The 110021-nt window shown below is 43.5% G+C and overlaps 6 protein-coding genes across 11 annotated transcripts; 3 read left to right on the forward strand and 3 right to left on the reverse strand.

The window, feature by feature from the left end:
• Positions 1–17926: 17926 nt before the first annotated feature.
• On the reverse strand, positions 17927–26794 carry LOC134204899 (eukaryotic translation initiation factor 4E type 2). The gene is made up of 4 exons (XM_062679696.1): positions 26558–26794; positions 26287–26443; positions 26098–26220; positions 17927–18439 (listed from the first exon to the last, which is right to left on the reverse strand). The coding sequence occupies exons 1-4, from the start codon at positions 26575–26577 to the stop codon at positions 18116–18118; spliced, it is 624 nt and encodes a 207-aa protein (XP_062535680.1). The 5' UTR covers positions 26578–26794; the 3' UTR covers positions 17927–18115.
• A 256-nt stretch (positions 26795–27050) lies between these two features.
• On the forward strand, positions 27051–34486 carry LOC134204889 (NAD-dependent protein deacetylase Sirt2). The gene is made up of 4 exons (XM_062679690.1): positions 27051–27675; positions 27771–28127; positions 28195–28574; positions 33603–34486. Exons 1-4 carry the CDS (start codon positions 27219–27221, stop codon positions 33867–33869), a joined length of 1461 nt encoding a protein of 486 aa, XP_062535674.1. The 5' UTR covers positions 27051–27218; the 3' UTR covers positions 33870–34486.
• On the reverse strand, positions 34309–47695 carry LOC134204876 (bifunctional glutamate/proline--tRNA ligase). The gene is made up of 7 exons (XM_062679686.1): positions 47510–47695; positions 45993–47405; positions 45397–45911; positions 45104–45331; positions 35805–37436; positions 35595–35712; positions 34309–35514 (listed from the first exon to the last, which is right to left on the reverse strand). Exons 1-7 carry the CDS (start codon positions 47550–47552, stop codon positions 34541–34543), a joined length of 4923 nt encoding a protein of 1640 aa, XP_062535670.1. The 5' UTR covers positions 47553–47695; the 3' UTR covers positions 34309–34540.
• Positions 47696–51704: 4009 nt separating this feature from the next.
• Positions 51705–71720, forward strand: LOC134204905 (structural maintenance of chromosomes protein 1A). The gene is made up of 5 exons (XM_062679710.1): positions 51705–51940; positions 52010–52242; positions 52316–53739; positions 69554–70296; positions 70379–71720. Exons 1-5 carry the CDS (start codon positions 51823–51825, stop codon positions 71545–71547), a joined length of 3687 nt encoding a protein of 1228 aa, XP_062535694.1. The 5' UTR covers positions 51705–51822; the 3' UTR covers positions 71548–71720.
• An 8353-nt stretch (positions 71721–80073) lies between these two features.
• Positions 80074–93090, forward strand: LOC134204911 (negative elongation factor A). The gene is made up of 5 exons (XM_062679722.1): positions 80074–80315; positions 81548–84236; positions 91456–91619; positions 91691–91846; positions 91973–93090. The coding sequence occupies exons 1-5, from the start codon at positions 80106–80108 to the stop codon at positions 92159–92161; spliced, it is 3408 nt and encodes a 1135-aa protein (XP_062535706.1). The 5' UTR covers positions 80074–80105; the 3' UTR covers positions 92162–93090.
• A 1680-nt stretch (positions 93091–94770) lies between these two features.
• Positions 94771–107427, reverse strand: LOC134205353 (uncharacterized). Of its 6 annotated transcripts, none has more exons than XR_009978118.1 (3): positions 107276–107427; positions 106847–106948; positions 94771–95562 (listed from the first exon to the last, which is right to left on the reverse strand). XR_009978118.1 is itself a non-coding variant. In XM_062680548.1 (2 exons), exons 1-2 carry the CDS (start codon positions 104975–104977, stop codon positions 95125–95127), a joined length of 450 nt encoding a protein of 149 aa, XP_062536532.1. In that variant the 5' UTR covers positions 104978–105077; the 3' UTR covers positions 94771–95124. The 6 variants fall into 6 exon arrangements, 2 of the variants coding, with proteins under 2 accessions (XP_062536532.1, XP_062536522.1); XR_009978116.1 differs by having other exon boundaries at positions 106472–106948; XR_009978117.1 differs by lacking the exon at positions 94771–95562 and adding an exon at positions 106237–106325 and having other exon boundaries at positions 106472–106948.
• Positions 107428–110021: the final 2594 nt, after the last annotated feature.

Below are 110021 nucleotides of genomic sequence, written 5' to 3' on the forward strand. Positions count from 1 at the left end.
TATTTCTGGCGTGAAAAGTCACGTGAATAAACGCCCTTACCGCAGTCGCTACAGTCATAGTTTTAATCTTCCGTTCACCGGGAGATAGCAAATCAGTAAAACTGGCCACTTTGCTTACAAAGTTCCCATGTTACTGGTGTGCAATCTTTCGATGCATAATCTATCAAATCATAACACATATCAATGCACCGTAATTATTACAAACTAACACACACACACATTCACCTGATACTCATAGCAATAATTGAGCAAGTCTACGTTTCATTCTTTGCAGTTTTCAGAAACTTCACAGCACAATAGAACTCACATACAACCACACTCCCAAACACATTAATACGTAATGAGAAACAAAACAATCCAGCAAAACCAAATGAACTTTAAATAGACACGTGTACCAATTACTCGCCACACTCGAATACATCTATAGCCAAAGCATTTCTCAGTTATTGTTTTTAGATGTATAATATAGCAAACAGCAGAACAGCAAATACGCAAACGAATGCGTTTGAACTCTGAATAGAAAGCAGGATAGAACAGTTCTCACTCACAAAACACGAAACTCCAGAACCGCTTCTGTGAACCGATTTTATTTCACACATTCCATTGATTCCGTGGTAATTTTTTTTTACTAATGTTAATAGGATTATTTCTACACGCTGAAATTCCCAGAGCTCGATAACGGATAGTATTTATTGAAAACCAATCATACCTGTGTTTCAGTTTCGAGCGAGAGTCTCGCCCATTATATGTATACTATTTTGTACAGTGATTATATAGAACGGATTATTTAAAGAACAGCAGAAACGATTTTATTTATTTTTCATACATATATACGCCCATACACACATACAGACTAAGACGCCCCTAACCCCCAAGGAACAAGTTGTTTTTGTTTCACAAAGTATACTTAAAGTCGCGTAATATAAGTAGCGTTCGCTAGGAATAACAAAACTCGTGTACAGACAAGCAACAACCAGAACGATAGTAGAACAATCCAATATACAGGAGAGAACCAACAGAAAGGAACGTAATAGTAGATACGAAGAGTAAAAACATTTCTTTCATCACACACATACACGCGTTAGAATGCTTCCCATTCTCTACTTAAATCGGCAGGACGACGTTGTTAGTGCTATGAAACAGAAGGCTTTTTTTAGTTGGTGTTACAAGATTTGTTTACCTCTTGGTTCAATTGTTTGACTTTTCACTGTGTTTTGTTTGAAAATAAAACGAACGAATGAATGAATACATTTTTGGATGAATTGTTATCTACCTCATAACGACAAGATAATTTTATACAAGTTTGTTTTTAATTCTAGTAAGAGAATACAATGAACGAAAAGTAATTTTTATTAATTAATTTTAGTTATTCGTGTATAAAATATACAGTATACAATTAATACAAGAGTAATGAAGAAAAATTTTCTAATTGATATCGTGTGAGTTTATATTTGTTTTCCGAAACTTTCTCCACTGAAACTATTCTACCACCTATCAGACATATCTCTAACATGAAAAATATCCAACCATTCCCCACTAGCTCACTAACTTCTTAAGGTTGACTAGGATGGAGAACATCTACGTTGGTACTCAGGACCTATGGGTAAGTGAGTAATTATCTTCCATTGCCACCTTGCTGCTGATACGGGTCGCTTGACCATGCCCATGAGACGACCATCAACGATACTCCAAATGATGATTGCAAAGAGTGTGGTTTGTCGCCACGACGTTCATCACTCTGCTTACTCATTTCCTTTGAAATCATATCGCGGTCCTTCGCTCCTTCCCCATTAAGGTTATCAGATTGGCCAATTGACATCATCTGGCACGGTGAAATTCCCGTCGTTATCTGCGGTGTAGAGTGATACATCAGCAAATAGTCCAGCAAACCAGCTTCCCAGTCTGTCCCCTGGATCGAACTAATTTCACTCGTTTTTCCAAATTTTTCATTTGACGCTCCGCTGCCGTATTGCCAAAAATGTGTGGCCAATACGGCGCTGAAAGATTCAGATGGACACCATAACTTTTGCAGAACTGTTGCATTTCCGCCGACCTAAACAGTGAACCATTGTCTGCCGTTAGCGAACGAGGTACGCCAAAACTTGCGAACATTTTTAGCAAAAAGCTAATCACTCTTTGGGATGTAGCTGGCTTGTATCGGTTGTATTTGAATGAAGGGACTCGTGTAGTTCAAAAGTAGAAGCCTTCATGCTCCTGTGTCGATGACAAATGTTTTATTTACATTCGATTCCTATTTTCTAATGACTTTTTCATATACTAAGGTGCTTAAGTGTACGGATTTCGATGCCCCACGGTACTAAAAGTGATTTACCAGCAGGTAAATCTTCTTTAAAGTCCATCGCAAGATCTTGCCACGGTATTGTTGGACAGCGTCGAATAATTGGATTCGGTCTTTATGGTAGTGATGTCATTTTTCAGGGTTTGCAGTTGCTGACAATTTTTTCAATCAGTTTATCCATTTCCGGAAACCATACCTTGGTACTACCTTGATGTGCTTGATACGCACGGCAAATGCTGGGTAAAGCGTACCATTGGTACTTCGCGTACCTGAAGGAATAAAATAGACCCCATCTCGCGGTTCTTAGCCTCTTACCCAGCAACTCCTATCCCTACCTTCCCGCGGTGCTGGACGGGGTACGAGCAACCTTAGGGAAGATCGGGTAACCAACCCTGGTGGGAACTATGGTCGTATGCTGACAGGAAGGGGGGGTTTGCTCCTCTCCGGAGGTGCAAATCTTATTGAGCGTCTGTTCTCCATGTCAGGATCGGCTCACAACAGCGTCTGTTATCCATGTTAGGGGCGGCTGATCATCGTCCGAGTGCCAGCGAGGGACTCTAAGTGAAACTGTGCACCATGGTCCACCGGAAATAAGAAGGAATGGTCCTCCGGAAATTTAGGGGGTTTGGTGTCGGGCCCTGCAAAAAGCCAGCCTTTAAAAAATCATAAGCAACGAACAATGAACAAGAGAGTACGGACCGGAACCATCGGCGAAGACCACTGCGACGAAAAGGGACTAGCGATTGGAAACTCGGTTCGTGGAACTGCAAATCTCTCAACTTCATCAGGAGCACACGCATACTCGCCGATGTGCTCAAAGACCGTGGATTCGGCATCGTAGCGCTGCAGGAGGTTTGTTGGAAGGGATCAATGGTGCGAACGTTTAGAGGTAATCATACCATCTACCAGAGCTGCGGCAACACACACGAGCTGGGAACAGCTTTCATAGTGATGGGCGATATGCAAAGGCGCGTGATCGGGTGGTGACCGATCAATGAAAGAATGTGCAGGTTGAGGATCAAAGGCCGGTTCTTCAACTTCAGCATAATCAACGTCCATAGCCCACATTCCGGAAGCACTGATGATGATAAGTACGCATTCTCCGCGCAGCTGGAATGTGAGTACGACAGCTGCCCAAGCCACGACGTCAAAATCATCATAGGAGATTTGAACGCTCAGGTTGGCCAAGAGGAGGAGTTTAGACCGACTATTGGAAAGTTCAGCGCTCACCGGCTGACGAACGAAAACGGCCTACGACTAATTGATTTCGCCGCCTCCAAGAATATGGCCATTCGCAGCACCTACTTCCAACACAGCCTCCCGTATCGGTACACCTGGAGATCACCACTGCAGACAGAATCACAAATCGACCACGTTCTGATTGATGGACGGCACTTCTCCGACATTATCGACGTCAGGACATATCGTGGCGCTAACATCGACTCTGACCACTATCTGGTGATGGTTAAACTGCGCCCAAAACTATCCGTCATCAACAATGTTCGATACCGACGACCGCCGCGGTACGACCTAGAGCGACTGAAGCAACCTGATGTCGCCACTGCATACGCGCAGCATCTCGAGGCAGCGTTGCCGGAAGAGGGTGAGCTCGATGGGGCCCTTCTTGAGGACTGCTGGAATACAGTCAAAGCAGCCATTAACGACGCAGCGGAGAACAACGTCGGGTATATGGGTCGAAGTCGACGGAACGATTGGTTCGACGAAGAGTGCAGACAGATTCTGGAGGAGAAGGACGCAGCGCGGGCGGTCGCGCTGCAGCAAGGTACCCGGCAGAACGTGGAACGTTATAGACGGAAGCGGAGACAGCAGACCCGCCTTTTTCAGGAGAAGAAACGCCGCACGGAAGAAGCGGAGTGCGAGGAGATGGAACAGCTGTGCCGTTCTCAAGATACACGCAAGTTCTATCAGAAGCTCAACACATCCCGCAAAGGCTTCGTGCCGCGAGCCGAAATGTGCCGGGATAAGGATGAGAGCATCTTGACGGACGAACGTGTGGTGATCGAAAGGTGGAAGCAGCACTACGAGGAACATCTGAATAGCGCTGAGAGTACAGGCAGTGAAAGTCAAGGCAGCGGAGGAGAAGACTACGTCAGTTCAGCGGACGATGGAACCCAACCAGCCCCCACCTTGAGGGAAGTTAAGGATGCCATTCAACAGCTAAAGACCAATAAAGCAGCTGGTAAGGATGCTATCGCAGCTGAACTCATCAAGATGGGCCCGGAAAAGCTGGCCACTTGCCTGCACAAACTGATAGTCAGAATCTGGGAAACCGAACAGCTACCGGAGGAGTGGAAGGAAGGGGTTATATGCCCCATCTACAAGAAGGGCGACAAACTGGAGTGTGAGAACTTTCGAGCGATCACCATCTTTAATGCCGCCTACAAAGTGATATCCCAGATCATCTTCCGTCGTCTGTCACCATTAGTGAACGAGTTCGTGGGAAGTTATTAAGCCGGCTTCGTTGACGGCCGCTCGACAACGGACCAGATCTTTACTGTACGGCAAATCCTTCAAAAATGCCGTGAATACCAGGTCCCAACGCACCATCTGTTCGTTGATTTCAAGGCGGCAAACGACAGTATAGACCGCGTAGAGCTATGGAAAATTATGGACGAGAACAGCTTCCCTGGGAAGCTTACCAGACTGATCAAAGCAACGGTGGATGGTGTGCAAAACTGTGTGAATCTGTGGAAGTCGGGCCTACTACGGGCTCCAGAAGAAACTGCGGTCGAAAAAGATTCGCCACCGCACCAAATGTGTCATGTACAAGACGCTTATAAGACCGGTTGTCCTCTACGGACATGAAACATAGACAATGCTCGAGGAGGACTTGCAAGCACTCGGAGTATTCGAGAGACGGGTGCTTAGGACCATCTTTGGCGGTGTGCAAGAAGACGGTGTGTGGCGGCGAAGAATGAACCATGAGCTCGCCCAACTCTACGGCGAACCCAGTATCCAGAAGGTAGCTAAAGCCGGAAGGGTACGATGGGCAGGACATGTTGCAAGAATGCCGGACAGCAACCCTGCAAAGATGGTGTTCGCTTCCGATCCGGCAGGTACGAGACGGCGTGGAGCGCAGCGAGCGAGATGGGCAGACCAGGTGCAAAACGACTTGGCGAGCGTGGGGCGTATCCGAGGATAGAGAGATGCGGCCTCGAACCGTGCATTTTGGCGTCAAATTGTTGATTCAGTGTTATCTGTTTAAATGTTAACTAAATAAATGAAATGAATACCTTGATGTGCTAGATGGGCAACTTGAAATGTTTTCTTCTTAAGACTAATTGGTATTACTATTCTATCTCCTCTCAGTATCAAACTGCCATACTCAAAATGATCTTTTTTTGACGTAACCTAACCGTCTAAGGGGAAGACTCGGATACAGGGTGTAAAATGAGAATTTAAAATTGGAGACCGTCACGAAATCATGTAAGATTTGTAACATTTAAAGGCCCTTCATCTTTCAATGGATTTTCAAGATTTATATATCAATCGATTCGCAAAATCTCCACCAATTCGCCAGTAGTATTGAAACTTATTATCATCGTTAAACTATTGAAAATTTTAGTTCTTTATGCATTATGCATCTGCTATGCAGCGCGTTCCAATCCTTGGTAATTGCCTACTTTTAGGGTATTATCAATTGTTGAACTGGGGTGGCCCCGTAAAGCTGGGTAGACACCTGCGTGGTGTGCCACGGTGTAAGATCTACCACGGTTACATTGTTAGCTACAGGCAACGAATGACCCAACCAACCAACCAACCAACGAATACCTTCCCCAATATCCAACTTCGTGGTACTTATGAGGGTGTCGCTAAGTCGGGGGCCTATCGTTAAGTAAGTACTACATCAACAATTCCTTCCCCTCCTAAGTTACGGTGAAGATGGGCGTGGCCAGGAGTAGTAATCCTCATGGTTTTGTGATTTTTATCCTAGATTGAAATTAAGGTCCACACCCACCTTGATTTCTGATAGCAATCTGAATAAGGATTTCAAAAGAAAAACATGAGTATCACTAGAGTCCAATCTACGAAGTACACCGTAACTATGCTATGCTATGCTATTATCAATTGTTGAACTGGGGTGGCCCAGCTGCTAGACAGTGGGGTATCTACTCCCTCACAGTGTGGGAGATAGTAGTATCAGTGGGATAGGTCCTCCTCTTCTATATAGAGCGGAATAATTGGTTCAGTGTAATAGATTTGGTTTAACGTAGTTTACGTCGAGCGGTCGTGTCTTGTATACAACTTTAATTTTTTTTATTGTGGCTGCTCTGTACTGCATTGGAACATTATCCCATACCCCTGATGAAATTGCCTCTAGAACTAATATCAATGTTTAATCTCGTAAACTCTCCTGTTCGACATCTCCTATGGTCTTTCACTAACCAACTGACTTCATCACTATCTCCTGCGTCCTATGAATCATCTATCTCATCGACAGCCATTCGTGAAAATGCGTTGTCTCCGGGTTCATACTTCACTATGAAATCGAAAGCCTGTAGTCTTATTTAGAAGCCATCTTTCAATCCTTGCTGAAGGTTTAGAAGGAACTCTATTGACAGATATTGTAACGGTGATCAACGTGAAAATGTTTTCCTTACAAGTAGGGGAAAGTGGTCGGTTGTCGGCACTGGTCGATTGTTGGCACCCCGTCGTAACTTTTGACAGAAAACATATGTGGTCGTTCTGACATTTGTCATACGTGTGCTATGTAAGCACGATCTTGTTGTGTCCATTGCCGAAGTATTTTTTCATTTATTATCAGACTAAGGCCGGAGTGGCCTGTGCTGCACATAAAGTCTTCTCCATTCAGCTCGGTCCATAACTGCACTTCGCCAACCACGCAGTCTGCGGAGGGTCCGCAAATCGTCCTCCACCTGACCGATCCACCTTGCCCGCTGTGCACCTCGCCTTCTTGTTCCCGTCGGATCGTTGTCGAGAACCATTTTCACCGGAATTCTGTCCGACATTCTGACTACGTGCCCGGCCCACCACAGTCTTCCGATTTTCGCGGTGTGAACGGTGGATGGTTCTCCCAACAGCTGATGCAACTCGTGGTTCATTCGCCTCCTCCACGTACCGTCCGCCATCTGCACCCCAGCATAGATGGTACGCAACACTTTCCTTTCAAAACTCCCAGTGCGCGTTGGTCCTCCACGAGCATCGTCCAGGTCTCGTGTCCGTAGAGAACTACCGGTCTTATAAGCGTTTTGTAAATTGTCAGTTTGGTACGGCGGCGAACTCTATTCGATCGGAGCGTCTTGCGGAGTCCAAAGTATGTACGATTTCCAGCCACTATACTGCCGTTCTACGCATAATTGTCCCATGTTACCTTTAATGAAAAATCTCAAACTCGAGTCAATTTGTCCCACTGAAACAATGAAGTTGTTGTTTGATGATAAGTGAAACTGAAACCCGTTTAAATAAGTAGTGATCTGTTTTATGTCCTGGAAAAGTGTTGCCAACGCTGATAAAATCCCAAAAATATTTGTTAAATTTCAAGATCCAATCAATTCTAAAATTGGTGGGACAATCTGATTCGAATTTGATTTTTTCATCAAAGGTAACATGGGAAAATTATGCGTAGAACGGCAGTATACGTCTCCGAATTTCTCTGCTGGTATCATTTTCGGCAGTCACCAGTGAGCCCAAGTACACAAATTCTTCTACCACCTCGATTTCGTCACCACCGATAGAAACTCGTGGTGGGTGGCTTACATTGACCTCCCTTGAGCCTCTTCCTATCATGTACTTAGTCTTCAACGTGTTGATGACTAGTCCAATCCGTTTAGCTTCGCTTTTCAGTCTGAGGTAGGCTTCCTCCATCCTCTCAAAGTTACATGCCATGATATCAATGTCGTCGGCGAAACCAAATAACTGGACGGACTTCGTGAAAATCGTACCACTCGTGTCAATCCCTGCCCTTCGTATTACTCCCTCCAAAGCGATGTTGAATAGCAGACACGAGAGACCATTCCCTTGCCGTAACCCTCTACGCGTTTCGAAGGGACTCGAGAATGAAACTCGAACTACGCACATCACCCGATCCATCGTCGCCTTGATCAACCGTATCAGTTTATCCGGAAATCCGTTTTCGTGCATTAGCTGCCATAGCTGGTCCCGATCGATTGTATCATATGCGGCTTTGAAGTCGATAAATAGATGATGTGTGGGCACGTTGTATTCGCGGCATTTCTGCAATACCTGACGTATGGCGAACACCTGGTCTGTGGTAGAGCGTTCACTCATAAATCCCGCCTGGTACTGCCTCACGAACTCTCTTGCAATTGGTGTTAGTCGGCGGCATAAAATTTGGGAGAGTACCTTGTAGGCGGCGTTCAGCAATGTGATTGCGCGGTAGTTGCTACAATCCAGCTTATCACCCTTTTTGTAGATGGGACACACGACACCTTCCATCCACTATTGCGGCAGAACCTCCCAAATCTTGGTAATAACCCAGTGCAGCGCTCTAGCCAGTGCCTCACCACCGTGTTTAAACAGCTCTCCCGGTAGTTGGTCAACTCCAGGGGCTTTGTTGTTTTTCAGCCGGCCGATCTCCTCCTGGATTTCCTGGAGATTCGGAGCTGGAAGTCGCATGTCCTGCGCGCGTGCTCCTAGGTTCATTACCATACCGCTACCGTTGTCTACCATATCGTCATTCAGGTGCTCTTCGTACCAGTCATACCAGTCGTTTCTCTGATCCGGAGCCACCGTGCCTAGTGCAGCGGTTGCGGTGCTTCAATGGCGGATCGAATATCTTTCCAGCCATCTTCAAGAGATGCTGCGCCTAGCTGCTCTTCCGTTGGGAGTGCCACTTCCAGCTGCTGCGCGTAGTCTTGGGCTAGTCTACCGTCTTGTAGCCGCCCAATGTTAAGCCGCGGCGGACGACTCCGACGCGTGTTGATCACCGTCGAGAGTTTTGAGCGCAGACATACTGCGACGAGGTAGTGGTCGGATTCAATATTCGCACTGCGGTAAGTGCGTACGTTCGTGATGTCGGAGAAGAATTTACCGTCGATTAGAACGTGGTCGATTCGGTTTTCCGTTACTTGATTAGGTGATTTCCATGTGGCCTTGTGGATATTCTTGCGGGGGAAGAAAGTGCTTCGGACTACCATTCCGCGGGAGGCTGCAAAGTTTATGCATCATTGGCCGTTGTCGTTCGATACGGTACGCAGACTATCCGGTCCGATGACCGGTCTATACATTTCCTCCCTTCCTACCTGAGCGTTCATGTCACCGATGACGATTTTGACGTCCCGCAGTGGGCATCCATCGTATGCCTGCTCCAGCTGCGCATAGAACGCTTCTTTCTCGTCGTCGGATATCCCTTCGTGTAGGCAGTGCACGTTGATGATGCTATAGTTGAAGAAACGGCCTTTTATCCTCAGCTTGCACATCCTTGCGTTGATTGGCTGCCACCCAATCACGCGTTGGCGCATCTTTCCCAGCACTATGAAGCCGGTTCCCAGCTCGTTGGTGGTGCCACAGCTTTGGTAGAAGGTTGCCGCTCGATGCCCGCTTTTCCACACTTTCTGTCCTGTCCAAATCTCCTGCAGCGCTACGACATCGAAGTTGCGAGGATGTAATTCATCGTATATTATCCTGTCGCAACCTGCGAAGCCTAGCGACTTGCAGTTCCATGTTCCAAGCTTCCAATCGTGATCCTTTATTCGTCGCCTAGGTCGTTGCCGATTGTATCGAGTCGTATTATCTTCTATGTCGTTCGTAATAATTGTTTTTAGAAGCGGCTTATTGGGCCTGCGCAAACCTCCTGTCTCGTCGGATGGCCGTCGTGTCAGGGCTGTTTAGCGTCCCACCTAACACCAGGACTCTCCTAATGACAAGGTACTTACTTGATACTTGATGGGCTACAGCTCTTCGATGAACCTACGCCGGATGGAGTATCCTTCTCCACTGGACTCGATCCACTTCAACTGCAAAAAGCCATCGTGTACGCGGCTTTCCACGAAGCCTGCAGCCTCTTTCGGGTTCTCTATTAAATATTATCTTCTCTTGACGTTCTTCCGACATACGAACAACGTGTCCAACCCACCGTAGTATGCCTTAACAATATCCAGCCCTTTATACACCTGGTACAACTCGTGATTCATCCAACGCCGCCAGATACCGTTCTCCTGTTTACCGCCGAGTATTGTCCGCAGCACCTTACGCTCAAACACTCTGAAAGCTCTCCGATCAGCCTCCTTTAACGTCCATGTTTCATGGCCGTACAAAGCCACCATAGTATAGTATACGCGCAAATTTTGTCTTCGTTTGCAGACTACGGGACTTAAGCTAATTACGAAGTCCGTAATAATCCCTATTTGCAGCTGCAATCAGGCCTGGGATTTGTCACCTTCACACAGAAAAACCATGCGACAAAACCAAAGAAAAAACAGTCACCTCAAACTTGACAACACAACCTAACCAACGACACCCGATACAGCACACTACTGGTCTCCCTCTCCGACAAGACATTTTTAAACTTGTCACGTACTTATTTTGTTACGATATATTTGTCGCGTGACGCTTTGCACCACGACAAAAGTTTTGCACATACCATACGGACAAAACTAGTTGTCATGGTTATTGTAATCTTGTAATCTTGTAATATCAACGCACCCTCTGACCATAGCCTATCTGCGTTGTATTTAACCTTCTGTCTGTGCTCAAAAAAACTTACGTTGTCTGTGCTCTGGGGTCAAATTGACCCCAAATTGAAATTGCTATAGCTTTTTTAATGTTTGGCCAATTTTTGATTTTTTGGGCTGTTTCGAAAGATAATTTAATCATCTTTCAGGTCGTTACCAAAGATTGACTATAGGTGGGCGGGTACATCGCGGGGAGGGGTTTTAGTGAACAAGAGTACAAAAACAGTGATTTTTCATGAATATTTTACTTATACCCGAAAAACCTACCATTTTGAACTGCACCTTTTTTAAAAAGGTTATGTAGGAAGGCATGTGCTTTGGCATGAGGCGTTGATAAGTTTAGAACTCGGCCGCCAGGTTTTGGTATATTTGAATTCATTATTTTAGACTACTCAAGATATTCCGATATATAGAATTCTCCTCAGTGTAAATATTCTTATCGCACAAATTAAAAAATGGGAAGAAGTGCTCATTATATTGAGCACCGCTTTGTAGTGCTAGACATCCTGAACAATGTTGTCGAATACAACTTGGGTGTAGGTATGAGGGATCTCAAGCTAAAGCAATATTTCATATATGCAAGAATATTGCAAGTACACTAGCGTCGCCTATTTGTAAATTTCCTTATTATTTATTCCGTCACATGACAGTCTATTTCCATCAGACGAACTTTGTTACAGACGTCATCTTTACAAATTTCAAAATTGTGCGATAAGAATATTTACAATGAGGAAAATTCCATACATCGGAGTTACTTGAGTAATCTAAAATAATGAATTCAAATATACCGCCACCTGGCGACCAAGCGCTAAACTAATCAATGTCTCATGTCAAAGCAGACGCCTTCTTGCATAACCTTTTTGAAAAGATGCAGTCCAAAATGGGTAGGATTTTGAGATATAATAAAATAAGCATAAAAAATCACTGTTTCGTACCTTTTTTTACGAAAACCCCTCCCCGCGATGTACCCGCCCACCTATAGTCAATATTTGGTAACGACCTGAAAGATGATTAAATTATCTTTCGAAACAGTCCCAAAAATCCAAAATTGGCCAAACATTAAAATAGTTATAGAAATTTCAATTTGGGGTCAATTTGACCCCAGAGCACAGACAACGTAAGTTTTTTAAAAAAAGGACACTGTAGCGCATATTTTCAAGATTTTTCAAGCGAATTTGCACCTAGGAGACAGATCTCGGCGAGTTTTACCAAACTACCAAAAATTAGGAGAATCGGTTGAAAACTTTAAAAATGGCAGCCACTCAAAGTGGCCTGGGGTCATATTGACCCCAGAGCACAGACAAAAGGTTAAATACCACTGAGCGATACGTCTACTGGGCAACACGTCCGGTGTGCACTGCACTAAGATCTCCTTAGATGCAACCGGACCGAGGTCTTACTTAAGGCTCCCAAGGGTCCGTTTCGTTGTGATATGTTGCCATAAAATAGAAATATATGCACTTGCTTTTCTAATCTACGGGAATATTTAAATTACTAATGATATTGATTAGTGACAAGTAAATTCATTTATCGATCAGATTAGAACGAGCTCAGTGCAATTAAAATATAAACGCAATACTTATCTGCAATTCACAGAAGATGTTGGGATTGTCCTTGAAGTAATCACGTTGTGAACACAGACTTCCTGTATTGACGGTGGTTGTTATGAATATGAATACCACTGCTGATACCGGAACAATAAGATTTTCTTCATCACTGGTCGTCTGGAAAGAGGTAGATAAAAGAATTGGGCCGCTTTCACTCGCCGGCCCGCAAAACATTAGTAAGTAATTAATCTTACTACAAAGACAAAAATACAGTTCTAATAATTCTGTCTTATTAATGGATATCACACATGCCCATCTGATACTCAACTTAACCAAAAACATATCCTCAATACTTAATAAAATGATAACTGCATATAGTTTCTATTATTGTCCATACCTACTATTCAATCTAGGATTCCAAATCGGATAAATTAATTCAGTTGCTAACTAAAAGCTTATCCTCAACGCTTTGGCTGTTAATAGTCTCCACAATATGAACCTTAAAGGTTATAACTTTGTTCAATCCTACATCTGTTTATATTAAAACTCAATCCTAACTGCCCCGAAACCGCTTTCAACGCATAACTGCCCCGAGCACAGCCACTACATGCGACCCACAGGACCCCAATCGAGGACGGCCTACACTATACCGTTGTGAGCTTACACCTCTCCTGGGCTGTGCGACGCTGAAAACATGCTCCTAACGTTTGATGCCTAAAAATAAAAATAATTAAACTAATTACACTAAATCTTATACTTTTGATCGAACCCGGCTGACATTCGCGTTAAACGATGTGTTCCATGAGTACTGATCACTCATGATAACGCCCTGAATTGGCGAATAAAATTCAGTTTAACGCAGAGTTTAAACCCTCTCTTGCGCTAAGTAATGCTGAAAACCTAACTTCTAGGAATTTGATCCGTAGAAATAAATTATACTGAAGTTGATGCGTGGCAAAATAAGTTATAGTATTAGTTAATTTAGTTAAACCCTGACTACCCCACATTATACTGGCCCGTTTGGAGTCATCCAGTGGCACTTGGTCTTAGCATTCGTTTTCTTTTTAAATTCTATAACAATTGACCACGCTTACCCCATATTAGTAATATGTAGAACGAATGCTTGACTATTACTATACTAAGTATAGTAAAAGACCGGAAGTAATAATTGGGCCAGCCACCACCACGGACAAAACTAGTTGTCATGGTTATTGACAAAAAAGTTCGTCATGTCACCTTCGAATTCTGTCGCGACAAAAATTGTTGTCGTTGTCAGCAAAATGTTGTCATTATGAATTGACGACAATATGCTGGGAAACCGCTGAAACGGTGTGGTTTCTGGATTTTACAGCAGTTGAAGCCTAGCTCATTATAAAAACGACTAATATGTACGGCATTAAAACAATGTTTCGAATTTTGGTGATTTTACCTAGTCCAGCTCTTTACTCGTTATTCAATGCTCTTGAACATTTAGTTTGTTATATTTGAAATATATAAACATTATCTCAAACCTCGTAGCTCAGTCTACGAATATATAAAAAAATGCGACCATAAAGCTGTAAAGGCAAAGAATTAATTTATTTTGAAGATAATTGTTTTTTTGGTAACTGAATAAATTACCATATCTTAAATTCAGGAGTAAAAAATCACGAATGGTTTGTAATGATCTATAACAGTAAATCTTCTAAGTGGGCCATTAACACACGAGCACAGAAGCTGTTGTATTTTGAACAACATGAACCAAAAAACATAGCTCGCTATACATAGCATGAACAAGCCCGCATGAGCGTTTCATAGTCATACACTTATGACGTAGGCACTTAGGGAGCGTCCACAAATTACGTAACGCTTAGACGGGGAGGGGGATTGAGTGAAGTGTGACGGTCCATACAAAATTTTGAAATGTTTCATACAAAAAGTGTGACATAGGGGGAGGGAGTTGAAAATGCCCAATTTTGCGTTACGTAATTAATGGATCTTCCCTTATGGGGGGAGTACTATTATTTTCTTACGATCCATATAAATAAAAAAAGAATGTGTGAAAAAATCTCACATTGCAGGAGGGGGTTTCGAAAAACACAGAAAAAATGCTTACGTAATTAGTGTACGGCCCCCACAACAGTGCCCGTGCAGAACGATTAAAATTTAATACTCCGCCCAAAATAACGTGCAGTAATTCCAATCAATCATAAATTTATCGAAGAATGTTCCCTGATTGCCCCCAATATAGGTTATACGCATGAAGAAAATTCCGTATTTCTCTTATAAATAAAGTATTGCAGTTAAAAAACGTCCACCAGGCAATTGCTACAAGCGGTGTACCAGTCATAATCCACTGAAGTCGATATTTACCCGAACGATTGTACTGCGCTAGTCAAAACCGCGCAAATCACAAAAAAACGCGTAAAAACGACAAAATCCCTGTTTCGTTTACACGTATCCTCCAATCTTTTAAAACCGCGGGAACAAATAAATCCAAAACCAACTTGGAAAGCGCGAAAATTCCACAACCTGCGTTAAAAGCGAGCAAACTTGCGTTGCGTTAAATGGCTCAGCTATTCGACACTGGGGGATCTTTCTCTATGCAAAATAAAAAAAGTTGAATAAATTTTCATATTTCTCAACAGAAAATCTGTCAAGAGAACAAAGAAATGATTAATTATAAAGTGCTCTTTTCGGTATGATATTTTAAATCTGTACGCTGCTATTGCTGCTCCACGAGAAGACAACCAGAAGATGCGACATAACTTACTTTCGGGACCAATGTTGTGTCGTGCACAGAGCCCAAAGTGTATGCCTTGTCACACTTTTGTCGCAGATGTGTGCAGTACACGACATACAACAAAAGCAAATTGTCGCGATTGGAAAAAGTTGTCATCTGGTCGTGGGGATCCAGTCGTGCGACGGAAAACTGAAAGTTGACAAGTTTTTTTTGACTGACCATGTTTTTATGTATCTTGTCAGGTGTCACTGACAAACGCGACAATTCCCAGGCCTGGCTGCAATACACCCCATATGCAATCCTGCAATCCCATATTTACCTCGCGGGTAACATCAATATCGCACGTCACTAATGTTCCAATATACACAAATTCTTCTACCATTTAAATTTTTCACCTTCTAGCACCATTTTACTACCACCACCACTAATGAACCCACGTTGGTTGCCAGCAACCATGTACTTCGTTTTGGCGGTATTTATTTGATCCGTCGCACATAGGGGTATTTCGCCATTCTAGCCGGAATAAAGTTAAATTTTCAAAATTGTCCTAGAGCAGTCTGAATATGTCTCAAACTTCTCTGAATAGTAGACGAGCCACTCCTAGTACTAGGTTTTCTATTTGGATTTAAAGTTTTACCACTACACTTCTAGAAAGTTAGAGGTTTTTCATTGAGGAAATTACCGGTTTTCTCTGTTGAATTTGATTACGTTCGGTATGTTTTATTGTGGTCAAATATTTGTCACAGTAATCCACAGATGAGTACATACCATGAGAAAGTAGACAAAATAGTATCATGTAAACGTGTTTTTGACAAGAATAAATGATTCTGAACAGAAATACAAAAGAGTAATTCGAGGTCCATTTTCGAGCAAAAACTAGTTAATGTTCCTCATATTTTCAACAAGCATAAAACACTTATTCGATGATATTCGGTAATATTTCAGTATAGAGAGGAGGCATTTAAGTCTAGATTTTCGGATCCCGATGAAAAATCTTGCGCAAATTTGCGCCATTTTGAAAGCGGATGTTTTAGTTTGGTACTGTATTTTAGGCATTTATAACCTATATCATACATTCAACATCCCTATGAAAAGAGGAAGAGTCATAGAGCAATTTCCATGACACCATCTTTTAGCTCTATGTTTCCCCTTGCAAACACATATAGTTGAACTGATTTCGGTAGAAGCGATGACGAGAACGAATTAATTGAAATTATCAATGTTTTCAGGGCTTTAAAGGGTAAAGCACATGGGTCAAAAAGTGAAAATTAAGAAAACTGATATTTCAGCTAAATTATCATCACAGTATCATAAAATAAGGTGAAATATAGCAGTTTGAGAGATAAAATAATTTATTCCGGCTAGATTGCGAAAATACCCCTATGTGCGTCGTTGATTGGCCCACACGAAAACCTGCCTGGTATTCGCCGACGAAGGACTCTTCAAGCGATCTAAATCTGTTGAACAGAATACGGGACATAATTGTGTACGCCGAATTAAGGAGGGTTATACTGAAAGGAAGGAGAGAGGGCAAATGAGGCCGTCCAACTAGCAGGCAATTCCTCGTCTTCCCATATTTTCGACAACAAGATACTGAAATGCAAAACTTCCTATCTTTGACATAACATAACTGAAAAAAAAATAGAAACCGATTTTTTTTAATTTCATTGCTTCTGTTGGGATGAAGAGGCTGAAGAGGAGATATGAGATGAAGTCCAGGAGCAGTAGCCCTGTTTGCTAAAATTTTGCACACTAAAATCTATTGGAAAATGTTTTTTTAATCGAGACAAATACATCACCTTCTTTTTTAATGACATTACATTTCCAACTGGGACATTGCCAACTCGCAGCTTGGTCTTTATTAAGCACTTTTACAGTTATAAACTGCGTGCATCATGTTTATAATGGGAAGCTTCTGTTAAACCAGCTTCAACTAATTTTAATATCAACAGTAACGAATGTTGAATATTAATAAATGCCAGCTTGTCAGCGATATTCTACAGAATTTTAGCAAGAAGAACTGAAATATGATTTTCGAAAGTTGAATACATAGAACCATCGCTTACAACATTATGAACATTCAAGATAACTGATTACAAAAATTACAAAAGGTGCTCAGTAGACCTGCGGAGATTTTCCTTTCAGTATCTATCTTTATCTTCATCTGGTAACTAAAATATCTTTTATTGAAAACCTTAAAAATATTAGAAAAAAAAATAGAACAATGGATACTCCTGTGTATGTAAACAATAAATTGCTCCAAATTGATTTTCATTTTTTTTTGGAGCAAAATGATATTTTAGCAAATGGGTAAACGATGCGTACCGTGACCTGCCCTAATTCCGCGCATCGCCTAATACCGTGGTTTTCATCAAAAATCAGAACCTGGCTATCATGGACATCGTATTATTTGTGATGATGATGATAATGTGATGTCCATGATGGCCAGGTTCTGATTTTTTATGAAAACCACGGTATTAGGCGATGCGCGGAATTAGGGCAGGTCACGGTACCTATTTTCATAAAAAAAAACTCAGCTGTGATGCATTCCTTTGAATTAACAAATGAGTTTTCTCACGCGGGATCGATTATTGAGAATTGTGAATGATTTTACCAACACTGCTCCCGACTAAATGGATGTGATAATCACAAAAACGGATGGCAAAAGAGCAAACAAAACATGTAACGGTAAAAGTAGTTTTCACAATTTGAATACTTGCTCGAGTGCCAAGCAGACAGTCAGTAGTGACGCCATTCAAACTGAGTTCCTATATGTTTTATTTCACCAAAGGATGATCGTCCATCCTGACAGTTTCCGAGAGAGAGGTGAACCCGACAGAATAACGATGCGCAATTCGGAAACAGAACAGCTTCAAAGGTACTTGAGACTATCGCAGTGCGGTTTATACTCCATGTGCGTCGAAGGGGACAGATTCAGAATTCTTCGTAACGTGTCCCGAATTCGATTAGTACTAGTTGTGTCGGTGGCAGTCCGGTTCCAAATCGAGAGCAAATCCTCCGGGAACTGTGTCGATAGTACCACGCCACATATCTCTGGTCCGACCAGAAACTGTTCCCCGAGCATCGCCATGCACACATTTTCCCACGCGCGGTCCACTTTGTTCTTTCTTAACCGAATAACCCATTTACCACCGCGCACATTACCTGGGTCTTCCCACATCGGTTTTATGCCACTCTGTAAATGCAGAAGAGAAAAGGTAACATTGTAATGAACTGCTTTTGGTATTGGATAATAATGTGCTTTTTTCGCCTTTTTGCCTTTCTCGTATACAAAGTATACGTGAAGACTTATGGGCTCAAAAGTTATGGTCAAAATACTATTTTTATAACACACGAGAAAGCTTGCGAGAAAGGCCACCGTGGATTAATCTGGGTTTTTACAACTAGTACCGAAAAGAGATATTCACCCATATTCTTGTTTACGTACGAACGCGCTTTCGAACGAAAGTTGAAGCGCATTCTCGTTTACGCCAGCAAAATCAAATGAAGAAACGGTTCAAACGAATCGCATTCGTTCGAAAGTATCGTTCGTCCGTGAACAAGAATAAGGGTGATTACCTCACTCTATGACTGATCTTCTTATGATGCATCTTTTTATACAGCAATTCACATTAGCATTGTTCCGGTGTACATCGTAGATTGGACACTAGTGATAATCATGTTTTACTTTTGAGATCCTTATCTAGAATGCTATCAGAAATCAAGAAGGGGAGTGGTCCTTGATTCCAGTCTTGAACAAAAATAACAAAAGCATGAGGATTACTACTCCTGGCCACGCCCATCTTCACCGTAACTAGGAAGAGGAAGGAAATGTTGATGTATTACTTACTTAACGAGAGGCCACCGACTTAGCGACACCTTCATAAGTAGCACGGAGTTGGATAATGAGGTGGTATTCGTTGGGTCAGGATTTGCCTGCAGCTGGCAATGTAACCGTGGTAGATCTTACCCCGTAACACACCACGTAAAGGTGTCTACCCAGTGTTACGGGTTGGCATCTTTTCATACAGAAATTCACAACCCATTTTCTTACAAGTTACATTTAACAAGCAACACACTGACTGATTTTTATCCTCGATTCAGTTTGAATTTCTGCTAGTGCGTCGAACACATGCTGCATCTCGGTTTCAAAATTTGTTCCCATCAGAAAACGATCAATATACACCTTTTCCAATCGGCCGTAAACGAAATTTAATTCCGACTTCTGGAAGCAAAATGGAAGTGGAAAAGTAAAAATCGATATTCATGTTTAAAGTAGTGTAAAACCAGTTTTTATGCAATCAATCACTTCTTCTTCTTCTTCTTATTGGCATTACATCCCCACACTGGGTGACAGAGCCGCCTCGCAGCTTAGTGTTCATTAAGCACTTCCACAGTTATTAACTGCGAGGTTTCTAAGCCAAGTTACCATTTTTGCATTCGTATATCATGAGGCTAACACGATGATACTTTTATGCCCAGGGAAGTCGAGACAATTTCCAATCCTAAAATTGCCTAGACCGGCACCAGGAATCGAACCCAGCCACCCTCAGCATGGTCTTGCTTTGTAGCCGCGCGTCTTACCGCACGGCTAAGGAGGGCCCCTAACCCAAAAAAAAACAAGGCCCAATCAATCACAATTAAAAACAGTCCATTTTGTACTAATTGTGCGTTAATTCTAACCATCTTGGTCGCTTGAAATTTATATAGGTAAATAGATTTGGAAATTGTAGGCTGCAGAGACTATGTTCAAGGGCTTGACGATCCCTTCCCAGACCATCTGCGAGTTGTGGTGGGGTTTGACAGTGGGCTCTGTTAAACTTCTATAAAAAGCTGCATGTATCCGTAAGCAGCCTCCGCCAAAGCGACAGTGTGCCGCTAAAGCACACAAGCCCAAGTCTTGGTATTAGGTGGGACGCTAAACAGACCTGACACGATGGCCCTCCGACGAGACAGGAGGTTTGCGCAGGCCCAATAAGCCGCCTTTAAAAATACCATTACGAACAACATAGAAGATAATACGACTTGATACAATCAGCAACGACCTAGGCGACGAATAAAGTATCACGATTGGAAGCTTGAAACATGGAACTGCAAGTCGCTAGACTTCGCAGGTTGCGACAGGATAATTTGAATTACATCCCCGCAATTTCGACGTCGTAGCGCTGCGGGAAATCTGCTGGACAGGATAGAAAGTGTGGAAAAGCGGGCATCGAGCGGCTACCTTCTACCAAAGCTGTGGCACCACCAACGATTTGGGAACTGGCTTCATAGTTTTGGGAAATATGCGCCAACGCGGGCTTGGGTGGCAACCAATCAACTCAATTAAGGATGTGCAAGCTGAGGATAAGAGGCCGTTTCTTCAACAATAGCATCATTAACGTCACGCATACCGAACGACAACGGCAACGATGCATAAACTTTGCAGCCTCAGCGGAATGGTAGTCCGAAGCACTTTCTTCCCCCGCAAGAATATCCACAAGGCGACATGGAAATCACTTAATCAAGAAACGAAAACCCAAATCGACCACGTTCTTATCGCCAGTAAATTCTTCTCCGATATCACAAACGTCCGCACTTACTCCAGTGCGAATATTGAATCCGACCACTACCTCGTTGCAGTATGTCTGTGCTCAAAGCTCTCGACGGTGTACAACACGCGTCGGAGTCGTCCGCCGCGGCTAAACATTGGGCGGCTACAAGACGGTAGACTAGCCCAAGACTACACGCAGCAGCTGGAAGTGGCACTCACAATGGATAAGCAACTAGGCGCAGCGTCTATTGAAGATGACTGGAGAGTTGCATCAGCTGCTGGGAGAACCATCCATCGTTCAAACCGCGAAATCAGAAGATTGCGGTGGGCCGAGCACGTAGCCAGAATGTCGGACCGTAATCCAGTAAAAATGGTTTGACAACGATCCGACGGGAACAAAAAGATGAAGTGCACAACGAGCAAGGTGGATCGATCAGGTGGAGGACGATTTGTGGACCCTCCGCTCCGCAGACTACGTGGTTGGCGACGTGCAGTCATGAATCAAGCTGGAGATAGACGGTTCCCCCTGATCAGAGAAACGACTGGTATGGCGACGAATGTGAGCAGTTAGTGGAAGAGAAGAATGCAGCATGGGCGAGATTGCTGCAACACCGCACGAGGGCGAACGAGGCACGATACAAACGGGCGCGGAACAGACAAAACTCGATTTTTTGGAGGAAAAAGCGCCAGCAGGAAAATCGAGACCGTGAAGAGACAGAGGAACTGTACCGCGCTAATAACGCACGAAAGTTCTATGAGAAGTTAAACCGTTCACGTAAGGGCCACGTGCCACAGCCCGATATGTGTAAGGACATAAACGGGAACCTTCTTACGAACGAGCGGTGGCGGCAGCACTAAGAAGAGTACCTGAATGGCGATATGGCAGACATCGGTGGCGGTATGACATGGACATGCGACTTCCAGCTCGGAATCTCAAGGAAATCCAGGAGGAGATTGGCCGGCTGAAGAACAACAAAGCCCCTGGGGTTGACTAACCAGCAGGAGAGCTATTTAAACACGGTGGTGAGGCACTGGCTAGAGCGCTGCATTGGGTGATTACCAAGGTTTGGGAGGAGGAAGTTTTGCCTCAGGAGTGGATGGAAGGTGTCGTGTGTCCCATCTTCAAAAAGGGCGATAAGTTGAATTGTAGCAACTACCGCGCAATCACATTGCTGAACGCCGCCTACAAGGTACTCTCCCAAATTTTATGCTGTCGACTAGCACCAATTGCAAGGGAGTTCGTGTGGCAGTACCACGCGGATTTTATGGGCGAACGCTCCACCACGGTCAAGGTGTTCGCCATTCGCCAAGTAATGCAGAAATGCCACGAATACAACGTGCCCACACATCATCTATTCATCGACTTCAAAGCCGCATATGATACAATCGATCGGGACCAGCTATGGCAGCTAATGCACGAACACGAGTTTCCGGATAAAGTGATACGGTTGATCAAGGCGACGATGGATCGGGTGATGTGCGTAGTTCGAGTTTCAGGGGCATTCTCGAGTCCCTTAGAAACCCGCAGAGGGTTACGGCAAGGTGATGGTCTTTCGTGTCTACTATCCAACATCGCTTTGGAAGGGGTAATACGAAGAGCAGGGATTAACACGAGTGGTACAATTTTCAATAAGTCCGTCCAGCTATTTGGCTTCGCCGACGACATAGAAATTATGGCACGTAACTTTGAGAAGATGGAGGAAGCCAACATCAGACTGAAGAGGGAAGCCAAGCGGATCGGACTAGTCATCAACAACGACGAAGACGAAGTACATGATAGGAAGAGGTTTAAGAGAAAACAATGTGAGCCATTCACCGCGAGTTGGCATCGGTGGTGACGAAATCTAGGGGGTAGAAAAATTTGTGTACTTGGGCTCACTGGTGACTGCCGAAAATGACACCAGCAGAGAAATTCAGAGACTCATAGTGGGTGGAAATCGTACATACTTTGGACTCCGCAAGATGCTCCGATCGAATAGAGTTCGCCGCCGTACCAAACTGACAATCTACAAAACGCTTATTAGACCGGTAGTCCTCTACGGACACGAGACCTGGACGATGCTCGTGGAAAATCAACGCGCACTCGGAGTTTTCGAAAGGAAAGTGCTGCGTACCATCTATGGTGGGGTGCAGATGGCGGACGGTACGTGGAGGAGGCGAATAAACCACGAGTCGCATCAGCTGTAGGAAGAACCATCCATCGTTCACACCGCGAAAATCGGACGACTGCGGTGGGCCGGGCACGTAGCCAGAGTGTCGGACAATAACCCGGTGACAACGTCGGACAATAACTCGGTGGTTCTCGACAACGATCCGACGGGCACAAGAAAGCGAAGAGCGCAGCGGGCAAGGTGGATCGATCAGGTGGAAGATGACTTGCGGATCCTCCGTAGACTGCGTGGTTGGTGACGTGTAGCCATGGACCGAGCCGAATAGAGAAGATTCTTATATACCGCACAGGCCACTTCGGCCTTAGTCTGAATAAATAAAAATAATAATTGTAGATGGTCAGCGAACTGTTGGACCACCACGCAGAAACTGATGAAACTCGCCAACCGGTCCACTTTCGGAGGCGCGGCGTTGCGCACTTTTGCAGGCAGCATGGTCAACAGACGCTCAGGTCTCCCATACAGCATCTGCAGCGTCTCTATTATTTTCGGGACTGATTTCGGCAGTAGCAACCTACTCCTGACCGCTTCCAGCGTCCACCTTTCAGGCACTCCTGTAGCCGAGCCAAATTTTCCACGTCGGAAAAGCCGCACGCCTTTGTCGACGTCTCGTAACTACTGACGAACATCGGCCATTCTTCCAACTTGCCAGAAAAAGTTGGCAACTTCCTGGACAGGAACTGCCGAGCGGACATCTGCGCCTTTGTCGGTTCTTGTTGCCGACCTTGCCTGACTCCTCTTTGCTTTTAACTAATTGAAACAGATTTTACGACCGTGATTTTTGGTGAATGATTGTTTTTATCGGCTTTATCGGCTAATAACAAAAAAAATGAGGTTCTTTCCAATAAGATCGAAATCGGGTGATTGGAAGAACACGTCACGATATGGACATACCTCCATGAGTGGTAGTGCGAATTCCGCATAAACCTGCCGATCGATAGAATTAAATGTAAAACAGAACAGCACATGGGGAGATCGTTGCCTGGATCTTTTTGCCTGTCTTGGCACGGTGGTTTCCATACCACTAACCAAGCCGTCCACAACCAGGACGTTAGGCAAGAAGATTCACGCTTCGATTGTGTGTTGTTCAATAGATGGTCTTCCTTTCTCCCTTTCACCCTCTATCGTTTCATACTTGTTCGCGCCCTAGCGAACGGCTTTCAATCTGATGATTTTCAATTATCTTTCGATTATCTACTCCCTCATACTTTGAGTAGAAATGACCGAATTTGCTTTTAACGTGACCTCTCTTGCCTTTTTTCTTTTTCGGAACTTTTCGAACTTTCCTCCTCCGTACAACCCTCTTCCTCCTCCAAAAAGCTCTCCTCCTCATTTTTTTTTTTTTTTTTTTGTGTCTTTATTAAGGAGACTTTCAGCCCGAGGCTGGCTCGTCTCCGGATCCTCTCTTCCTCCTCAATGGAACGTCCTTCTTCTTCTTCTTGGCTTCCCCCTCTGCAGCGGACCCTTCTTCTTCTACTTCCTCGGAACTCGTGTCAGATTCTGAGTCTTCTTCCACTATCTGTCACTTCTTGAAACCCTTCACCTTTTTCGGTTTGAGAACCCCTGGACGTCCGATCGGCATCGTATTCCCATCGCGCCCAATCAGAAAACTTTCCAGCAGACTTGATGGACCTCCAACCGACTTTGGTGTGAGTTTCCGAGCAACTGTCGGTGTCAAGTGTTGCTTCATCCGCTTTTCCGGTATTTTCGTTTTCCGCCTTTTTTCTCGGGTTTTTCCCAGCTTCGAATGCTCCAATTCCGTAATCTGCCTTGTGCCGCTTTTCGAACTTCCAACTCTAACACCACCGACAGCTCCTTTCATCTCCTTTTCTCCACGGCCGTTTCTGTTTTCCGCAACAGCTTCAACTGCTGTAACTTTTCTTCCATTTCCATCCGCATTTCGTCAAGTTTCCCTGTGGTGGGCTTCTTCTTCGGCAATCCTCTTCTCCATTTGTGCTTTCTCTAACTTTAGTTTCATGTCCTGTTTTTCAGCTGCTGCATCCCAAAAAATTCCTGTTGGACCTCCAGGCGCTCCCGATGCAAAATCTTCTCTCTTTCCAGTTCCCGCTTCTGCTTCTTAAAAAAAGACAGAATCACCGTCTTTGACCAGAGGTCGCACAGACTGAACATTTAACATCTAGCATGAGACAACGGACAGGACATTTACACAACACCCAATGGACAAGTGGAGAATTTCTCGCTTCACAAAAAGTTCTCTCTTTACCGGGGCGGGAATCGAACCCACACTCCACAGCACATGCATCTAGACGATTGACGTCGCTAACCACACGGCCATGAAGCCTTCTCCTTTTCGAGCTCTTTCAACTTATCTTGCAGCTCGGACAAACCGGAGTCATCACTTCCACCTCCACTGCACTTTTGACAGCACCAGGTAATGACCTTTACTTCTGCTGTGACGCCAACACAGCCGGAATGGTACCACTGCTGGCAGTGGTCACAAAAAACTATTTGGGACTCTGCATCATCCGGACGATCACAAGCCATGCAACTAAAACCTGTTTTATCAGGACTTTGCATATTGGGTTTCGTCGGGACGTTAAAAAATGTTCAAGTTTGTTCCTTTTTTGACCACCCTAATAATACCAGTTTCCAGAGCAGTGCTTCGGTTTTGCAACAGAAATGTTAGCATTTAGGCAGAAGACACTATCGAAACTATTAGGTATGTGCTTCAATTCTCTCTTCGGTGGAAATTTGCTTTATTCCACAGATGTCTCGCCTGCAAAATAGACAACATTTGAAAGAACCGCGATTTTCGCGACTGGAAGCAAATCCGAGAAACGTTTGAACTTTAATAATCAATATTTTTGTATGTTAATATTATAGAAAAGACCCTAGATAGATGGCTTAAAGACAAATCTGTAGTATGCGGAGGAGCCAGAGCGTAGAGTGGCAATCTTGCCCCACTTTCCTTAGTACATATTTCTCATGTCTCTTGAAAATTACCCTGAGGATGTTTGCTATCATTCCTTTACAAATATTTCAATTCAATTTTAACGAAATCTTAAAACTTCTTGTGACTAGAAACTATTTTTTTCTGCTTGTTGTAAGTTCAAAAGCTCGAGGCTATTCAACAGGCGGTCAAAAATATTCCGTCAAGAATTCCGAGTTACATTTGGTTTACAATAAACTTACCTTGAATAAGTGTAACTTTCTGAAAGGTTTCAAGACAGTGGGCTTCACTAAATGGCAATACAACGTCCACCATTGCTCCACACTGGCACATCGACCCACGAAGTGTAACGATTTCCCGTACTCCTAATATGTAGGAAAATCAAGTCAATTTCAAGCGATCAAACAAAAATCATCCGATTGTATCCGTACCGCAGCTCTGTGTGAACCCTTTTTCCCGAACCAAAGGCAATAGGTGTACTGCAGCTTGTGCTCGCCCGGTCCTATCTCCAGCGGTTCCAGCTTGTCGACATCGAAATCCGTACTTTCGTCGCCACTATCGTCACTGTCGCTTCCGTAGGGTTTAAGTCTGCAATGGAAGGAACGTTACTGGAGGTACGGGCAGTATCCAGGAAGTGAGCACTGATCCTGAGATAGGAAAATATAACCTAGAATGGAAGGGAACCAATGGCGACAAACTTACGCATCGTACTTGTTGGTCATTTTGTCGTAGCTTGTTGCTTTTGTTTTACAAGCAAATACACGATAGTTTTATATGCTTTTATCACAGATTTGAACGATCAATGAGACTTTTTAGAGCTGAGTATAGAAAAAACTGTATCAAACCAGTAGAAAACTTTTTTTTAGCTGATCGAATTTTCTATGCTGATGTTCACTCGGCTGCTGTTAGAAACTGATGATTTCGGTTTTCTTTTGCTTTTGTGTCACTTTTTATCTGTCATTAGTTCAAGGTATCTCATTAAAAGGTTACCACAGAATTCGTTTTTGGCCAAAAACTCAGTTCATAAATTACGTTACAGTTTATTCCGACTACAAGCTTTATCACTTGATAAAAGTATCTTGATGTCAACGCTCTCACATTTAATTTTCATTTAATATGAACAGGCTTTATGTATGATGCGAAAAGAACAAAATGGATCAACCATGGTCCATTAAGTCTGTGCGTGACAGCAAAACAAAAATAACCTTCGACATTCACTGTTTTCCATCTTGTTTACGTTCGCCACCAAGCAAAGTCCAGGAAAAAAACGCAATTCAAGCTGTATAACAAAATTTTCTGCGTCGTCCAGAAGCATTTAACATCCAGGCTTCTTTCGCTTGCTCGTGCACTGTACAGCATCACAATGTCCGCAGAACACTCACTACCGGATGTGATTGGTGGCGTCGCTCAAGGATCAAGCCAAAACAGCGAGCTCCCCGTCGGTGAAGGTAAGCCCAGCGGAAGTGTGAAAAACACCGACGCGACGAAGGTAGTGAATCTTGATTCGGCGGTACCGGGTGCCGAAAGGAAGCCCAGTCCAGTGCAGCAGCAACCCCCGGATTTTTCACAGTTTGACGACAGCGAAGACGAAGAACATTATCAAAGTGGGGGTTTCCACTCGGATATCAGCATCGAACGAATAAGGCAATACCTCTCCGACAAGCTGGGATTCTACACTACCGACTCCAACTACGATGATAAAGATGGGACTCCTAGAAAGCGGGTGCTGGAAACGGTGGATATTGATGGCGTTATCAAACACTGGAAGAATGGAGGCTTCAAAAAGATAGTCACAATGGTTGGAGCCGGTATTTCTACTTGTAAGTATGAGGGAGCATTAGAAATGAGCTTGTTTAGAAGCCTACAAGCGCCCAAAAAATATTGTATTATAATTGTATTGCTTTATTTTTTCTAGCTGCGGGGATACCAGATTTTCGATCCCCGGACACCGGATTGTACAACAACCTACTGAAGTACAATCTTCCGTATCCACAAGCAATTTTTGAGCTGGAATATTTCTACCAAAACCCCAAGCCATTTTTCCAACTGGCGAAGGAACTCTATCCGGGCACTTTTAAGCCAACACCTTCGCACTACTTTGTAAAACTCCTCGAGCGAAAAGGATTGCTCATCCGACACTACACCCAGAATATTGACACCCTGGAACGTATAGCTGAAATCAACGAAGAGAAGATCGTCGAAGCTCACGGAACGTTCTTCACCAACCATTGTTTGCAGTGTAGAACTGCATATTCTCTGGACTTTGTAAAAGGTATGCATCTGCAAGAATCGTATTCAACTTTTGAGAATTTCCTTCAGAATCGCATTTTTCCCAACAGAGAAAATATTCGATGATGAAATACCGACGTGTGCGTGCGGTGGCGTTATCAAACCGGACATAGTCTTCTTCGGAGAAGGTCTCCCGGAACGGTTCCACGTGCTGCCGAACAAGGATTTCGCCGAGTGTGATCTGCTGATCATAATGGGAACATCGCTGACGGTGCAGCCGTTTGCGTCCCTGGTGGAATATGTGAACGACGATTGCGTCCGGCTGCTAATCAACCGGGATAAAGTCGGCGGCGGAGGATTAGGCTTCCTGCGGTCCATGATGTTTGGGGAAGGTTTGTGCTTCGATCTGCCCGGCAATCGGCGGGATGTGGCCTGGACCGGCGATTGTGACGATGGCTGTTTCTTCCTCGCTGACAAGCTAGGACTTGGGGTAAGTGACCAACTATTCGGGATAAGAGTTAAATATTTTGTATGCTTATTCACTACGTCTTGGGTGATTGTTGAAAAATGTTTGTTACGACGCCGCGTTAACAGTCCTGGTTGCAGCATAACAGTAGCACTCTTACCCGACCCACTAAAACCAAAACCCTTTCGCCAGTCCTCACCTCGGTACGCCATTAAGCAATTTATCAGGGGGGAACTATAGAGAACGCTCACGCCTATGCTAACGCACTCGACGTTAATACACACAACATCGACTTCAGGGGTGGTAACCTCACCACCCGTCGATCGCAAGCTATGATAGTAACCTAGCGGTCCGTATCATAATCCCACGTTGGAGACGAGCACCCCGACGACAAAGACCGCGCATGAACCACAGTGACCTCTATAGTCTATATTTACAAACGGAGGTCCCCGCAGCCCACCCGCGACATGTTAGTTTTCGGGGTGAGCGAAGTGTTCACTGGACCACATATGCCTCTACTGCAGCTGTTCGTTTTGTTCAAGACGCCACCATCCGGAATCAGTATGTGGATCCAATGACCTTTGACTACGTTGGCTAAATGGCTAAAACAGTCTTGTTTGTGAAAACTGTTTAGGCAAAGTACGCAGGAGTCCTTAAATCGATGCGGGCGACCAAAAAGCTTTCGGCGCTGGGTCAGGACGTGCGAAGCGTCAGACGCACCAAGACCGGTGGAATGATCTTGGTTCTGAAACGCGGAGCGCAGGATAGTGGGATTGACTACGGAGTCGATTCATAGATTGACATAACGTTTGTCAGTCCTGGTCTGGCACCAGACTTGGACTGGAGGGTGTACGAGGGTTACACCCATAGTGATCGTCTAGCAATTCGTTTGAAGATCAACTATGGCTTGCAACATCCGAGGTCCGGGGATCCCTGTCAGGTCCGTGGGTGGAAAACCAATCACTTCGACAGCGAAGTTTTCACCGCGGCCCTGGGACTGGAAGCCAACACTGAAGGTCAAAGCGAGCATGCGTTGGTAGCTGTCCTATCACGCGCGTGCGACGCCACCATGCTGAGGAAAGCCCTGCCGAGAAATGGCAGACGCCCGGTATACTGGTGGAGTCCCGAGATTGCAGCCCTTCGATCAAGGCTAGACGAAGGATGCAACGTACCCGCACCGAGGATGAAAGAGAGGACCGCCGTGAAGTGCTTCGATCTGCGAAACTGGCCTTTAACAAAGCCATCAAGAGCAGTAAGAGAGCGTATTTCGACAACCTATGCGAAGGAGCCATCGTGAGTCCATGGGGTGACGCCTACAGGATAGTGATGGCCAGAGACCAAAGGGAGCTCTTCATCCCCGGAACGGTCCCGGATAGGTTGGCGAGGATTAACGAGGTACTCTTCCCGCCCTAAGCGATAAGTCCCTGGCCTTCTGCACCGCAAGGCAATATGGTGGGGGTGACAAACGAAGATTTACTCGCGGTGGCCAAATCCCTGGTAACGAACAAAGCTCCAGGACCTGATGGAGTTCCGAATAGCGCTCTCAAGGCAGCAAGCAGCGAACCCGAACATGTTCAGGCTAGCTATGCAGAGATGCCTTGATGAGTGTAGATTCTCCGAAAGATGGAAATGGCAGAAATTTTTGTATTTACCGAGCGCCGGGAAGCCGCCGGGCGACCCATCGGCGCATAGACCAATCTGTCTTATAGAGACGTCAGGGAAGATGCTAGAGAGGATCATCCTCAACAGGCTGACCCCGTACTCAGAGGGTACGAACGGCCTGTCAAGCAATCAGTTCGTTTTTCGCAAGGGTAAGTCCACGTTGGACGTTATTAGTAAAGTGGTGGTAAAGACCGCCGAGATAGCGAACCAACAAAAAAGGCGACGTATTCGATACTGTGCGTTAGTGACACCTGATTTTAAGAACACATTCAACAGCGCAAACTGGGATGCCATCGCGCTCTCGTTACATCGGCATAGCCTGCCGGTGGGCCGGTGGAAAGCTATTTCCAGAACCGTGTACTATTATACGAGACCGATGCCGGTCAGAGAAGCGTACCTATTACCGCAGGAATTCCGCAAGGTTTATTACTGGGACCGGTATTATGGAACCTTATGTATGACGTGGTTCTGAAGCTAAAGTTCTCTCCTGGTGTTAAGATCGTCGGCTTCGCAGATTTGGAGGTCTTGGAGGTCTACGGGGAGTCAATTCCCAAGGTAGAACTGACCGCAGCACACGCGATCAGCACGGTGGAGGATTGGAGCGGAGGTGGTTATCGTCAACAATCGCAAATCGGTTCAACATGCAGTGATTCACGTGGGTGAAGTCGCGATCGCATCAAAGCGGAGTTTGAAGCTTCTTGGGGTCGTAATAGACGACAAGCTAACCTTCGCCAGCCATGTTGACTATACGTGCAAGCGGGCTTCGACTGCTGTTGCAGCATTATCGAGAATGATGTCCAACAGTTCCAAGGTGTGTGCCAGTAGACGTAGGAAACTGGCAGGCGCTGCCGTATCTATTATTAGGTACGGCGGCCCATCCTGGGCGAGAGCTCTGAGGGTAACTAGTTACATGCGGAAGCTGGAGAGTACGTACTGCTTGTCTTAGAGTGATATCTTTCTACCGCACGATATCACACGATGCAGCCTGCGTGATAGCGAGCATGATACTAGTCGGGCTGGTCATCCGGGAAGACGAGGAGTGTTTCGAGCTGCGTGGCACCAAAGGAGCCCGCGAACGCATCAGGGTGACTTCGGCTGCCAGATGGCAACGCGAGTGGGATAACTCTTCTAAAGGCAGGTGGACCCACCGGTAGATACTTAACATATAGAGCTGGGTGGGGAAATCCCATGGGGAAGTTCACATCCATCTGACACAATTCCTGTCAGGCCATGGCTGCTTCCGGCAGTTCCTCCACAGGTTTGGGCATGCGGAGAGCCCCGCCCGCCCTGATTGCCCAGGTCGACAAGCATGACTAACTTGTGATTGGTTAGTTAGAGCGAAAACTGAGCGCGGGGAAATGAATGAGAGGTTTGCACATGTCGAGGTCGCAGTCGCCACCACGAGGCATGGCAGAAAAGTGAGCGCACAAGCATTAGTATGGATTGCGCATGCGGAGGTAAAGAGGGTCATAGCGTAGAACTGTTGGTACCTATCGCTATCGACACCTCGTACACCTCGAAAGGGTAACTCAAGTAACCTTCCATTGCTTGGGTGGGCTTAGTGGGAATAGTGGGTCCGGCGTTGCGTCAACCCCACAATTTCAGGTATCTGTTTGCAGATTCGACTTCATCCCTCCATAAAAAAGGGCTACCGGTCTTATCAGCGTCTTGTTCATGACACATTTGGTGCGATGGTGAATCTTTTTTGACCGCAGTTTCGTCAAAAGCCCGCAGTTGGCCAGACTTCCACAGATGATGCGCCTTCGTATTTCACGACTAAACATTGTTATCAGCCGTTAGCAAGGATCCAAGGTAGACGAATTCCTCGACCACCTCGAATGTATCCCCGTCAACCGTAACACTGCTTTCCAGGCGGGCCCTGTTGCGCTCGGTTCCGTCCACTAGCATGTACTTTGTACTTCGATGCATTCAACACCAGTCCAACTTTTGTTGCTTCACGTTTCAGGCGGGTGTACAGTTCTCTCACCTTTGCAAATGTTCGGCCGACAATGTCCATGTCATCCGCGAAACAAATAAATTGACTGGATCTGTTAAAAATTGTATCCCGGCTGTTACACCAGGTCTCCACATGACACATTCTAGCGCAATGTTGAACAACATGCACGAAAGTCCATCACTTTGTTTTAGTCCTGGCGCGATTCGATCAAACTGGAGTGTTCGCCCGAAATCCATAATTTTCCATAGCTCTACGCAGTCTATACTGTCATATGCCGCCTTGAAATCAATGACCAAATGGTGCGTTGGTACCTGGTATTCACGGCATTTTGGAAGGATTTGCCGTACAGTAAAGATCTGGTCCGCTGGCGAGCGGCCGTCAACGAAGCCGGCTTGATAACTTCCCACAAAATCATTCAGTAATGGTGACAGACGTCGGAAGATGATCTGGGATATTACATTGTAGGCGGCATTAAGGATGGTGATCGCTCGAAAGTTCTCACACTCCAGCTTGTCGCCTTTCTTGTAGATGGGGCATATAATCCATTCCTTCCACTCCTCCTGTAGCTGTTCAGTTTCCCAGATTCTGATTATCAGTTTGTGCAGGCAAGTGGCCAGCTTTTCCGTGCCTATCTTGATGAGCTCAGCTCCGATACCATCCTTACCAGCTGCTTTATAGGTCTTTAGCTGTTGGATAGCATCCTTAACTTCTCTCTAGATTGGGGCTGGTTGGCTTCTATCGTCCGCTGAACTGACGTAGTCATCTCCTCCGCTGCCTTGACTTTTACTGCCTGTACCCTCAGCGCCATTGAAATGTTGCTCGTAGTGCTGCTTCCACCATCTAATCACCACACTTTCGTCCGTCAAGACTCAAGATGCTCCCATCCTTATCTCTGCACGAAGCCTTTGCGAGATGCGTTGAGCTTCTGATAGAACTTGCGTGATTGTTCCTCCTCGCACTTCGCTTCTTCCTGGTGGTGTTTTTTCTCCTGGAAAAGGCGGGTCTGCTATCTCCGCTTCCGTCTATAACGTTCCATGTTCTGCCGGGTCCAGAGGAAACATAACGCTAGAAGTACACGATAAAACACTTTTCGGAATTTCGCCTCTGGAATAAGTTTGACTGAAGACTAAATGATAATGAAATGATAAGCTCAATTCCTGATTTCATATAATGCTACACCACTTGTATCAACCAACCTTCAAAGATCCTTGAAATTCGGCAAATGCCGCAGTAACTTGTTGGAGCCGCACTTTATAATTGACTGATGGCACTTCAAATTTAAAAGCACTGCACTGTTTTACGTAGTTTACGTCGTACGGTCGTGTCATATATATAACCTTTCTGATTTTTTTTCTAATACATACACGAAAAAGACACCACCAAAGCTAGGTAAATTAATCTTGGTTTTTCAAATATTTTTTGTTTGTTTCCAGGACGAACTGCGTGACATGATCAAAGAAGAGCACGCCAAGCTGGATGCTGCGCAGAAGCACTTCCCAGTGTCAAAACCCAAACCGGACGAAGCGACATCCTCCGGTAGCGTTCCTCTGAGCCATGACAGCGGACATGCCATGATAAACGAAGCAATCGCTTCTGCGGCAGCGAAAGTATCCCCGATACCGGATCTGGTTACAGCAAATAATCTGCATCGCGACAAGGAAAATTCGACCAAGACGGAGGATGTGACCAAGAGCGATTAAACGCGGTTACAAATTGTAAATTGTAGACTTTTTGTAGAGATGGTTATTTAAACTTAGATATTCTTGTTTGCGACGAATGTTTTTCGAGGGATTTCAAATCGTTTGAATTTGTAGCATAAGCTAGAATGCAAAGCGGGTTTCGTCGTAAACATGACTTAGGGGGTGATTAATGATTACAGTTTAACATCAGTAGAAAACCTTTAAACCTTGCAATAGAACTCAAACTCCAATTTAAAATCACAAGCTTAGGAAATTATTTGTAATAAATCGAAGGGATTTAGGATTGAGGTAATAATGTTGTAGAAATGGGATACCTAGCTTTTAAAACTACTTTACACATAAAAACGAATTTGGATGTAAGTTACTTTTAATAGTGTTGACAAACTAATTTGAAAGACTATTATAAAGCTCCATGGCTGTTTCGGATCAAACAAAAATATTTTATTTCGAATTCGAAGTTTACTCTGGCAAAGTTAGTCTAGTAATAAGATAAAGGCTTGAACCTATTTAAATGATTAGATTTTTAATCAAACACAACTACTAGCATACTTGAGTTGGCTTAAAATAATTCAAAACTGAACAAAAACAAAGTTAAATAAATTATTATCCCGAAAGAAGCCTGCTTGCAATTGTCATTAATTTCTCTTTTTAGCTTAGTTTGAGAACTCCTTTCAATAGCTTCTGCCGAAAAGTGTGTAAAACTTTGCACCTTTTCCGCATGCTGGGTGGACGCACTTGTCGCTCTTCTGGATCTTGGCCGGCTGCACGAACGGGATGCACAACGATTTGGCTCCCATCGCTGGTGCTCCGGGTTCAGCCTCTGCATCGTCGCGGGCGCTTTCGGCTTTGATTCTGTCTTCGCATGGGGTTTCGCCACAGAACGGAGCCATGATTATGTTCTTCGAATCCAAGAACTGGATAAACTCGTCCCACTTCTTGGTAACTTTCAGGTGATCGTTAAGATCCTGTTCTGCCTTTTTGAGCATACTTTCGTGAATAGTTTCGAAAAGAGCTGGCAGTTCCTTGACGGCTTGATCACGCTTGATCGTAATTTTTTCGCCGGTATCACGACGAACCGCCACAAACTGATTGTTCTTTAAATCCTTGAAACCCAGTTCGATGCGAATGGGTACGCCTTTTAGTTCCCAGTGGTTGTACTTCCAGCCAGGTGAATAATTGTCGCGGTAGTCTCCCTCGCATCGGATGCCAGCCTTGACAATTTCGCTTTCCAGTTCCTTGCAGCTGGCATACAGTGATTTCCTCTCGTCGTCTGTGGTGTTGGCAGTGATTCCACAGGGTACGATAATTGCTTGGATACAGGCGACTCGAGGAGGCAACACGAGACCTTGATTATCGGCGTGAACCATTATCATAACGCCGATCGTACGCGTCGTTAATCCCCATGAGTTCTGATACACGTACTCCTTTTCTTTAGTCTCCGGATGTTCAAACACAATGTCAAACATCCTGGAGAAATTTTGACCCAGGAAGTGGCTGGTAGCACCCTGAATGGCTCGGCCCGATGCGGAAATGAAAGCCTCCACCGTGGTCGTGTAGTCCCCTCCGGCAAACTTCTCTTTCTCAGTTTTACGTCCCTTCACGACCGGAATGGCCAGCAGGTCGGTGTAAACTTTGGCGTACAAGTCTGTGGAATTTCATTCAGTGGGTTATTTGAAGTCCAGATTTTTTAAATGAGGGATCCATTACAGGCCCTCTATCACTTACCAAGAATGTCCAGCACCTCTTGTTCAGCTTCTGACTTCGCGGCGAATGCAGTGTGACCTTCTTGCCACAAAAATTCACGGGTGCGCAAGAATGGCTGGGGATGCTTGAATTCCCATCTCTGCAAAAGAAAAAAAAAAGGAAATCAAAATAGGTAGGTACATGAATCATAAATCGCAAATCATTAAAAACTATTTCACACCATCTACCTACCACGACATTGTTCCACTGGTTCAACCGGATTGGCAAATCACGATACGATTGGATCCACTTAGCGTAGGCAGGATACATGACCGTCTCCGACGTCGGACGCACGGCAATCGGCTCGGCAAGATCCGACTCACCGCTCTTGGTAACCCAAGCCACTTCCGGCGCAAAATCGGCTATGTGCGATTTTTCACGCTCCAACGCGGCCTTTGAAACGAAGATCGGGAAATAGCACTCCTTTACACCCATGCGGGTGATTTCCGCATCGAACCACGTCTTTATGGCCTTCCAGATGGCGAACGACCAGTGGCGCAGAATGTAGCAGCCGGACACATCGTAGTATTCAATCATTTCTCCCTTTGTGATAACCTGTGAGTACCATTCGGGGAGATTGTCCTCCTTGGTAGCCTCCAATCCCAAGCGCGTCTGCTTTTTCGGACCACTACCGTCATCTTTCGGTTTGGCAGGTTCTGGCTTGGCTTTCGGTTTCTCCTCCTTCTTAGCTTCCTTTTTGGGGGCTGCTGGTTTCGGGGCGCGTCCTGCCACCGGGAAATCAGTGCCGGTCAACTTTTTATACTCGGCCTTCAAATCGAGCAACGCTTTTACTGCGGCATCCACCTGGTCTTTGGCTGCACCGGATGATTTCAGATTCCGGACCGCTTCTCCCTGAGCGTTAACCTTGGCAACCAGGACATCCTTTTCCGATCCGGCAGAATCGTTATTTGTTGGAGCCATGTTTTCCTTGTTTTGATTTGAGGCGGGAGCTGCAACAGTCCCTGGTTTCCAGTCCTTTCCTGTTAGCGTCTTATAGTCGGCTTTGAGCTGCAAAAGTGCCTTAACTGCAGTGTCGACGGCGGCTTTATCGGCTTTATTAGTCTTTAGAGTGCGGACCGCATCACCCTGAGCTGCAATTTTCTCTAACAAGACAGCCTCTGGGTTCCCTGAAAGCGCTTGAGAACTTGGTTTTGATTCAACCGGAGGCGCACAACCTGGTTTCCAGTCCTGACCTGTGGCCGCTTTGTACTGGGCTTTCAGATCCAACAGAGCTTTAACCTGTGCGTCTATATCCGCTTTGCTAGCCTTTTTCGTCTTCAAATCTCTAACGACATCACCCTGCTTGCCAATTTTCTCGTTTATATCCGAAGCGGACGAGCCTGTCACAGTAGGGCTTTTTTCGACGGAAGTTGCGGCTATTGTTGGCACCGGATTAGCATCCGGTTTCCAGTCCTTACCAGTGGCAGTTTTGTATTGTGCTTTCAGATCTAGCAGCACTTTAACGGCGGTATCGACATCTACCTTCGGTGCCTTTTTGGTCTTCAATTCACGCACAACGTTGCCTTGGTCTACGATCTTGGTATTCAATGACTCGATCGATGTATCAGATTTGGCTGGGGCTGCAGCTGGCACAACCACACCTGGCTTCCAATCCTGACCAGTGGCTTCTTTAAACTTATTCTTAAGATCCAACAGAACCTTCACAGCTGCCTCAATGTCTGGTTTGGCGGCTTTGTCCGTCTTTAGTTTCCGAACTTGGTCGCCCTGTTGCACAATCCGATCGTTTATTTCCGCAGCAGGGCATGTAGTACTTGCAGTGACTGTCGACGACGATTTATTACCGCTATCAGCTTTTGGTTGTTTCTGAAAAACCAAGATTTAATAATTTAATAACAGTATCGAATATGTATTATCAAATTAAATGCGTTGGTACAAAAAAAAACACAATAAAGAAGAACATAATAAATGTCTTTCTTACTGAAAATCTGAGCGCAATATTTTGCTTATGACAATCAAACCTGAAATGTGGCAAAGTTCAGTTACTTTCACTTGACGCGTGAGCGACTTGGGTTGCGGCGTACACGACATTGTGAGGAGTGGTAACGAGTGGAGTAGCCCCAAGTGCACTTTACCGTGGACGAGTTGAAGTGCTTTTCTGTTCTATATGTATCCATTCGAAGCACGCCTTTTCGCCAGCTTGAATTAAACCAAAAGTAAAACAACCGATACGTTGAGAAAGCTTTTGAATTAATGTTTCACGAAGAATATCGTAAAATATATTGCTTGCAACATTGCATGCCATCCAAATCAAAAGAGCTTTCCACTTCCCCCATATGGTCAAGGGCGAGGAAGAATGGCTGTGCATAGCTTGCATGTGCCGTGCCGATTATAAAATTAATTCATATCGTTCACTTATGTGAATGTCGGAAGAAAGAATAGCGAAAACAATTTCATTTCATTTATTCATACTAAGGCCGAAGTGGCCTGGGCGGTATATAAGATTCTTCTCCATTTGGCTCGGACGCTCGGTCCATGGCTACACGTCGCCAACCACGCATTCTACGGAGGGTCCGCAAGTCAACTTCCACCCGATCGATCCACCTTGCCCGCTGCGCACCTCGCCTTCTTGTGCCCGTCGGATTGTTGTCGAGAACCATTTTTACCGGGTTACTGTCCGACATTCTGGCTACGTGCTCGGCCCACCGCAGTCGTCCGATTTTCGCGGTGTGAACGATGGATGGTTCTTTCAGCAGCTCATGCGACTCGTGGTTCATTCGCCTCCTCCCCGTACCGTCCGCCATCTGCACCCCACCATAGATGGTACGCAGCACTTCCCCTTTCGAAAACTCCAAGTGCGCGTTGGTCCTCCACGAGCATCGTCCAGGTCTCGTGTTTGTAGAGGACTACTGGTCTAATGAGCGTTTTGTAGATTGTCAGTTTGGTACGGCGGCGAACTCTATTCGATCGGAGCGTTTTACGGAGTCCAAAGTACGTACGATTTCCAGCCACTATGCGTCTCCGAATTTCTCTGCTGGTATCATTTTCGGCAGACACCAGTGAGCCCAAGTACACAAATTCTTCTACCACCTCGATTTCGTCACCACCGATGCAAAATCGCGGTGAGTGGCTCACATTGTCTCCTCTTGAACCTCTTCCTATCATGTACTTCATCTTCGACATGTTGATGACTAGTCCGATCCGCTTAGCTTCCCTCTTTAGTCTGATGTAGGCTTCCTCGATCTTCTCAAAGTTACGTGCCATAATATCTATGTCGTCGGCGAAGCCAAATAGCTGGACGGACTTATTGAAAATTGTACCACTCGTGTTAATCCCTGCTCTTCGTATTATCCCTTCCAAAGCGATGTTGAATAGCAAACACGAAAGACCATTGCCGTAACCCACTGCGCGTTTCGAAGGGACTCGAGAATGCCCCTGAAACTCGAACTACGCACATCACCCGATCCATCGTCGTTTATCCGGTTTATCCGGAAATCCGTGTTCGTGCATTAGCTGCCATAGCTGGTCCCGATCGATTGTATCATATGTCGATGAAGTCGATGAATAGATGATGTATGGGCACGTTGTATTCACGGCATTTCTGCAGTACTTGGCGAATGGCGAACACCTGGTCCGTGGTGGAGCGTTCGCCCATAAAACCCGCCTGGTACTGCCCCACGAACTCCCTTGCAATTGGTGCTAGTCGACGGCATAAAATTTGGGAGAGTACCTTGTAGGCGACGTTCAGCAATGTGATTGCGCGGTAGTTGCCAGGGTGTCGGGCCATTTGGCCGAATGCCGGGAGGCTGGGAAGTTTATGCATCGTTGGCCTTTGTCATTCGATACGGTGTGCAGACTATCCGGTCCGATGACCGGTCTATACATTTCCTCCCTTCCTACCTGTGCGTTCATGTCACCGATGACGATTTTGACGTCCCGCAGTGGGCACCCATCGTATGTCTTCTCCAGCTGTGCATAGAACGCTTCTATCTCGTTGTCGAGTCTCCCTTCGTGTGGACAGTGCACGTTGATGATGCTATAGTTGAAGAAATGGCCTTTAATCCTCAGCGTGCACATCCTTGCGTTGATTGGCTGCCACCCAATCACACGATGGCGCATCTTACCCAGCACTATGAAGCCGGTTCCCAGCTCGTTGGTGGTGACACTTCGTCTGCAATCCGAATACTTGATTTCGAGCCATCCAGCGTTGCACGTATCAGTCAACAGATGGTGAGTCTGCAAGTTGTACTCCCGGAATTTATCAAGGATCATCCGCAGGCTAAACATCTTATCCGTCGTTGATCGACCCTCACGAAAACCTGCCTGGTATTCGCCGACGAAGGACTCCTCAAGCGGTCTCAGTCTGTTAAACAGGATACGCAACAGGATTTTGTACGCCGAGCTCAGAAGGGTGATCCCTCTGTAATTGGCACACTCTAGTCTGTGCCCTTTCTTATAGATTGGGCATATGAGGCCATCCAACCACCCGACAGGCAGTTTTTCATCCTCCCATGTTTTCTGGATAATGTGGTGGATTGATTGATGCAGCTGCTCACTTCCGTGTTTGAGACACTCGACCGCGATCTACGCAAATTTACTGTTTTTCAGCTCGTTTAGAGCCTTCTTAACTTCGTCCAGCGTTGGTGGTTCCACAGCTTGACCGTCGCCGACTATGTTCATCCTGCTCCTTAATACACCTTCATTTTCACCGTTCAACAAATCTTCGAAATGTTCCTTCTACCTGGCTGCCACTATAGTCTTATCTGTCAGCAAATTCCCCTCTCGGTCATTGCACATGGCGGGCACTATCGCAGTCTTATGCCACGCGCCATTGATTCTATCCATGTTCTCCTGCGCTTCAGCTATCACACTCTCTTCGTGTTGCCTTTTTTCCTTCGGTGGATTCGTTTCTCTTCTGCCCTTGCTACACTATACCGCTCTTTGTTGAAACGGGTACGAGCCACTAGCATTCGACTCCTAGCTACATTTTTCTCCTCCGTCACTCGCTGGCACTCCTCATCAAACCAACCATTTCGTTGGCGTCGCTGTGCAGTGCCCCACACTTCCTGCACTGTCACAGTCACAGCTTCGTGGATATGTTCCCACAATCTGTTCACGTCGCCAGATCTAGTGGCATCTCTTATCTGCTCGTCCAGCTTCTGGTGGTACTGTTCAGCAACTCCTTCAACTGACAAGCGCTGGATATTGAAACGCACCGTTCTGTTGTTTCGTGAATTCGTTGCGCTGGAGAGTCGCGCCCGAATTTTTGCAACTACAAGGTAGTGATCCGAGTCGATGTTTGGACCTCTAAAGGACCTTACATCTATAACACCCAAGAAACGTCGAAAAATTTCAACAATTACTAGACGTGCGTTTACAAGAAACAGAGAATGTAGAAGAAACAATGGAAGAAAAATGGAACAACATATCAAGAGCATTGAACTCAGCAGCAACGGCCGTGTTAGGGACAAAAACATCACCGCAAACACCTAGGAGGGCGGCAGCATCTAAAAGATACTTTTTAGCGAGACAAAAACTATTAGAGAATCGAAATAACGGAACTTTGAAGAAGGAAAGAGCTTACGCAAAGAAACTTAAAGAGGAGGCAAATATGCAAGAGAACCCATTGGAATAAATGACTAGAACCTTCAGATTCATGGAACAGTACAAAAGATGCCATGTATCTTAGCATATGCTGACGACATATTGATAATATGCGAAACAGAGGAGGAAATCGAAAAACTGTTAGATGTCTTGGAACCCCTACTGGCGTCAGTCGGTTTAGTCATAAACACTGATAAAACTAAGTTACTATATAGAGATCCTTAGAGCAAGATTACCGGGCGCGAGTATTAGCCGTTTGGCAGCGCAGTATCATTACTTGACACTTTACCGGTCGCTACTAAACGCGCTGCTAACAGTATACTAGGAGGGGAACAATTAAGTACCATAGCTGAACCCCAAAATATAGAAAATACAACCAGACAAGATTCAAATATTGAATCTGAAGATGATGAAATTTATGAAGAAATACTTGATGAACCAAACCCTGGCGCGCTCCCTTCGCATGAAAGACGTGAAGACTGTTTAGAGTCAACCACGAGGCGCAGCGAACGGGAGCGCAAGCTCCCAGGTAAGCTATTAGATTTTTTCACTGGATACAGTGCATCCGCTGCTGCTGATTATTCATCAACGTGACGACAGAGATGCTTGGATGGTAGCTATTGGTGACGAACTACAGTCTATGGAAGTTAACAAGGTATGGAAAATCGTTCCGTGTCCGACTGGTGTGAAACTATTGCAATCAAAATGGATTTTTTGCATAAAAGAAGATGCCGATGGTAATGTTCTTCGGCATAAGGCAAGACTGGTCGTGAAGGGATTTCTACAGAAACCAGGTATTGACTACCATGAGACGTACGCGCCGGTAGCTAAACTAACGACAATCCGGGTCGTACTGGCTGTGGCTTTGCAGAAGGGATACATTATTCACCAAATGGATGTCAAAACGGCTTTTCTACACGGAGAACTCAAAGAAGACATCTTTATGGCGATTCCTGATGGTGTAAAAGCAGCTCCTGGAATGGTATGCAAACTTGAAAAATCACTATACGGATTGAAGCAGAGCCCGCGATGCTGGAATGAGAGGCTCAATGAAGTACATACTACTGAAGCTTGGTTTCAAGAGATCTTTTCATGATTATTGTGTGTACACCCGAATCAACGAGAGGGGGAATGATGTGATCTATGTAATTATCTACGTTGATGATCTGTTAATCATTGGAGAGAAAATCAAGACAATCGAGGATGTTAAACACAAGCTATCAACATATTTCAAAATGACTGATTGCGGTGAAGCTAAATATTTCCTTGGAATGAAAATTTTGTATGACCGGAAACAAGGAAGTTTGGAATTATCACAAGACTCAAGTATTAGAAAAATTCTGAAGACATTTTGCATGGAAGATTGTAACCCGGCCAAAACTCCAATGGAGAAGGGGCTGCAGCTTTGCCAGGGGACGATGGAAGGAATTGAAGCACCGTACCGAGAATTACTGGGCAGTTTGATGTGCGTTATGATGGCTACACGGCCGGACATTTGTTTTCCAGTTGGATACCTAGGAGGTTTTCAGCAGCAGCCGTCTTCTTCACACTGGACCGCCCTGAAAAGGGTGGTACGTTACCTGAAAGGAACTGAAAAGACTTTTCTGAAGTTTACTCGCAATACTCAAATGGAAGCAATAAAAGGATATGCCGATGCTGATTGGGCAACTGATAAACAAGATCGAAAATCTGTGAAAATCGAAACAAAATCTGTCAAGATCGAAAATCTGGTTACCTATTCCAGGTATTTGGCAACGTTGTTTCCTGGTCAAGCAAGAAGCAGACGACCGTAGCAAAATCGTCTAGTGAGTATGTGGCACTCGGTTCTGGAGTAGCAGAGGCGCTGTGGCTATCTGAACTTCTTAGAGATCTAGGAATTCAAGACACTAAACCTGTAACAATATTTGAAGATAACCGCGGTTGCATTGGGATGGCCAAGAACCTGGAAAGCAAACGAGCAAAGCATATAGACATAAAGCACCACTTCATACGAGACCATGTAGCTGCAGGAAATATCGAGGTGAAACCAATCGGGACGGAGCTCCAACTTGCTGATATTTTCACCAAAGCACTAGAGGTCGGACGTTTTCGTAATCTATGTCAAATGATCGGAATCCACGATCGAGAGGGGGTGAAGAAATGAATCAATCGAAGGAATCGGTGAAACAGAGACGTTATTGACATGTAAAATCCGAGACCTCATTCCATGACAAGCCTTCAGGCTAAGGGGTCGTACACTTATTACGTAAGCAATTTTTTTGGGTTATTCGACTCCCCCTCCCCCCTTGTAAGATTTTTTTCACACAAAATATTTTTTATTTATATGGAGCGTAAGATATTGACCAAACCCCCCTCCCCCCCTAAGTGCTTACGTAATATGTGTACGGCCCCTAACCAGATGTAAATTAATGATTTCGTGTGTGTTACTTCTACGTGAAGTTAAACGATTTACAATGATATGGAAATGCTAATATCATCTTCCAAACTTGGACGTACATGTTCATGATAGCATTAGAGGCGAAAGTATAGAATTGATAGTTCCGTTAGGATACGGCAGGCATGAAGAATGTTTTTATAGAAGTCGATTTGAAAGCGAGCGGAGGGCAATATTTGTGATGGCACATATCGCACGACCTTCCTTCTGCCAAGCTCCCGTATGAAGGGGGAGGGAAGAATATCAGTGTGGAAGCTTTGTTCTCTCCGAGGCAGCCAAGTTGGTTGCGACGAGACGGACGCAATGAGAAAACAGAACTGTGCAATAAAAATCCTATTCGACTAAATGCTGATGTCATATTAGAAATTTGGAGACAGTACTCGTCGATAGCAAATCCTTCCGCACGCGATGGCATATGAGCAAGTCAAACCACCTTCCTTTTGCCAGTGGAGATATATCAGCTTCCACACTGATATTCTTCCCTCCCCCTTCATACGGGAGCTTGGCAGAAGGAAGGTCGTGCGATATGTGCCATCACAAATATTGCCCTCCGCTCGCTTTCAAATCGACTTCTATAAAAACATTCTTCATGCCTGCCGTATCCTAACGGAACTATCAATTCTATACTTTCGCCTCTAATGCTATCATGAACATGTACGTCCAAGTTTGGAAGATGATATTAGCATTTCCATATCATAACCAGATGTTTTAATCATAGCTCTTCAATAAACCTCGTTACTTTGTTCTGTTGAAGACCATCTGTTCCATTCTTTGTCAATCCATACTAGAACCTCCTTTAGTTTCTAATAATTACCACAATGGCCATTGCACATCCAACTCATCAAGACAAATTATTTTAATTATGGTCTTGCAATGATGTTTGTAAGAAAACAAGAAAATGAAATCATGTTTATCTATATAGATCTATATATTCTGTTTTCTGGGTAACGGTACTTTCTGGGGAATGGTTTTCTGGGGAACCGTACATTCTGGAGATTGATTTTCTGGGGAACGGTTTTCTGGGGAATAGTATAGAACCCAATTTAATAATAATTAAATTCTGATTATATGATAATAGTTGAATTAGGTTTGGGTTCGCAGAATCTGCGGAGTGCCCGCAATGCATGAGCGTGGTAGAGTCGGCGGCGCATGTGATGTTTGCATGCCAGCGATTCGATATTGAGCGAAACGACATGCTGCTTGTCAGCGGCATGAATTTATTGACCCCGGACAATCTCAATGAGAGAATGTGCTGGGAAGAGGATGTTTGGAATGCGGTGAACACAGCAGCTCAACAGATTATGTCGAAGCTACAGCGATGGTGGCGTTCTTAACAAAACTTATTATAAAAATCGACAAATTTGAAGGTCATTCACTAAAAAAGAATCAAAACAATTTGATTCTTTTTGCCCAATGCTCAGTAGATGTGAACAACTTGTTTAGTGAAATGTACGTACCAAGATCGGCGAACTAATGATTCCATACTTTTACTCACCTTCGTTCCACTCTCAGCGACAGCCTTCTTCGGTACTCCGGCTGTTGGCTGTTCCTTGGCATGACCGTCCGGAATCGAGAACAGCACCACCGGCGTTTCGACGCCGCTAAATTCGCTAACCGGCTGATATGCTTGATCCACCTTGAAGAACCCACGCCGTTGGAGTTGAATGATGTCTCCCTTTTTGAGCTTTTTCAGCTCAGGATCGCCCAGCATCGCCACCTCGGTCTATAACGGTTAGGTTAGCATGTTTATTTAATCTGTTAAGCGATACCGCGGGAAAAAACACTTACCCTGGTTTGATGACCGATGAAATTTTTAAATTCCTCGTCTCTACCCAGCACGGGTTTGCTAATAATGTGCTCAAAGTAAACGCAGAATGTCGGAGGATATTCTGATGGGTCTTGTTCGCAAAGCCACGTTAATTTCAGCGTCTTCTTAAAGTCCTTATTGTCCAAGTTGAGGGCGGCATCCACCGCAGTGACCTTGCCGCTGGCATCTTTGTGCACTTTCTTGATCAACAGATTACCCCAATTGATGAATGTGGCATTTTCTCCTTCCTTCAGTTCAACCGCATCGGCGTAGTCGATCAGGACACGCGGTCCGAGCCAAACAGTTTTCGAACCGATATCGGCATTTTTAGGATGAACCGGAACTTGCACAGCTTCCAGCTTGGCACCATCCACGTTCACCACAACTCGATTATCTTTCTCCAATGCCGTGTAGCGAGGTGCAATCGGATCAATGACCTTCTTGTTAAATGCCCAAATTTTGTCCCACTCCATGAACACAACCGATTTGCTTGAACCTGTTGAATGAAAATTCTGGTTAGGATCTCGATGGAGGGAATACACCTTGTCGTAAAAAAAAAGCCGATATAACGACTCACCTTGCGCAATGATGAATTCCTTCAACCCTTCAACAGTCATACCGCGCCGTAGAATGCCCCGAACAGTTGGAAAACGTGCATCGTCCCACCCGTCAACAAGTCCGCTGTCCACGAACCATGTAAGCTTGCGCTTCGACAGCACCGTGTTGGTCATGTTCAGACGACTGTACTCCCAGATGTACGGCCGGCGCAATCCGAGCGCCTCGATAAACCAATAAAACTGATCGTCTCGGTCGTGATATTCCATTGTTCGCAGCGTGTGAGTCACATTTTCGATGGCATCGACAATCGGGCAGGCAAAGTCATACGTTGGATACACTTTGTACTGAGTTCCGGTGCGTGGATGGGGCTCGTTCTTACATCGATAGATTGTCGGATCTCGCATGCAGCCATTGTGCGATGACATATCAATTTTGGCCCGCACACAGCACTTCTGTCCGAGTTCGGATCCCTTCAGCATCTCCTTCCACATTTGAAGATTCTTATCGACAGAATTGTTTCGATTGCTGGATTCAACGCGTTCTTCGCGTTCCTTCTTCATCTGTTCAGGCTCGGTATCATCTACATAAGCCTTTCCTTCTTTCATCAACCGCTCACAGTACTCCAACATCAAATCAAAATACTGAGAGGTGTGCGTAAACAAATCCGGCTTAATCTGCAACATTTCCAAGTCCTCAAGAATAACTTGTTCGAAGTGAACATTTTCCTTAGCAGGATTGGTATCGTCGAATCGCATAATCAGTTTACCCTGGAACGCCTGTTGGTAGTACTGATTCAGCAGAGCCGCCTTAGCATGTCCGATATGCAAATACCCGGAAGCCTCCGGTGGGAAACGAACAATAACCTTTCCCATTTCAGCTCCTGGTAGATCCACGAACTTTCCTTCCTGTTTTCGCTCCGATGTCGCAGATGCTTTCTCAACGCTTCCTCCGCGTTGCTGAACTTTTTTGGCGATTATCTTAGCTTCCTTCGGTAGGGCTTTCAGCACACTTCTCACCGATGGATTAGCCGATACCAGATCGTACCATCTTTGGACGTGAACCGGAATTCCAATCGCTTTGAGCTCATCGTAGCTCCGGAACAACTGATTGTAAACGGCAAGATCGGCGATGGTCAAGTGGTTTGCCACCAGGTACGTTAGCGGAGCCAAACACTTATTCAGATACTTCAGCTCATCGGCCGGATCTCTTTCCACCGAAAGCGTGTAGGTCAACCAGTGATCAATTTGCGTCCGTTCGATCGGTGTCTTCCCGTAGAGCTGATACTTGGGGGCATCCCGTGCCAGCGATCGCAACACATCGTTATTGGTCACACAAACCAGTGTGCGATTCGAAAAGGTAATCGACGTTTCATTACCCCAGCTGACCTCGATGGGATTGGTGCTTTTTATCAATTCGGCTGCAACCAATCCTCCTGTGGAATAAAAGTTTTATTACACCGAACAGTCATCCATTGGCTGATGAGGTCTTCTAACCTTTGCCATCGAACTAATAACGGATCTAATGATTGATACTTACCGATTGCCGGTTCGTTGTAACTGCAAACTAACTTTGTGACCATTCTTCCGTAAATGATACGCCACTATTCAAATGGATTTTAGGATTAATAACCCGATTCTCCAATCCAGAACTATTTATTTGCCAGATACCGAAACGTGTCGCAAAAGTTGTGAAACTCCGGTCGCTTTGAACGAAAATGAAAATTTTGACAGTTTCTTCGTACACGCAAAAAAAAACGTTATGATTTAACTAAAGAGGCTGCACTCATAACAAAGAGACGAAGTGTCAAAATTGGAACAGCGCATTTGCGGAAAAAGTTCCGAATTACATATCTGGAAGCTTATCTCAATTTTTTTTATTTTTTTTCAAAAATGTATCTATCATACACTCAACTAAACTATCTTAGGACTATCATAAGACTCATCTTATGCAGCATGAATAAATATTCGAATTTCATTTTTATTGAGCCTCTTATGATAATTATTGACCTGTTATGGAATTCATTTTTGTATCTTATGAAGTTCATAGGAATTATCAATAGAAAAAATAAACATAAGAATTATCTTATGATTTTCATCGCAACTCTTGATGTGAAAAAGTCATAAGATAAATCTTATGAAATGGTGAGTTGATATGGCGGAATGTGTAAAGTGGACGCAGTTTTCATCACAGACGCAACCATCAACTGGGAAGGATAAAAAATGTGAGTAATTGTTTCTCTTATTAAATATAGTTAGTTGTTGAATAAAGTTTATATTTACAGAGCCTTGTTAAGGCAAGACACCATGTACGACATACGGTTGAACAAATCTCGAGTCTACCAACGAGCCATCTAGATGAAACATCATTCGGGTGAATCCGATTTTACTGACATGAATGCAGAGTGTCGCAGTTACTACGGTATTATTGATGTGAATGCAGAGTGAGAAGTAAATAGTTTAAGTGGTAAATAAAATATTATGTTACAATGATTTGGGGCAATGGTTTGTATTTTCTTCTCTTGATTTTGTGGAAGAACATAATAATAATATATATAAGAAACGGGTTGAGAATGTTATGATCTTTATATGCAATAAGTTTTGACGTTCATAAGATTCCATTATGAATTTATTTATAGGCTCTAAAAAAAACTTAATATTTTCATAAGAGAAACTTATGAAAATCATTCTCGGTCATATAACACACAGTTCATAAGACGATCGTATGAAGCTTATAACTAAATCTTATAGCAAAAAAACATAAGATATTCGTATGACTTTCACTAGTTTTCTTGGCTGAGTGTACAGTTCGGAACTTTTTCCGTATCATACATCAATCAGATTTTAATTACATTTTGTCTAGAATTTATTATAAGCATTTTAAAATGATCTCCCTATGCTGAGCTGTAGGATCTGTCAAAGTTAACACCGTCGTGTGTCTTCTTCTTATTTTTACTTGGATTCGTCTATATTGAAAAAAAAACGATGATAGTGCACGCTTAGATGAATTTGATTGGATATTTGAAAAATTGTTTAGTTTGATAAATTTTTTGATGACTTTTTTTTATAAAAGCGGAAGTGTCGTGCCCCTTGTAAGCAACAGTTATGTTCAAAGAAGGCAGTGACAATCTTTCTCAAGGGGGACGACACAAGACAATTCTCAAAAAAATGTTCATACTTTTCATCGGATTTTTGGAAATATTTGTTCCGAAACATTACTTTCAGTGTCCTAGATGAAAATAAATAGCATATACACTGTAAACCTTACATTACTCTTTAAAGAGTAAAAAACACCCATTATTTTTCGACATATAGAACTGTCAAAATAATGGGTAAATATTTTTTCCCAATAATGTGTATTTTGTGCCCATTTTAAAGTTCCACGCGTTTACTCATTAAGGAGTGAAAATCAAGTTGGAATTCATAAAGAAACATTCAAAGATTCTGATAGCGGAAGAGGTGAGAATTTATACATTTCTCGCTTAACAATTGATTAGGGCCTACAATGAAAAGTAAACAAATTCAATTTTAACACCTTTCGATAGCATCCTCTAATAGCTACTAATAGTATAAAAATGCTCCGCATCTTTAATTAAATTACTTAGAAAAAACTAATTTTTGATTGGGCCTACAACGTGTTATTTTCAAAATATGTGTAGGTCCACCCTAAAAAACGGCCAAGCCACTCGTTTTTTTCTGTCTGGGATAAGCCTTCTCCAACTTCGGGCCGATAGCGGGATTTTTTCCCGAACCGTCATCGGCCCGACCTCGGAGAGAGAAAATTTCCCCTCCCGAAAAGCCTTATCCCGTGTTTACTTTCGAAAAATGCCGTAAACAAAGGGTCTATGAATGACAAGCAAACGCAGAATGACTTATCAAGAAGGCCTATTTCGGAGAAAAAATGAAAATAGACTTAAAATTTTATTTTAACAATTTCAACACATTTTTGCATTTTTTCAATGCAATTAAGGTTATGGATGGATAGATAGTGTTGAATATGTGCTTTTAGGAGTTATTGCTGTTAAAAATATCCTAATCCTGGAAAATAGGAATAGAAATTGTGATGCATTTTTTTCAAACGGCATTTTCTCAATGTTTACGTTTTGACTGTAGGCCCTTTTCAAATGTTACGCGAGATTTATTGCTTTTATTCTCAATAAATATCCAAAAAATTATGCCTATTTCAGCCTGGCGAACGAAAAGCTTATCAGCCAACAAAGTTGCCTCGAATTGAGACCACCGATTCTGAACGATTGCTGATGCAACGGCAGCTGCTGGTGATGTTTCGTAGCCGAAAACGTTAGTCAACAGTAAGGAACGGCAATAGTGCCCAACATTGGTCCCGGAGGCAACCGCTGGAGAGGATTCGTAGTGAACTGGTATCAGGAGGACGAAACGGTTGACGGTGATAAGGAATGCCTTCAACTCCGGCATTGATAGACGGTCCCGAAGCAGCTGCTAGTGGTGCTCCGCAGCTCGGCGCAGAATGCCGCCACAAGTTGGATCCTTATTTGTAGCTTAACTGGTTCGATTTGCATGTAAACAGTCTAGATCTCATGATCAAGTTTATGAGAACCAGTGATTTCTTTCGACGGAATCTGGAAATGGAAAAGTTTCGAGTCACCGGCGAAAAAACAACTTTTCATTTTAAACATTATGTAAATACACGTTCATAATTGAATAAATACTAATATCATGATCGATTATATTCATGCTCAACATGTCTATCGTTTAATAACTTGATGATATTTGTTTTCAAATTTTCGGGAATGCATTACCAAAATAATAAAGCATGTTTTTTACCCATTTTCCGGGCGAATTTTTTTCAGATAATGGGTAAAAAACACTCTTTGACTTGACGTTAGAGTGGTTTACCCATTAATGAGTAAACACTGTTTACTCTTTTAATGAGTTGAACTATTTAACTTCATAATGGGTACTTTTTTACCCGTTAAAGAGTACTTTGCTGGCACAGTGTATGGGTTGGCTTGTCTTTCAAGAGATTACACGCTAATCTGAAACAACCCAGTGGCCGGGTCGATTTTACCCGGATTTTTTCGATATTAGCGGTTGTCAAAATCTGGGTATGTCAACAAAATGGATCTGAGTCAGACGAACCCGTAATCTGGGTAAATGGGGACTTAAACATTTTCTGATACAGCAACATGGCGCCGACGTTGCATTCCGGAGAAAATGTTGAAATTTTTCGTTGTATGCAGCAAAAATAAGGTAAGAATGGTTAAATTTATCAAGGCGGAGCATTGTCGGCACAGCCGGCAAATGATATACGTTGGGGGAAACTGAATTTTTTAACATTTTTTATACAATAACAATATTTTGAAGCGAGAAGAGCTGGGTACCGGATACCCAGATTTTTTCGCTTGCACTGTTACCCAGATTTGAGTTTAGGTACCCGAACCCAATATAAAGTAACCACGGTTTTGCTGAATTTGGGTCACTTTGACATAATTTTGGGTACACGCTAACCTGGAGCTACCCAAAATTATGTCAAAGTGACCCAAATTCAGCAAAACCGTGGTTACTCTATATTGGGTTCGGGTACCTAAACTCAAATCTGGGTAACAGTGCAAGCGAAAAAATCTGGGTATCCGGTACCCAGCTCTTCTCGCTTCAAAATATTGTTATTGTATAAAAAAAAAAATTAAATTTACCGATTTTTTCCGTGTTTTGATGTTATTCACAAAAAGCAAAAATCGCGATTAGTGTGTATATGAAATGTCACAAACAAAAAAAAAGTAAAGTGACGCCATTATTCGCATTGCATCGTAAAAATATTTGATTTCAAGTTTTACAAGTGAAAATCCTTTTTAAAAGTTGAAAAAATATGCCACAATGATGGACTCCGCCTTCCTACTGTTCATAGAGGTGGACAATTTCAAGTCCTACCGGGGTAAGGTGACGATAGGGCCGCTGAAAAAGTTCTCCGCCGTCATCGGTCCAAATGGGTCGGGTAAGTGTGTTGTGTTGATTTTATTCCCAGTTTCGCAGTCAAAATAAAAAAAAAATGTTTTTATCTCAGGAAAATCGAATTTTATGGATGCCATCAGCTTTGTGATGGGTGAAAAAACCACCAGCCTGCGTGTGCGCAAGCTGAACGAACTGATCCATGGTGCATCGATTGGGCGCCCCGTTGCCAATCGGGCCTCGGTGATGGCAAAGTTTGTTATCACCGATCAAGAAGGAAACCAGACGAATAAAAGCTTCCAGCGGTCGGTGATTGGGTCATCTTCCGAGTACCGGATCAATGGAAGTGTGCGTGAAATAATTCCTAATTCGGCAGTAGCAATTAAAATGATGTTTCTAATGATTTAACTTTATTGTACAGGTTGTTACAACAAACGTCTACCTTCAGGAACTGGAACACATAGGAATCAATGTGAAAGCGAAGAATTTCCTAGTCTTCCAAGGTGCGGTAGAAAGTATCGCTATGAAGAACGCTAAAGAGCGCACAGCGCTCTTCGAGGAGATCAGCGGATCCGGATTGTTGAAGGAGGAATATAACAAGCTGAAGCACGAGATGCAGATGGCTGAAGAGGAAACGCAGTTCACGTATCAGAAGAAGAAGGGTATTGCGGCCGAGAGGAAGGAGGCCAAGCTGGAGAAACAAGAAGCCGACCGTTACGCGCGCCTGAAGGACGAATATGCGGAGAAGCAAGTTCAGTATCAGCTCTACAGGCTTTATCACAATGAAAAAGAAAACAAACGGCTGCACGAAGATTTGGAAAGCAAGCAGCAGGATTTGGCGCTGATTGAGAAGAAAAAAGAAGAAGCAGATGATGTTCTAAAGGACAAGAAAAAAGAGGCAGGAAAGACTGGCCGAGATCTGGCTAAAATAGAGCAAGAAATTCGTGAGGTGGAAAGCGAAATGAGCAAAAAGCACCCAATGTTTATCAAAGCTAAGGAAAAGGTGGCTCACACTAAGAAAAAACTCGACAGCGCAATGAAAACTTTAGAGCAGGCTCGAAAAGCCGACGAAGCACATCAAGCCGATATTCGTAAATTGGAAGATGAGTTGAATGGCATCGAATCCAAGGTGAAATCATTTGAAGACGAAATAGCAGGCGAGTCGAAAAAACGTGGGAGCAATGTTCATTTGGAACAAAACTTGGTCCAGGAGTATGATCGATTGAAGCAGAAAGCAGATGCCACATCGGGCAAATATTTGATTAAGTTGGATTCGGTCAATCGGGAGCAAAAATCCGACCAGGATTTGCTGGATAGTGAAACAAATAAGAAAGCACAGATAGAAGAGAACTACAAAAAGTATGAATCGGAAATGAACGAAGCTACCAAACGGCAGGAGAAGTTGATTGATCACATAAAAGCAAGCAAGCAGGCATTGGAAGAGCAAAACCGTTTGAAGCAGGAACTCAGCCAGGACGTTGGATCGTCGAAGGAACGCATTTTGGAGTTGCAAGCGGAACTGGATGACGTTCGGGAGCAGTTGGGCGATGCCAAGATCGACAAACATGAGGACGCCCGCCGTAAGAAGAAACAGGAAGTGGTGGAGCTGTTCAAACAGGAGGTCCCGGGCGTGTACGATCGTATGATCAATATGTGCCAGCCGACGCACAAACGGTACAATGTGGCCGTTACGAAGGTGCTTGGCAAGTACATGGAAGCAATCATAGTCGACACGGAGAAGACAGCTCGTCGGTGCATTCAGATCCTGAAGGAGAAGATGCTGGACGTGGAGACATTCCTCCCGCTGGATTACTTGCAGAAGAAGCCGCTCAAGGAACGTCTAAGGTAAGATTTTTGTTTGTTTCAATGTTTGTTTGTTTGTTGAATGTCGACTGTTATTGGAACTGTTAGGTCACAATGTGCAATATTTAAAAAAATTCAATTGCTTATTTTATAGCATTTATCAATTTATTTATTATCAGATGGGTGGAGTTGCCTGTGCAGTGCATATCTCCATTCACCTCGGTCCATGGCTGCACGTCGCCAACCACGCAGTCTGCGGAGGGTCTGCAAATCGTCCTTCACCTGATCGATCCATCTGCTCACTGTGCCTTATTGTTCTCGTCGGATCGTTGTCAAGGACCTACTTCTTATTGGCATTACATCATCACACTGGGACAGAGCCGCCTCGCAGCTTAGTGTTCATTAAGCACTTCCACAGTTATTAACAGCGAGGTTTCTAAGCCAAGTTACCATTTTTGCATTCGTTTATCATGAGGCTAACACGATGATACTTTATGCCCAGGGATTCGTCCGATTTTTACGGTGTGGACGATGGGTGGTTCTCCCAACAGCTGATGCAACTCGTGGTTCATTCGCCTCCTCCACGTACCGTCCGCTATCTGCACCCCGCCATAGATGGTACGTAGCACTTTCTTTTCGAAAACTCCCAGTGCGCGTTGGTCCTCCACGAGCATCGTCCAGGTCTCGTATCCGTAGAGGACTAGCGGTCTAATAAGGGTTTTTGTAGATAGTCAGTTTGGTACGGCGGCGAACTCTACTATTCGATCGGAGCGTTTTACGGAGTTCAAAATGCGTACGATTTCCTGCCATGATGCGTCTCCGAATTTCTCTGCTGGTGTCGTTATCGGAGGTCACCAGTGAGCCCAAGTACAACAATTCTTCAATCACCTTGATTTCGTCACCACCAATACAAACTCGTGGTGGGTGGCTTGCGTTGTCCTCTATTGAGCCTCTTCCTATCATGTACTTTGTCTTCGACATGTTGATGTTGGAGTGTTCACAGTAGAAATAAGAATTCGGATCGCAGAACAAATAACAAAATAGACAGTTCTATTCTCTATTACGTTTTAGACATCTGTTCGTCGATAATGTTGTCTCTACATCAATGATGGTGTTGCAGCACGAGGGGCTCAACAGTTGATGACTAGTCCAATCCGCTTGTCTTCCCTTTTCAGTCTGATGTAGGCTTCGTCCATGCTCTCAAAGTTACGTGCCATAATATCAATGTCGTCGGTGAAACCAAATAACTGGACAGACTTCGTGAAAATCGTGCCACTCGTGTCAATCCCTGCCCTTCGTATTACTCCCTCCAAAGCGTTGTTGAATAGCAAACACAAAATACAGTTAGCTGTCAAAGCCCATACTATAAACATCTCTCTTGTAGTAGCGCGCTTTGTTATTCATTTATATTCTATTCCTTGGCCCCGTTATTGGTCATCCTGGGGAAATCTTCCCGCGGTAAGCCCGCGACCGGCATTGGTGAGGATGCTGGGCCGGTGGGAAAAGTTAATATTGTTATTCGCAAGAATTATGAGAAAAACAAATTGCGCATAACCTCATCACCACAACAAATCGACACAATGTTAGGAAACTCGTTAGTGGTTCCTGAAGACTCACATCGTACCCGAACTAACTCCGGAAATATCGACCTGGGGTTGATACAATCGCAACCCGTGCCACCTACATGCAACCCATCATCTTCTACCCACCAACCGGTGTTTAATGTACCGACCAGTAACTCGTTTCAATCGTTGTCTGAGTCTTTGGACAACATGGACACAGCTGCAAACGATGATGTGTCATCCGTTCGTGGCACCATAAATCACAGTGCTAGTTCTAGGAAAATACGTTGCCCACCGATATTCGTTTACGATAAAACGGTTACAGAGCTGAATCAACTGTTGGTCGCAGCAAACATTAGTCAAGAAGATTACCTTCTCCGAATTGGAAAAGGTAGCACACAAATCACCATCAAAACGAAACCCCACTTTGTGGCAGCTGTGGAACAGTTACGCTCCAGCAACGTACAATTTTACACCCACGGAATGAGTGACGAACTACCCGACAAATTCGTTCTTTCTGGTCTCCCGAGATATGACATCGAAGAACTAATTGCCGAACTGCGGGTTAACAACATTGTCCCATCTGACGTCAAGCTGCTCTCTGCGTCGAGTACTGGCGATATCGCTGCCTACTTGCTACAACTTCCAAAAGGGTCTGTAAAGCTCCAAACGCTCCAGAAAACGAAATCATTATTCAATGTGATCGTGTACTGGCGTTTTTACACTCGGAAGAAGATCGACGCTGTACAGTGCTTCAGATGTCAAAAATATGGACATGGTATGCGAAACTGCAACCTGCAAGCGAAATGTGTCAAGTGTGGAGAGCTCCACCTAACGAAAGAATGCCAAATCCCTGCAAAAGCAGAGGATGAATCAGTGACGAAAGACAAAATTAAATGTGCAAACTGTAGTCAAAATCACACCGCCAACTTCAAAGGGTGTCCAACTCGCTTGCTGTATCTGAAGAAGCTTGAGGAGGGGAAAAATCGAACCACTGTGGGCCGAAAGACCAGAATTGTACAATCCCAAAATGATAGGTTGCCGCCCCAGCAACACAATGTGCTACAATTGCCTAGTGAAACCGTTTCACGTATCCACTCCTACGCAAGTGTGACTGCTAATAGTCAACTCACGGTAACAGGGAAGAAACATGTGGAGCATGATCTTTTCTCTGTGGAGGAGTTTGTGATGCTCGCACGTGAGCTCTTTACAAGGCTGTCAAATTGCCAAACGAAAGCAGCACAATTTTCAGTTCTCTCCGAACTCGCACTGAAACACATCTACAATGTCTAATCATAATACCATCAAAGTCCTGAATTGGAACAGTCGTTCCCTGAATAACAAAATTACAGAATTTTTCCATTTCGTTGAATCTCACGATATCGACGTTGCAGTAGTAACCGAAACTTGGTTACGTAGTAGAAACTCCATGTACCACCCAAGCTACACGGCAATTCGCATGGATCGCCTAAGCACGAATGCAGACCGTGGTGGAGGAGTAGCTATCCTTATTAAAAGAGAACTCTCCTACAGTCAACTGGATCTCTCGATTACGACTATTGAGGCCATAGGAATCAAAATCAAGACCGCCGTGTCGTCACTGAACATTGTGGCAGCCTACTATCCCGGATCGAATAAAATGCAGCACCTACACCAGTTTAGGCGCGACATACGAATGTTAACATCTTGGGATGTGCCGTTCTTCATTGTTGGAGATTTCAACGCTCGGCACATGATGTGGAATTGTGCCAGTGCAAATAAAGCGGGTAGAATTCTCTTCCAGGAGTACATGTCATCGGATTTCTATATCAACTATCCAGAGTCTTCAACACGCCACCCACCAGGGAGAGGAAGGTCATCAACACTAGATCTCACCCTGTCGAACAATCTAATCCAAATGTCAGTCCCGATTGTTCATACTGAACTGTCGTCGGATCATCTTCCAGTTACCTTCAACATAACCATCGACACTCCAATGGTGCCTCCAGGTCGCAGTTCTCGGTGCTACAACCAAGCAAATTGGAGTCTTTTCTCCAGGACGATCAACGAGAATATCGACCTGAATTCTCAGCTTATCAACAACCTAGATACCCACGACAAAATAGGCGAAGCCATCAATCTGTTTGAAAATATCATCCTCCGTGCTGAAGACGCAAGCGTACCGGAAAAAACAATCGTTCCTCGGAAAACTGTTCTTCCCGAATCAATTAAGCTGCTGATCCGACTGAGAAACGTAAGACGACGTCAGTACTTACGCACTCGAGACCCGTTGCTAGGGTCAATTGTGTCTCAGCTCAACAACACTATTCGTACTAAATGCGCGGAGAATCGATTCAAGAATTTTGGTGACATGCTGCGAACGTTGGACAACGGTTGCCAAAAATTCTGGAAGCTGAGCAAAAATCTCCGCAATAACGTGAAGCACAGCCCTCCCTTGAAAGTTGATGGCAGCCTGCTAGTAACACCTGCACAGAAAGCTGAAGCATTAGCTGCTACCTTCGCCGCAGCACACAACAATCCACTGAATGGTGATTCCGCGACGACAGCAGAAGTGAATGGAACAATTGCAAGAATATCTGACAGCGACAGCGTTATTGAACCTAATGTGCTTGTTAGACCAAAAGAAGTGAAATCCATAATCAGTGCCATTAAAACAAAAAAAGCTCCCGGTCTCGATAGAATCAGGAACGTACTACTAAAACACCTTCCTAGAAAAGGACTTATTCTATTAACAATGATCCTTAACGCGTGTCTCAAGCTATGCTACTTTCCAGTGAAATGGAAACATGCATCGGTTATTGCGATTCCAAAAGCAAACAAAGACATCACTTCACCTGGAAACTATCGCCCAATCAGCTTATTGAGTGGTCCCAGCAAAATCTTGGAAAGGGTGGTCTTATCCAGATTGAACCGTCATTTGGAAACCGATGTTATTGTTCCACACGAACAATTCGGATTCAGAAAAGGACACTCTACTGCTCATCAACTAGTCCGAATCAAAAAAGAAATCCAACAAAGGTCAACCGGAATGGTGCTTTTGGATGTGGAGAAAGCCTACGATTCAGTCTGGCAGCAGGCAGTTGTGTACAAACTGCATCAATCTAATTGTCCACTATATATCGTAAAAATAGTCCATTCGTTCTTGTCCTCCAGAACATTCGCAGTTGCGGTCAGTGGCTCACTATCTACTACACACCGGATTCCATTCGGTGTTCCACAAGGTTCCGTCTTGAGTCCTACCTTGTACAATATATTCACAGCTGATGTTTTAAAAGTAGACGGAGTAGTGTATGCATTTTCGCAGATGACACAGCATACCTTGCTTCGGATAAAGATCCCGAAATAATCGTGACCAAACTACAGAATGCACAAAACAGCCTTGAGGATTTTCAACGCAAGTGGAGGATTAAGATCAATGTCACCAAAACCCAGACTATCTTTTTTACCAAAAAAAGAGCAGCGCGGAATCTTCCGAGTACCACCGTATCTACAAATGGCCTATCATCACCCTGGACGAATGAAGCTAATTACCTAGGAATTATATACGATTCCAAACTCACCTTCAGCAAACACATTGATTATGCTACCAAAAAACTGGATAAAGCAACTCGCTCTCTGTTCTCGCTCATCAATCGTCGTTCCAAGCTGAGCTCAAAAAACAAAATACTTATTTTCAAATGTTGGTTTATGGCTCACCTGTATAAAGTGACTGTGCAAAGTCCCATCGGAAACGCCTTCAGGTGAAACAAAATAAGTTGTTAAAAATGATATACAACTTTGATCCATTCTACCCAACTGAAGAACTACACCGTGTCACTGGAGTAGTAACTATCGAAGAGTTCATCAACAAAACAGCACGGAGTTTTTGGAACTCCTGTCAGATATCAGCAAATCCTCTCATCGAATCCCTCCATGCTCAGACACTGTGATATTAGATTAAGTTAACCATCAGATCTAGGGTTTTTTTTAGAAAACTTTTTCCCTAATTTGTTCAATTACAATCGTAAATTTAAGGTGGTTATACAACAAAGCCACAAATCGGCCATCTTGGAAACCACGTGCTTTTTCTAGTGATTTTTCAAGAGCACGAATTGAGAGAACCACAACGCTCATGGGGATGAAACATCCGTAGATCATTTGCTTACTTATGCTAAACAATCGACTTTAATTTCAGCAAAGTACGAAAATTATTACGATATATTTGAACTTTTGGTAATATGAGTACAAAACCGTGTGGTGAATTTTAAATTCACCACATGGCTTGATTGTATAATCACCTTAAATGCTCATAACAGAAATTGTATTATACGCAGCTTGAAAGGTGAACCAAATCTCTGCAGTTGTATCTCTAAGTGTCCGTATCAGTGTTTTGATAACATTCAATAAACCATTCAATAAAATAAAAACACAAAAGACCATTACCTTGTCGTAACCCTCTGCGCTTTTCGAAGGGACTCTGAAATTCGAACTACGCACATCACCCGATCTATCGGACTCCGAACTGCAACGAGGTAGTGGTCGGATTCAATATTCGCACTGCGGTAAGTGCGTACGTTCGTGATGTCGGAAAAAAATTTACGATCTGGTTCTCCGTTAGAACGCTTCTTTCTTGTCGTCGGGTCTCCCTTCGTGTGGGCAGTGCACGTTGATGATGCTATAGTTGAAGAAACAGTATTTTATCCTCAGCTTGCACATTCTTGTGTTGATTGGTTGCCACCCAATCACGCGTTGGCGCGTCTTGCCCAGCAATATGAAGCCGATTCCCAGCGCTCGTTGGGGATGCCACAGCTTTGATAGAAGGTAGCCGCTTGTTCACGCCCTCCGGGAGTGAATGAAAACGATTTCACAGTATATTGTTCCAAACGATACTCAACTAAAATATATTTACATTATTACAATTAGCATTACGTTACAAACTACAGACAAACAAACTTACAATCTAGTTTCCTTCCGGCTACAAGCAGACAAACATCTACCTCCGGGCTCGCGGCTAATTAGCTAATTACATTGAACAAATTATCAAAAACGTTCATACTGATACTCACAGTTAGCAATAGTAGTGGAACGAACACACCTACTGTGCGGGAGACGGACGATTAACGGCAAACAGGAAATCTTTAAGACAAATAATAACTCTACAAATAACACAATTATTAACTTTACAATATTCAACTTTTCAAAATACGAACAAATTACGATGGACGAAACACCATCTGCCTCTGCAGTGCACAATTAACATACAATCTGTTGGTCTCTCCCGCATATCGTATCGCTCGCTGCGATGTGTTGCTGTTATGCGAAAGCAACAACACAACAAATTGGAGCGCGTTCGCTGCTCCGTCTATCGAATGCGTTCGCCTAGGTAAACCTTTGCGGCCGGCGGCAACATCCCCCCACCCGTAAACCCTGTGGCTGGTTGTCTCGGGTACAGGACGGGGTTTACTCCTCGCAATTCAGCTCCAAGATAGCCAACTTCGCCACTGGCCGGACCTTTTTTCCCTTTGATGTTTGCACGGACCCCGAGCGGATTCGGCCGTCACTTCCCGTGAACACCTCCTTCACCATGCCTCGTTCCCAAACGTTCCGCTTTTCGCCATCAGCAACGACCACTAGGTCTCCAACCGCAACCGGACGTAGATCGACCATCCATTTCGACCTGCTGGTTAAGGTAGGCAGGTAATCCTTCTGCCAACGGTCCCAAAAACTATTCGCCAAGAACTGCGCTCGTTTATAGCTGCTCCGCAGCGTATCAGACAGCCCCTCCTTATTCCTAGGCGGCAAGCACTCATCAACCGGACGCTAACGCAAGAAGTGATTCGGCGCCAAAGCTTCTTGGTTCTCCTTCACGTTCGTGGATACGTATGTGAGGGGACGAGAGTTCACCAGATTCTCCGCTTCAATCAGCACGGTGTGCAATATTTCGTCCGTCAGCTTTCTGCCATCGATGAAGGTCTTCATTGCCTCCTTCACCGAGCGTACCATTCTCTCCCAAGCTCCGCCCATGTGTGGTGCTGAGGGAGGATTGAACGTCCACCTGGTCTTCGCACTGATAAATGTGTCTGCACAACCCGCATTCAGCTCTCTCATCAGGTCTCGATTGGCTCCCACGACTCCGTCGTAAGGCTGTACGCCACCTCCAGGTGTACCGCACGCGTTGTCATACATGTGAAAAGTGCTACCCACCTTTTCTCCATCCTTCGTCCAATGGGTACTTCCAGCGGCCCGAAGTAGTCGATACCTACGTAGGCAAACGGATCGATCTTCGCTGCTAAGCGCTGCCTTGGCAGGGGTGCCATTCTCGGCCATATTCCATATTCTGGCCATATTCTCGATGGTAGTGCTCCAGCAACCTCGTCGTCACTACATGGTCCCTTGTTACAAAGATCGGGAACCTGACGTTGAACGGTGCATACTCTGCTGCTTCGGTCCTACCTTCCATGCGAAAAATTCCGTCTTTATCCAGGAACGGTGCCAGACGATACAACGTACTTGATCTCTCGAGTGGTATTGCTTGTCAGATCGACAGCTCCTTATTCCTCCACGAGGTCTTCTTTTCATCGGCGAACTGGTTCGCTTGCACAGCTTTTCATAAAAGATTCTCCGTCGATTTCCATAAAAGATATTCTTTCTGTTGTAACGGCACTTCAACACTCGGGAACACTCGTACTCCGGATCTTTTGCTACTCCTCCATAAAGCTTCAATCGGCTTCTTCTGTACACGGCGACGGCAGTTCGCCACGAAACGGAATATCGTAGCAATCGTTCGTACCATCACTGGCCAACGCGAGATATGGCACATCCTCTCGATCAGACTATTCGGCAACACAATATGGTGTAGTAGCACGCTCGCTCGGAGCTCTTCGGCTACTTCAACTCGTAGACGATCCTGCTTCGGCCACTCTTCTGTTCCTCGATATAGGAAATCAGGTCCACGGTACCATCGGCTCTCCGATTTGATCTCCCTACCAGCACACAGAATCCTCATGGGTTACTGCAACTCATATGTGACCGAATTCAGTCACAATCAAGTTGTTGCAACTATTTTCGTCTGACTTGTGCTGCTCGGGCTCCGTTCCCTTGCCCCACTTCGTCAGGTCGTTGACAGGATTACCGTTCCCACCCAATGGCACTCTTCTGAATTTGTGATGCTGACTATCTCTCCTATCCGGTGGGCCACAAAGGGTTTGTACCTTCGTTGGTCGAACTTTATCCAGGAAACCACCGTATCGGAGTCACATCACAGGAATCTTCTCTTCACCGGAAAAAAAATGGTTTTCGCAAATCGAATTGACCAATCGCACCCAGGACTGCAGCTTCCAATTCCTTCCTCGGAGTAGACAATTACTGCAACGGTACCACCTTCGCCTTCGCTTGACGAATGCGCAGTGAATGATTTTTTTTTATCTTTATTTAAGTGATTTTTCATAATATCATAATATAATATCATAGAGTTCATCACTGATCGCAGTGAATGACTTCGCCGTAGTCGAATCTGAAGTAGGCGACGCACCCATACGCTGCATCTCCAGCATCGGTGAAAACGTGAAGTTGTGCCCCTTCGTATGCATTCGAAACTCATCAGCGTGTTTTTGGGCGTTCAGATTTTTCACAAATTGTGCCGAACAGGATCCGAAAATCACGATGTCCATCACGAAGATTTCCACTTCCCCATTTCGACCTGGGAAAAGGACCGCTGTGCCTGCCGATCCTCCGGCCGAACTAGGGCCTGGTGAAACATTTCCCTTATGTCACCTCCGAACGCGATTCGTCGCGCACCTTGTCAGCTGGGTGGTGCGGATAGAATCGATTTGGTTGTCAAACTGAAGCCAAAATTTTCTATTGTGCCGGAGCCAAACATTGATGATTGAGGTTATGTTCGTTTCTGATCCAATATTGAGAAGTATTGTTATTATTTTGGGAAAAAATAAAAATAAACTTTATTTGAGTTTTGCATTCTTTGTAACAAATATTCTCACATTATATTTCGAGTGGAAAATTAGTGGGAATGCAACTAAAAAGCACTCGTTACGAAATTTCACGAGATTCAGCAGCTGATTGGAGCATGAATGTATGTAAACAATCGTAAAGTCATGTAGAGTCTAGCGCATTTGTGCGCCCTCATGCAACGTGGAAAGAGAAATTCGAAGAGCGGGAAATGTTTGACAGCCAAGTAACTGCAAAATAATTTTGTTTATGTGAGTGATTTCAAAATATCCCTCTGCTCGCTTGATCGCAGAAAAGCGGCTCTATCCGCAGCACCCAGCTTGTCAGGTGTCTTCGGATTGACCACATAGTTTAGTGGCAAATAGCACTTTTGATTCCTCGGAGTCTCCTCAGTGATGCGATGTGCGAAACTCTTGACTAGGTAGTCATTAAGCTGCTTCTTCATGGCTTCACGTGCTCCCGGATTTCGATTCATTCGACCTTTCATACTTCGCATCCGCTTCATGGCCATGTTGAAACTTTCCGGAAATTGGATCTCGCCCTCTTTCCATAACAGTCCAGTCTCGAATCTCTGGCCCACCCTCCGGGTTGCCTTCTCCAATATTTCACGAGCTCACCGATCCTTGTTTGATTCAAGGCGTATTGGCAATACTCCGACATCTTCGAGCTGATAATACTGTTTTATCGCGTCGTCCAGCCTTTTATCCGCCTGACTGCATTCCTCACAAGCGCATCGATGGTGTCCCAGGAAATGTACGTTGCCTACGACGTTTGTACGTGGACCATACACCGTCCATCCAAGCTTGCAGAGAACATCGACTGGCTCTCCAGGCTTTCCTACTCGGGAGTCTAGCGGGGGGATGAAGTGGAGATAATCGATTATTAACAAGATCTTCGGAGCAGCTCTCTCGCAAGGATCGATATCAATGTGCTCGAGGTGTGCAAACTCCTGAACTTGCTTCCTAGCATCCAACTTCTGAGCAGGGAGATCTAACCTATGCACGGTGTGAGCCTCCAACGACTCGTACCGATTCAACAAGTTTCGAGCGGATATCTCCAATAACACTGTCTTTGCCTGATGCTCCGTACGTTGTATACCATTCGTCCAGCTCATTTGCAACGGTTCTACTGGACCATCTGCGCCCAGAGCTTCCGCTAGCTCGTTGTGGTAATTGACGACCCTTCGCCAATAAATGCAATCGCACTGACCCTTTTCTTGCCGTTATACAACGTTACTGGAACTATTCTAAACAGTACTGCTCGCTCAGACCGGAGATGACTGTTGCACTGCGCTTGTACTCGCGATAATCCTCCAGAACGTCCATGGAGAAGAGCGTTATGCTTTTCTTGGCATCCATCTACCTTGCACTGCATCCTTATTCGACATGAGCGATCTCCGTGGTCGTACAGGCACAGCGGACATAGGTTCAGCCTTTTCACTGTCTGCCACCGTTCCCCAACAGTCTGTCTCAGCAGCTCCTGGTGATTGCTTCCGAAATGCCCTGCTTTCTGACAAACGCAGCAGTTCATATTTCGGGCATGCACGTTCTGCGACTTTTTCTCAACGAGTTGACTGGGTTTTTTGCGTTCGTGGAGTTTACGAAAGACTTTGTTCTTGATTTCTCCTGCTTTCTGGAACCCTCGCTCAATTCCGCCTTCTCAAATGTTGCTTCCAACGCCTTTTCAACCAAACATTCCATGAAGTCGTTAAAGGTTTCCAAGGACTCTAAGGACCTTGTTGAAAGCACTTCTGGGTTTCGGAATCGTTTTTTCAGCTTCTCAATTATTGATGGTACATTCTCCGGAAGAAGAAGTCGATTTCGGACCGTATCTAATAACTTTGGTGGTCTTGTATTGGCCCGTTCCTCGAACGGCCGTACATTCCCCGGAAGTTTCTCTTCCGGTCGCCACATCTCCACTCCAGCTTCCGCAGCATCCAAATCTGGGAAATCCTCCTCGTTCAAAACGAAATCGCCGACCTTCTCTTCTACCTCGATAATCTTCCTCAATTCCGACCTTTTCTCGATCACCTTCTTCTTACGGGCAATTCTCCTCCGCTCCAATTCCAGGATTTTGCGCTGGTTCTCTTCAGTCGATTCCATTCTTCCAGTTTTCGTAGTTCTCTCAAAGCTCGAGTTTTTGTCGACTCCGCCCTTGCACTTTTCTTCACTTTTTCCCGACCGCGACTGGGTTCTTTCACCGGAACCGACTCGGAGCGCTTGACAGTATTACCGTATTACGATACCGATCGAGTGTCTCTGTTAATGCACGTAACAATCCCTTATTGCTATCTTTATTATAATCTCCTTCTTCTTCTTCATTGGTTACGTGCTTCTCGCTTATTCTAGACTGTCCCTGTTCTTCTACTTGGTTGATATTATCACTATCTTCATCACTTTCAGTGTCGTCTTCCTGCGCTAGTTCCCTAGTAATCTGTCTTCTTGACGATCTCGTCTCGCTTGACTTACCGATCGCTAGCCCATTACCCTCTGTTCGACTGCGATGTGCGAATGCCATTGGAGAACTGGCGGTCTTGCTGGGGGCACCAAACGAAGCACGGATGGAACGATCCTCGCCTAGGCAGGTTCCACAGTACCAGACGACTTCCGCCGCACTGTCGTCGACGCCCACACATTCGAAATGGTACCATTCACGGCACTTATCGCACAGGACACTGGCATCTTAGTCCTCGCCTTGATCGCAGCACGGGTATTTGTATGTCGTCATACTACGGCAGGTAGATTTTGAGCTTATGTTCACGCCCTCCGGGAGTGAATGAAAACGATTTCACAGTATGTTAACCAGGGGTCTGCGAAGCGGTCATGTTTCTGATATTTTGGCGAAAAAGAGCGTTTGGAGCCGATTAAAATATGAAAATACATTAAGGCTCAAGACTCCATCACAATGTTTTGAAAATTAATGACTGTATCGCTTGTTTGTAATAGTGATGCAATTGGTACGGAAAAATGCAGCAGCGATAAATAAATTTTGTTTACAACCCGAGTTGTTTTTTTTTTCTTCCTAAACAATGGAGGGGGAATCTGCTCAACAGACATCCTGGGTTGACCAGGAAGTGCGGGGTTAGGGATCACCGAGGGAGGCAGGACTACATCCCCGACCCGCTAAACCGTTTCCATTGCCGCCAAGCCCATAGTCCCTTCGGTACAACCAGAAAGTAATGCTTCAAAGGGGGCCAGTGCACAACGCACCCTCGAGGTTAGCTGCGTGTCCTTGCAGCACCGAACATCGTAACTCGCTTTTTTAGAAGAACACCATGGTATCGTGCCAGCGCGTTGCCGGCTCTCCAGATGGCCTTACCACGCCCTATGTTCTCGGAAGGTGGGAAGGGTCGACTTCGCGCCTGCTTCCCTCTGCACGACTGGTATCAAAAATGATGATGCCGCGTGCACCCCAAATTGACCTTTCTGCGATAGGGCCTATTCGCCAGCACACAGAGGGACTTGCCGACGCGAGGCCTACGCCTGCCCCAGCCTTGACGAGGACCCCTTTCCGTCCTCGGGCTCGGAACCCGCCCGGTTGACCGACGCCGCGAAAGCGACGATACCATGTTGTTCTTCGCGCGGCCACTTGTTCGATAAAAGGATCGAGTTCGACCACAGAGCATGACCACCGGTATGACCCATGAAGCCGACTCCGATCCCTTGGACCACCTCTTATTTGCGCCTGAACTAGCCATCCTTGAGTCCACGCGCCACCTTCTGTGTAGCTCCTAGAGGATTTGGGCGATAGCCGATAAAACGGCGTTCCAGCCAACTTCATCTTTACACATCCTCCAGCTAGGTTGTCCGGGGTAGTGTCCAGACCACATGTGGCAAGCATGTGGTCACGCATTGCGCGAAAACGTGAGCACACGAACAACACGTGTTCCGCCGTTTCCTCTAAACCTGCGCACACCAAACACTCGGGCGAGGCCGAGCAAGCCAGCTGCGTTACCTGCACTGTGATTTTGCAGCACGCTTAAACGCTGGGCACATCGAACCCCCCATGGGGTGCTTGCTGTTCACAGCTTTGCTGGAACAAATCAAACAATTGGGAGGGTTCGTGCAGCATTGTGTCTTATGTCCCTCCAATCCGCAGCGTCGGCAGAGATTGCTTCTGTCAGGGCCTTTGCAGTCCCATTGCTTGTGCCCCGGTTCCAGGCACTTGAAGCAAACTTCGGGTTGCTCGTATATGCCCACAGGGCATACCGACCATCCCACCTTGACGCTCCCTAACTTGACTACCTTGGAGGCGTCCGCTGCAGATAGCCGAACCAATGCTACCTGCGTCCCTGCCGGACCTTTCCGTAGCCGAACGGCTGCGGTGGGCGTCTCCACTTCACACTGTCGCCGCAGTGCCGTGACGAGCTCTTCGACTTCGGTGATCTCGTCCAGGTCTTTAACCCTTGGATTCACCTCCGTCGTGAGTGCCCTCACCTTGACTGTCTCGCCTAGGACTTCCTCCGCCAACTTCTTGTAAGCGGCGCCCTTTTGCGAGACGCCTCGCTTCAGCTCGAGGATCATCTCGCCCATCCGGGTACGTCTTATTCGACGTACGTCGGCGCCGAGTTCACCGAGCTTGACGTCACTCCTCATCGCCTTCAAGACGTCCGAGTACCTAGCCTCGTCCATCTTGATGACTAGGGCATCGCCCCTGGAGCTATTGGCGCCTACCCTAGACTTCTTGCTACCCTCATTCGCCTGGGCCTTCTTTTCGGCCCTTGACGTCTTCGGTTTCCTCTTGTTCTTGACCAGGGTCCAGGAGGCGTCATCCCCCTCTATTTCCCTGGTCTGGTGCGGCTGAGAGCTCTCAGCCTGCCGTAACCCCTTACCCTTTCCAGGTCCTTCCTCCCCCGGTTTTGGAGGTACCTGGCCGGGGGTCAGCTTTCCAGCCCCACTACCCTTGTTCGGGGTAGTAACCCTCCGCGTTTTGGAGCGGCCCCCAGGGAGCTCATCCCCTGGAGACTGTCTCCCCCGTTTTTGTGTCTGCTCCGTTGGAGCAGTCACACCCGACGTACCCGCAAATACTTGAGCCTCAGTCTGGGTAGACATTGGTACCACCGTCTTCGCTGGCACGCCTTCGGTCGATTCGACCTTCCCCGAGTCCGCGAATCCTTGGGCCTCAGTCTGGGTAGACCTCGACTCCACGGATTTCACGGGTTTAGACTTGGTCGTCCCGACCGCCCTCTCCAGCTTGGCGTTCAACATCGACTTTCGAAGTTTCAGCAAGCTCCTCTGAACGTGTTAAATAGTAATTCCTTATTTTCAATATAATTCCGTCTTCTGCCCATTCGAAACCACAAAACCACGTTCCTAGTTTTGATAAAACTTCTACTCAGTGAAGCCAACAGTCATTCCCTACGCTGCCGTAATATGGAAAAGTGACGTAACCGCATTTTCACAACATTCACAACATGTGATAGATTTAGTTCGGAAAAGGTATTGGAGGGTAACCGCCCCTTCGGTGGGGTTTGATCCCACGACCCCAGTTCGCATGACAGGTGCTTTCCCTACTAGGCTTAAGTAGTAATTGTTCAACGAACTTTCGCTCTTTTGAGAGAGAAACTCTCAGCTGGGTTGCCGAAGATGGCCGATGGCAACCGAATGTGACGTCACGTCTGGCATACTCAGTACATTTTTCATAACAGACGTGACGTTTCACTCCGCCCGCTCACTGTGGGTGGCAATGTTTTGGTTATTTTTTCGACTAATACAGACATAGAGGACTTTGGCCCACACCTTTACTGAAGCACATCAGAGTAGTACCTAGTACTCGTTAACATCATTTTTAGAAAATGGCGTATACGTCACTTTTTCAGATTACGTCAGTACGAGTGTCGATAAACTTGAACTTTAATCAACGTATCTGTCAAGGTACAAACAAGTGGTGGAGTTAAATGGAATTGTATCGTCACAGGGAACGCATCAGAAAAGTATTGCCGAAAAGAAGAGGTCTCAAATCATTATCACCGATGAAAAAGACCTCTGCTCCATAATCCAAGGCTTCAAGACACGATATCCGTTGGATCACATGCACATGCGTAAAATCAGTTCGTCAATGCCAGATATGTCAACATGTGATACCACCACGACAGGATATGTCTTGGTGGCCATCTCAGTGCATAAGCGTAAGCCCACCCATTGTATCAAGATAACATGTCCGAGGGGAGGGAATTATACTGCCATAATCTTTTTCATATTGTCTATATGTACTGGAAACCAACGACCTATTTCATAGTAATTGGCTTTTATTTGAAATAATTGAATAATGTTTAATGTTGACACCGTATAATAGTCTCCATTTTTCTTATGCTCATGTGACTTATGCTTCCATACTCCTTACATTTTCAGAAACATCGAAGATCCACGTAACGTCAAGCTGATCTACGATGTACTCAAATTCAGCCCTCCACAAATCGAACCGGCCGTACTGTTCGCCACAAACAATGCCCTGGTGTGCGAAACCCCGGACGACGCAATGAAGGTGGCGTACGAAATCGATCGCAGTCGGTACGACGCATTGGCGCTGGATGGTACGTTCTATCAGAAATCCGGTATAATCTCCGGCGGTAGCCATGATCTGGCCCGCAAGGCTAAACGCTGGGACGAAAAGCACATGGCCCAGCTGAAGGCACAGAAGGAAAAGATAACGGAAGAGCTGAAGGAGGTCATGAAGAAGACACGTCGTCAAGGTGAATTGACCACGGTCGAGAGTCAGATCCGCGGATTGGAAAATCGCCTCAAATACAGTCAGAACGATTTGGATGCTTCAAAGAAGAACATCAAAGAGTATGATAAGAAGTTGAGTCAACTTCAGCTCGAACTGGACCAGATCGGTCCGAAAATTAGCGAAATTGAACGCCGTATGCAGCAGCGTGATCTGAAGATTCAGGAGATTAAGGAAAACATGAACAACGTCGAGGACGATGTGTACGCAGAATTCTGTGCCCGCCTCGGTGTGGCCAATATACGCCAGTTCGAAGAACGGGAGCTTGTGCTGCAACAGGAAAGAGCCAAGAAGCGTGCCGAGTTCGAGCAGCAAATCGATCGCATCAACAACAACTTGGAGTTTGAGCGATCGAAGGATACATCCAGTAAGTCATTTAACTTTAACGTTTTTTCTTCTCAATGAAATAATTTAAATCGTTTTTCAATATTTCTATTTCCCTTCATCAGAGAATGTTACTCGTTGGGAGCGTGCGGTTCAGGACGACGAGGATTCTTTGGAAACGTTTAAGCAAGCGGAAATCCGACAGCGTCAAGAAATCGAGAAGGACAAAGAACGCATCGAAAAGATGAAGGTCGACAAAGCCACAAAGAAGACTGCCGTCGATAGCATGGAAGAAGAAATGGCCAAATCCCGACGGGACGTCCAACAGCAAGCCAAGGAGCTGGCAGCGGTGCATCAGCAAATCTCCGGTATCGAGAGCAAAATCGAAACGATGAAAAATAAACGGCACAATTTGCTGATGCAGTGCAAAATGGATGCCATCGAAATTCCGATGAAACGCGGCAGGATGAATGACATTGTGGAACAATCCGGAGGCAACGAATCGGAGACGACTCCGCTCAGCACGATTTATGAGCGCGAGGCAAAAATTGAGATCGACTACAGCTCCCTGTCGAAGAATCTGACGAATCCCAGTGAACCGGATCAGGTGAAAAAGGTAGGCGATGGGTTGGCAAGAGAACTGCAGTCGAAGTTGGATACCTTGGAGAAAATTCAGACACCGAATCTCAAGGCAATGCAGAAACTAGATCGCGTAACGGAGAAGATTCAAACCACAAATGAAGAATTTGAGGCAGCTCGGAAAAAGGCCAAGAAGGCAAAGGCTGCTTTCGAGAAAATCAAAAATGAGCGATGCACTCTGTTCACAAACTGTTGCAACCATATTTCCGACGCAATTGATGGTATTTACAAGCAACTCGCTCGCAATGAAGCAGCCCAGGCGTATCTTGGCCCGGATAATCCGGAGGAGCCGTATCTTGACGGGATTAACTATAATTGTGTCGCCCCGGGTAAACGATTCCAACCGATGAGCAACTTGAGCGGTGGAGAGAAGACTATCGCAGCCCTGGCGTTGTTGTTCGCAATTCATAGCTTCCAACCGGCTCCCTTTTTCGTGTTGGATGAAATCGACGCTGCGCTGGATAATACCAACATTGGAAAGGTGGCCTCCTACATTCGTGAGAAGTGCACCAACCTGCAGACGGTGGTGATTTCGCTGAAGGAAGAGTTCTACAGTCATGCCGATATCCTAATTGGAATTTGTCCGGAACCGGCTGAGTGTCTCGTTTCGCAAACTTTGATTTACGATCTGGAACAATTTACACCGCATCCGTAATAAAAGATCGTATTCATGAAAAGTTGCATTTTATAAAGGGATACTAAGACACTGATTTTGATTAAAGTATTTGTTATAAGAAAACATTATCCAGACAAATTAGCACTGTAGTAGTGATTGATGATCTATAAAACCATAAAATTTATCAATAATAATAATTATATCAATAACAATATCGTCAAAACAATTTTGAGAGAATCGCCTGTTCTTAAGTAGAGAATTCTTAGGTAGGTATTAGGTCGAAATTAAAGCGCATTCTAAATTTTAAATTATTTTAAAATAAATCAATTTATATTATGCTCAGTTGTAAAATAGTTGGGCTTGTCCTTGCGAATATTGTAAGAAGAGAAAAAATGCGTAGTTGGAAACTATACTGGCCATGGAGGAGAAAGCAACCTGCAGGTGATAACATTTATTTTTAATTACTCCCTGCCCTTCGGTTCTAAGAGGGGTAGGTATGGACGAGTTCTCAAAATGTAAAAATATTCCCCCTACCTACTTCACTCGCTTTGATGATGTCTCCCTTTCATCTGCACCCGTCGAATTATTCTGAATGGCCGTCGTGAGAATATCACCTTTAAAATACTGATAATCGATGTTTTCTCTTGTCTATTTTCAGCAATTAAAAGGATTTTTACCTTCAATATCTTTTTCCGTTCTTGACTTCAAATACGACAAAAATGGAATTGGATTTCGCCAGAATTAACATAGGTGAGTAGACACTAACAACATGTTTGCACTGACATCGAAAACTTCATTCTCTCTTGAAACACCGTATCTTCTTATTGGTGCATACCAATCAGACTTTGCTCCAATCCCTTCGACCAGCGGAATTTCATAAATCGGTATTGCACGGAATAAATAGGGGGTGTCCAAATAGAACTAAACACCTGGATCCGCGTCCGATATGAAACACAATCAACCACTCACTACTTAAGGTTCTTTACTACCACACAAAACAGAACTAATTACCAGGATCCGCGTCCCAAACAAAACACGTTCAATCGCGAAATAAATGTTTTGCTTTCCGACCGCACAAAACAGAACTAAACACTCGGATCCGCATCCGATACTTAACACGTTCAATCGCGAACTAATTGATTAACTCTCCGACCGCACAAAATAGAACTTAACGCCTGGATCCCTATTCCATACGAAACACGTTCAATCGCGAACTAAGGCTGATTCCCACGTAACTTTTTTTACGCTACGTGCACATGGCGTTGAAAAAATGCAGGTGTGCATCGGTATGGCGACGCTGCGTTACCGCTTTCTTCAGAGACACGTTCAATCGCAAACTGAACACTCGAATCCGCGTCCGAAACGAAACACATTCAATCGCGAACTAGTTGATTTGCTTTTCGATCGGATCCGCGTCCGATACGTAACACGTTCAATCGCGAACTAATTGATTTACTCTCCGACCTCACAAAATAGAACTTAACGCCAGGATCCGCGTTCCATATACGAAACACGTTCAATCACGAACTAATTTACTTTCCGACCGCACAAAACAGAACTAAACCCCTGGACCCGCGTCCGATACGAAACACGTTCACCACTCACTTCATTTCAGAAAGTCACAATTTTGGCCGATTAATCAACAACTGAGCCAAAGGCTTTTTGTCTTTTATCGTATCGCTCGGAAAAAAGCACCAATCTAGCGTACTGAGGGTCATGGGTTCGAGCCCTTTCGAAGGAAAGTGGTAGAGTAGAGTGGGGCAAGAGTGCGCGTGGGGTAAGATGGGAACCGGCTTTATAGTGCTGGGGAAGATACACCAACGCGTGATTGTGTGGCAGCCAATCAACGCAAGGATGTGCAAGCTGAGGATAAAAGGCCGTCTCTTCAACTATAGCATCATCAACGTGCACTGCCCACACGAAGGGGGACCCGACGACGAGAAAGAAGCGTTCTATGCACAACTGGAGCAGACATATGATGGATGCCCACTGCGGGACGTCAAAATCGTCATCGGCGACATGAACGTCCAGGTAGGAAGAGAGGAAATGTATAAACCGGTCATCGAACAACAACGGCCAACGATGCATAAACTTTGTAGCCTCCCGCGAAATGAAGCACTTTCTTCCCCCGCAAGAATATCCACAAGGCCACATGGAACACGTTCTAATCGACGGCTAAACATTGGGCGGCTACAAGACGGTAGACTAGCCCAAGACTACGCGCAGTAGCTGGAAGTGGCACTCCCAACGGAAGAGCAGCTAGGCGCAGCTTCTTTTGAAGATGGCTGGAGAGATATTCGATCTGCCATTGCACATTGGTCCAGGGAGGAGACAAAGTGGTAATAAGTTTTTCAAGCCTAAAATAGCAGAGATAGAAAAAAACTTTGTTCTACAAAGTTGCTCCTAACAGTAAGGGACTTATTGAGGTTTTCCTAAAAATTAAGGTGGGCCACATTCGAAAAAAATGAAAAATAAAACTTTTTCATTTGCAGAGATACGGGTATACAATGTTCCGTGAAGTTGTAGTTCAGCCAGATTCCAAGAATTTTGCTCAAAAAAATATTTTTCTAGCTCTTAAATTGAATGATTTAGAGCAATTACTTAGGGTGACCCTTAAAAAAACAGTTTTTTTGCTCTAACTTTTTTGTTTCAAATTTCTCAGCAATGTGATGTTCAGAGCACTTTTTGTGCTTTGCAGGGTGCAACTTTTCATGGAAACGCGGCCATATCTCATGCAGATCAAAAGTTATTGAGGTTTTTCTGCAAAAAAAAACGTTTTCTTCTAACGGCTGTATCTATGAATGGCGCAAACATTTTTTCAATCTGTTTTCTCGACCTTATTCTACTACTTTCAGGCTTCATTTCAGGGTGTTTAAATCGAGGGGATAATTGAAAATAACCCCATATTATTGCAATGAAAAATTACCGTTTTTTTTTCATTTTCAAGCACTAATTTGCTATTTTTATGTATTTCGCTGCCGTTGCTTACTTCGTGATATGGCAAACGCCACACCATTTTGTTATAGAGCCTGAGCAGAAGCTAATATCTAGAAAACAGCAGTTCTTATAAACTTGATATGAATAAGAGGTAACATGACAAAAAATAATAACAAAAATTAATATCCAAAATAAATACTTTAGGCATAACATTATCAGGTATTTTAATACAAAAAGAAAAATAATTATGTTTTGCCTTTGATATTGTAATAACAACATGTGTTATGCCTTAAATATTTTGTATGTTTCTTTTTGTTATTTCATATCTTAGACTCATAGTACGTTCAGATTATGAGCTATATCACTTGATATAGCGAATCTTGACATGAGATGCCATATGCATTATTTCCAGTGAAAACTAGATGTACAAACACTGATGTCAAGATGCTCTATATCAAGTGATATAGCTCATAATCTGAACGTACTATCAGATTATGACCTATATCACTTGATATAGCGAATCTTGACATGAGATGCCATATGCATTATTTCCAGTGAAAACTAGATGTACAAACACTGATGTCAAGCTGGGTGGTGCGGATAGAATCGATTTGGTTGTCAAAGTGAAGCCAAAAATTTCTATTGTGCCGGAGCCAAACATTGAAGATTGTGGTTATGTTCGTTTTAGATCTTATATTGAGAAGTATTGTTATTATTTGGGGAAAAACATAGAAATAAACTTAGTTTGAGTTTTGCATTCTTTCTAACAAATATATTCACATTATATTTCGAGTGGAAAATTAGTAGGAATGCAACTAAAATGCACTCGTTATGAGATTTCACGAGATTCAACAGCTGATTGGAGCAGGAATGTATGTAAACTATCGGAAAGTCATGTAGAGTCTCGCGCATTTGTGCGCCTTCATGCAGCATGGAAAGAGAAATTCAAAGAGCGGGAAATGTTTGACAGCCAAGTAACTGCAAAATAATTTTGCTTATGGGATTGATTTCAAAATATACCGCTACTCGCTTGACAGCACAAAAGCGGCTCTATCCGCAGCACCCAGATGTCAAGATGCTCTATATCAAGTGATATAGCTCATAATCTGAACGTACTATTATACATGTGAGTAATTCTAGCTGAGACCGGGCCACTATTTGCACGAGATCTTTGAAAATACCTAAATTTATGTTCATTCGAATGCCTTCGGCGAGTTTCTTAGAGCATCATTATCGATCGCGAGCATTTTATTGTCGGCGTAGCACCAAGTTAGAATTCGGAAGTCGGGACTTCCGAACCGAACTTTCTTCCGAAGTTTTATTTGTCAAACTATTTGATGCGTTGTTTAGCGCATCTTTTCTTTAGGCGAATCCAGCGCACTACTTCCGAAGTTGGGAAAGTTGCCTGTATCTGGAGAAAAATCCAACTTCGGTATAAAAAGCGGTATAAATTTATTCCGGATACACAATAATCACCCGCGCAGCGCTTTCATTTAAGTTTCGTCACTCGTTTCCGTATCGGTCACTATTTTCGGCTCTCAATTTGGTTGCTGTATTCCGTACCGGTGACGTTTGACAGTTGACAGTTCATCAAATAGCAGCGCTCTTATCGCGCTACCAAATTTGGTCACCTGTCAGTCGCGCTACTGTTATAGCAGCGCGTTTAGTAGCGACCGGTAAAGTGTCAAGTAATGATACTGCGCTGCCAAACGGCTTAAACTCACCACCGGTAATCTTGCTCTTAGGGATCCGAGTTAAATTTTTCAGAAAGATGTACCCCTCGTTAGTTATAGACGAAATCACTTTTAAAGACCCCTCGATTTTTCTCAATTCTCGACTCACCAAAACTGTCATAACTCCAACATTTCTCAACCGATCTTAGAGATCAGCATATCGTTGGAAAGAGGAAGAGAGTATCCTCAATTTGCAATAATAACAAGGGGCAGCCATATTTGATTTGGCTGCCATCTTGGATTTATTTTTAAAAATTATTTTTTTGCTAGGTTTGCAACCACCGATTTTGAATTACTACATCGATGGAAAGCTTATAGCTTATATTGAGCTTTGTGTTCAAAAATCTCAGGTGTATGTTTTTTCTATCAAAAGTTATGTACGATTCACCAAATTATTTTTTGAGAGCCCATCTGACGAAAGAACATTATTTTTATGGTTAATATGAGACTACGACATCAGTCCATTGATTTCATACACTATTCTACGCCAAATATATTTTGAAAATGAAGAGCATATCTACAACAGTAATTTATTTGGAAGGCTCAAAACTTTAATCCAATACCAAATCCAATATGGCTGTCCCATTTTTATCATTGCAAATTGAGGATACACTCTTCCTCTTTCCAACGATATGCTGATGCATTAGATCGGTTGAGAAATGTTGGGAGTTATGACAGTTGGTGAATCAAGAATTGACAAAAATCGAGGGGTCCATAAAAGTGATTTCGAGGGGTCCATCTTTCTGAAAAAATTAACTCGGATCACTAAAAAACTCGCCGAAAGCATTCGAATGAACATAAATTTAGGTATTTTCAAAAACCTCGTGCAAATAGTGATCCGGTCTCAGCGAGAATTACTCACATGTAGGGTAAAATGGGCCCTCTTAAGCCGTGCGGTAAGACGCGCAGCTACAAAGCAAGACCATGCTGAGGATGGCTGGGTTCGATTCCCGGTGCCGGTCTAGGCAATTTTCGGATTGGAAATTGTCTCGACTTCCCTGGGCATAAAAGTATCATCGTGTTAGCCTCATGATATACGAATGCAAAAATGGTAACCTGGCTTAGAAACCTCGCAGTTAATAACTGTGGAAGTGCTTAATGAACACTAAGCTGCGAGGCGGCTCTGTCCCAGTGTTGGGGATGTAATGCCAATAAGAAGAAGAAGAAGAAGGGTAAAATGCCCAATAGTGGACCCCCTAGTAGCGAAATTTTGCTCTTCCTGTCATAAGGCTTACAAATTTTCAACATATTAACTCTGCTTGATATCTAACAACAAGCTCTGCATCCCATCTTCACGATACATACATAAAACACCCAAATACACGACGTTATTCGTTGAAATTGACATTTTAAAGTCTAACTGAATTCGTCCTATAGTAGACCCCCTGGGGGTCCATAATAGGAAATTGCTTCCCTATCCAGTTTTCCGCGAGCGGTAATAACCGCCAGCTTGCCTGCGGGTTAGTCTCTGATTTGACATTTCTGGAGGTCAACTGCACCCACCGTTCGAGCATTTTGATCAATGTGGTATACAAAAATGCTTGAATTCACTTAATCAGCACCTTCTTTTATGCCACATTGGTCAGAATGCTCGGAGCGGTGGGTGCAGTTGACCTCCAGAAATGTCATGTCAAATGGCGGCCATTACCGCTCGCGGAAAACTGGATAGTCGACACTTCATTTGATTTTCATGTCCCGTTTCGAGACGTTCTTCTTCCCTATTATGGACCCCCCAAAATATTCCTATAATGGACACTCTCGTGTTTATTTTTCATAGAATTGTAAAAAATCATCTAATTTTACTTTCCATAGCATTTCCAATGCATGTAATCAAATCATATCCCGATAGAATTTCATATCAAAATGTTGACATTGTGCAGTAATAATGCAAAAATGGCTGGAGGGTCCACTATTGGTTGGGGGTCCACTATTGGGCACTTTACCCTACTTAATTTTGCACAGAAACTAAAATTAGGTACTTTTTTCTAAACGTATTTTCTAAACGTGTTGATATGATTCTGGGTATTGTCTATGCGAGTCATCGCTGGAACGTCGCTGGACCGTCGCGTCGCTCAATCAGCGAGCGCTTTTCAGTTAGTGCTGCAGCGACGCATTGAATTTGCCTGCGTCGCTGGAGCACTTACTGGAAAGGGTCGCCAGCGACCAGCGACGTTTTAGTCGAGCGACGTAGTTTAGACAAGTTCATACATGTTCTTGATTTTATCTGCATGATTCTGGTTATGAGATGCATCATGCATCATGAATCGCATGATTCTGGGTAGATTCAGGTTAGCGTTCAAAGCTGCACGGTTAGAAAAAAGTACCTAATTTTAGGTACTTTTTTTTCTCTTGCATCTCCCTCCCTCTTCCCTTTGTTGTCATGAAATGAAGAGCAATTAATTATTAGGTATATTAAGCCTCAATAAAGAAATAAAAGAAGTCGACCGAAATCTAACCTGGCCACAGGTTAAAGCGATAGCCGGGCAACGCTCAGGATGTGTACAGGATCCATAAGTAAGACGGAAACGGCAAATTAGACAGTTATATTTTCTGTCAAATTTTCCGTTTCCGTCGCCGTTCCGCTGAAGCGATTGGGGCTTTAGTCTCTGATTTGACGTTTGTGGAGGTCAACTATACCCATCGTTCCGAGCATGTTGATCAATGTGGAACAGCTGATTCGATCTGTCTCATTGGGCGGGGGGTTATTGGGCTAAGCAACCTCATGGGTGCTTTCATCTTGCTCATTGTTTTGACAATAGGCCTTTTCATGTGACACTGCCGAGACTGTATACAACCGCTGAACAGGCCCGCAATCCCGAAGCTGTCACTTTCATAGAAGAACCGCAAAAACGAAAACGACATAAGGCAATCCATAAGACAGCTGCGATTAGGGATCCTACATTCAGAGATATGCGAAAGCGGCCATCTTGAGCCAATCGAGCATTGAGAACTGTCAAAATCTGAGCCAAATGAACATCGTTATTGTTGCAGATCGAAAGGTATTGCGATTTTGGTGAAATAGATTTTATGAAAAGTTTTATAAAATAAACAATTTGTTTTGCTTTCGTAAGTAAAAGTAATCTAGTTGATGCCTTATATTGTGTTCATTCGCATTGCTCTTTAATTTTAGCGAAAATGCACTGCTAGAGGATAGACAAAATAATCAAAAAGTGTCTTCGAATGTAAAGTCATGTGCAAGCCTAAACATTTTTCACTGCGGCAAGTGCTGGCAGCGTTTGTTTACGAAAGTAACAGCGTTGCTAAATCGTCTGGAAAAGTATTCGCACATCTCTTAATATAGGATCCCTAGCTGCGATCAGCTGACGATTTTTGTTTACCTTGATTTTTTGACAGATTCTGACCGGACTGACAGAACAATCCAAAGGAAAGTGATAAGCGTGGTTTACACCAGACGTGAGTTCCATTCAACTGCATAAATACACACTTTGTTTTGATTTCGATTGTCAGTCCCATCGCTGAATGTCCTCATGGATAGCCTAATGCTACGTTTAGACAAGGCAAGTGAATTGAGCAAGTCGCTTGAATCGAACGCGAATGGAACGTGTAAACTTCTTAATTCAATTCACTTGAACGAAAAGAAAGTTGAACATGTTCAACTTTTGGCAAGTCAATTGAATTCAACTGAGATGTTCAATTCACTTGCCCTGTCAACAAAACGTAGCATAATTGACGATAAAATCAGCATGTTTTTAAACGTCTCGTGAAAAGGATAGAAAAGGAAAACTACCCAAATTTTGAGTATTGTTTTCCGATATTCTCAGCAGTATTTTGAACTCAAATTTTGGGTTAATTCATCTGTCGTGTGGACCGTGGTGGCGTTTCGTTTCGCATTTACGCACACACGCAGCCGATATTTTTTCTCCGTCGCCGTTGTGTCGTGTCGCAGTCAGTTTTTATTCATCCAAGATGGCGAACGTACGGGACAGCGACATTTCACTGTGGCTACACAATAAGCTTGGAACATCAAACGATTCGTGGATTAGCGGTTCTATCATATCACAGCTGAACAAGGAAGTGCTGCGGAATATCAAGGAGTGTTTTCCGGACCTACAGACGCAGGTGAAGCTGAAATTACTGCTCAGTTTTTTCCACATCCCGCGGAGAATTGTCGAGGAGGTAAGCAAAAATATGATGATGGGTTGTCTCCCTCTCGGTGCGACGGCGGGTGTGCGGAACTGCGGAAGGAAAGGGACAGCGAAACGAGCGGGAGCAGGTTTGTTTGTGTCTGTGCGCGTTGGGGCTTCCGATTTCGCCGCTCGGGTGTCGGGCGCGGATGTGTGTGTGTGTGGGAGCGGGCGAAAACGGGGCGAATGTGAAGTTGCGTCACGCACACCGTCGCAGTGAGCAAACCAGTGGAATGTTTGTTGTGGCGATTCGCAATGTTTTTATGCTACGGAAATGTCAAACTTATTTCTGTTTTGCATTGCGTTCGAATTAAATGTTAATAAAATTATATCAAAGAGGGTCTCTGGGTTGGACGTATTTTTGGTTACTTGCAATACAAAACATGTTGGAAGTTTGCTGAAGCTATCAGCTATTTGTCATGATGTCAAATATTTGCATAGGCATAGACATGAGAAACCGGGATAAACTGCAAATATTTGACGAAAAGACAAAACGTGTACTGCGGGCTTTACGCAATTAAAATTAGATTAAATTTTTGGAGCAATCTGCGATAGAATGGAAGTTAATGTTGTTTAGGCAACACATGTAAAATATCCTCAAAAATTGATTAATGGTTTTGTAAATTGAGTTTTATGCATAACCAATTTACTATTGACTATCAAACATTTCAATTATAATAGTTTTTTTTACTACAATTGCCCGAAAATAGGAACTGTTGTAGGTATGTTTGGTTTTCAAAATTAACCATAAGTGACCAAACTAAATTCTGCAACTTGCGTAGTAGTTATGATTTATTAGAATTCTTTTCACCTCTACAATAGTTTGCACATGCTCCTGATGACCTTCATTAGAATTTCAAATAGGAGATGGGAAAAATGGTTGATAGCGCATAGGAAACGCAACTTCACGACTCAGTGCGAATTCGGTTTCGTACATTACAATTGTGTCACGTGGTTCATTACCATTCCATTGATAAACCATTCTTAGAACGTGTCTCTCCTTAGAACACTATTGGCAAATAGCTCTTCTATCAAAAAGAAAAACCTTTTTGATTATAAATGGGTTTCCTAAGGAAAGTATTTTGGTTTTGATGATATTTGAAATAATGATAAGTATACAACACATTTATCTTCGTTAATTACGATTTTGGAGCTAGCCGTCCGATCGATTGAAAAGCATACACTTTCAGCGCTTCAATAATGTTTGTATTTGTCTCATTTCAGTGGAAAACCGAACTAGATGAGGTGATTGAAGTAGCTGGCCTAGATTCAGAATTATGGGTATCGATGGTAGCGGAAACAATCAAAACCCTCCCGACGACGGGATCACTTAACACAGAAATCTCTGATTACGAAGAAACACGACCAATCTTCACTGATATGGTCAACGAGTTGCGGCGGCTTGTGGTGAAAAATGCTGACCTTGGCTTGCTGCCACTCGAATGTCAGTATCTCAACAAATCTGCCTTGGTTTCGGTGGTGGGCCAGCAGGCGACTCCGGTGAAACACTTCACGCTAAAGCGAAAACCTAAAAGTCAAAATCTGCGTGAAGAACTCGAGCAGAAATCTAAAGATGCCCAGAGCTGTTTGAAAAAGATTTCTGCACCGACAGTGCCTTTGAGATCTCGCGGAATACCACGGAAAATGACTGATACAACCCCTTTGAAGGGAATTCCTTCGAGGGTTCCTACCGGTGGATTCCGATCACCACCAACATCCCAGGGACCAAATCGTCCCAGCATGAGTCGGATGCCTGCTGGCAGGAAAGAAGGTGGTGTCAAGTTATTGGAAATAGGAGAACAACCTTTAGGTTACGCCGCAGCCAAGAAACGGAAACGAGAACAAGAGCGTGAGGAGCAGCAAAAGAAGGCAGCAGAGCAGGCCAGTGCCCAGGCCTGCCAGGACGTGAAACCAGTCGTAACAACTCCCACGACATCCACTGTGACAACTACGACGCCGGACTACGCAGCCGGTCTCACGGCTAGCACCGTTTATAGCCAACCTGCAACCCCGATGCCGGTCACGACCGTCAAGGAAACTGTGGTTCCTATAGTGGCGCCTCAGCCTACGTTGCAACCCTCACCTGCTCAGCCTGTGGAAATAAAACAAGAAATTAAGCAGGAAATCAAAACGGAACCAATTTTGACTTCCAGCGTACCAATTCAAACTGTGCCGATAGTTTCGTCAACACCCATCCAACAGCACACGGCACCTCCAGTTCCTCCGTTGGCATACACAACGCCTCAACCGCAGAAGCTTATCAGTATCAAAACAGAGCCAACGACTTCAATTCCAATGGCGATTTCCTCCAATCCACCATCATTGGTTCGAACGGTTCCACTCCCCACCACAACCCAGATTAAAGCTCAACCTCAGCAACATATTCAACAGCTTCCAACCATTGCTAGTTCAGTACAAATGATCCAAAACGCTACAACAACATTAGCGAGCAAACCTACGTTAGCTTCTCCAAAGATTGAGATCATCTCTTCTAAAACAATCCAACCAGGAACGATTCAAACATCGATTCCAAAATCCACAACCATAATAAATCAAGGTGGAAATATTCTGTTCACCACGAAGCAAGTTCAACCAAACACCACATCATCTGCTAGTGGAACGACCATTATTCAGCAAAAGCCAGGACAATATGTTCTGAACACGTCACCGCCTGGTAAACAAATCAATATCCAGCGACTAATCACCAATGCCAACGTCTCCGGGACGCCCACCCTCACAACCACCATTTCGCGAGCTCAACATCAGCAACAACTGCTTCAAGCTCAGCAACAATCTCAGCAACATCAAATCCAACAACCAACCACTCCAACGCGAATTGTTCAAATCAAAACAGCTCCAACAGTTTCGCTCAACAATAACCAGTTGATGCAGAATATTCCTCCACTAATATCAACCCAACATCCTGGTTCCGGATCGCAGCCGACTATCCTCAACATACAAACTATTCAACAGCAGCAACAACAACCACATCAACAACAAGTGCAGATCCAACATCAACCCACCACTCCGCAGAAACGAACTATAACCATTACTGCACAGAATCCACAAAACAATAATATGATCGCAACATCTGTCGCCCAAATCCTCCAGCAGCAGCAACTCCAACAGCAACAACAACAAACCATACAAACCACTTCGATCGTAACCGGATCTACACAGCAACCCAAATACGCCCAAGTCGTCATGTCGCCGAACGTCAAGGGCAAAACTATCTTCTTGACGAATCCATCAAACATCCCCAACGTGCTCAACCAAAAAGGCGTTATATTGCGTACGGTGGATCCCTCCGGAAACACCGTCTATCAGCAGATTCCCCTTCAGAACGTGTCCGGGTTGAGTGGCGCTACCATCATAAGCGGGGGTCCCCCGGGCTTGGTCAAGGCCGAACCTGACACCAAAACACAGCTTAGTCAAATTCCCGCTTTGGTCCCAACCAGTTCGTTGCATCAGAACATCCCCGCACTAACGCCTGTCGTTCTTCAGCAACCACAGCAGCAGCAAACGCAGCAGTCCTCGGCCATCCCGGCCCTGATCACCAACATTTCCCAGCAAGCCCAACAGCAGACGCAACAGATGAAAACATCGCCCCAAACGATGACAATCATTCGGCCGGTGGGTGGAAACAACGTGCAGACGGTCCTCCCACAGGGACTAACGCTGATACAGCGACCGGGACAGCAGCCCCAGCTAGTGCAGACCATCCAGACTGGCGGCCAGACGCAGGTACAGCAGCAGCCGCAAACCCGAACCATCATTACGCAGATACCGCAGCAGCAGATTCAGCAGCAGCAGCAACAACAGACACAACCGCAGCACACCATACAGTTCCAGGCGGCGGGAGCTCCGCGGGCCGGAGGCACCACCATCCAATTGGTGCAGCAACCGCATCAAGGTAAGTGGTTTTTACTTAGGTTTCGCATACATTCGACGCGCTGTATCTACTTGCGCAGAGTTCAGACACTGATGAGATCCGGGTCGAGTCAAGTGCGAGACACTAAAGACGATCTTATTGTGGAGGTCGAAATACGTATCTGTTTAGTTACATTCAAGTGGTGGAATTTAATAAGATAGTAATAACTCGTCCTACAACAAATGGCAATGAACTGAGTTTACCACTACACGTTTGCTTGTTTTGTTTACAGCTACTCAAATCCTTTATTTGATATCCGTATCAAAGAATAAGCGCTTCATTTAGCCTTTTCCACCCAGTTGGCAAGTAGTGGCCAACCAATTACCCTTGAAACGGGTTTCTTCAACGGGTAGCACCGTAATTTTGTCAACCACTCGCTTCACCTCTTTATTAACAGTACGCACGGCGACTACTCTAAAGGTCGAAACCACAAAAGGCCGAAATCAACATAAGGCCGAATCACAAAAGGCCGAAACCACAAAAGGTCGAATGAAATCGGCAGACCAACAAAGTGGACCATTGGTCTACCGATTTCATTCAGACTTTTTTTATTCAAATAGGGGAACTGTTCCATTTTTCATCTCACTGAACATATATTCATCTCATCACAAAACAAAGAAATATAGCACCAATCTCGACGCTTCTTTTTGCTAACACGCGTGCTCACTGGTGGAAAAAATCACAAAAATAAGAAACAAACCAAATTCCTTTTCATTGCTTTGTTTTTGATGGGATGGAAATAGGAGCTATGGGATGAGGTGCCGAACCGTTCCCCTACTTAATATAATTTAGAATATTCGGATTATTTTGTGATTTCTCAGTGAAGTCTTGTGAAGTCAGTTTCTCTTAAATTGGGAGAAAATGAAATACATTTAAGAACACCGCGTTACCGTAAGTTATACAGCTTTTAGTCAAAAGCATAATAATTGGAAAAGTCTATTTTGTTTAGCTTCTGATGTCGCAATTAGATCATAGTAGTGCGCATCATTGGCATAACCATGCATCATGAAGCGCACAACTCCTACATTGATGCATATCGGCAATTCGATTCTGTGAGCCATGAATCGGGTGGAATTTAACTCGGGCTCTTGCATTAGATTTGGGAATTTAACTTTTCCCAATACGGGATTAAGATTACTACATCAGCAAAGAAAGAAAAAATAGAGCTCTTGGATTACTCTGTTACTTAAAAGTGATAATATTTATACGTATGTTCATCCTTTCATTACTGCAACGAAGATTGATCTATTACCTATGCAATATATAAGGATTCAAATTGAATCTGTAAACACCGTCATTCAACTTCTTTCAATTGAAAGATTAAGCTTCGACGTTGAACTGACGTTAAATACCTCAACTGAATAAGATTGATTAGATCGCTGCTAGTAGTTGAAAAACACGTGGACAAGTTTTTCATAATGGGGAAGCATTACAAAAGTAAAAGTATATAAATTTGTGAATATTCCAAGTTCTCTTAATTGAAAGATTGAAACTTCTGTAATGATTTGGCCTTTTGAGATTCGGCCTTTCGTGGCTCGGCCTTTTGTGGTATACTAGAACATTTTCGGCCTTTTTTACTGATCCCATGGACATAGGGGGAAAGACGGCTTTGGCAGGTTTTGTTCTATTTTTGTCAGGGGGGTTTTTGTCGACCAAATTTTATGAAATTTGGCCACAATATTTTTTTTTTGATATGCAAAGAATGTTTAGGCCAAATTTGAGCATAGTCAGTCATAAGAAAAACCCCTGCCAATAATAGAACAAAACCTGCCAAAGCCGTCATTTCCCCTACATGAAGGTACATTTCTCAAAATTGGTTGATTTTCTTGTCTCAGCGAAAAAACGAAGTGAAGAAGGTGAGTCTAGCTTATTGTGAAAGCTGACGATAGGAGCTACGCCGATGTTCTGAAGGCTTTCCGGAGGAATGTCAATTGCATCCGTAGAAAGCAGAAGGGCGAGATGATCCTCGTCCTGAAACACGATGCTGCGCAGAAGAGCCCTGCGTATAAAAAGTTGACAGATGAAGTACTGGGTAATGGGTGATGGGGTTCCCCGGCCTGGACGAAATAACCGAAGCCGGAGACCTGGTGGCCGCACTGCAGAGATCAGTGGGGTGTTACAGTTGCGATTCGGTTGCGGAAGGTGGTACCTCTGGTACCTCTGGTTGATGCCAGGAAGGTTCTGGATATTTTATAAATTCACCTAAGATATGGTACATATTGATACGGATTACACAAATTTAAAACACGAGAGATACATAAATAAGAAACCAAAATATGTGTTCCAGTTTGCATATTTGGGCATTGGAACTAGGATTTTATTTTTTTCATTTTGGTACAATACCATATGTTACCGACGCCGATCCCAACCGATCGAATTGGGCGAACGAAGGTAACTTGGTGGTGGCAGAACTGTACACCCGCCTAAAATGCGAAGCAACAAAAGTTGGACTGGTGGTGAATGTGTCAAAGACAAAGTACATGCTTGTGGGCGGAACCGAGCGCGACAGGGCCCGCCTGGGAAGCAGTGTTGCGATAGACGGGGATACCTTCGAGGTGGTCGAGGAATTCGTCTACCTCGGATCCTTGCTAACGGCTGACAACAACGTTAGTCTTGAAATACGAAGGCGCATCATCTGTCTACTACGGGCTCCAGCTACGGACATCATCTGTCTACTACTGGCTCCAGAAGAAACTGCGGTCGAAAAAGATTTGCCACCGCACCCAATGTGTCATGTACAAGACGCTAATAAGACCGGTTGTCCTCTACGGTCATGAAACATGGACAATGGTCGAGGAGGACTTGCAAGCACTCGGAGTATTCGAGAGACGGGTGCTTAGGACCATCTTTGGCGGTGTGCAAGAAGACGGTGTGTGGCGGCGAAGAATGAACCATGAGCTCGCCCAACTCTACGGCGAACCCAGTATCCAGAAGGTAGCTAAAGCCGGAAGGGTACGATGGGTAGGACATGTTGCAAGAATACCGGACAGAAACCCTGCAAAGATGGTGTTCGCTTCCGATCCGGCAGGTACGAGACAGCGTGGAGCGCAGCGAGCGAGATGGGCAGACCAGGTGCAAAACGACTTGGCGAGCGTGGGGCGTATCCGAGGATGGAGAGATACGGCCTCGAACCGTGTATTGTGGCGTCAAATGTTTGATTCAGTGTTATCTGTTCAGATGTAAACTAAATAAATGAAAATGAAATGAACTATTTGGGCAGTACTTCCTATTTTCGTCAGCAACGTTCATTACTCGAGCGCATTACAACTGAATTACTTGTTTTGCCTTTCTCGTATTTTAGTACATGGTTAGTACCTGTCGATATCTAGTGATGTACAAAAAACCAAGCCATTTGGTTGAAACGCGGTCGAGTTACTACCGTTGTGGACGGGAATAGGGGGTGCTGTCCAAATGGTCCCGCTCCCTACATGTTGCCTAATTCTGAGCTGAACCTTTTCTAATACACTTCTTATCTTCATTAGCTCTCGCCTTAAGGTTCAATGTCAATGCATAGGGCATGTACAACTGTTTCGAATAGCCGTCTTCTAGTCACGATTCTGGTTGGTATTTAAAACTTTTATTACTTTCCATCAAGATGCCTACAAGCAACGTTCCCATCGAAGTGCATGTCCAATGAATACTAGCTTATCGATTCTATTTCGAGACGCCAAAGAACGTCTTCTTATTTAGGTGACTCACAATACGTTCCCACGAACGACTGCACCATGCACCCGACTGAGCGCAACCGTGAATTATTCATATCGCACCTTAGTTACGGTCGCGGGTGCTGAGACCTGGCCCTTGCGCTCTCTTGTTAGAACCATCACGCTACTGCTGTAAAGATAAGGAATAGGCGATAGACGGGACTCGTCTGTGGTACGGTGCATATTATCTGAGCTAGGTTTGCGGCGCGTCCACCAGCAACAAGAAGGAATTGAAAAATGACCCGACTCTGGGTGCAGACTGGTCATTAGACCTGTTCACCATTTTCAAAAGTATTCTAGATTCAAAGTGCCACCCCTCTATATCAATGAGTATCTTAAATGGAGTCTCCTGACCAATTTTCAGCCAAATCCATGGAAATTTAGAGGTGCATCAAACGAGATTTGTGATTTTTCAGACTTTCCCATAGAAATGTCGTTTAAATGCATCAATTTTACTCCACATAATAGAAGCATTAGTACTTAATAGCTTCTTTAGACTATTATCTACCACTTTGTCATTGATACTAGGATGTTTAGAGGGCTTATTCTATGACTTTTTAGTAGATTTAGCTGAAAAAAATGCCTAAAAACCAGAAAAATAATTTCAGGTGCTTCTGGGGGTAGCTTAAATTTTCAATATGTGCCCAATTCAATTTTTCCGTTTATTTCCTTCGAGTGTTGCGGAAGTTTCGTCCATACATCACTTTATTCTGAAAAATAATCTTCGGCATGTAAAAATGCAGTTTTCATGAAATACTCAACAGTTGAATAGGGTAGTCAAGCAAGACCATTCCCCCATGCTAGATCAAAGTTGACTATGATTTTTGAGCAATGACATCCAGTATGCTCAATCCACTGGTATAGATCTAGAGTGGGCTATGTGGTAGGGTCAGGGCCTACAGATCAAGAGGTCTACGGTTCGAAGCGCAGAGTAGATAAAGATTTTTTCTTTTGGAAAATGGTATGTTTTCAATTTCAATATCCTTTCGCGGTCATTGACTACATTTGAATGTAATTACGTCTATACCGTCCTAGTTATTGCATCACTCATGCTTTATACTATTGTCAAACAACCTTCAGTTATTGAGAATATAATAAGTCCATCATTGCAGACACCAACTGTGAAGTTATGGTTTGTTATTAGTGGCATCGATCCGGTTTTATGTGTGCCATGAGTGTGGTACAATAACTAGTTAGAGGATAACAAATAAATCAGGGTTATTTTTTAAACTTTGTTAAGATTTTTTTATCACGCTCAATTTAAAGTAAGTTTCAACCTGCCTTGGTAAAAAATATTTTCATCTACTCTGCGCCTCGAACCGCAGATCTCTTGATCTGTAGGCCCTGACACTACCACATAGCCCACTCTAGATCTATACCAGTGGGTTGAACATACTGGATGACATTGCTCATAAATCATAGTCAACTTTGATCTAGCATGGGGGGAATGGTCTTGCTTGACTACCCTATTCAACTGTTGAGTATTTCATGAAAACTGCATTTTTACATGCCGAAGATTATTTTTCAGAATAAAGTGATGTATGGACGAAACTTCCGCAACACTCGAAGGAAATGAACGGAAAAATTGAATTGGGCACATATTGAAAATTTAAACTACCCCCAGAAGCACCTGAAATTATTTTTCTGGTTTTTAGGCATTTTTTCCTGCTAAATCTACTAAAAAGTCATAGAATAAGCCCTCTAAACATCCTAGTATCAATTACAAAGTGGTAGATAATAGTCTAAAGAAGCTATTAAGGACTAATGCTTCTATTATGTGGAGTAAAATTGATGCATTTAAACGACATTTCTATGGGAAAGTCTGAAAAATCACAAATCTCGTTTGATGCACCCCTAAATCTCCATGGATTTGGCTGAAAATTGGTCAGGAGACTCCATTTAAAATACTCATTGATATAGAGGGGTGGCACTTTGAATCTGGAATACTTTTGAAAATGGTGAACAGGTCTACTGGTCATAGGCTTTTAACTTACTTTTATTGATATACGAGCGTTGTAACGTCACGCAGCAACTTGCATCCCAGAAAGCCATTTTTCAACACAAATTGGTGTTTTTAAATATCTATTCGATCCAAAATTGTATAAGGAAACGGGCTTGGTAGTTATATGGCTACTGCTTCTGCCTCATACGCATTAGGTCGTGGGTTCAATCCCAGGCCCGTTCTATTCTCCTACTGTGTATCTTTATATGTATCTATACTTCGATTTTGGTTGCTACGGATGCAGGAACTTACCCGCTATTTGATACATGTCACAGAGAACCGATTCGGATTACCTGGTAACCGGACTTCCGGATTAACTGGGCCAAGTCCCAAAGTATGTGGAAATTGAAGATATATATTCAACCAAATGAAGATTTCTTGCGTCATGACTAAGAAAACTTTGTTGGAAATTCAAAGAATATAACTTAACTACGTTACAGCACCATCTTATGAATTAATCCCGGAACGGTTATTCCGGAAACAGGTTCCCGTCGGGCCTAAAGTGGCCACAAACTTATTCTGAAGAAACCCTGGCAATATAGGTATCAAAATTCATGAAATTGTTTCGGAAGCATGATCTGATAAGTAATTGGACCATTGGATGGCTTGATAACGGACCGGTCATCCTGGAACAGGTTCCCCTGGGGCTTAAAGTGGCCACAAACTCTGATTCTGAAGAAACCCTGGCAATATGGGTATCAAAATTCATGAAATTGTGTCGGAAGCATGATCCGATAAGTAATTGGAGCATAGGATGGTTTGACAATGGATGGGTATCAAAACTCCTTTTTTGTTGCACTTTCAGCGACTTCTATGGTATATATGTCATGTACTGGAACTTTCATAGCGAATTATAATTCCGCATCATGATAACACGAAAATAACACGATATGAAAGCCTAGTTCGATGAGTTTGAGGTTATGTTTTTAATTTTAAGGGTGTCAGTACTGCCCCCATATAGAGTGTTCAGTTTGCCCCAACAGGTGAACATATTTTAAAAATAAAGGAAACTTGTCACAAATACATGCCAGAGCATTGTAAATAACAGAATTTTGCTATGAAATGATCAATAATTGAGAAATCTTCCTCTATGGTAAAGTAAAGCTTATTTTATGGGAGGTGAAACTTATAATTTTTAATCATTTGGAAGACATTTTAACTTTTTTGTCAAATTTATGCGCTAAGAAGATAAAACAACGCCTTCTACGCTATAAATTAGTTGTTTATGAAAGGATTATAGAGTTCATTGCATTGAAAGTATAAAAATGATTGAATTAACAAGAATATTGAGGGTGTCCAATCTGCCCCGGGTGTTCATAATGCCCCCTGGTCCCCTATTTAACGTCATATCTGAGACATCTGAGAAATGATCTATATTTATTTGCACTTAAGAAGCAGCTGTGTTCCCATAATATTATATTTTCTTAAGGGCTCCGATTTCTTGTTTGATAAATTATTGAAGATTTACCGTTGTTTGCCACTTTTTGCTTTTTAGAGCGCACCATTGTGCAACAGCAGCCGCAACAGATTCAGATTCAGCGGACGCAGATCACCCAGCAACAGCAACAAGGCACCACGGTTACCATTCAGCAGAACGCCACTGCAGTTGGCCAGCAGCAAGTACAACAGCAAGGCACTCGAAAGGGTCTCTCCTTATCGGTAATTCAGAATCGATTGTTTTCGCTTGGAATAGTTCTTGAAATACCAAGTTTTTCCTACTTTCTCATTAGAACAAGCATGTGATGGAAGCGCACGACATGTTTAAGCGAGCTAACCGAGTGACTCGTCTGGAGAAGGCCCTTATTCTGGGATTTATGGCTGGTTATCGGGATAACCCACGGCCAAACCCGGAGAATGTCGTCACCATCAAACTGAACGAAAGTCAGGTATGTGTATCATATCAAATTTGAAATACACTTCAAGGTATCTACATACCCACATGGTATTTTTTGCTACAGAGATCATTGCAACCCCCATGTTCAATTCCCCCATCCATTTTTGTCATATTTCAGGAAAAGGTGCTCCAAGCGGACGACACACAGGCCTTAATGCTAGTGGAATCGCTCATTACCCTGGACTACAACACGGGTGAGTGGAAAACGTTTAGGAAATATCGCGAGCTGGATCCATCGCAGCAGCACGAGTCGGGCCCGGCCGGACAGGGTCAAGCGACGACCCAGCAGAATTCGGTGGTTATTTAATATTTAGCGTAGCAAAAACGAAAGCGTGATAGCCGAGGAAAATTAGTTTAGTGTAGCGATTGTGTGTATAAATCCAAAATAGAGTAGGAATGCCTATAGTCGTGCGCGAGTGATAACGGATGAATACGCCTGTATTGTGTATGTAGTTGTATTTATATCGAGCGTTATGTTTTTTTTCTATTATCAAAAGTAAAACCCATCTGTTGTTATAATTGCTATATATGGCATATTTAGGCGAAATGTGCAAATATCTAAATATTTTCATCTCATGAAATAAAATCTACGCTGTATTAAAGTCTTTAGTCCTAAAGCTTATCATAGTCGAGTACACAGACGGAACAATAGATCGAGCGTGCAAGCATACCTTTGTATCAGAATAAAACGAATCATTCGTGTATTGGACGTGCTAGAAAAATATTCGCCCGGAAACAATAGAAGCTACACAAAAACCGTTCAAAACAGTTTTGATTTTCTCTGCCGCTAACAGTTAGGGTTCCTTATCGAGACGAAAAACATATAAATATTGTAAAGCAAAAGAGCCCACGTTAAAAGGAAAACAATTATTGGTATGCAACATTTGAAGAAGAAAGATGCTCGAGAATCTAATCGCTGTAGGGATTTTTCCACAAGGTAAGTTGATTGAACGCACGCGTGTTGCATGAAATGCACTGCGGTGCGTCGATGAATGACGATATGATTAATACAGCTAACAGTAGAAGTTTTTATTTTAGTAGTAAAATTAAATATTGAGTAATTATGTAATTACTATCGCTAGTTTCAAACGCAAAAAAATGAAAAGAAAAAAAGCATGCAAAAAAGTAATATTGATTATTGAAATATTATTGTATCATCACTACGATAAATAGTACGATGAATGTGTATATTCCAAGATGCGCAGCATATAAACTGCAAGAAAGTGTAAAAAATAATTATTTGTGACTGACAATTTAATGATTTTGAGAAATGCCTTGGTTTCATGGAGTTTTAGATTATGTAATAGGTATCGTGTACTCTTTTTCATTGATACCAGGGCCGGATTTAGCCGGAAGGGGGCCCTGGGATTGATAGTTTGTGGTGGCCCCAAAATGTACAAAAAAGGTTGGTTTTGGTACATAAGATTGGTGATCAAGACAGTGCAGTAGTTGAGCCTTGCGCAGCAGTTAGTAAACAAAAGATTTAAGTGAATGTGAAAGAAACGGACACAAAGCGAAGAGCATCTCGTGTGGATCCTATCAATAAAAATGATGCGAATACCTCACTATCAATAAAGGAAGAAAGCAAACGTGTAACCGTACCGAACTATCCCCGAGAGAAGACGAAATACAGAATTGCATCGTAAAAATGAATTGACGACGAGAATGAGTGACAACTGCTGATAGCTGAGGATAAAAAAATAAGAATTACATTTGCGATGAATGTTAAAGTTGAGGAAATTGATTTTTATAATCAATTGATTGTATAACATCGTTTGTGCCTCTGCAAATTGCTTCAACACGACTGTAACATGCATTCTGGTTCCGAATCCATAAAGGATAGAACGATCCTAAATCTCACGGAAACACCATGTTGAATCTGTGGTCCGTCGGTTGTTCGGAATAGTCCCATTTCCTTAATGTGTGAACATCGTGGACGGCAATTTGCCGAAAAAGTGGTTCTATCCAGGTTCTATTCAAGTGATGTCTGTCCGGAGAAGGCCAACCAGTCATGATCATCCAAAATATTTTGTTCTTCTTTGTGCTGTTGATAGATGAAATAATTAGTGCGCGTTTTATTCTGTTTTGATTAGCACGCAGAACAATCGTGCGATAATTTAAAATATTTTGTTCTGCTTAGTACTGCAAATTGTTTATTATTTATTTAATGTCAATCAACAGGCTAAGGCAGCCCCAATGATTGTTTACTTAATCTAATACAGTTTACAACAAATCAGGTAATTAACACATTTGTTTCTAGCAATACAAAAATGAAAAAATATACGACAAATTACGATTGCAAACATTTAACACAAAAAAATTGTTGATTTATGGCTGTGTACGATTGGAGGGGGGGGGGGTTGTGTCCAAAACCACCCCCGTGGCTACACCACTTCTTCGTTGGCATTACATCCCCCACTGGGACATTGCCGTCTCGCAGCTTATTGTTCATTAAGCACTTCCACAGTTACTAACTGCGAGGTTTCTAAGACAAGTTACCATTTCTGCATTCGTATATCATGAGGCTAACACGATGATACTTTTATGCCCAGGTAAGTCGAGACAATTTCCAATCCGAAAATTGTCTAGACCGGCACCGGGAATCGAACCCAGCCACCCTTAGCATGGTCTTGCTTTGTAGCCGCGCATCTTACCGCACGGCTAAGGAGGGCTACACCACTGCATTGAGCTATTCAAAGCGGCGAAACTGGCCCTAAACCAGGTCATCAAAGAAAGCAAGAAAGCCTATTTAGGCAGATTGTGCCAGAGCGCCAGCTCGAACCCATGGGAAGACGCGTGGTGATAGCCAAAACAAGAGGAGTACTGGCTCCTCCCTGATATAACTAGCTTCTTCACTAAAAATGGATCTTCTTTAAGAGAAATAAATACACGTCCGAGTTCGTGGTCAGTCAAACTAATTCTCATTTTATTATCATCAGCGCTCAAGCACAAGAGCCCTGCTCCACTCAATACTCTCACGATACAACAATATTCTGAGAACCCTACTGGATGGATTCTTCCAATTTACCGAACAGTAATCTTTCGCTTAGTCATTACAACTCCTTCCCGCTTAAGTAAAAGCTTATCTATTTCTGAAAATGCTGAGCATCTATATCAAAACTTGAAGATTACTAAAATAATTAAAATCAGAAAGCAAACTTCTTCATTCATGTTTGCATATTGGAAAATCCACACTGAATTAAACTAAAGAAAATGCAGTTCAAATGTCGACCATTCTATAGTTCGATAGTTTGCTTAAACTAATAATACTCATAATCTACTTTCCTCCTGCGTTTTTCTCTTACTACGTCTACAATTCACATTCCCTTCCGGAACAAGCGCGCTCTCGCTGGCCTGGCTAGCTGAGGTACCAACGGTTTGGGTGTATCCAAGCCCCTCTCCATCTCGAGAAGGCAAAGGATTCCATAGAGGATCCTGATCCTCTTCGAACAAAAGGGAATCGGCCGCAAAGCCGTAAAAGTCCGAATCTGTATCATCTTCTTCACTTCTCTTCCTCTTCATGCTGTGACTTTCGGAACCGCCATAGGTTCCTTCTTCAAAACTACTGTTGTTGCTATTGCAAAGTTGTGCTGAGATGCTGGGACTCTCTCCACTAAAAACAAAGCGTTGCGATCGTCTTCGGCGAGAGTCCTTAGGGATCTTGATTTGCCGTCTGTGTGCCGAAACGATCCGCCCGCTGAGGTTAATCTGTAAAACATTTGGAGAAATATGCGTTAGGTATGCAGCAGGTAACCATTGTCTAATGTCAGTTTTGTATGGATTTTTATAATACAATAAATCTCCTTTTCTCAAATTTGTTAGCGTGCTGTGAGTGTTTTCTGTGTTGGTAGAACATGCATTGTTGAAATCTTCCGATTTTGTCAAGTTGTACTTAAAACTATACTTCGGGTTAATTAAATCCAACGTCGTCTTTGGTTTGTATGAAAGAAGGCGCTCTGAGGGGAAATTGTTGTCCGATCCTACGCAAATATTCCTATAATTCTTCAAGAAATAATAAATCTGTACATCCGTGTCTAGTCTTCTTGTCTCTGGGTCAATCAAAAACTTCTTCAGGCCATCCTTAACCAAACGCACCATTCGTTCCGCCTGGCCGTTGCTTTCCGGATGGTATGCAGGACTCTTCATAACGATTACTCCTTGTTTCTTGAAAAAGGTTTGAAAATGTTCTGAGTTGAATGGAGGGCCACCATCTGTAACTAGCACATCTGGCAACCCGAACCTAGAAAATATATTGAGGAAAACCCTGATAACTTTTCTGGTATCTGTGCCAGTGTTCATTTGTTCAATTTCCACCCACTTTGTGTAACTGTCCACTACTACTAGGAAAACCTTCCTCTCAAAAAAGAAAAAATCAGCGTGAATACGACTGAAAGGTTTGCTCGTTGGGGTCCAAGGCGCATACGGTGGACGTTTAGCAACCGAAGAAGTTTCTAGGCAAACCCGACATGATCTCACAAAATCCTCAATATCTCGGTTCAACCCGAACCAGTAGATAGTTCGTCTGGCCAGTTGCTTGATCTTATGCATTCCAGAATGGTTCCTATGAAGTAGCTTCAAGATACTCCTTTTCATAGAGTTCGGAATCACTACTCTGCCCTGGAAAAGCACACAACCTTCGATTTCTTCCAAATCTTGGTAATGAGAATAAACATCCCGAAACTTTTTCTCTAAACGATCGGGCCATCCTTTCCTCAGGTACTCCATAATCCTCAGAAGAAATTCGTCTTTTCCTGTTTCAGCTGCTATCTTCTTATAATCCAATGGGAATTCTTCAGTGAAGTTTAGGCTTTTGACGTATTCTCGATCCAACTCCTTGGGAACCTCCTGAGAAATTGGAAATCGCGAACAAAAGTCCGCGTTTCACATTCTTGCTGACGGTCTATAAATTATATCATAGTCGTAGATGGCAAGGTCTATCACGTAGCGTTGTAACCGTGTAACAGAAATAGAATTCCTACCTTCCTTCCCGTAGATGCCAATCAACGGCTTGTGGTCCGTGTAGATTGTAAATTTCTTCCCGTACAGGAACTTATGGAACTTCTTCACTGTGGTAACAACAGCCAAAGCCTCCAGATGAAGGATACTTGGATGGATGGATACTTTTTCTGTGCTTCGTTGAGTGAAAATGATGTGAATGAGATGGGTCTTTCTTCTCCATTCACTACGTGCGCGATTACTCCACCGAGGCCATAATTACACGCGTCAGTAACCACAATCACCGGTTTGTCAGGGTCAAAGTATTCTAACACATTAGGTTTCAGCAAAAATTGTTTACATTGGTTGAAAACTAGGTCACATTCTTCAGTCCAATCAAAACGTACGTTCTTCTTCAAAAGCCCATAAAGGACTCTAATCCGGGAGGACAAATTTGGGATAAATTTGGAATAATAAGTAATCAAACCCAAAAAAGCCTTAAGTTCCGTAACATTCCGCGGAGCGCGAGCTTCGCGGATAGTCTCTACTTTCTCTGGGCATGGTAAAAGACCAGCATCTGTCAGCACATGACTGTGAAGTCCATGCACAATTTCCCGTGAAGTGATATTTAGAAAAATAGAACCTTCACTGTTGACGGTTGACAACGATCTGCTTTATTGAAACTTTTCTTGAAACATGTAAACTACTGGAGACACTTGAAGCATTTTGGTTTGAGGAGAAAACGGCGATCACCAATCAGTGATCGATATCGTAAGAGTAGGAAAGAGACAAATAGCTATGGCATATTGAATGGGTTCTGAAATAGGAGAAAGGCGAATAAGGTACTTGACAACAACGAACCACATCTGGCTTGGTGACAATAATTTACAACATGACACGTTCGGGTCGGAATTGCTGTAATAGCTTTTTAAGTCATCGAACTGCTTATGCACTCGAATGCACTCGTTGCGTAAGCAGTTGGATGATTCTGGGAAGAAAGGAATTTTATATTCAAGAGAACCACTAGGGTGGTCTACTTTGAATTGGATATCCTGATGAACGTTATTTTAGAAATAGTTTGTAACATGTGTTGTGCACATGCCACACCATTCCCCTACGGAGAAAAAGAAAGTTGAGTGTAACGAAAGTTTCTTTTTGTTTTGTTATGCTTCAAATGCCTCTCACAATTTTAATTTGCTTGTAGAACGATTTACTATAAATGTGGGATTTTAAATGCACCCCTTCCCCCTAACGGAGAAGGTGACTATAACTTTATAATTTTCATCACTTTTTGATTAATCTTGTTTTGTGTACTTCTGTCGTTTTGTTATTTTTATCTCGGATAATAGCATTAGTGTTTTTCAGTTTTTCTATTTGATATGGGCCGCTGTACACTGGTTGTAATTTATGACTATTTTCGATTTTTAGGTATACTATGTCTCCTATGCGTATATCTGTGGGTGTAATTGTTTTATTTAAACTAGAAGTTCGTTTATGTTTCCTATTTAAAATTGTTTGCATTACGTTGTTGTGAGTTACTTGGAGTCTAAATTTGAGTTCTTTCTGGTAGGATTCTAAGTTATATAGTGGATCTATTTGTGAGTTTTGACAAAATTTAAAAAATTTGAGTTTTTTACCAAAAATAAGTTCAAAAGGGGTGTAATTGTGATCTGTATTTGGTGTCGTATTGTAAGCGAAGCAATAGAAAGGTAGCCAATCATCCCAATCAATTATACGTTCATTTGCGAATATCCTCAAATACTCATTTAGGCATTTGTGGTTACGCTCTAATGCACCGATTGTTTGGGGATGGTAAGCTGTCGAACAAGTATGGTTCAACTGTAATAAACTGCATATTTCATCAAATACGCCTTTGTATTCAGTCCCTTGATCTGTCTTAATGCATCTCATAGGGCCATAAATTAGAATACATTTTTCTACAACTGCTCTGGCAATTGAAACAGCTGATTTGTCCGGTACAGGTATTGCAATCACATACTTGGAAAGATCGCATTGCAGTGTTATTGCATAGCGGTTTCCTTTTTCCGTGAGTGGAAACGGTCCAACCGTGTCAATGGACACCACGTCAAATGCTTTCTGAGGTGTAGTTGTAATAATAGCGGGTGTTTTTACTGATATTGCATGCTTGTTCATTGTACAAAGCTCGCATGATCTGACGTAATCTGAAACTATTTGTTTCATGTTTGGCCAGGAATATAATGATTTCAATTTTCTATATAGTCTATTTATACCCGGATGACCTCCCACTGGAGCGTCATGGTGTAATTTTAATATGTTGTCGATTTCTTCCGCATTTGTTACTTGAACGGGCTTCTCATAAATTAATATGGTAGCGTTCCTAAGAACTGCATTACCTAAGTCTTTAAAAGAATTTATTTTGAAATGATTGAATAAAATATCGTTATTTTGAATTGCTAGCTTCTTGGGTATTATGAATTTTTTTCGTGTATTATCGATACCTACATTATCAGTAGTTATTTCATGGTCAGGCCTGCCATCTATTATTTCTAGAATATTTTCTAATTGTAACTTTAAACTTTCGGCATTGTCTATTGCGAGCGCTATCACTGGAGATAGTCTATTCCGAAATTTCTTGTCATATATTATCATGTTTATGTAATTTTTGTTATTACTGTTATAAGAAAATGACAGTTTTGGCAAGTCAAAAACATCTAAATTACTAGGCGCTTCATACACATGGAGTTGATCAGTCTCTTTAGTATGAAGGTCAGGTTTTTAGTGTTATTTCTCCTAGACATCGATCGTGTAACTATATACATTTGTTTGAGTGTGTCAGATGTGATTTGTATTCTAGACAAAGCATCTGAGAGCACGTTGATTTGCCTTTTATATATTCCACATCAAAATTATATTCCTCTAAATCCCATCTCATACGAGTTAGTTTTGAGGACGGATTTTTGAGCGAAAACAAATATATTAATGGACGGTGGTCTGTCCGTATAATAAATTTACGACCATAGATGTAAGATCGAAAGTAATCAACTGCCCAATGGATTGCAGTTAATTCCTGCTCGATAGTCGACTTGTTCGATTCACCCTTCGTGAATGCTTTACTCGCAAAAGCGATTGGTAACTCGATATCATCGTGTACCTGTGCGAGCACTGCTCCGCAGGCTATTTTTGATGCGTCCGTTATTATAATTACACCGTTTTCATAATCTGGGAATTGTAAGATTTGGGGATAACAATTCTTGTTTCAAAATTCGAAAGATCTTTGACATTCGTCAGACCAATCAAAGATTACATTCTTGCGTAGCAATTTGTTCAATGGCATGGTAATGTCCGCGAAATTTTTAATAAAACGTCGATAATAGTTACAAAATGCAACGAATCGTCGCACTTCGTCTGCATTTTTTGGCACAGGGTAATTCGTAATTGTTGAATATTTATTTTTGTCGGGTTGTATACCATCCTTCGAGATATGATGGCCAAGATAGGTGACTTCATTCTTGAAAAAATTGCATTTTATTGGGTTTAATTTTAAGTTGAATTTTCGTAACTGCTGGAAAACTATGCGTAAATTTTCTATGTGATGATTCACTGAACATCCTACTACGATAATGTCATCTATATAAAGAAACGCGCAATGTGGTGGTAGACCACTCAACGCGATTGACATCATGCGTTGGAATGAATTAGGGCTAATGTTCAGTCCGAAAGGAAGTCTATTGAATTCAAAATGACCATTTTCGGTTGAAAAAGCTGTATATTTTTTGGATGTTTCATCTAGTGGAATTTGATGAAAACCTGACATCAGGTCGAGCGTAGTAAAATATTTTGCTCGCCCCAAATTATCTAAGATTTCATCTATTCGTGGAAGTGGAAATTTATCCTGAATGATTTGTTTATTCAGTTGCCTAAAATCAACTACCAGACGCCACTTTTTTTCGTCGTTTGTAGATTTTTTAGGAACTAATAGAATAGGTGAGTTATACGGAGATGTTGAATTTCGAATTATGTGTCCATCCAACATCGTTTGAACTTGATTATTAATTTCGTTTTTCTGGGTTTCTGGTAATCTATAGTTCTTTATGTAAACTGGTCTATTGTTGTTAAGTGAGATATTTTGTTCATAGAAGTTGTTTGCGGTGAGCACATCTCCTTCGAGTGAAAAGATGTCACTATATTCCGCGCATAGAGTTTCGAGCTTACGTGTAATATTGGGATCATTATTCTGCATTTTTAATTCACTTTTCAATTTTTGAACTCGATCATTTGAGCTAGTTTTTGTATTGTCAGATAAAGCAGTGCAATAGTAGAAATTTGCAAGTGGTTCAAATTTTGGGGTAAAATTTGGTTGTAATACTTTATCTTCAAACGTTGTATTAATGAATTTAACAAGACAATTTTGTTTATTCACTATTGAGTTTGCACAGAAAATCCCTGGAGCTATTTCTTGAGCGTAAACAACGCTATCTTCGGTTAAATTTGTGTTTAGATGCTTTATAACTTCACATCTTGCGGGTAATATAATGTTATTTGATTGATTCATTATGGTATGGTATGGTATGGTATTTATGATTGGTATTTCGAAAGTATCGATATCAATCGTTATGCCAAGTAACCATGATTCATAATTTATGTTGCATTTATATTTCACAAGAAAATCTCTTCCCAAAATTCCGTCTGTCGGAATGGGAAAGTCTTTGTCAACGATGTGAAATTTATGTGGTATTTTAGTATCATTTATAAATAAATTTGCGTTTGTTGTACCCATAGTGGAATTTTTACCCTGTCCTATTCCTACAATATCGCATTTTTCACCTGGGTAAAAAATGTGTGTGGGTTTTATCTTATTAGCTTTCATTACGGATATGTCTGAGCCACAGTCCACAATAAACGAACTTCGTGTCTCAGACATGTCCAATTCTAGCTGTACATAGTTGGTGGCAGATACATTTATTGTGTATGCTGCCCGAGCGGTACCCCTAAAGGGTGGATATTTCCGTTTTGAATCACATTATGAGGTTGTTGAAAATTCGACTGTGTTGCGGGTTGTACGGAAGGTGGATGAATTTGTTGCATATTTTGATTTGGGTTTAGTGCTTGCGCATAAAAAGCGGATTGACGCAGATCTCTTCCTCTTGTTCTCTGATTTCCTCCACGCCAGTTATTGTTGAAATTTCCTCTATTTTGATTGGAGAAATAATTCCCGTAATAACGATCATTATTAAATGGTTGCCTACCACGAGGTCTACTTCCTCGAGTACTGTAACCACGTCCCCTAATTCTGTTGCTCGAGTAATTTCTCACATACAATACCTGTGATTTTGATGATGACGACTCCGGAACATCGTTTTCTTGCAGTTTCTGAACTGCATCATCAAATTTACTAAAGTTTCCAGCTTTTAAGATTAACTTCGTATCTGGATTCTTTATGCCACCAATGAGAGCTTCAACTCCTCGCTTTGTGGCCATTTTATCAGCTGTGTCTGTTGGAATTTTTTCATTTAAATATGCAGATTTTAACTCGTTTGTTAATTTTTCTACCACATCGCAAAAATTGTCTGTGGTAGTGATTTGCTTCGTTGCCTTCAATTTGGCTACGATGCTATCCGATGTTGCCTTTGAAGCGCATCGTAACTTTAACTCGTCTAATATTTCCTGGAGGTCGTTTAACTCTCCAATGAATTGTCGCGCAGCTCCAGTAAGCCTTGTTCTAATGAACCGGACTACTGTAGCTCGAGCTGCGTTTTTTTCAGCTGGTGTAGCATTTTCATAAGCTGCATCGACGGTGTCTACAAACAGTGCGACAGCGTCGAGAAATGCGTTTAATTGAGCAGGGGAACCGTCGTAGGTATTAACCAGAGCGGTTCCCAATTTAATGTCCACGCTTGGCATCTTCACTATTTTATCGCTTACAAGGTTTTTCTAGTTGCTGTATTTTTAAGAGAATTAATAAAATAATAGAACAAATTACCGATCTCCAAGATAACTTTTCTTATAATTCTTTAATTTGCTTTGCAATAAGTTATTTGCTTCGTCGAATTCGAGACGAGCTGCCTTTATGAGGAAATTAAAATGGTTACTTTCAATGCTGCTTTCAAATTTAGCCAGTAAGTCAATAATATTATTATAAGTGTTCCTAATTATTCTTACTTTTTCATCTAAGGTGAACTTTAGGTATTTTCTTTGGGGTGATTGTTTCAAATTTAACTTAATTTGGTGGATTTTACTAATTAAGATTTCTAACTCATTTATTATGTCACTCATTTATGCACTTGATTTGGATATAAATAAAAATTTACTTACATTTATCTAATTTACTTTCTGCTGACGAATCTTCGGTTTTACTTTGCAGCGATGCACATCCTGAGTTACTTCAAAACCCTCCTGTGGCCGCTCCATGTTGCCGGTTAGCCAATTGTAGGCCGCTCCATGTTGCCGGTTAGCCAATTGTGGGCTGCTCCATGTTGCTGAGAAGTCACTGTTCTCGATTATTTAACTTTGGTTTTTCACGATTCAAATTCCCACGCTGGTAAGATCAGCAACAGTTTTGGCTGCTTTTAGAGCTTGAGTGCGAGTGTGCTCTTTATAGAGCTTGTAAACAGTAATAGCGAGATGGATGCTTACTATCACTAGTATAATTGTTAATTTGAACTCGTGCTCGTTATGTAGTTCCTCATGCACTTCCAGTTGGTTTTGTATTTGCACTTGGGGGTCTCCAGAAATGCTGGAAGACTTTGATTGTGGTTTCCCCATCACTTGCACTTGAACAGTTTATCTGGTTATATCAGGCACTAAACTTTTGGCAGATTTTCGTGCACTTCTAGTTGGTTTTGTGTTAACATTTTGGGATCTCCAGAAGTATTGGAAGACTGCGATCACATCACTTTAAGTGTTTATTAGTTGTGTAACAGGCACTTTACACAGATTTTCCAACTCGTAAAAATGGAGAAGGCTAAATATTTGCTCCTAGTCACTGGTAGCCATGTGAAGTCCATGCACAATTTCCCGTGAAGTGATATTTAGAAAAATAGAACCTTCACTGTTGACGGTTGACAACGATCTGCTTTATTGAAACTTTTCTTGAAACATGTAAACTACTGGAGACACTTGAAGCATTTTGGTTTGAGGAGAAAACGGCGATCACCAATCAGTGATCGATATCGTAAGAGTAGGAAAGAGACAAATAGCTATGGCATATTGAATGGGTTCTGAAATAGGAGAAAGGCGAATAAGGTACTTGACAACAACGAACCACATCTGGCTTGGTGACAATAATTTACAACATGACACGTTCAGGTCGGAATTGCTGTAATAGCTTTTTAAGTCATCGAACTGCTTATGCACTCGTATGCACTCGTTGCGTAAGCAGTTGGATGATTCTGGGAAGAAAGGAATTTTATATTCAAGAGAACCACTAGGGTGGTCTACTTTGAATTGGATATCCTGATGAACGTTATTTTAGAAATAGTTTGTAACATGTGTTGTGCACATGCCACATGACCCAGATAAGGCAATTTGTCTACAAAAAACTTGCATTTTTTAAAGTTTACCTTTATGTTGAATCTAGCCAGTCTTTCTAGGACCAAATAAAGTTTCTTCCTGCAATCCTTGAAGTCCTTACCGGCAATTAGAACGTCGTCTAGATAACAAAATACGTACTCTAACCATTTAAGTACCTGATCCATTACTTTCTGGAAAATCGCGGCACTCGACGATGCCCCCTGTGGAAGTCGATTATACGCGTAGAGGCCTTTGATGGTGTTGATCACCATGAACTTTTTAGATCGCTTAGAAAGCAAAAGCTGGGAATAAGCTCCAGCAAGATCCAAAGAACAAAATACTTTTGAACCGGAGAGCGCTGCGAATAAGTCTTGTGGCAGTGGTAAAGGATATTTGTTTGGAATTATAAGTTTATTTATCGAGACTTTACAGTCTATTACGAGACGTATCCTCTGATCCTTTTTTATCACTACTATCACCGGTGAAGCCCATTCACTAGCTTCTATCGGCGAAATAATACCGTCTCTCTCCAGCAAGTCGAGATGATCAACAAGCTTATCCCTTAATCTTAAAGGAACCTCATACGCTTTCTTAAACACGGGTGTATCATCCTTAAGGATTAAATCACCATCAAAACCAACAATTGGATTTACCAAATTTTTGTCGAAAAGTGTTGGAAACTTACGCTTGGCATCATCAATCACTTTCTCCCTTGCGAACTTCACCGTCACGGTATTTACACGCTGATTTATCGTCGGCTCCAAGAAAGTTCTGCGCCATCCGTCGAAGAAAATGTCCAGCCAGCTTCGACCCATTAGAGGAACAAAATCATTAGCCCCTTGAAGAACAATCAGGTACTGGTCACTCACTATTCCATTCAATTGCACCGAGACTTTTAATTTTCCCAAAATATCCAGCCTGTTACCGTCGATGACATAAAGTTTCCTATTGCTTTTCTCCAAATGGCATTTTCCAAAATTGCGCAGAAAAAGATTTTCTGAAATCACAGTTTCAGCGGAGCCACAGTCTACTTCCATCGATAATCGCCGCTTTTCGATAAATGCCTCAATATAGCAAGGTGCGCTATTCTTACTCTTTGCAGAAACCATCATGCAATGAATGTCCTCATCGTCAGATTCAGACCCATTTAGTTCTTCTTTAAGACGCTTAAAAATGTATGACGAACTAGAGGGTTTCGAAGGCTTGGGAGAGTCGATAAATTTTACTGATTGCATAGACTTACGAGGACTCTTCCTTTTCAATCTGTAACAAAATTTCTTTGTGTGTCCAGTTTTATGACAAAAAGAACACTTGAAAACTTTTTCCTCATTCTCATTCCCAATCCTTCTACCTCCGCTTCCGCTTCTAGAGTAGAAAGATCGATTACGCTCAAAACTCCTGCTTATATTCCTAAAATTTTGCCTAGATGGGTTACGCTCAAAACTCCTACTTCTATCTCGGAAACCTTGCCTAGTTGGATTATACTGCTCTCTTCTGCCCAACCTAGCAACGACACTGGTTCTTTGTTCCTCGTCACGGTTCACAAAACGCGTACTATTTGATGATAGCTCTTGATTGACGATCAACTTCTCAGCTTTAGCCGCGGTCAAATCATCCTCATCGAACAAACGTTTTTGTAAATTCCGGTCATATGTTCCAATAACCAACGCGTCCCGAATGGCTCGTTCCTTAAAATCTCCAAAGCCGCATAATTCTGCCATCTGTTTTGTGGCAAGTACAAAATCTTCGCACTTCTCGTATTGCCCCTGTCTGCGGGTCCAAAACTTATATGTATGGATTACATCGGAATCTTTTTTATCATATCGTCTGTTATTTGTTTGTATGATAAATCTTTAATGTTTTGTCCCGGAAAAAGCAGTTTTAGTTGGCTATAAACTTCAATGCCACAAACGGCCAAAAACGAAATTTTGTATCTATCGGCAGTGTAATTATTGTGCTCGAACAAAAATTCTAATTGTTCCAAATATTGGGAGAAGGGGATGGATCCCGGCACGTACGGTTCTGTCGTCGTTGTCAAAGACATCCTATTCATCAATATCAAAATAAAAAAACGGAAGCACAAATGCAAAAGTCTATAAATTTCTCTAAATTGCACAAAAACGACTAACTGTACAATGAAAACAGCTGCTACGATTAAAAATTCAAAGAAAAGGAAACAAAAACAACATACCTGTAATCTTTACCCTGCAGTGATGGCGCACAATCCAAAAGCACTCCAAAATCAACCAAAAGCAGGCCACAATGCACAGCAAACAACAAAAGCACCTCGAATGCACCCGCAGCAGAAAAAGCAACAACAGCAATCCACAACAAAATTCCTTCAGCAACAGCAAGCCCAGCTGATAATCCGCAGTTTGTATAGTCACCAATATGACCGAGGTCAATGCTTGAGTCAATGACCTTCCACCTTGCGAACAGCGATCCACCAGTACTCAACAACAACAGCAACCACCAACTACGAATGCACTTTCGCCGACGACCGCAAAATGCACTATACGGCGAGATTCACTTGCTACACCATAAACTGTCAAAGGTCGGTACTCACCGCACTCAGAAAGAGAACGGAAAAATGGTGCTGGCTGGACCTTGCATAAACCACAGTTTATCAAGACAAATGAGCTGGTATATAATATCCAATTTCTTTGTGCTGCGGATAAAAGAAGGAAATGGTGGATATTATAAATTAGCAAAAATAGTAACAATATAGGATTGTTTTAAGATAAAAGAAACAAAAGCATTTCTTTAATAGGATCAAAAGTACTGTAAAGTACAAAGTACACTATTCCTCTACACAATAAAAAAATCTATTGGCACAAAAAATAGCTAGTTTTGCAAAAAGCGTTTTTTTTATACACGCAACACCAATCGATAAAATGTAGAGAATTGATCAATCACAGACCACCCTCGAAAAAAAAAATGAATTCGAGTTTTTTACGCGAATAGCATTAACGTCTCACTTTCACTAAAAACCAACCTGCGCCGAAAAATCACGCCAAAAGCATTCACCAGCGGTCGTGAAAAAAGGGCGGAAAATGGTTCAATTTTATTTTTATTTTTCTCCTCGTCGCCACTGATATAACTAGCTTCTTCACTAAAAATGGATCTTCTTTAAGAGAAATAAATACACGTCCGAGTTCGTGGTCAGTCAAACTAATTCTCATTTTATTATCATCAGCGCTCAAGCACAAGAGCCCTGCTCCACTCAATACTCTCTCGATACAACAATATTCTGAGAACCCTACTGGATGGATTCTTCCAATTTACCGAACAGTAATCTTTCGCTTAGTCATTACACTCCCGAACGATGTCAAATGAGGTTAAAGACGATGATTGGAGTACTATTCTTGTACCACGACTTAACTCATTGGCCGCCAGCAGCAAAGGCAGAGCAGAAGACAAAGAGGTACACGATACAGCGACACGAACGAAAGTTCGTGCTTTTTGCTCGTGCATCGGATATGTTTTTTTTTTTGCAAATATTCTTTTACGTTTTTATTTTCTCATTCGTTCCGCTTTCGCGTTGCCGTTTCGTCCGCCTGATCCCAGTATGGGAGACACGGTGACCAACCCGGTCACAAGCAAGGTGCCGAAGTGCACTGCCGTTAGAGGCGAGTTCAACCCCTCCACGCAGCTTCTAGTTAGCAACGTCTACTTGTCATTATGCGATGATGACGCTGGCAATCCGCTGACAAAAAAGCGGAAAAAGCACCAGTCGCAGCTGTCTCCAACACAACCAACGTCCATCAAAGGCGACTCGTCGGACCTGCGCCCGAAGCTCCGCCAACTAATTGCGAAGGGACTAAACTGCACGTTTCGGCTTTGCAGTGAAGGTGATGCTTGCAAACAAAGATCACCACAAGTCTGTCGTGGAGTACCTTCAGGTCCAAAAGTATGAGTACTACACTCATGACCTCTCCGGCAAGAAGCTGCTCAAGACTTTGCTGCGAGGACTCCACGATATGGATGAGCAGGACCTTATTGCCGAGCTTGGGGGTTGTGGACTCAAGCCTATCGCCATCCACAAAATCGCTCGTCATGACAAGACGCCCATCGTCCTTCGCTACAACATCAACTGTCCCCTGTTGCAAAGCTTCCAGCTGAATGTCATCGAGGCCATCGGTGTCGAAGTTACCACTTCTGTCAGCACAATCACGCTCATCACTGCGTGCTGCCTAACTCAAGCCTCCGCCTTTTGGAGTCCACCATACAGCACATTTTGAAAATCAGCCTCTGGAACGACTTATTGACAAACCACTAAGTGATCCAACCCAGATTACTAAATGATCTATAGCATTCTTGCTCTCGGCAATTGAAACGACACCATCTGGAGCAACGATATGGAGGAAGGCCTAAGGCCACTATACTGAGGCCGGATTTCATGCAACAATAGATCTGTACATAACCAACATGAACGATTACATTTCTCAACCGGTCTTCTACCAGGAGATCAGCTCGGATCATTATCCGGGTGGCGGAAGTGGGCTCCTAGGTTAACCAACATCAGCAATTCAGGTGTTACTAACCTTAAGTCGACTGGGCTCGATTCCAAAGGTGCGTCAACTTGGACTACCACTGTCATCCGGTAACACCGGTGAAAATCACCGAACAGCTGCACGCCATCCAAGAGGTACTGCCTGAACCCCGTGAGCTAAACGTCCCAACGGCTCGGCAGGTAAGCAACACCCTAACCATTGAAACACTCACCAAAGACTTAAGAGCCACGCACATAGCATACGTTTGCGTTGCGTTTGACAGTTTTCCCATGGCAAATGTGTCAAATGCAACGCAAACGTATGCTATGTGCGGGGCTCTTTAATCCGTTTAGGAAATGTCACTCGCAGGCTGTACCAACGTACTGGACTGCCTGCTCTTAAGACACGTTGAAATCGCTTGACAAAAATCACTCAGGCCAGGGTAGTGGACCTCAGAAATAGCGGGAAGTATCCTTGGGCACCTGCTGTTTAACCTGCTAACCAACTAAATGCCAGAACCTCCAGAAGGCGGCATTCTGTCTCTGTTCGCAGATGACACCACCATCGTCTACCAAGGTAGAGTGATCAGAGCGCTTGTGGCCAAATTCCAACGAGGCCTGGATGCCCTGGCAGAGTATCTCACCAGCTGGATGATCTGTATCAATGCGGCGAAGACCCAGGTCATCATTTTCCCCCACTCTAAACCCTCTAAACACGGCAAATGCTGGGTAAAGCGTACCATTGGTACTTCGCGTACCTGAAGGAATAAAATAGACCCCATTTCGCGATCCTTAGCCTCTTACCTAGCAACTCCTATCCCTACATCCTCATGGCGCTGGTCGAGATACGAGCAACTTTAGGGACGATCGGGTAACCAACCCCGGTGGGAACTATGGTCGTATGCTGACAGGGAAGGGGGGATTTGCTCCTTTCCGGAGGTGCGAATCTGATCGAGCGTCTGTTCTCCATGTTAGGAGTGGCTCACAACAGCGTCTGTTCCCCATGTTAGGGGCGGCTGATCATCGTCCGAATGCCAGTGAGGGACTCCAAACTAAACTGTGCACATCATGTTGCATCGTGTCAGCATCGAGAAGGCAGCCCCTTCAACGCGATGTAGGTAGCGCAACCCTGGTAAGGTAGCCTACCGAAAAATCTACAGTTACCAAGAAAGGCAAAAATATAGCAAACGGATTGATTCAACGGCAACGAATAAAGGACAACGATTGGAACGTCGAATTTTGGAACGTG

Source organism: Armigeres subalbatus, chromosome 1, assembly GCF_024139115.2.
Source record: "Armigeres subalbatus isolate Guangzhou_Male chromosome 1, GZ_Asu_2, whole genome shotgun sequence".
Classification (NCBI taxonomy): domain Eukaryota; kingdom Metazoa; phylum Arthropoda; class Insecta; order Diptera; family Culicidae; genus Armigeres; species Armigeres subalbatus.

Coding starts and splice junctions, on each gene's coding strand:
- LOC134205353 (XM_062680538.1), bottom strand. CDS start 96,000: ATGAAGAGTCCTGCATACCATCCGGAAAGCAACGGCCAGGCGGAACGA. Junction 95,563..95,949: donor ACGGCCAGGCGGAACGAATG/GTGCGTTTGGTT, acceptor AATGTTTTACAG/ATTAACCTCAGCGGGCGGAT.
- LOC134204899 (XM_062679696.1), bottom strand. CDS start 26,577: ATGACCAACAAGTACGATGC. Junction 26,444..26,557: donor ATGACCAACAAGTACGATGC/GTAAGTTTGTCG, acceptor CTTCCATTGCAG/ACTTAAACCCTACGGAAGCG. Junction 18,440..26,097: donor GAAAGTTACACTTATTCAAG/GTAAGTTTATTG, acceptor CTGCATTTACAG/AGTGGCATAAAACCGATGTG.
- LOC134204911 (XM_062679722.1), top strand. CDS start 80,106: ATGGCGAACGTACGGGACAGCGACATTTCACTGTGGCTACACAATAAG. Junction 91,620..91,690: donor GAAAGGGTCTCTCCTTATCG/GTAATTCAGAAT, acceptor CTTTCTCATTAG/AACAAGCATGTGATGGAAGC. Junction 91,847..91,972: donor TCAAACTGAACGAAAGTCAG/GTATGTGTATCA, acceptor GTCATATTTCAG/GAAAAGGTGCTCCAAGCGGA.
- LOC134204889 (XM_062679690.1), top strand. CDS start 27,219: ATGTCCGCAGAACACTCACTACCGGATGTGATTGGTGGCGTCGCTCAA. Junction 27,676..27,770: donor TGGAGCCGGTATTTCTACTT/GTAAGTATGAGG, acceptor TATTTTTTCTAG/CTGCGGGGATACCAGATTTT. Junction 28,128..28,194: donor TTCTCTGGACTTTGTAAAAG/GTATGCATCTGC, acceptor TTTTCCCAACAG/AGAAAATATTCGATGATGAA.
- LOC134204905 (XM_062679710.1), top strand. CDS start 51,823: ATGATGGACTCCGCCTTCCTACTGTTCATAGAGGTGGACAATTTCAAG. Junction 52,243..52,315: donor AGTACCGGATCAATGGAAGT/GTGCGTGAAATA, acceptor TTTATTGTACAG/GTTGTTACAACAAACGTCTA. Junction 53,740..69,553: donor CCGCTCAAGGAACGTCTAAG/GTAAGATTTTTG, acceptor TTACATTTTCAG/AAACATCGAAGATCCACGTA.
- LOC134204876 (XM_062679686.1), bottom strand. CDS start 47,552: ATGGTCACAAAGTTAGTTTGCAGTTACAACGAACCGGCAATCG. Junction 45,912..45,992: donor GGAATTCATCATTGCGCAAG/GTGAGTCGTTAT, acceptor TTCATTCAACAG/GTTCAAGCAAATCGGTTGTG. Junction 35,713..35,804: donor ACCAGTGGAACAATGTCGTG/GTAGGTAGATGG, acceptor TTTCTTTTGCAG/AGATGGGAATTCAAGCATCC.